The sequence below is a fragment of the Carlito syrichta genome, unplaced genomic scaffold, assembly GCF_000164805.1.
Source record: "Carlito syrichta isolate Samal-C Ts95f unplaced genomic scaffold, Tarsius_syrichta-2.0.1 Scaffold311474, whole genome shotgun sequence".
In the NCBI taxonomy this organism is placed as follows: domain Eukaryota; kingdom Metazoa; phylum Chordata; class Mammalia; order Primates; family Tarsiidae; genus Carlito; species Carlito syrichta.
In genome coordinates, this window is record NW_007255570.1 from 627,374 (window position 1) to 743,356 (window position 115,983).

Genomic DNA, 115,983 nt, shown 5'->3' on the forward strand with positions numbered 1-115,983 from the left:
TTCCTGCATCTAATGAGATAATCATGTGGTTCTTGTTTTTACATCTATTGATGTATTTAATGACATTTATGGTCTTGCAAATGTTGAACCAGCCCTGCATCCTGGGGATGAAGCCTACTTGGTCATGGTGGATGATTTTTGAGATGTGTTTTTGGATTTGATTTGCTAGAATCTTGTTGAGGATTTTTGCATCTGTGTTCATAAAGGATATTGGCTTGTAGTTCTCTCTCTTTGTTGGATCTTTACCCAGTTTGGGTATCAATGTAATATTAGCTTCGTAAAATGATTTGGGGAGAATTCCATCTTTCTCAATTGCCTGGAATACTTTCAATAGCATTGGTATTGGCTCTTCCTTGTACATTTTGTAGAATTCTGCTGGAAAGCCATCCACTCCAGGGCTTTTTTTGGTAGGTAGTTTTCATATAACAGAGTCAATTTCCTGGGTTGCTATTGGTCTATTTAGTGTCTCAATGTCTTCTTGTTTTAACATGGGGAGGTTGTGTGATGTCAGAAAGTCCTCCATTTCATCTAGGTTATCAAGTTTGTTTCCATATAGGTGGACATAGTAATCTCTGATAATGCTTTGTATTTCTTCGGGGACAGTTGTGATTTGATCTTTTGTATTTCTGATTGTGTTTATTTGGGCTTTTTCTCTCTCTTTCTTGGTCATTCCAGCTAGGGGCCCATCAATCTTGTTAATTCTTTTAAAGAACCAGCTTTTTGTTTTGTTGATGTTTTCTATGATACTTTTGTCATCTATGTCCTGTATTTTGGCTCTTATTTTTGTGATTTGGATTCTTCTGCTAAAGTTGGGGTTTTGGTGGTCTTCTCTTTCTAGCTCCCTTAGGTTATTTGTTAGGCTTTCCACTTGTTATCTTTCTGTTTTCTTGATGTGTGCTCGTGGAGATATAAATTCCCCTCTTAAAACTGATGTCATGGCATCCCAGAAGTTTTGGTGAGACGTTTCTTCATTTTCACTTGTTTTCCAGGAATCTTTCAATTTCTTCTTTGATTTCAGTGTTGACCTAGTTGTTGTTCAGCATCATGCTGTTTAGTGTTCATGTCTTTGTGGGCTTTGGGGAAATGTTGGTTTTGATATTTATTTTTATTCTGCTGTGTTCTGAGAATGTGTGTGGCAAGATTTCAACCTTTATGGAATTTGTTTATGCTTGATTTATGGCCAAGGATGTGATCAATCTTGGAGTATGTTCCATGTGGTGATAAGTAGAATGTATATTCTGTGGTTGTTGGGTGGAATAATCTGTAGGTATCTACTAAGTCCATTTGGTCAAGTGTCAAGTTTAGGTTCTGGATCTCCTTATTGATTTTTTGCCTTTTTTGTTGATGATCTGTCTAGGGCTGTCAGTGGGGTATTTAAGTCCCCTGCTATAATAGTGTTAGAGTCAATAACTTTTTAAAGTTTATTTAGTAATTGTTTTATAAATCCTGGTGCTCCTGTGTTGGGTGCATATATGTTTAGGATGAATATTTCTTGTTGATGGATTGAACCTTTTATCATTATGTAGTGGCCAGTTGCATCTTTTAAATATTTGATAGCTTAAATGTTGTTTTGTCTGATATTAAGATTGCAACTCCCGCCTTCTTTTGTGATCCATTTGCCTGGAAACTCATTTTCCATCCTTTAACTTTGAGTCTGTGTGTGTCCCTTGTAGTGAGATGAGTCTCCTGGATGCAGCAAATAATGGGGTCATGGTTTCTTATCCAGTCCTCCATTCTCTGTCTTTTCAGTGGTGCATTTAGTCAATTCACTTTCAGGCTAATTATTGAAATGTGGAGGTTTATCCCTGTCATGAGGTTCTTATAGAGTTGTTGTTGTTCCTGTTTATTTGTTGTCTTTCCTTTGGTTTTTGGGTTGATTCATATGTGTTTTCCATCTTTTCCCTATACTCTTGTGAACAACATTGTCGTTCTTTTCTTCTGTGTTTAATGCATTCTTAAGTGTTTCTTGTAGAGATGGTCTGGAGGCAGCATAAGTTCTTAGGGATTGGATGTCTGGGAAAGATTTTAATTCTCCCTCACTGATGAAGTTTAGCTTGGCTGGGTAGGTTATTCTTGGCTGAAATTGTTTATCTTTGAGAACTTTGAAGATTGAGCTCCAAGCTTTCCTAGTCTGAAGGGTTTCTGTAGATAAATCTGCTGCTATTCTAATTGGTCTTCTCTGGTAGGTAGTCTGACCTTTTTCTCTTGCTCCCTTTAGGATATTTTCTTTTATACCTACTTTGTTTAGGTGAATTATTATGTGTCTGGGAGTTGGTCTTCTCATTTGTTGTCTTGCAGGGGTTCTCTGAATCTCGTGTTTGAATTTTTGTATCACTGATGAGGTGAGGGAAGTTTTCTTGATAATGTCATGGAATGTTTTTTCCAGTGTGGTCTCTGTGTCTCTTTCTGCCTCAGGAAGTCCAATTACGTTCAGTCTCTTGAAGTAATCATTTCTCTTGAAGGTTTTGTTCTGTCTTTTTAAGCTTCTTTTCTATGTTTTTGACAGTATGGGTTAGTTTTGTATTTTGGTCTTCAAGCTCTGAGATTCTTTCTTCTGCTTGGCTACTTCTGTTTTCCATGCTTATTAGCTTGTTATTTACTTCAATCACAGTATTCTTTACTTCTGTTATTTCAGTTATCAGCTTCTATTTTCTTCTTGTCTCTCCTCAATTCTTTTTATTCTCTCTATTAATGTCTTGATGTCTGGGTTTGTCCTATGTGACCAGTCATTCTGGGGGCTCTTCATTGTTTGCATTCTGAAATCTGTTTTCTCAGTGTCTGACCTCCCAGGGGTCTGTGTGAGACCTATATTCTTCTTTTGGCTTTTCTTCATTTGTGTAGATTTTTCCACCCCACTTTTTCCTCCCCCATCCCGTGTTCTTTAATTCTGTTGCTCAGGGGTGGAGGGGTTGCATTTACTTCTATTTGTTCAATCTCCTGTTCTTCCTTATGTATATCCTCTGGCTTTGTTCAATTCTGGAGCTGGACTGTAGGTTGGGGGCAATCCTTTTTGCAGTTTTGAGATTTAATTGAGGGGGAGCTGTGATTCAAAATCTATCTGCCAATTCCAGTATCTGCTGACAGGTGTATAGATAATCTGGAACCCACTTCCCAATGCCTTGCAATCCGTCCATGTAGTGGGGTTATAGGTTTACTCCCTGAAAGCAAAATGAGGTAAAAAAAGGGAAAAAATGGAGAAGGGAGTGGGGGGAAGAGGGAGGTGTAGAGAGAGAGGAGTAAGCAGGAAAACAGACAACCATACTGACTAACAAATGAAAAGAGACACAAAGACTGATACAAGTAAAAAGAAAAGCAACAACAAACAAACCAACAACCATACGAAAAAACTAAAACATACAATCATACAAGCTTTCCAATCTCCTTATTGGTGTGCTATCCCCCTATACAAGGATGGGGTCTAAAGAGAAAAAAAACTAAAATAGAATAGAATAAAGTCAGTAAAAGAACCAAAGCAAGGATGAAAATGTTATTGATAACAGTAAGGAGAGAGAGAAAACAAGATGGGTAAGACAAACAGACAAAGAATAAAAGAAAAAAAAATTAAAACAGGGAACCAAGCACACTCCGAGACTTTCCCTTTAAGTCCAATGTCCTTTCAGCTCTGATTTCTAGCTGTCTTTGCAGGCTGGTAGATTTGCTCACAGTTAGGGTCAGTTGGCCCTGGCCTCCTGTGGAGGGTGGTTCAGATCTGGACTGCCTGTCAAATCTGCCACTCAGATCTGGCCTGTGTCTATTTAGCAAGGGGGAAGAGCTTCTGTCCTTCCCATTTTGATGTTGTTACTTTGGATTCCAAGCTGGAGATGGGCCTAGTCCATGGAGCTGGTCTTACCGCACCAGCTGATCTCTTTTTTTCTGATGAAGCTGGAGACTGCCAGGCAATGCAGACCAGACTGGGCAGAAGTCGGAGGCCACCCAGGGCAGGGGGGAGCAGGTGATGGTAGCAGTGGTGGCAGCTCCGCTTCATGGTGAATGGGAGGAGCTCCAAGAGCCTGGCTCTGGGTGAGGGGTGGGACGTGGCAGTGGCAGCAGTGGCAGCAGTTTCAGTAGTGCATGGTTGGCGGGGACGCTTCACCATCTGGAGCCGTGGGTTGCCTCAGGCAGGGGCGGGGCGATGGTGGTAGTGGCAGCGGCAGTAGGAGCAGCAGTAGCTGCTGTGGCTGAGGCAGCGGCTAAAGCAGCAGCCAAGCAATGTGTGAAGAGCAGGCTGCCAACAATGGGATCCACAGGCCCTGGTGGAGAGCGAAAGTTTTTATGTGAGTTCTCTTTCACGGAGGGTCTCACGGACCAAACTGCCTCTTCGCCATCTTGCCAGAAGTCTTCAACTTTATTCTTAATAGCAATAAATGGGAAGCAATGCAAATGTGTACTCAACAGTGAATAGATAAACAAACTGTAGTGCATCCATATAATAAAATACTACTCAGCAATAAAAGTCAACAAACTACTGATACACAAAACAAGATGGATGAGCCTCAAAAGCATTATGGTAAGGAGGACACACAAAAAACTTGCAATTCACATTAATATGGAATTATTCCATTTAATATATGATTCTGGAAAAGGGGAGAAATGATGGGGCAGAAATCATATCAGTGGCTGCCATGGGTTAGTGATGGGGTGAGGGCCAATCACAAAAATGTGAGAGAACGTTTTTGGGCTCCTGTGTTTTCGTTGTTGTGGTGATCACACAACTGTGCTTATTTGTCAAAAGTCATTGAATTGTACACCTAAAAAGGGTTTATTATACATAAACTATATCAGAATAAACAGATTTTTAAAAAATGAAATTTATTCTATGTGTCCTAACTAAAAAACTTCTGCAACATATGAAGTGATAAATAGATGCACTAAAATGAACATACAACGTGGAGTTGTGTTAAAAAGAAAATTTGAACAAGTGGTGAAACAGACATATCAAAGTAAAGTTTGAGCTAATATTATTGAAAACCTAAGGCTGGGCTTCGTGGCTCAGCCTGTAATCCCACCACTTTGGGAGGGAGGTAAGTGGATCGCCTGAGCCTGTGGGTTTGAGACCAGCCTGGACAACTTGGCAAGACCTCGTCTTTACAATAAATCAAAAATTAGCCAGGCATGGTAGTATGATCTGTAGTTCCGGCTGCTTGGAAGGCTGAGGCGGAAGGATCGCCTGAGCCCAGTAAGTCGATGCTGGGGTGGCAGTGAGCATGCCACTGCACTCCAGCCTGGGCAACAGAGTGAGACACCAACTCAAAAAAAAAGAAAAAGAAAAAAAGAAAACCTAAGAACACAACTAATTTCTGCTTGTGGGGGCCACATTTCTTATTTTGTTGGAGATGCATTTTATCTAGAAAGTATGGAAACATAAAAACATTTTAAGAAGAGTTATGGTGTAAAACAGTTGAAGAAGTTCAGAGGACTTTGAAAAGTCAAGGGGAAGCTTAATGTTGAGGTATGGAGTCAGACGACAGGCCAGGACACAAGCGAGGAGGAACACATAAAGGCTGGAGAGGACCAGACAGTATAATAAGATGCGTGTAGTGTTGCAAGATTGAGTACTGACCAGTCATTATCATTCATACCTATAGTAAACACTGACTGAATGTGCACTATGTGTCAGGCACTGTTCTAAGTGCTGGGACACAGCAGTGGACAAAGCAAGTCATAATCCTTAGCTGGAGAGTATATTCCAGAAGAGGTAGACAATGCATTGTGTAGACAAACTATGTGTGTCCACATGCTAGAGGGGGTAGTCTATGCATTGTACAGACACATGTGTTCCTGTGCCTATATTCCAGAGGGAACAGGCAAAAACAAAATCAATCTATGAAATGGTAAGTTAGAAGATGGTAAGGGCTGTAGTGTAAAAGCAAGCAGGAAAGGGGATATGGTGTGCCAGGGTGGGAGTTGAGGTCTCAAAATTCAAAAAGGTGATCGGAGACGGCCATATTCAGAAAGCGGGATCTGATGTGAACCTTGAAGAAGACAAGGGATAGCTCTTCACAGTGGATGGCTTTAAACAATGAATACTCATGGTGTGTTCAGTTAACATCTATCTACTTTGTTAAGATTCATTTAGCTTCCATAATAATGATATAAAAAGATACCATTAGTGTGATCACTAGTTATGACAGTTTATAAAAAATGATTTACAGAAGAAATATAATCTTCATTTTGACTGAACAAGAAAAAAATTGAGATCCATCTGAAAGAAAACCACACACCTCAATTTATTTTTAACTACCATTACCCCTCCTCTCCTAAGCCTTTCCCTCTTTCAATTTTCATTATACGTGATTCTGGGAAAGCTGAATGGCACAGTTTAGTATTAATACATTTTTTAGTATCATTAGCTGGGAAAGGGAGCTAGAAAAAGCAGGAGGAAATAGCCTATCCATATGAAAACAATAATCACATAATATTTATTGTCTGGGATTGAAATGTTTCAAATATGCAAAGCAATAAAATGTCAGGAAAAGCAAAACCTCCTAATGTTAAAAATATCATAAATTTTCCCCAATATAAGACATATGAATAAAGTTCAGGTGATACTTTATGTCAAAGGAAAAAAAATACCCTTAAGTCTATGTTAAAGCAGCCTGAATCCTCCAGAAGGCACAATCTACTCACCAGTGAAGAACAGAGGAGACCGGGGCAATGACAATAAAAGCACAGAAAGTAATGGCTACCATTTTTGTGGACCTGAGAATCACTTTTTAACATAAATTCGCTGATCCATGCATCTATAACTTGATCTCTGCTATCTCCTAAATTAAAAAAAAGTAATGTCAAAAAGCTAGTAGATTTCAGTATCACTTCTAAATGATTTTACATTTTCTAAATCACAATGGCATATATATATTATGCATATTTGAAATATATGTATTTCAAATAGAGTGGCACTTATATGAGCAAACCACATTTTACTGAATCTACAGATCATTTAATCTAGGTATTTTATGACTCTCTTTCTATAATTCCACAGTTGTTCTTAGGTCCTTGGTGCACTGTTTGGGAACTCTAGACTATATGTTGATTGTTTGGCTTTCACAGATACGAAAAAGATTTTTTACAAAATGAATAAAGAAAACAAGACAGATGTGGTGGCTCACATCTGTAATCCCAGCAATTTAGGAGACCGAGGAGGGAGGATTCTTTGAGTTCAGGAGTTCCATAACCGCCTGGGCAACATAGCAAGACCCTGTTTCTACAAAAATATTTAAAAAAGTTAACTGGGTGTGGTGGCACACACCTGTAGTCTCAGCTACCTTGGCAAGAGGACTGCTTGAGGCCAAGGGTTCAAGGCTGCAGTGAGTCATGATCATGCTACTGTTGCACTGCAGCCAGACCCTGTCTCTGGGAAAAGAAGAAGGAAGGAGGAAGGAGGAAGGAGGAAGGAATAAGGAAGAAGGAAGAGGAAGAAGAAGAAAACTGACATTTTAATTTCGAGATACTCACTGGTGACAAATTGCTTCCAGTTCACAAAATCTCTTTTTAACCTAAATAAATGTTTATGTTTGCTTTAAGTTGAGCAGACATGTTATTCTATTATCTTTAGGGACATTTCATCCTTAAAGGTCCACTATCTTTATGGGAAGCCAATGGGAGAATGAGTAGGTTTTCAAAGATGGACTATATACAAAAACGGTCTTACAAGTCTATAACTTTTTGAAGACAGTGCAGATTCAGATGGGACAGAAAGACATTTAGGCCTTTAGTAGTGCAAATATAGTTGAAGTTACCTCTTCTTAAGGTCCAGAACACCTTCACACAAGACTCCCAGTGACCACAAGGAACCTGATGCATGGGGTGCTTTAAATTGGTCTAAGATGCTGTATTTGTCATTAAGGAAAAAGCTGTGGTCATCTACAGTTCATGAGACTTGTTGCCAAACAAGCATTGAAAAGAATGAACAAATATTTTTTTAAAAAGGATTTTTGGCTCGTGTTTAAATGAATAACTTTTCTATCAACCAAACAATAATCTAATATATGTACGTGAAAATGACAAAGAGGTGTTAATTCAAGACTTGCCCTCAAGAAAGTCCTAATCCTGTGTAGTCTAGAGGTTCCTGGAGAGATGATTAGGGAGACTAAATAGGAAGCAGAGAGAACAGGGGCTTACACTTGGTTCACAGGAAGCAGAGGGTGCTGTGTGCCAGGCAGGAAACTCTATGGGAAAGAGCTGGGAAAAGAGACAACCATGAAAACCTAGGAGAGAAGAGGCAGGTGGATATTTCACTGTTAAGAGAAACACATGGCCTGAGCCTGCGGGTTCGAGACCCGCCTGGGCAACTTGATGAGCCCTCATCTCTACAGTAAATCAAAAAAATTAGCCGGGCATGGTACTGCACGCCTCTAGTTCCAGCTACTCGGGAGGCTGAGGTGGAAGGATTGCCGGATCCCAGCAGGTCGAGGCTGCGGTGGCTAGGAACGTGCCACTGCACTCCAGTGACAGAGTGAGACTCCAACTCAAAAAAAAAAAAAAAAAGAGAAATACATGGCATTCTCTAGATGGTAGTGGAAGGGCACCTGGAGACTTTGCTCATCTACACGCAGGCCATGAAGGCAACGATCAACCTCAGTCTGTGATTGTCACAGCAAGGTGGCCAGACAGCCACTCCTGCGTGGAGCTGCCACAAGGTGGTTTCTCCTCTGCCTCCCTAGTTCTGGAGAGGTATGTATGAACACAAGCTATAAAACTGCTTGGCTGTGGCTTATAGTCGGCTTATCCACGGCACAGTGACTCACCACTCACTTAGGTCTCCTGTCATCTGGCCCCTCTGCTTGGTATCTTCCTGTGGGATTAAAAGTATGGAACGTTGACACATGCCACTCTTACTTACGTAGCTGTATCACAAACTGTCTAAAGCCTGGTACATATAGGTCAGGCAGGAGTGATAAGAACTGGCCAACACACTGGCAGGTGAACTAACTTCTCCCAAGGGAAGTGGTTGGAAGAAGCAAATCAAAATCATTCAGAAATATCCAGACATGGTGATGCATGCCAGCTACTCAGGAGGCTGAGGTGGGAGTATCACTTGAGACCAGGAGTTCAAGACCAGCCTGAATGATAATAGCAAGATCCCATCTCAACAACAAAGCAATTTAGAAAAGAAAGTTGCAGTATCACAGGCTGGTGCACTGCTATTTGGAATCTTAAGGACATAAATCAGAAAGTGACTTGTCCTGAGGCAGAACAGACCTACAGTTGAATTAGAGAAACTGCTAACTACTGACTACAATGGAAAATTATTCTTTGTAATTCAAATTGTGCTCAGTAGCTTTATTTATCTCTGTACACCACTTCCCCTAAATATACACAAAAACATGCTGGGCTGAGGAAAAACTATGACTGCTATACCATAATTAATGAGCAAACATTTAACAGGGTCATTTGTGAAGTTTCAGGGCACTGCTATATGTACTTCTGTATCTGCTACTAGAAACACATGTAAACAAGATAGGGATTATTTTATAACATGGACAAATACCTTATATGAGAGCATAAAATAGTAGCCTGTGTAATTAGACCCTTCTGGGGAAACTGGGTCTTCAGAAAGGAGAGGCTTCACACATATCGATCTTTGGGGAAGTTTTTCTCATATTTTGTATATGAATTTTTAGTATGTTTGCTGATCATGTATATTTAACTTCATGTTTAATACATTACTGAAAATTTAGCATGATTCTATATAGTTATATTCTATTATATGTCATATGATACTCTATTATATACATAATACTTGGCATTAGAGAAGGAATTCTAAGTTAAAATAACATTTTCTTGTAATAAAGTTTTTGGTACTGAGAAGTGCTTCTAGGTTCAAGGTCAGGCAGAAATTCTCTGTCATAGGTTATCAGATGTCTCTGCTTTAGTACAGTCCGTGTCGTGTAACCACGGCGTGAGCTCTGATATCAAAGCGATGGGGCAAAGCCAGCTCCCTCTTGGCTAACTCTGCAGAAGGCCCTTGACCTGCTGTTTCTCGGTCTCCTTGTGGGCTATGAGCAGTAAATGAGGTAAATCACACAGTGCTCAGCATGCAGGCAGCAAGCAGCATGATATAATTATTGCATCACACTTATTAACATGCTGACACAAGCAAGTGGAGTGTTAACCAGTGTAAGTAAAACTGTATTTTGCTTATCTTGTTTCTTGCTCGTTCCTATATCTTTTTCTATGTTTACTTTCTTTTGGAAAAAAAAAAAGAATAGTGACTATTGGGTGGTGATGATCAGAAAAAATAATGCTCTTCAGAGAATTGTAGTGGTTCCCAACAATGAAATACCATATGTGGGTTCTCGTGACTTTGCAGGAATTGTTTTAAAATATGTTCCAATTGCCAAAATTTCTGTGACTTATGACAGTTTGAATACTTAATATTTTGTTTCAAAAAGCAACTGCAAGTCTCTCTTTTTAAAAAAATGCCATTGTATTATTATCCCACTCATAACACTGGAGACTTACTTTAAGAGATATGACTTTTTAATATTTGAATTTTTAAAAGAGACATCTGGCCCTTATTTAACTATCACATTTACATCCAATTCCTGCAGGCACAGTTTTGTTGTTGTAGCTTGGCTTGATGCCCTCTGCAGAAAGCCCGTGCTCTCATATGACAACACAACTCCACTAAATCTGCTAGAGTTCCCTGCTCCCTCCTCACCCCCCCCGACTATACAACAGCACAAAAACTTTCATCTTGAGTTCACCTTAAGAAGATAAGAATAAGGAAAAAAAAAGCTAGAGAATGAGCTTTATATGGGGGGACTGCTAAGGCATATTCAACTTGATGCCCTTAGATTATTTGCAGAAGTGTTTATGTACTATGAAATGTTCAGCCAGAGCACACAGGAAACTGTAAAATATTTTATGAGATGTATACATGGTTGATGGTAGAATTTTAAATGCAACCTGGGAAGGTTCTATCCAAATTCCAGGAGGGCAGATGAGAGAATACATTCTCTGCAGTGATTCAGTTTTATACAAGGGGTTATATGAACGGGAAAGCAATTCCTGATTTGGGAATTATATTTAAAAATTTGTAAAATTAAACTTTATAGTTTCTAGACAAGTAAACTTGTTTTCTTTCAAATCAAGAATCACTAGTTATGCTTATTTGTCTTCTACATGGTAAAAGCACTAAACATGGGTGTTTACTATTTTATAAAAATAAAGAACAAACAGCAATAAGTGAAAACTCTTCCCCAGATATAGGAATTATATACACCATTAAAAATATTTATGCTTCTGATGGTTTTCAAATAAATACTCTTGGTTCTAAAACTGGAACATTATTTTTGAATCACAACTATTACAATATGAGAGGCAAGAAGGCTAACATACCCTCAAAATGGCAAGTTCAGAAAGTTACACTTTCAAAATTAGGTGAAGGGAGAAATATTTCTATTTTCTTTACCCTTAAATCTAGAGGGAAGTATCAATTTCCCACGACAGGGTACCTATTTATTGGTTTAGTTCCCAATCCAATCTATAAAACACAAGGGACAAAAAATAGAAACTAGCCTTGTGTATTTCCATTTGATTTGGAGCTGGGCCTGATGTGTAAGGGATTGTTTAATTAATACCACAGTTCCTTTGAAAAATATTTCAATGTATAACACTCATGCTTTAGGATGTAGCTATAATTAGCATCTCTTTTATAAATTTATATTACTGTCTAGAAAAATATGCCATAAAATCCCAATGTTCTTGGTAATATTCTTTTATTTATTTATTTGTGAGAAAGCAGGATTCATTGAGAGGACAGAAAAGCTCTTGTCCATCTTGGTAATATTTTAAGGTGTGCCAGTATGGTGGAGAACACTGTATGTAATACCAGACAGAAAATTATGGACCATAAATTCTCATCTCTCATCTGTCATTGCCATTACTGAGTGATTTTGGGACAGTCATTTTCCCTCTCTGGACCATGCTTTTTTCATCTGTAAACTGAGTAGTTGTTTTCAATGATCTCTAAGACTACCTTCTGCTCTAACATTATTCTATATAACATTTTATCTTAAGAGAATAATTTACTGAAGTCACATCTTCTGAAACTTTCATTCTGTAAATTTTCCATTTTTTCTATATCCACTGTTTAAGGAAATTTTATTTCACTTCAAATTTAGCATTGTGCAGGTCAGAGAAAGAACCTAAGTGTGGAAAAGAAAATAAAGAATTAAAAATATTAATATTGAGTAATTATGGGGACATCTACACTGGTTTAGGACAGACATAAATGACCTTGTTTTATTCCAAATTCAGCTCTGGCTTATGATGAAAAGTGAAAGGTTATTATATGAACTTTCTGGGCAAAACCAGATTTTATAAATAATTACCTGTCAGACTGTTCAAGATAGACAAACATACACCAGACCAACAAAAACACAGACCTGTCATATTTCTGAGAGAAATGTACGTTGAGTCTTCCTACTCTGGGACCATAAGATCAGGTAGAATAAAATGAAGGAAAAAAAATTAAACCCTATATTTTCTTTCTTGTGCATACTTTAAAATGTATATTGTGGAAGAGAAGGAATTTTGATGTAAAAAATTAGCCCCTGAAAATTTTACACCATCTATAAGCCTGGCAGATCGAAACCAAAACAATAAATGCTGCCATTTTAAAAGTTAGGATGTTTACTGCAAGCTTATAATTTTCCATGATTAGGGACGCCAAGGAAAATAAGAATGATGATAAAAAGAAAAGTTTAATCATACATTTCAACAAGCACAGTTGTAACATCAAAACCCTTTGGCAATATTGTAATATTATATATTTGTGTTTTTGTTCTTGACATGCACATTATTTTCCAAAAGGAGTAACAAAGAACAGGTAAATGACAGTTAACAAATATGAATAATTGTGGCATAAAATATTAACTGAGATTCACAATGATTTGACCACAAGAAAAAAAATCTTTCACATTTCTCATTTTATTATTTTTCACAAAGCCTGTTTCAAGCGTGTGAAAAAATTATGATAAAAGTAAAATTATACAAAACTCCCACAGAATTAAAGAAATAACTTCCTTTTTTGCAATTCTGTTTAATCAGGAACTGTACAATTATATCTGCCATGTTTTGGTTTGTTCCCAAGAGTTACAGTTCCTCATTTACTGGAGAAAGTATAGATTCCAGAAGAGTAGCTCAGCTGCTACCAGCAAGAAACTGCCAGCACACACTTCCAATCCAGTTGTGGAAATGCTGCTCCCCTTTAGTGACTGTGATTCCTTGGCTTCTCAATGGGCATGTGGCGGGGAGATGGGCCTGAGGACTGCAGAAACGAGAAAAGGAGGGAAATGACTCTGGGGGAAAAGCTTCTGTGTGAGGAAAAGTGCATGTGAAAGGCAGATGGCAGGAAGCTAGGAAGAAGGCACCTTGGAAGGGCACATGGTGATGGGTGAGGGGAGGGGCAGATGGGGACAGGCATGTCGTCATGTCAGTCAGAGCTTTGATCACGTAAGTTTATAAAATGAATAGATGTCTCTCAAATACATGTAGATATAATCAACAGATGTTGGAAAGTACAGTCAGTGGTATTAATAGAAGGGGAAGACAGTCTGTCCTTTTAATTTTGTTTCCTTTGTCACAATCTTGGATTCTAAAATATATCAAAACACAGACTAAACACTGGTGGGGCAGAGGGAACCACTGCTTTTAAGATATGTGAGTTGAGGCCTGTAAATCTATTCCAAATTAAAATCTCAAAACTGTGATCTGCATTCTTGTCCACCTACACACTATCCCAAACATCCTGCCATTAATTAGCTAAATGGCTCATCTAGTAAACAAGACTAATGACTGAGGGGTTGGGAAACAGCAGAGTCAGCCAGCTGAGAGTCACAAGTCAGCCCACTCCCTAGCCTACAGAGAGGGTACACTTGCATTTCGTTTTGTTCAAGGAGGGTAAAAGAAATCATCTTAATATAACATTGTGTTTCCTGTTGTTGCAGGCACCGTCATACTCACATCAGCAGGCTAGAAAAGCCATCCCATTCCTGCGGTAGGCACTCTGTCAAAGAAAAAGAAATCTGCAATGAATTATCACATCAAGTCAAACAAGAAAAGGAGGCAAAAAGCAAGCAAAACTTTCTTCCTGTTTTGTAGACTCTTTTGGCTACAATCTAATAGAATGCTTAATCTTAACTTTTCTGGTGGCAAAGCTATAGCAACCATTCTGTCTATTAAAAAGTCAGTGTGGTTAACAAGTGGTTAGTTATTCTATTTTTGGGAAGCGGAAGAGATGCAAAATAAGACATCCCATTTTGTTAATTGATTGGGCTTGGTTGGGTCAAAGAGATGTTATATCGAATCTGTCTTTTATAAACATGTGTTCTCTATTCGACATGCTCAAGAATTACTTCTAAGTATCTTAATAGTCTATAAATTACTGAGTCGTTATAGCCTTCCCAGGCCTAATTTATAGTCTGAATGAAAAGCTATGGGAGCCGACACTAACAAAGATTTTTCCTCCTTTCTAAAATTTGATGATTTCAAAGGAGTTCTGTACATTACAGATAGTATTAAAAATACAAATCTCATATAATTGTATATACATATGTGTGCATACAAATGTACATACTTCCATAAAAGAAAATAGAAAAATGGATTCTAATTGTAATAATATAATACATTCTAGTAAAGAAAGCAAAATTGTATGCTTTTCATTCCAAGTGATATATTTTGTATTTCAGGGTTGGAAGACCTGAACCACACAGGGCTGCTGTAACTTGTTTTGAATCTATTTTGAGACTTGGAGTTGAGCAGAATTAAAATTCAGGACTCAGGAATAAAATTCCCCTTTCACTGGCACATTTTTCATTATTTAAACTAGTAACAGTCACATATAGAGAATTCATAACACTCAATTAGATGAAATTTTTCTGCATTTTGTTTTCAGAAAAACAAATAAAATGATAAAAATCTCATATGAAAGATTTCTTTTCCCCTTAAGGTAATAACTCTGAAGCAGTTCTGGAGTCAGTATACTTTCAGCCCGATAAGTTAACCGTGGACAGCCATATTATAGGAAATAGAGAGTAACTATTTATGATCAAGATAATGCTATGGAGGCAGTGAAGAGTCTTAATTGGAAAAAAAAAAATTGAACAACATTACAATTATACTAGAAATGGAAAGTAGACCCAACCTTTTTAGAAAGACTTCCATCAACGTGAGGTGAAGCAAATATGGTTTTGTTGATAAACTTCTGTTAATCATAAAATTCAATTTGCTTGAAAACCTTCTCTCCAAATATATTGCTTACAGAGGATTTACTATGGTTGTCAGGTTTTGGAGCCCTGGCTGAAATTTCATCTGTTGCTTATGCCGCTATGCAGTTCACTCCGGATCAGTGTATCAGGAATGAGAAAACAGTGGCGCATTCCAGCTTTCACTCCTCAGCGTTCTCTCTCTGAGCTCGTTCTTTACCATGGGACTTTTTGTGTTGTAGAACACTTCTGGATTGAAATAAACATTCTAGCAAGGACTAGAAAATTCCAACTGCCTCCTAAGATCCTGCACTGGAGAACAGTGTTAAATGAGTTCCTCAGAGAACCTCAAATAACTTGCAGGGTGTCTCCCGCAACCACAGGCAGGAGAGCCGCGGGCAGGGAAGCAGCCCCTACCACCCGTGGCTGTCTTGGAGAGGCTCATGCCAAAGTAATACGCTTGGCTTCTTGACCATGATATTTTAAATTTTACAACCATAATGACAAGCTTTAACAAGACAAAAAATTTAAAACACAGGGATGGTTTCACATGGAGATAAAGGTACCTAGGTGTAAAGTTGCATTCCTCCCAAAGGTGAGTGGCTTAAGTGAGACTAGCTTGAGAAAGAAGACTGGGAAGACTGAATCTTGGCTGAGTGCACCAAGAAGTACCCAGGTTTTAACCTTTTCAGGGCTAGCAACTTGAAATAGTTCTCATTAGTATTGAAAAGATCACTTTTCAAAGATCAACTCACCTTCGCAGGTGATTAATTACCATGCTTGGCAAACAATTAAAAGATTACAGGTTTATTTAATAACATAGATCCTCAAGTACCCAAGTCTAATGAGACAACCAAAGTTTATAGCTGACACAGATTTTACAGAAGTAATGAATTCTTCCTGTTCTAATTCTAAAATAAAGAAGGAACAAACAAACTTGTGTAATTAGTGAAGAGCAATTTCAGCCAACTAGTCCCCTAGGGTCCTCCAGCCTGAGTCACTGCTTTTTCCTTTTGATGTGCAAAGGATGTATGCTGTCTATGTAAGGCAATTATGGGAACATCCCAAATTTGGCATCCTGTCCAGAGTAAGCAACTTTACAGGAAGATGGATGAAGACAACTCTTTTTGTGTCAACTGTGAATTTCTCTCTATTTGTGTTGCAAACGTTGAAGTTAAATTTAAACATCTCTTGGTGTGAGGGCCTTCCAGAGGCCACATTCTCATGAAATACTTTGCATCCCACTGATTTTCTTCTGTCAGATCCTGTGAAGGATTCCCAGTTCCATATCCTTACAAACACTCCTAGTTAGTAAAATTCAGACTTTGACCAGAAACAGTTAGGACCTCCACCTACTATTGAATTGTAAATTAATAAATAACACAATTAGATCTCTTCAACAAACTGGCTCCTACAAACCTATATACTATACACTTAAGCTTTATTTCTGATTTAATAAGAGCTCTGTTCTCAACTATTAGTTGCTCCTTTATGAATGTGTTGAAAAGTTCAGACATTTTAACATCTCTCAAAGTTAGCGGTAAACATGATGTTTAATTTTTGTTGTTGTTTGTTTTTGAGTCAGAGTCTTACTCTGTCGTCCAGGCTAGAGTGCAGTGGCATGCTCATGGCCACCGCAGCCTTGACTTGCTAGGCTCAGGTGATCCTTCCACCTCAGCCTTCCAAGAACTACAGGCGTGTGCCACCATACCTGGCTAATTTTTCTTTTTTTTTTTTAGTTGTAGAGACAAGGGCTCATCAAGTTGTCCAGGCTGGTCTCAAATCCCTGGGCTCAGGCAATCCTCTTGTCTCTGCATCCCAAAATGCTACGATTAAGGCAAGAGCCACACTCCTAGCCGATACTTAATGTTTTTAAGGACTAACCTTAATTCCTAGTTTTCTGTTTTTTGAATTGAGGACCTAATTTTTGACATTCATTTATTCATTCAGCTCCAAATTATGACCTGTACCAATGTGTCAATGAATGTGTAACCAATGTGGATAAGCACATACAGATTCTACCTACTGCACTGGGCATTGGTGGGGAAGTTAATTTGTAAGTTTACACATTAAAAAATGACTCCCCCCTTATCTATATATGGACAAGCTAGAGAAAACATATGATTTACTTCCTTTTTAAAAAATGGGTCATTCTTAGTTATATCTTAAGGAACATAAACTAACATTAAAAAGCAAAAGATTGCCTTGCTCTGTGGCTCACATCCATAATCCCAGCATGTTGGGAGGCTGAGGTAGGAGGATGGCTTGAGGCCAGGAGTTTGAGACCTGCCTGGGCAACATAGCAAGACCTCATCCCTACACAAAATTAAATTAGCTGGGCATGGTAGCAGGTACCTGCAGTCCTAGCTACTTGGGAGGCTGAGGTGGGAGTATCACTTAAGCCCAGGAATTCAAGGTTGCACTGAGCTTTGATCGAACCATTGCACTAGACTGGGTAACAGAGTAAGACTCTCTGTTAAAAAAAAAAAAAAAAGAAAGAAAGAAAAAGAAAAGAAAAATATCTTAAGCAGAAGATAAATATGATACAAACTTATTCTATAGCTCCAGGTTAAATGTTAGTGGTGTGCATTATGTGTACTATTAGCATAATTAATAAAGCTTTTAACTATGGATAAAAACCATTCTTCCCTCCAGTTCAGATATACATTTTATTCTTACTACCTTCCCTGATTCTTTCCTGTTTTCTCAAACCTTAAATAAAATAGCATAAAAATTCCATCACTGAGCTCACACTAACTGGACAGAGGAAAAAAATTCATTGTAGTAGGTCTCAAATTCCCTTACAAATACTTTATTTCTTAAAAGTCCAAGAAAGAGGATTTTGGGGTCTAGTGCTGAAAATCCTATACATTTGCTTAATCTGATTTTAGCCAAGCTATATCAAGTTCTTACTCTGTATAAATCATGGTGTGCTTGGTGGTCCAAAGGACACAAAGGTAAGTAAGGCAAGTCCTGTCTTCACTAAGTTTTCAAGTTAACGCCAATGTTTTAACCACCACCAGTAAAATGCAGTGAGAAGTCATTCTTGATGTATGGAAGATAGAAGAACAAAGCAGAGGTTTTTCTTTTAATCATAATATTTAATTTCAATCAATATTTTAGACAGGCATGAGATCTGTATATTTCTCAAGGTAGGGAGGAGCAAAGAAAAAAAATGCTGAGACACATGGTTTTATGGTTTATGAAATATTTTCATGCCTGTATCTAATTAGAGCCTTATCACACTAGTAAAAAAGGTCTCATAGTCTCTTTTTTAAAGTGACAGAACTATCTCTCCTGGTTAATGTCAAAGCAAAATAAATAAATAAATAAATAAATAAAAAGTTACATGACTAGTGAGTGGTAGATTTAGGGTTTAAAACCCAGAGCCTGTATTCTTTTCATTATACTACGCTGTCTTTTACATTAAACCAAACAACTGCTCAATCCGCACCCCCTCAACTGGCATAATTTATTCCATCTATAGACACATATTCTAGTCCTAACAAATTCAATTATTGATGGACATCCCTTAAAGGGCAAATTAAAACTGTACTTCAAATTTAAACTAGATTGGCCTGGTATAATACTTAAGAGTGCAGAGATACGCCGGGCTTGGTGGCTCAGCCTGTAATCCCGTGCCTTTGGGAGGCTGAGGTGAGTGGATTGCCTGAGCCCACAGGTTCGAGACCCACCTGGGCAGGGAGACCTCATCTCTACCAAAAAAAAAAAAAAAAAAAAAAATTAGCCAGGCGTGGTAATGTGCGCCTGTAGTTCCAGCTACTTGGAAGGCTGAGGGGGAAGGATTGCCAGAGCCCAGCAGCTTGAGGCTGCGGTGGCCGGGAGTGGCTACTGCACTCTAGTCTGGGCGACAGTGAGACTCCAACTCAAAAAAAAAAAAAAGAGTGCAGAGAAGGACCTTGAATTTGTATCTCTCATATTTCTCACTTCCAAGCCACCTGTAGACCAGGCATAGTTGTTTTCTTCCCCAGATGCTGAGATGCCACTGCTTGGAGCACAACCTGTCTGACTGCTACAACATGTTTAATGCCATAATGAAAAAGGAATTTGGAAACTAAATCCACTAAACCAAGCGGAACAAACCCTTTGCCAACATTTAGAATAAAGGAATGGTGGAACTTTGGAATCTGGAAGAATCTATGAATTTCTCTATCCCAATTCTTAATTTAACAGATGAAAACATTAATTCCCAGGGAGTGTGGCACATCTATGGTGACATGGGGAAAGCCCAGGATTCCTGACTTGTTCTAGGACTCTTTATTCTGTCCAAAGCTATGTGTTTAGCTTCTCTGGCCTTAATGGGGAAAACAGATGCAAGGAAAGAAGTTGTTTTTCTGGATTAAGAGCCCTTGAGAGGAGAACAAAAGTGAAGGGACTTGGGGGCAGAGACATGACTTGATGTCCAAAACAGTACAGCTGAGTAGTTAGGAGTCAAACCATTCTGAGCTCTTAGTCCTACTTCTGGCTCTTCTGCTATATGATTAGCCCTCCAGTGGAGAATCAATTTTCCTGAGTGTCCCAAATAATTTTGATAAATGGACACAATATCAAAATAAGATAAGCCTGGTTGAAAGGTTCTGTGGCAAATTCATGCATCTTTAGGATCTTCAAAGGGGTGAAATACCATGATTTTCACTGAAGTCTTATGGCTTTGCTCAGTATCTGATTTAGGGCTGAGCAAATAAAGTGGCATGCCTGGATCTGTTTGGGGTTGGCCAATTTGGGTTAAATCCAGCAGTAAAAGGGACAATAAAAAGATTTGGAACATATACTCACCCTCTCCCAAACTACTGTTAACTTCTAATTAACTAAGTGTAGAGTAGACTCGCTGCATTTGGGATGATTTGTGGGCCACAGGAGCTGCCCTGTTCTCAAGAGGCTGAAAGTTTTCCAAACACTCTGCTCTAGTCCACAGAGATAAAGAAGATACAGAGGGTAGAGGTTCTACGGCTACTGGCTTTGCTTTGCTGGGAGGAAAAGGTAGGGAGGTAGTGGAGCAAATTGGAAACAACAGGTTTTCATTAGTGCTTACTTATTATGCTAACCTAAATATCTGGTTATTGGAACACCCAGTTGAGCCTGGGTTGGGAAGGCAGGCATACTGCTGAATTTCATGTGCAGATGCTGCTTTACAAGTCAACTAAATTACTCTCCTCCTGCTGTACCTCACTCACAAACTTGTGAGTGCAACTGGCCTTTTTTTACCTCTCTTCTGGTAGCAGAATGGGAGACTATATCAGATTGTCTCGAACTTAGGCCATCTCAAATCCCACTGCCCCCACACGCCTGAAGTCAGCCCTGCTTTCTGTGGGGTTGTTAGATTCAGAGTCCAAGGCCTCTCCTGGTCCCTGCATTCGCCTAAGGAGATGACCATGCTCTGAAAGACATATTGTTTTGTTTTAATACTACAAATCTTTGAAGCTCTGGAGCTTCATATCAAAGCCATGCAATAGCTTTTTAAAAGATAAAATATGCCCCTTTCTTTGCTGCCCTGTGTCTGCGTGTGGGCAAGAGATTTAATTATAATGACTAAAGCTGAATGGTGGTCTAAGACTCTTAAAATCAAAGTGGGAATCATGGCTGAATTTCATTAGCAAACATAAATACAAATAGGCACATCTTGTTTGTACCATTGCCATGTGACTTTTCGTTTTTTGATAATTTCATTCTAACTCTGATATTTCAGAGAATCTAAATTGAACCATATGATGTATTACACTGCAACATGCAGAACTCTTCATCAAACTTTTTCCTTTTTGTATACATCCTCCACGTTATAAATATCCTGTGAAAATCACAGAAGGCAATTTGTCAGACAGCAGAGTCTTGATTTAAGAACAGTGGAGGGAGCGCTGCCCTTTAAATAAGAGGTCTTCTCCAGCTGGCAGAGTGGGAAAAATATATCAAGTATTAATGCTCGTTATACTCCAAGCAACTGGGAGCCCATAAATCTTGAGAAACTTGTCACTTTATGCTTAATATTCTCTAAATCTGTGTCAGTCTCTCCTTATTTCATTAAAAAATACTAACATTGGGCTTTATAAATTCTTCAGTTATTACCAACTTGTTCTGGCATTCCAAATACAAAAATCTCTAAATTAAATTTAGTTATTAAAAGTTACCATGTCTAATTGCTCGTCATTTCAAGTTATATAAGATGTGTTAAGATTTTTTGTTGCTTTTGTTGAGAGAAATAATTAAGTGCCTGATGCAAACAACACTGTATTTTAGAAAAAAGAGGTTTTTTGTAAATGTTATCTTTAGCAATTTAAAAAGAGTTATGTATAAATTACTCATTCCATAATAGTGTATAAACTTAAATACACCTATGTTTAATAATAATTTAATGTCAATGATGTTAAACATTTCTTTAGCTACTTTATATTATAAGCAATCAAAACAAACATCTGAAATTATTCCAAGCTGCAAACACATATAAGTATACATGTAAAAAGTGCCAGGAGTTACTAACTCAAACAACAATTTTTGTGGGGGCTCAGCTCTAACAGTTAATTTTCACTTCACTTGATTGGCCTACAGTGTCCAGAAGGCCTGAGAACTTGCTGTTCTATTTATCTCTGTATGTCCAGGGCATAATCCAATGCTTGGCAAATAAGATAGGTGCTTAATAAATACTCATTTAATGAAAGAGTGAATTTGGCTAGTGGGTAGTGGGTAGCTAGACAATAATGAGAAATGCTAACATGTCTTCACCATGAGAGCAAGGGTTGGAATAGTTTCAGTTCCTAAAAATTGGGCTTAGACCTCACCATTCTGCAAGAGAACCATCAGCAGCAGTTGTTGAGAAAAATAAACTAGTGACCTTGATAACCCAACCATTAGCAATGTTTCAAAGCAAACAATTACTTTTATATTAGGTCTCAGTTCCCAGTGAGTATGTTTCTTGACTTTTCCTTATTGATTATCAGCCAGAAGTGAAAACTTATGCATCAATCTAGCCAATTGCCTTGTTTGCTAGAAAGAGAGTATCCAAGTTATCTAAGACAACACCGTCAAATTATTTTGATGAGTCTAAACATTTTAAGTTTAAATATTCTGTTAAGAAAAATTATAATTAAGTAACTTCATAGTAGATCATAGGTTTTTTCCCTATAATCTTGGTTTTGTGGTCATGTGACTCAGTTGCAATTTCAAGGTCTTATAGACAATACTGATACAAGACGAGAATAAAAAGAAAATACTCTCTTAATGGCCTTTGCCACATCAAAAAACATAACACAAGGAATAAGAACAAAGAGAGCAATAGCTGTTTCCCAATGGTCAATATTAAATTGATTGGACAGTAAATAAATTACAATTAAGGTTCTTAAGAATCCTTTAAAGACAACGAGTACCAAAAATTATGACAGAAAAATCAGGAGACAGTAGTTAATAGTATCAATGACATTTGGTAGCCACCTGAAAAGGTATATTTCTATAATTTATCTTAGCCAAAAGGCCTCTGAGAAGCAATAGGGAAGGTCTATTTCTGTATAAACCTACAGTCATTCATTTACTTAGTCATTCAACAAATACAGAGTACAAGGTGCAACTGAATACAGCAGTACCACAGATGTGGTTTCTGCCCTTTGTGGTGAACAGACAGATGGAAAGACGCCTATTGAGTGAGAAGTCACAAAAATGATAGAAGTTAAAAAATGAGAACAGAATGTAATAGGCTATAAAGGGGGCAGCAGTGGTAGATGGTGGTGACCAAGGAGGCTTTTTGAAGAAGGGATACAGCTGAGACCTGAATGGGGATAGGAAGGGTATGGGTGGAGGGACAGAAGAGTGAGTATTCTAGGTAAGACCAAGGGGAGGAATCTTTACTTATCTTGTTCCCAAATGTCAGTCTATAAGCTAGTCAATAAATATTAAATCCAAGACACCAACCCGAACTTCCTTCCATTAAAGGGTTTCTCTTAATTCAGTCAAGAAATACTCATGTCATGTTAAGCATTCATCCAATTCTTTTGAATCACTGCTTTCGACCTGATATAAACTCTTTATATGAAATTGAAATACTCTCTCTTGATATTTAATTCCAAATTGAACTACTATAAGCTGTCAATGGAGGGCACACCTCTTTCATGCCTTTGTGCCTTTTTCCTTACAGTTAGATGTTCTTGAGACACTATGAACATAGTCTTTACCTCATGCATATAATACACCTATATTTCTGTAACAGAGATGCATTAATGAACTTTGCCATGGACATTTACAGAACATGCCTTAGCCATTTTGATACTTGATATTTGATATTTGATGTCCAAAATATAAAAAATAATCAAATATAAAAAATAATCGAAGTTTCTTCTCTGGTGTCGAAGATTAATTTGAACAGATCTATATCATATTAAGTGATTAATTAAATCTCTTGAGGTATGGAACCAACCCAAGTCAGATATATTATTTACATAGTAGTGACAGCATTCATTTTATTGGGTATTCTCTAATTCTAGAAGGTAAGCTTTTGGGGTCACAGTAACTAGACTCCTGCACTGGCCCAGATCACTCCTATCATACCACTGTGCAAATCAACTGCTTACTGGTCATATTGTCTCTCAACAACAGTGAAAATGTTGAGGTTGAGCACATCAAAAAGAAATGTTGCTTCACTTTTAACAGAAGTTATTACAATTTAAAATATGTGAACCATGTTTTGTTTATTAGTCAACAGCTACATTAACAAAATAGATCTTCAGAAGGGCTTAAAAAAGTCGGTACCAACCTTAGCCTAGAGAATTAAGAAGTCAGTTGAAATTCTTGTTCCAGACTGGTTGGCAAAAATAGAGATCAGAGTCATCCTTGCGAAAGAACATGGCTGTTGTGTTTCAGTGATTCTTAGCACGTGAGTTCTTGAGGACTGGCTACCTGAATTCTGCCTTTATGAATTCCATCATGTGGGACTCGAAGGAAAAGTAGGCCGGCACCCTATGAAGTGTAGTTTCAAGATGTACAGCCTCCACTTTTCAGGTAATTCAGACACTCGTGTCAACCAGGTTTTAGGAGAAGGGAAGGAAGTCTATTTTGCAAATGTACCCTCCGTATCTCCAGTTCACTTGGTGGTGGCAGTGACCGCGAAGGCTGGTTCCCCCACTCTCAGGACCGACCAGCCTCCTGTGCACTCATCAGCCTCTTATTCACCAACCCACGGGAGGGGAGAGGCGGTAAGCTAAGGCCCGAGAAGCTTGCTGAGAGAAAAGATGAGAGAACAAAGCTCAAAGAAATATAGTATTTCAATCAAAGTCTAAAATTTGTAAAAGTGGTTTTGGTCCCCATATTGTAAAAATATTTATCCAAGAAACTCCTACTCGGGTGTGAACATCCCACTTCTAGTGGGATTTTGTTTGGCAAAGGGCTGTGAAAGAGTGGAAGCTAATACAGAACATGTCTATAAACAAATTTATTTAGTTAGTACAGATTGACACATTCACTAGAGGATTTCGGCAATTACATGTGTAAAACTATTTCCTACAGTGGTTTCCTTTTGTGATTTTGCTAATTTATTCAATCTAGGTCATTTTCATGCATTGACTGTTATAAGCCATTTAGCCACCCAGGCTGAAATGAACATATGGAGACTCTCTGCCTTCTTTCCAATTCTTCATGTAAACATAATTATATGGTAATATTAAAGAGTCAAATTTTTAATGAAAATGTCATGTCAAGTTGTAATACCTTAAAACATGTTGGAATCTAACTTTGGAGAGGAGAAATTTGGGAGTTTGGTTCTGTATACATAATGCATGAAGGTATGTGATAAAATTCAAAACCTGTATAAATGTATCTGTATTCAATATGTATTTTTAATTCAATTATAATTATAAAAACAAAATAAAACCACACACTTGCAAAATTGTAACTTTTAACAAATGTATGTTCATTGAAATGAATAACCTCAACTTTGGAAATGTTTTGATTATAATTCTCTAATAACATATTTTGATTTAGAAATGTTCACATTATTAATTAATAATATTTTAAACCTTGTTTTAGCTATTATTATAGCTCCCACAGTGACTTACATTTAGATGATCAATAAATATTTGGTGAATAGTGTTTACTTAAACATTATTCAAGTTTGTTTGGGTAGTCCTTGCTATGGTGTGAATGTGCTCTGTCCCCACCAAACTCATGGTAAAGCTTGGTCCTCAATGTGGCAATGTTGGGAGGTGGGGTCCACTGGGAGGTGTTTTAAGGATACCCACAGGCAACCCTTGGGATCCCCTCCCACTGAGGGAAATTTTCTGTCTTCTCAATAAATCCTGCTTTCAAAAAAACAAAAACAAAAAAAGGATACCCACGTGGGAGTTGTACTTCTGGTAGCAACTGACTGAGAGAATACGTAAAGCCTTAAATAACATGCTTAAATAAATTTTATTAATCACAACAGTATCTGCATACCATTGAAAAACATCAAGACATCAGTTATTCCCATATATAGAAGACAATGCTTAATGTGCCTTTGGGTGTGGGAATGTCCCAATTCTAACTTTAAGGCTGCTGGGGAACTCAGGTTCACAGGTTTGGAAATGTCTCTCTGGCTTGCATTTGTTTATTCATTTGTTCATTTACTCATTCACAATTATTTATTAAGTGCTATGACATGCCATGCAGTGCTCTAAGTGCTGGGGATGTACCACGAATACATGAAATCCTACTTTCTAGTAAGGTGAGATAGTAGATAGACCCACAACCACAATATGACAGTGATGATAAGTGCTATGAAGACAAATAAGGTAGGGTGAGGGGACAGAGAGAGATGAGGTGGGAATGCTGCCTCTCTGATAAGGTGATGTTTAGAGGCCTGAATGAAGTAAGGGAGGGAGATAAGCAGACACCCAAGTGCAGATGGCCTATGAATGGAAGAGCAGAGTGTGGGCGCATAACTGAAATCATATTTAAATGGAAAACCTTGGTAGGATGCTGGGACTTGGAGAATGTTCCATCTTCCTTCCAATATTTTTCTAGGCACCTTCTCTGTGAAAGGCACATGATAGGCTCTGAAGAGCTAGTAAAACAATCATTGTTCTTATCCCATTGGGTCAGGAAGTAGGCAGAGAAGAAAGTTACTTAGCCATACGCTTGTGTGTGCACACACAGGCATATGCAAATGCACTCATGAACACTTAAAGCCTTCAAAGGTCTTTTAAAAAATGATAGTCACAGTCGTACTCAGTCCCATGTATGTGACAGAGCCATGCTTCAAACCAAAAAAGGAAGATTAATTGATATTCAGTGGTCAGTGCTAATGCTTTCAATGGCAAAAACAGAGTGTGAGATCTAACAACATTATATTTGCAAATAATAAATAAACCATCTTCCAATCAATGCTTCTGTTTTCTTTTGTTACCCTCTAAATACGACCCAAATGGTTAAATGATCTTTCCTTATAGATGGTTAGATTTCAGTTGTATTTCCCTCACAAATTTCTTTAAGCCCACCAGTGCCACACAGCATGTGAGTATTCACATGCTAAGAGAGAAAAGTACACTAATCACATCAGTACCCTGAAGTCACCTGGGAAGAAGAGATGCTGTATATTTATTTGGAACACTTATCTGTGTTCATGACTTAGATATAGCAGAGGGCAAATATTAACTATGAAAATTTCAAGGAGCATCATGTATTATATGTGACCAATTACTCTTTTAACTTTGAGGTTTTGTAGAGAGTTTGTTTAGCCTTGGCAAGTAACATGAACTCTATCAACAAGAAACACTGGGGGTTTTAGTAACTGCTGAGAATGCTGTACCATGGATAAAATCTCATTTAAACTAGCTTAGATTCTAGGATCTACAAGGAACTCAAATGCACTGAAAGAAAAAAAAAAAACAAACAGCCCCTTTGAAAAGTGGGGAAAAGACATGAATAGACACTTGTCAAAAGAAGATATACTGGCAGCCAACAGACACATGAAAAAGTACTCAGCCTCACTCATCCTCAGAGAAATGCAAATCAAAACCACATTGAGATAGCACCTAACCCCTGTAAGAATGGTCATCATTAATAAAACAAACAACCGATGCTGGTGAGGATGTGGAGAAAAAGGAACGCTTCTACACTGCTGGTGGGAATGCAAACTAGTATGACCTCTTTGGAAGATAGTGTGGAGATTCCTGAAAGAACTAGAAATTGACCTTCCATATGACCCAGCAATTCCCCTATTGGAAATATACCCAAAGGAACTCAAATTATTCTACAAAAAAGATACCTGCACACGCATGTTTGTTGCAGCTCTATTCATAATAGCAAAAACATGGAAACAACCGTGTTGCCCATCGAAGCTGGACTGGATAAAAAAAATGTGGTACGTATACATGATGGAATATTATGCAACCATAAAGAAGGACAAATATATGGACTTTGCAGCAACTTGGATGGATTTGGAGTTGATCATACTCAGCGATTTATCATAGAAACAAAGAATAGAGTTCCATATGTTCTCATTCATAAGTGAAACTTGAACAATTATAATGCTATAAGAAAGTGCTTGGCAGTAGTGGGAAACTGTCAGGGGATGGGGGGTGGGATTGGCAGTTGAGGAAAACTGTTAGGGGAGGGAGGGGTGTACCTCATCAACAAGAGTACCTGCATGATCAATGTTTATATACCTAACCCTGAAATGCACCCCACATCTTTATAATAAAAATTAAAAAAAAAAGAAATAGAGGTTCTGCTTCCTCTACAAAAATAGGTAAGTGATATCAGTTTAATAATAAACCTGTCAGGATATGAGATCATGAGGCTGGTCAGTGCTGCCCAATTGTCTTGGAATTATTTCAGTATAAACAAATGAATGGAAAGAGAGTAAGAAAGACATTACCAACCATAAATTACTGAAAGGCATGTCATGCCATGATATATCTATTTTTAAAAATATATATATAATATTTAAATGACAAAGATATGAAAAATTATTATTTTTTAAGTACAAGTGATGTAAGAGCAGTTTGATGGCCTGTGCTTTGACACAATGGGAACATGGTTACAGACAGGCCTGTTTACCTAGTCTCCCGTGAGACAGGAGGCGACCATCTATCACATTATTATACACTAACTTAAGATTATGGTGGTGAGTACGAATACATGCTCACATCAGAATGAATCATGTTGAACAGTTCAATGATGTTACTTGTTTTTGGTGGAAGCAAAGAGACGCTGCTCAATGAAAATGTCCCATGTCTACTGACTTTTGAAAAGAAACATATTGTTACATGTAAGGAAATTGTTACCTGGGTACATTGTGGCCACTCAAATGACAAGGTGGAATGTGGAATGTATAAAAAGGTATGCAATCCTGCTAGAAATTTTTGGAACAGTGAAAAAAATAAAAGCCTAGTTTCAGGACAGATACAGTTCAGCATGCTAACAAAAGACCTTCTTGGTGACAGAATGTTATTCTTAATTATTTTATATTACTGATCTAAGTGATATACATGAAGAAACATTAGAAAAAAGTAATTCCAAAATGAAGCATCTACACATACACCAAAAAAAGACAAAAACAAATGTTGCTCTTCAATCTGATAAATAAAAGACATCCGTGAAAAACCCGCAGCTCTGCTTGGAAGGCTGAGGCGGAAGGATCGCCGGAGCCCAGCAGGTCGAGGCTGCGGTGGCCAGGAGCGGCCACTGCACTCCAGTCTAGGTGACAAGGTCAGACTCCAACTCAAAAAAAACCAAAAACAACAGCAACAACAACAACAAAAACCCCGCAGCTAACATTAATCTTACTGGTGAAAATCCGAACACCTCCCCATAAGATCAGGAAGAAAGCAAGGAAATCTACTCATACAGCTCCTATTTTACCATTAATTCCAGTGAAATAAGGCAATAAAACACATATAAAAAGTATCTATGCTGGAAATGTTGAAATAAAGCTGCCTCTATTCACAGACAATACAACTGACTATATAAAAAAAAGTTACTAGAACTAACGAGTTTAGCAAGGTTGCAGGATATGACATCAGCATAAGAAAACAAATCAACTTTGTTTCTATGTCCTAGCAATGAACAAGAGGAAACTAAAATTAAGAAATTAAAAAGGCATGAAAAACATAATTAGGAAAAACCTAAACAAAATATGTGCAAGACCTGTGCAACGAACACTACAAAACATTGCTGAGAAAATTGTAAAAGGTAAAAGTAAATGGAAAGATACTATGCTAATGGATCAAAAGACAATACTGTTAAGATATTTTCCATTAGCTCACCTATAGATTTAGTGTAATTCCTTTCTAAATCCCACTAGGCTTTTCTATAGAAAGTGACAAGCTGATTCTAAATAAAAACTCAAAGGACCTTGAATAGCCACACACACACAAAGTTGAAAAAGTACAAAGTTGGGAGGATGTATACTATCTCATCTCAAAACTTAATATAAAGCTAAAGTAATCAAGTCAGTGTGGTACTGGCATACAAGACAAGAGATGCAGATCGGTGGAAGAGATGAAAGAGCCCAAACAGATGAACAGGTATATGGTGTATTTATTTTCAGTAATGGTGACAAGATAATTCAATAGGGAAAGGATAATCTTTTCAATAGAGGATGATGGAACAACTGGACATACATATGCAAAAAAAAGAACCTTGATCCTTACCTCATACCATATACAAATATTAACCAGAAATGAATCATAGACCCAAACATAAGAAACTACAAAACTTCTAGAAAACTGCATAGGAGAAAATCTTTGTGACCTTATGATACGCAAAGTTTTTAGCTTACACATTTATACATAAGGAAAACAATTAATTGGACTACTTCAAGACTACAAACCCAGTGAAAATGAAAACATGCCCACACAAAGTTTTATAGGTGAATGTTTATATGTTTCATGTAAACTTTATTCATAATGACCAGAAACTAGAAATAACTCAAACGTCCATTCCATAGATAAACAAAATGTGGTACACCAATAGAATGGAATACTCTTCTGCAATAAAAAAAGGAATGAATTATTAACATATGCAACAACATGCATGAATTTCAAATACATTATGCTGAATGAAATGACAGACTCAAAGGGGTAAATATATATGATTTCCATATAGATGACATTTTAGAAATGGGAAAATCATAGGGCTAGACAACAGATTGGTTGTTGACAACGATAGGGATGATGGCGGGAGAGGATTGACTACATGAGGTATCAGAACTTTTTGTGCAACAATGGAAATGCTATATATTTTAATTGTGATGGTGATTATATGACTACGCACATTTGTCTAAACGTCAAACTACATACTTTAAAAGAGTGAATTATTAACATATGCAACAACATGCATGAATTTTATTTTATATAAATTATAACTCAGTAAAATAAAAAAGTAATGATGCTTTTTGGGGATGGCCAGGATTTGTACATCACAGGCAGGGAGAATATTTGAACTTGACCAGTACAAGGAAATGACAAATAGCACTTAGTAAATTTCCAAGTTGTTGGCTTTCTACATGGCAACATACAATATTTTCATTAGAGAGGTCCCATTGAATAGAAAAATTATATAGCTAGAGTTATTTAAGACCAAGGTTAAACAGTGTTTATAATTACAAAATAATTTAATCTTAGTAAACAGTTGCTGAATGCCTACTATGTATGGAGGAAAACATACCTAAGGGTCTCCTGGGATTCACAACATATTGGATCTAAGCATGCTACCATTGAAAGCGATTAGCAGTCACTATTTTAACTTTCTCTTTAATGAACGATCTGAGCTCTCTGTAAATAAATAAACTGGCTTTTGTTTATGAAAAACAATTCTTCTTAGAGGAACATATGAATTATTTGAACACAGAAACCATCCTTTTTCTCTAAGTTTATACTGAACGGCTTCCCAGGAAGAACACATAATCTCTCCAGAAAGCTTAAGCTTTAAAATGGTATTCTCTATGTTTTGTGCTCAAAATCTAATTCTGAAAAACTGTTTCTTGATAAGCGTATATGAAATAGTAGGCTCTGAAAAATTGTTGTGGTACCATCCCTGACCCTTGATTTCATTAGTCAGTTTGCTTTCCAGCTTTGCACTCCCTCTGCTTTATAACTTTAGACTTGTCAATCATGAACTTTTCTTTAGCTTAATGTAAAAGGTTAGTTAAGTGAATCCATTGATCTCTTCAAGAGTTAGACTTCTGCATGTCCCAATGAACTAACCACGGAGATGGTGACAAGAGTCTCAAGAGAAGTACAGACACCAGACAACCTTGGGGAGGAACTTCAGAGCCCTTCAATAACATGTGAAACAGACTACAAAAGAAACAAGGAAGCTTTTAGAAGGGAAAGAGTGGGGAAAACGAGGTAAGATCGGGACAGATGTGGATATTACAGGGAAACTGAGATGGGTTTTAGAGAGAACATGAGAGGCCTGAATTTTCTGAACACTTTTGTCTTTTCCCAATGGAAAAGTTTTTTTGAAGACTAAAATATAACTTTCCGTATCAGAAATGAAGTTTTTAGTCTTACAGTATGACTTAAAAAAACTTTTTTTTTTACTTTTTCTGTGAACAAACTTGAAAACACATAAATGTAACTTTTTCTTGGTAACTGACTTTAAGGATCAGATTGAACCCTTGGGCATAAATCAGAACAACGCTCTGGGAACTGGACCCTGAGCACCACAATGAGAGACCAATATTTTGTTTCTTGTATCTTATTTTGGGACTGTGCTAATTACTATATACTCTTCCAATTGCTGATACAGTTATTTTGCCAGGCATAAAATGCCACTGTCTTTCTTGTGGAAAGTTTTTTTTTTTTTTTTGCATTTCTGTAAATGACCTGAGACTACAAGTCTGGTCACAATCAAAGTGCACTTAAAGAGAATCAGTCATGATTGGCTATAACAACACAGATTAGCCATTACATAAATATTTACTATAGGGAACAAGAATTGTGAAAATAACACTTACGCTTGTGTTTACGTATACCTATTGCCAGTTGACTCACTTCTATAGCTATCAAATTACTGATTGAAAACTAATTTTTAAATGGAAACTTGAACAGTTATGAGAATATTTTTTAACTGTTTTTCCTTCTCCTGCTCTTATTTTCTATGAGTGAGATGTTACTCTAAGCTGCTGTAGACCTGTGAGTTCCAATTTTCTTTACCGTTTGGTAGACAAATATTTTCTGCCAGCATTGACAGTTATCTATTCATGCCTATAAGCTAAATCTTATAACTAGGCTTTTGGAGTTTAGTTTTTTTAAAAAAATCTCTAGCACAGTAACTTTTCTCAACACTGTTTGTACATTAGAACTATTTGGGGAGATTTTAAAAGTCCTGAGGCCCAGATCATACTCCAGACCACTTCATTTCTGGTGGGAGGTCTCGGGCATCAATTCCAATGCTCACTCCAGGTAAGAATCACTAATCTAGGGGAAAAAAAAAATCCAAACCTAATCTGTCTTTCAGGTTCACTCCCAGTTTTAATTCCCTACCATCTTTATCCCTGTGATAAAAAAAATATGACAGTAATGTTCTGTGAACATTCATTGTGTGGATCTCTGCAACTGGCCTTTTCTAATCAGGGTTTTTTAGTGAGCTAGGTAATAAATGAGTCTCTTCTATTAGAGACTGATAGATATTAATGAAGTCCAAATTGCTAGCTCTAGAGACATTTTCCTTGATTTATCTTTATCATTTAGTTTCACTTGGTATCAATAGCAGACATTTTATACGCATATTTGCACAATGTTTATGGATGACAAAGTACTTGTACAAGCATTATCTCATGTGAACTTCACCACAATTCTAGAAAGTAGGTAGAATTACTGTGCTCATTTGGGATGAGAAATTGTGACTCAGAAAAACTAAATGACTTGTTTAAATCTCACAGTTAAATGACAGAGTCAGCACTCAAAACCAGGACATTTAACATTCAACCCTTCCATTTTTCACAGCTTCATTCCACTTACCCTTCCTTTGAAGGAAAACAGAGGTGAGTGAAAGAAGACGTTCTTTTTAAAGTTATTTTACTTTAAATAAATACACTATAGAAAGAAATGTTTCCTAGTAACTTTAATTTGCACTCAAATGGAATATTAGAGACGGAGTTATAGCTGAAGCTCTGGGTACCATACACGGCAGCGTTGAATTAATTTAAGGAAGTGTCTAGAATATAGCATGTGGTCAACAAATAGGTATTTGGTGAGTGAATAAATGTACAAAATCCTACTTGTTTGTTGCAATGCATATGACTTTTCTATAGAGCACAGTTGTAGAGATAAGTGTTCTAAACAAATACTAATTTTTATTCTGGTTTGATCTGCCTATAATTATAAGGACCTGGAGAAAGGGTCAGAAAAAGTAACTAAGCATTTTAGGCTGAATTAGTCTTCGAGGAAGACAAGGACAGACTGATGGACTATAAGACACATAGACATGGTCCTCTATTCTTCCTGCCTGAAAGAACAATCTCAGGAAGTAACTAATATGTGCAGGAGAAAATATTAGCCAACAACAGCTCACAAGGCCTACATATTAAATTAAAATCACTGGGCAGAAAAAATAAAGGATAGCTATTCCAGCAGGTCAACCAGATGCATGGCCTGAGTACAACTGTAGAGTTTACACATTTATACATTTATAAAGACTAAATCATAGTGTTGGTGATACATTTATCTGGGGGAAGACAGTTATTATGCATTTCTAATAATGCTCCCAACACACCTGGCCTGAGGACCATCTCTGGCTGACATATGGAGCAATGCATAGATACCACTTCCTCTTCAGACATTCAAGTCTAAGAAGCTGTAGAGTGGATATGAGGCCAAGAATTGGTCAGAGATGATGACTAAAATCTGTGAAACAAAATGCTAGTTAATATTAGGACAACTTCTAAGAAATAGAGCCAACAATTTTTAAAAGTTACTAATGTAAGAATGTACTAATGCTCAGATTAAATTTTAACCAACAAATAATTTAGGGAGGCCTAAGGGACAATCTCATTATTGAAAAATAAAGACTTACATAAAATAAACAGAAAACTGTTTGACTCATAGTCCCCACTTTCCCTCCTACCCTTTTTTCCTACTTTCAGTTTTTTTAGTCTCTCAGAGAGTCCCTAGTGGGGTTTTAAAGGGACACGTACTTCTTGACATATATTAGGCAGGTCAAATCCAGATGTATGTTTTTTGAATTAAGATGGCTTATTTAAAGCAATAAGAAGCTGCCACAGAATAGCCAAAATTATAGATATTAGAGATGGAAAAGACTTATTAGATCATCAAGTCTGTCCCTCAGGGCCAGTGCAGGAGAAGCAATAGAAATAAAATGATCCACTCACTCCAACTGTTCTCTGTGGTTAGCAAGACAAAACACTCTCAAATAGAAATAAGTCTTGGAAGTTTATGACTGAAACACTGAACTTTCTTTTTTCGATTATTTTACTCTTTGTCAGTCAGAATCTGGGAAAGTTGGACTTATTTTGTTTTGGGTTTTACATACTGTACATCTATCCATAAATGTACCTTATATGTACAAAACATATATAGGCACTAATAAGCCACCACTTACAGCTTTCAGTTACTTCAGTTACAGTCACATTAATATTCATAATACAACCTGGATGGAACTAGAGTTTATAATACTGAGTGATCTCTCACAGAAACAAAGATCTGTGTATCACATGTTCTCACTCATAAGTGGACCTTGAACATCTATTGTAATACTATAAGAAGAGGATTGACAGTGATGGGAAACTGTGGGGGGGGGGTCAGGGAGGGGAAGGGAGGTGGGATTAACGGTAGTCAATATATCTATCTGGGGATGGGGGGCCACCCCTTATCAACAAGGGTGCTTGAACGATGCATATTTGTATACCTAACCCTTAACTGTACCCCATAATTTTAAAATAAAAAATACATTTAATAAAAATAAAAAATAAATTCATAATAAGCCACCGATCCATCTAGAGAGATCCTTATTCAGATTATGTTTCAGATTTGATAGTGTAGGAACCATACCCATAGACAAGGTCCTCTTTTTGGAGAACTCAAGATCTAATGACGTGGCTGTGACCTCTGATAGATGGTGTATGTGACTTCTGAATTTAGTTCATGTGATGAAAGTCTAGATATAAGCATCAAGGACTTGGGGATTTTTTTCATGTGTAGAGACCACAGGAAGAGAACAACAGCCTCACAGAAATAGTTTCAATAATTTTGAATATCTTTCCATGGCGCTTTCTAGAGATTAAAAAAAATATTTATATATAAAACATATCTAAATACAGGAGCAGAATAAAGACACACCAATATCTAAGAAATAAAAGTTTTCCAAACTGGCTAGGATGAGAAGTGGAGGCAGAAGAGATTCTCTTTCGCTGGTAAACAGGCAGTCTTGAGGGATGCTTATGTGACTCACAGCAACTATAATAGCACGCTTGTGTTTGTAACCATTGTAATTATAGTTGACAGAACAGGTAGAATCATTAGACAATTAGAAGGCAATAAATCCAATCTCAGATTCATCTACCAAAATACTCTTTCTCTAAGACTTGTGCTGGATATAGTAGAATTAGTGATGAGAAAAGTATAATTTCTTTATCAAGGAGACATCATTGAGTGGTCCTAGGACTCCTTGAAGAACTTGTCAAAATGTTTCCCAAATAGCCTTTAGAATTTCCATACTAAAATGCAGATATATTGCTACTTTCTAGTTCCTGAAAATAAAAATGTGATAGAATAATTTTTATTTTCAAAATTTTTTTATTTTTTGGAGTTGGAGTCTCACTCTATCACCCAGGTTGGAGTGCAGTGGCATGCTCATGGTCACCTCAGCCTCAACTTGCTGGGCTCAGGCAATCCGTCTGTCTCAGTCTTCCAAGTAGCTGGAAATACAGGCGCATACCACCATGCCTGGCTAATTTTTTTTTATTTATTGCAATCTTCTGCTCAGGCAATCCTCTCGCCTTGGCCTCCCAAAGTGCTGGGATTACAGGTTTGAGCCACCACATCTGGCCTGTGATAGAATAATTTTTAAAAAGGATTTCACATTGCTTATCATGATCTTATAGTAAATATACATAAAAATCTTAGGTTATGAAATACTAGAGTACATTTTAAAATTGATTTAGTTGATGAAATCTGGTGTCTGGTGTTAATTCTACAAAAAGTTGGTCATTAAACCCTTAATCAAGATTATAAACTACTACTGAACACACTGTTTCTATGAGAAAATATGAAATTGATTTAACATCATTTTGACTTGTCAGGCCTTTCCCAGGGACTTAACCTGCTGAGAGACAAAGATTGACTCTGTGTAAAGAAGAGGGGCCCTCTGGCATTTCCTACAAATTTGGGCACAAATGAAAAGGAAAATCCCTCATCCTCAGGCATTATAACACTATATCTTCTATATTCTGACCTTAGGGAAACTCACAAGACTTTTGCTTCTAACTTTCACTGTATTCTAGGAGGGAAGAAACTCAGAACGACTATTTGAAAGTAGTTAAGCCAAAATTAGGCAAATGGGCACCTGAGGAAATGTAATTACTGATGGCACTAGACAAATTTCCCACAATATTCGCCTTTTCCATTTTGCTTTCTTTCACATTTTAACTAATTCCACGCTTCCATTTTTTCCCTAATTATGCATTACGCTTGGCTGAGACATGCTCACACCTTGCTCAGCTTCATTAACTCTACTGAAAGTCACACCAGAGAGCTGTGAACATATAATATGGCAGCTATCTCAAAAAGATTCTAGAGGTCAAGTTTCAGCAAGACTTCACGTTTACATTTTTACGTAATCTTTTCTGGTTCTAAGGCTGCTGAAGCACTTTATCCTTTGAAAAATGAAGTGAAGAAAGAACATTTTATTCTTCCATGCTTTCACTTCCTTTCCTTATCCCCTTCCCAGCCCCCACAAAAGAGACAGTATTAATGAAAATTAGAAGAGAATGAAAACATCTTTAAAATTTATGCTATATCTACCTATTATTCTAATTTGGAGGAGAGATTATTTTCACAGAAGAACAGTTATGGTAAATTCTCTAATCTACATAAGCAAATGCTACTTCTTATATACTTAGGGTAAGGGCAGAGGGAAGGTGGATTTAAAGTATTAACTCATTATGCAACAATTTAGTTTCATACTTTGTCATTTAGGAGGTTCCATTCCACTACCTGGTCCAAAACAATTCTAAACTGAGAATTTAATATTTCTAAATAATGTCCTATTGTCTGTAGAAAGTATTTTACCTAATGGCTGCCTTGCTCTTCTAGAGATGAGAGAGAAACAAGCTTTTGTTTTTAATAGACTATCATGTTGTGTTTACTCTGTGCCAGGCACTATTCTAAGCACTTAATTTGTATTAACTCATTTAGTCCCATAACAACCCTGTTAGGTGGAGTGGTCAGCAAGGTTATATAACCTGCCCAAAGGCACACGGCTACTAGATGGAGTTCTGATGTGAACCCAAGCAGCTGCTCCATAGCCTATGTTCTCAACCTCTATATAATATTGACCTTGGAATCATGGATACCCTTGGGAAGCTCTAAAATCATCATAGGAAACATGCAATTAATACATGCATGCACGTATAAGAGAGGAAATAATGCTTTCTAGGTTCGGTGGCTGGTTTAATAATTAAATCAACATAAAACAGACAAACAAGAGAAAAAAATTTTACTTACATACATACAAATGGGTGTTTCACAAAAATGAGACTCAAGAAGGTGGCCAAATGACTGAGATTAATATACCATCCTTAGTTACAAAGAGGAACAGAGGCTTCTTTTGAGTGGGGGGGGGTGTGGGTATGTGTGTGCAATTATGGGAGGGTGAGGGGAGGGGAGAACATGTGTGGTAAATGGCAGTTGCCTCATGATGCAGATAAGAGCTTCTCCGATAATAAAGGGTGTCTTGGAATAGCTCTCTCCCTGGTATAGATACTTTCACTAATAGGAATTTTTCTAAAAAAGGTAAATTTTCTTTATAAAAGAGGAAATTTATAGTTTAATTTAGATAGTTGAGGAGGAGGTAAAGAGTTTGTCCTGCAGCACCTGGTTCTTAACTGGCTTTAGCACAAAATAATCAAAATGCAGGCTGAGAGCTTACTCTAATGTCGAGGATCAGGCTATGCACCAGAAACAGAAGAATGAACAAGATATAGGCATTGCTGCCATGGCATTCAGTCATTCACACAAATGAACAGTTATTCCACACTTGGGGCTTGAAAATGCACATAAACCAAATTATAAAATTTATTCCTCCAAATGGGGGAATACAAGTGAATGCAAGAATAATTTTTTTGTCTTGAAAAGAGGCAAGAAAGAATAGGCTCAACTTTCCCAAAGCAAAGTACACTGTACCGTCATCCCTCTACAGACTCTGTAATGACCCCCAACTGCCTCCCTGCTTCTCTTCTGGTCTGTAGGATGCCCTCTTCATAACAGGCAGAGTGATCTTTCACTATCTACTTTGAATAGACACAGTCAGTCAATCAGAATACACTAATACTGAACATAAATGCAGAGTCATTCTGTTCTTCTGTTGAATTGGCTGTGGAACAGGACAGCCTAGTGGGGTCAATGTTGCTGAGTAGTTTCCTTCTACTGAGGCTCCTCTCCTTTCACCCATTCAATAATTCCCTCTGTCAGAATTCTCCTTTCTATTCTTTATGCCTCTTGCAGACGCAGCTCCATTTAGCTTTTGTACTCAGTAAGCACCCCCTCATGTTCCAGTTTCTGCTCATGACCAAAAACATATTAAGTAAAGATGCCAGCATTTAAGATATCTAAAATGTACTTTAAAAATAGTATTCATATGCAAGATAAATAGAAACTTATTTCCATTTAGGTAATACTTTTAAACCAGAGATTTTCTAACAGAATCTGGAAACAGGATAGCTGTCTTCAAATACCTGAAGGCCTATCTTATGAAACAGGATTAGTTCTATTCCTTAAGTTCAAAGAAAATTCACAGAGATAAAACATAGTATTTCCTTATCTAAAAGATATAAACAAAGAGGAAGCACAAAGCGTGTCCTTGATGTTTTCACATCTTAGAATGAAAACAACCAAAGAAAGAGTTTTTATTTTTCACCATTCAGTTGTGTAACCTGCAATTCTTGGGTTATCAAAGAACAGACAGATTTTATTGGGAAACCATGTTTTCTGATTTCAAAGCTCTTTCCATCATGTGGAATGGCATTTAAACATGTTGCACTTTCTAGAGAGGGTCATATAACAGTGCACACTTAACTCTGCCCATGCCCCGAAGAGCTTTGCTGTGTATCATGGAAGTTCTGATAGGCTTGAGTCCCATCTCTCGGGCTGGTCAGTTTTGACTGGCAGATGCTTCTACTGAAGCAGCAGTTTTTCATCTCCCAGGCTTTATGGCCAACACTGTAACAGATAAGGGGTAGCAGACATCCTGGCTCTAGTGTACTCGGAAACGAATGTAACCTAATGCAAAACAGAATCAGAAGGCACAGCTTTTCCTATTTTGCTCTCCTAATGAAACTGTCATCTTTATTTGTAGAATGGTTTCTTTATATCTTTCCACTGTCCCTGCCATATCTGACCCTTGGTCAATTACAGTTTCTCAAATATCTCAGGAACTCAAGAGATAATATACAGCAAAGGCTACTGTAACAGAGATGGTGTGTGGATGATCTTTGCACATTTGTATAATGCAGACAGATAACAGACACATCTATATATCTCTCACATATACCCATTGTATATGTGTTTACACTGTTTTATGTTTAAGGACAGACTTTAGGTCCCCCCACCCCCAATCAGAGACATTTTGACTAAAGAGGCAGCCAAGCATTTATATTATCATATATTATTATTATTCTTGTTTAACAGCAAGACTGAAAAGCTTCAAACTGTCTGCCACTATGCCTACTCAAGCTGATTGTCTTTTAGTAGTTTCAATGAAAGTTGTGCAAGGAAATAATATTCCACAATCTCTGGTCTCTTGGGAAGAGTATGACTGTTCCCAGAGGAGAGTAGCTTTTGCTGAATCTGTTACTTTATGGGTAAAACAGGAAGTTCATTCCTCTTTTATTGTACCTCTTTCATTTTTGAAAAGCTGCCCAAATAGTTCCAAGTAGAGTTGAAGCAAAGTTATTAATGTCAAGAAGCCAACATCCTTCTCCATGGTTTGCTGAATCAGAAAGGAAGAAAATTGTTTGTACTCTGTTGTCTCTTGCTTCTCATGCTTCAGTCAAAGAAGCAGGAAGGAGATAGAATGAATAAATGAAGAGGGATGGTGTTTATTTTTTAACAAAATCACAATGTTCTGCTCCGCAGTCAAATGTGGCCATTGCATCTTTAAGACAGATAGCCTCTTCTCTCAGAGAGGACACACTAATTATAGTGCTTCTGCCAGAGGGAACTCACACATGCAAACCATTATGTAAAATATAATTTCTTTTTCTTTAAGAATACTCAAGATCATTAGACATGGTTTCTTCAATGCTTGAAAATCAGGCCAAAAATGAAAATAAACAGTTTCAAGTATTTGCAACATAATTCTCTCATGCATTTATGGAAATACAGTAAAAGTGCCCTAAAATGTGGTTTGACATTTCATGCTGCACTGTTTTTCTATTTTTCCAATTCCCTAACATTTGCCCTCTTATCCTATATCATTTCAGTTTCACCATATTTCAAATACTCACATAGCAATAGCCACAGCTATTACCAAATAGTTGAGCTTTGAGGGAGCTAATGAACAACAGGAAGCAGCCCAGAAGCTTGTTGTAAATTAAACAAACTCCTTATAAATTAAACACGGTAACACATGAACACAAATGTAGGGCATGACAACATGACATAACTTTTAAAAACAGCAATTAAATGTACAGCATTGCTTTCCCTAATGATGTGCTATGCTAATTTAAGGCTAAGGTGATGATTCCGTTGATTTAACAGTTTAACATGGAACTCATAAATGAGAATAAAATCTGTAATAAAGAAATCACAGGGACTTTAGCACTCATGAGTATAGAATTAGGCATGCTATTATATGGGAGAAAGATATACATTTCAATTCAATCAATTTTCTATATCATAAACTAATCCAAAACATTTAGACTAAATAGTAAGCAGTCTTTTTAGCCTCAAAGAAATACATTTCTTTATTAAAAATTCAGATTTTCAATATATTAATCAGAAAATTTTCTTTTTCATTTTTATTGTATATGTTTTGCTTCTATCACAGTTTATCTTTTTAATCCTTTTATGTAAACATTATGAAGATACAGAAGAAATAAGGCATCACTTAAAATACCCTTACAAAACATAAAGTACCAAAATAGATAAGTTCTATCTTAGTGATAGGACAAAAGCAGAAGAAAAACACATCCTCTAAGTTCATATGGGTTTGTGAAAGAAAAGGATGTTCTATTTGGGAGAGCAGCCTAAATATAAGGGATCTGACTGCTGTAGTCTTTTGCATTTACTGGTTTACTGTGCTCTAGGGTAAAAACAAAACAAAACAAAACACCCAGAATCAACTGGGTTGATTTTTAATGTCCATGTTTAGCTCAATATTAAATGGCTTTGTTTTTGAAAAACGCACTTTTTGATTATTCAGATAAGTAATCCAGCTCTTCTACAATCAATGCAGCATTATTAACAGATTTAATTTAAACATTCTTTTTTACTCTGGAGGTCAGTTTTTATTTTTGTAGTTCATTTTTCCTACCTAGGACTACATAAAAATACCTTTAGAGACTAGCCACTTCTGTAAAGGACACAAGCATTACAGTTAGAATTCTTTGGTAAGCAACTCTCAAGCTACCCAAACAGGCAACTGGCAATAAGCTCTTAATCGCATTGGTGAAAATCACATACATTTTTGCCTTGATGGCAACAGATGAAACGTGCTGTTGTGTGGGGTCACAAGTGCAAATCAGAAGGGAAGTAATAACTTCACTCTTTGTCCCCTGTTCCTGCCACATTTAACTACTTAGTGTAAGAATATTTAATGAATGTTCTTTCTCCCTTGAGCCTCTATATTTAATACTCATACAGTCTGCTCTTTCTGGTTCTTTTTGTTTGCCTAACTTGACTAATCATTTAAGTTTCAGTTTATTAAGCCTTCCGTGATCCTTAAGACAAAGTTAGGCATCACCTAAGTGCACTAAGTCCACAGCACCTGTTAATGCTACAGTAGTACTTATTACACTACAATATAATTGCCCATATACTTACCTGTAAGCTCCCTGAGGGTAGTATACAGCCTGTTCAAAAATGTGGTCCCAGCACCAGACAGCCTGCCTTGTAGACAGATGCCAATAAGTATTCATTGAACAAATTAGTGACATGCTGATGACAATGCTAATAATGTCTAAAGTTACTTAAGTGCTTGTTATGTGCCAAGTGCTATTCTAAGCCCTGTTTAATCTTCACAACAACCCTAAAGGCAGGTACCATTATCATCCCTGCTTTATAGATGAAGAAGTCAAGGCACTAGACTATCTTTTTGAGTTGCTTTATTTTGGTAGCAGCGTATCAATTTAGACAAATTTAGTTTATATGCTGGGAACAAAGGTGAATTGAAGAAGAACACTAATTGATAACAGATATAAATAATTAGTATGTTAAACCATGAACTGTTGACATTAAATTGGTTTTGACTTACATATATGGCAATTTCATATGGCTCAACTTCATATACCGAGTCTAGCTATAGCTTACTCTTTATCCCTGTGATCTATCTGAACATCTACCCACAACTGAAACAAAACAGCACACTCCTATATATTGTCATGCTAGAGAGTGACAGGTACCTGGATAGGATCTGAGAAGGGATTTATGCAAAGAATTCTTTTTAACTGTGTCAATAGAGCCTTGTTTCTATGGCTGTCTGATCAGACTTAATGATATCTTTGCTATATATAACCCTTCTCCGAATAACACTGGTTGCTTCTGTAGGCCAAGTCAAGGGCCTCAAAAGAGGTAAAATCAGTAATAACATGTTTTTCCATGGTTTTAACTCATATAGAATGACATAAAGTCAAAGGTAAAAGAAAAAAAGAATTTGGAATTGAAAACGATTTAAATTTGCCAGTTCCCAGCACTTCTGGAATACTGCCAGGGTTAGTTTGGATTGGACCTTTAAAATCTATATTACTCTAAACTGATGTAGCCTAAAAAATAGACTTGATATAAAGAGGTAAAAAGAGTCCATCTAATTCAACACAACTGACAGTCTGTTCTCAAGTTGCCTACTTCTGAACTAGAATGTTTTATTTGTTTCACTCCAGAAGAGGGTGATACTGTGTCTCTTAGTGAAAGGTATTTGTGATGAAAATAACTTATAGACTAATCCAAAGCTATGTAAGGTAAATGCTCACAGAAGGAAACAGAACTTGTTTTTAAGGTGGAAACATTTTTAGAGTTTGCTGGAGATTTTTATTTCAAAATCTCCAAATTCAACAATTCTTCAGCCTCTGTAAACTTTCAAATGGAAAGCTCCAATATTTAGAGTAAATAATGTCTAAGCTTCCCCTTCACAGCAAGTTTTCTTTTTCTCTCCTGTCATAAGAGTGTTATATCCTGGCAAGTGAAATACAGAACCTCTTTGTAGTAAAGCTATCATACTATACCACTCAGAATGTGTTGCTAATGAGGTTATTGCTTAAAAGAACCATAGAAGGACATTGAAAAAAGAAAATACCCTGACAAATGTGTTGACCAAAGGATGCCAACAACTCTCCTAGGGTTCTGTCCGAAATTCAAGGATTTAAAAAAGTAAAACTGAACTTTAGTGTATGTGAAAAATCATAACATTGAAACATAAGTCCATTTATCTTTTAACTATTTTTCTAGCTCTCTTCCAAGATTTTGCTGGTTATTAAAACACTGCTGTGTAAATAAAAATACTCTGCTTTATAACTTAACCTTTATTTCTTGTCCTTACAATATAATAATGTCATTGTTTGTTTATCACATTTATTCTTAAAGTAATAGGACTTGATTTGAAGGATTTTAAATAGCACATTGAGAAAGGGCTTGTGCAGAAAAGTGAGACTGCGGAATCAACTACAGAATGGGGAGTTCAGAAATAGACTATGAAGGACTTTTACAATCCTGAGAGTCCTAAAGACTTTATATACCATGACTCCCACTGAGATAAGCAGAGCTCTTCATAAGCGCTCTTCATAAACATCTGCTAAGTAGGCTGTCCCAAAGCTGAGCTGTCCACTGATAAGGTCATGGGGAATTTATTACCCGAATTTCAGTGAAGCCATTCAAATTCCCAGATTGCGAATATAGTTGCAAATAAATTTACACATTTCATTAACATATATCCTCTGCCCTAATGAGTAAGAGCCCATTAGGGCTCTTCTGCATCTCTTCAGAGATATTCACAATCAATTGCTTCATGCACTCTATCTTGGAGTCATTAGGACCACCAAAAATGAGAGCTTATAGCAGACTATAACGTCACTGCTCTCACAGATAAAACATAACATACACTATAATTAGAATCACAGATTGTATGAGCTGGAATGGGCCTTAGAAGCAATTTGGTTCAAACTTCTCAGTGTACAGTTGAGCTTGAGTGACTTTTCCAAATGTTATTCAGCCAGTTAATGGCTGGACTGGGAGTAGTACCAGGTCTCCTGACTCCTATTCCACTGTTTTTACCATTATGACAGGACTCAGTCATGACATACTATTTAAACAAGGTCAGTAAACCCAGGCACTATCAAGACTTAATGGGAAGGGATTCCATAACAACAAGAGGCCTTAACAGAAAACTTCCTGTATATAATTCCTAAAAAATTCAAGTTGAGGTATTATAACTTGGTACTCTATCCACTAGCATGAGAAGGAAAAAGGAACTATATGAACTGGGATACATTTCTAAAAGAATCTAATATGTTAAAACAAAAGCTTGCATTAGGAAGATTAATAGACATATGCTTAACACAGAAAATTTATTCTACTTAGGCAATTTTCTGTCTTTATTTCACCTATTGCACCTGCATGATAAGAGCACAGAATTTCTGTATTAAATAGCTCCCAATTTTTTTTTTGTTGTTGCCAATAATAGTATATTATGCTGAAAAAAAGCATTAGATTGGGGATCATGAGACTTGGTTCTATTCTGGGCTCTCATGTTAATTCCCTGAGACACTAACTTTCTGAGTCACAGTTTTCTAATCTATATATTGAAAAGATTGATTTTTAAAAGTGTGCTGAGAAAAGTCCTAGAAGTTTCCTGAAGTTGTCCTGGGAGCTGACAAAAGAGGCTAGGAGAAGAGTGAGCAGGAGGCCATGCCTGGAAGTTTTGCGTTTTCCTCCCCAACCCCAACTGGGCAGTTCTGCTTTGATCTGATTTTGATATTAAGCTAATAAGCAAAATCTTGTTTGAAGAAAAAGTTTTGTGGCTAAAGTTCCAAAACCACTGAGAAGCTGAAAGTACTATAATATTCCTTCTAACTCTGATGTCTGCTTCCCATCTTAAAAGCCCTGCAAGGACACCCCATTAAGGATTAAGCCCAAGCTCCTAAATACAACATTCTCCATGCCTCAGCCCCCACCTCTCCTTTTCTTCTCATCTCCAGCCATTCCTCACCATGTACTTCATGCTTTAATACTTTCAAAATGTTGAACATTTCCTGACCACGCAGTGCTTTTTCACACCTCCTTGGAACTCTCCTTTTGTTTATGTTCCCTCTGCATCCCTTCCACCCCTGCTTGGCTAACTTCTTCTTATCTTTCAAAATTCACTGAGGCAATTCTTCTACAAAGCCTTCTCTGAACCCCAGAAGAAAGTGAAGTGCCCCCCACTTGTTCCCATCGTAGCCTGTAAAGACTTATTACAGTAATTACACATTATAAAGAAATGATATAATTCTACACTGTCTCTTTCATATGGGCTGTACATTGTCTTATAGGCAAGGCCTCTCTCATCAACATTTGTTAAAATATTAGTGTCTAAAAGCTCAATAAAGACTTACTGAAGGAGGACATTAAGAAACACCTTGGGCCAGGCTCAGTGGCTCAGCCTGTAATCCCAATACTTTGGGAGGGAATTGCTTGAGCCTGCAGGTTTGAGACCAGCCTGAGCAACTTGGCGAGACCTTGTCTCTACAACAACAACAACAAAAAAATTAGCCAGGCATGGTAGCAAACACCTGTAGTTCTGGCTACTTAGAAGGCTGAGGCAGATGGATCGCCGGAGCCCAGCAGGTCGACACTGGGGTGGCCTTGAGTGTGCCATTGTACTCTAGCCTGGGCAACAGAGTGAGACTCCAACTCAAAAAAAAAGAAAAAAAAAAGGCAAAAAAACCCCTTGAACTTGACCCCAAAAATGTAATTTTAACAATTCTGAAAAGCCCTTATGATACACACAGCTTATCTCTTTGAAGGCATATTATCTTATGGGAACATCTTAATTACAAACTAAATTAAGAAGTGAGACTTAACAAGAGACTGCATATATCTGCTTGTAAGGAAGCAATCAGAGAGCACAGCCAGAGAGAGCAACACTCCATTTAAAAACTGTTATAAAAACTCCCCTCAAAGAAGAAACGGAAAAATTATTATTAAAAACAAAATAACAAAACCAGAAAAAGGGTCACTATATTTGTAGAATATTTATATGTATCTACAGTATATCTTCCATCCAATAATTAGGCGATTATTTACCAGACCCTCTTCTAACTGCAGGGAATGCACATGTGAGCAAAATAGGCCAAGCCTATGCCTATATAGGAGAGTAGGAGAAATAGACAATAAACAAACACACAGTATGGCAGGGAGAGACAAGTGCTGTGGGGAAAAGATACGCTGGGAAAAAGGAATGGGGAGTTGTAGAGGGGGGTAGCATTACTATTTTATGTAAGGGGTCAGGAAGGTCTATCTGTGAAGATAATGTCTGATCAGAGAGCCCTACAGTAAGTGAGGGAGTGAGCCATATAGAAACAGTCTACAAGAGAGCAACCTGGGAAGAGACAACTGCAAGTGGGAAGTCTCCAGGGGAGGAGCACAAGTGGCGTATTTGGGGACAGGATAGAGGCCAGGATGGCTGCAGCAGAAGGAACAAGAGGGAGCTAGTGAGAGATGACTTAAGACAGGTATTCAGGGGCAAGATCATGGGGACCTTAGAGAAGGAGACTTAGGGCACATCATATGTATTATGCAGAATATTCTCAACCTTCTAAAGAGTTCTTCTGTAAAAGGACAGTAATAGTAATCTGCACTGTTAAGGAGAAGACTCAAGATGGAGGAGACCTGAGGCTGCTAATACACAGAGAGGAGGAAGAGTACAGAGGAGAGAGACTGCAGTGAGGAGGGGAGCTTAACATTGCTACCTAACAAAGCAATGTGTACTTCTTCCTCATAAACAGGTCTAGGAGAGAAAAAAGGAATTAAATTACGTACATTTTGAGGAGAAGAAGAAAATAATTTAGAAAGCCTGCACAGGACTTGTGTTATTTTTTTAGCAAAGGAGAATGTCTGCCTAGGAGTCACAGAGGCAAAACTGGGGGCTCGGGAAGAGTGAGGATGCTAATAAATGAATTCTCCAAATTTCTTCACTTCCTGATTTGAAGGAGAGATGGCACAAAAGTGAACATGAGATATGAGATGGCACATAAATCATGTTTTACTGTTGAATTGGGGAAAGGAAAAAAATATTACAAATGATTAAAATAAGCTGGACCCAGTGGCACATGCCTGTAGCCCAGTTACTTGGGAGGCTGCTGAGGCAGGAGGACTGCTTGAGGCCAGGAGTTTGAGGACAGCCTGAGCAACATAGTGGGACCCCACCACTAAAGGAAAAAAAAAAAAAAGAAAGCAGAGGCTCTAGCATGTGTCAAATGAGGTTTGGCTTTTTTCTGCATTAGCTGGTATGACAACTCCTTTCTGGTCCAGGGGTAGCACTCCAGGACCTGAAACCATTTGCATCAACTTATGTCCTAGAGGAAGGTCTGACTGCCCATATTTATTATTCCCCATAGCCTTCAATGATGGCATGAGTGGAAGTTCTAAATTATTCTTCAACTGGTAAAACATTAGCTTGCAGTAAAGCAAGTAAGTCTAAGGGAGCAAGTGAAATCAGGATAAACACAAATCATTACCAAGGGTTGTTCTTAAGTCAGAGGTACAGCATACTTAGTTAAGACGTATTCCACAACTAAAAAGAATATCCAAACCCTAGGTATTCTCAGACACCATGACAAGGGAAGTGAAAGGAAGCATCTCTGTCCTTTAACTGTACATGTTAAAATAGTAACAATTGGGAAAAAGTATACTATTTCTCAAATGAATGGACTGAAAACAGCCACTAAGATTACTGAAATTTAGGCCATGAATTATTATCTCTTCAAAGATCTTTTTGGATAGTTGCTTACAAAGGAAGATACAGTTTTTATTTTTAATAAAATTCATATCACAATAAAGGGCCACCAAATGCTAAATCTTCAATTCAGAATGCTTTAAATTACATAGCTTCTATGCTATATCTCTTTCTAGCAAGTCTTCACTTTTTTTAAAAGGCAGTAATAAGCAATTCACCCCCAATGCTGATTTACAATCACAGCCTGCATGTGCAAGTCCATAACAAACATGCATGGTACACAGTAGAATCGCATTGGTTCACACTCCTGCAAAAACCACAACCCCTCAACTTTCAATAAAGCAAAGGCCTCTTTACCTAAGTGCACATTAGCTGCTGGCTTAGGCAGGCCTTATGACATGGCTGCCTCCCCAGCGGGCAGGCGCACCACAGCAAGGCACTCATTAAGCTATTGAGTTTCATTCCAGTAACCGTTCAAATACATTCTTCATTGTACCATGAAGTATGTTTGTTTGATGCTGGAATTCTGATTTTCTTCCTCTCTCTCTGTTTTTACCCCCCTCATCCCTACCTCCCTACCTCTGTTTTGGTATTTTTTCCCCATGCTAACACATGCACAAAAAATTCAGTAATTCTCATTGGGTCTCTTGGTCATTAGTGCAAATTAGTGAGGTTTTACTGAATATGGTCAGATTTGATTTGCCAAGTTCTTTTCCCGTTAAGGTTTTAAACCCATGTGTATTTCAAGGGAAATCTAATTTGTAGGTTTCGGATTCATTTACACTCAACTCACAAACGTGGTTCTGTGAGTGCCTCCATAGCACTCATATACAAGAAGCCACAGAAGCTGGTTTCCCTTCCCCTTAACAAGTTCTTGTTAGAATGTTTGCTTTGAAGTAGGTATTTGGACCATGCTGGAAGCAAACAGAACTAAACCCCAAGAAAATGTAAAGTCAGATTTAAAAACCAAGTTCAAAACAGTTTTTCTTGCCCCAATAATTATACTTTTTAAAGAAAAATCTCTAAGGATGAAACCATCCATTTCAGTCTTTTAAAGGATTATGTCACCATCCACCTGCCTGAATGAGGTTACGTCTCATAATGCTTCTGTCTAGCAGGGTGACAAGATAGTTATCTGTGAGTAGGTGGTTTTTTCTGCTTAGACCCTGCTCTGTCCATTTGTCATGCCGTGGATGCTGTTCTGCTGCTGAGAAACCCACACTGCTCCACCATTTCTCTAGAACTCTGCTGCGGGGATTTCTGAAGGTGCCATGTCTGCCTGTGGGTGTTCCCATACCTATCTACTGCTGCCTATCTCCCCCTCTTTGGAGCTCCTTGGCTCTGCCTGTGTTCTTGGACTTTTTCCTGTGTTTGCTCCAATATCCTGAGAGGATAGATTCCCTGTCACCTCATCTTGGACTCTTAATGCTGCCTCTTGGCTGAAATCACAACTGGTATAGTCCTTGAACCCTAGGCTTTTGCCTCTAGGCTGGGCTTCTGTGCTGACAATTTTCTTGATATCTATACTGTCTCAGAGGGTAGATCTACTGGCTCCTCCTTTTCACTCGATTTCTCTAAATAAACAAGCTTTAAATCTCACTGACGTTTCTATTACTCATTTCCACAGCGTGAGACCAGTAGTGGTAGGATGCAAGTGTTGATGAGACTTGGTGCCTACAGGGATGGCATGAGCAGTGCTTCAAAAGGCAGAGCATCTCTAGCAGCACCAGCTCTTGTTCAAACATCAAAGTAAGCAATTCTCGACATTGACAATAGGTTGATTTGCCTTTTTTTTTTTTTTCCTTGAAGAGTGCCTCCTTGGGCAGACAAATAGCATATCACACCCCAAGAGCTAGGATAATACCAAAAAAGCCTTTCTTTAACAATTGTCTTCTGCATAAACAACTCCTTCCAGTGCCTAGGAGTTCACTTCAAGGGACTTTGGAGAAAAATAGCCATGCATACTGCAGGGGAACTTTTACTGAGGCAGTGGTGAATTCTGAGCTGGAATATAAACCACTACCAGCAACTAAGAATCTAGCAGATTCAGACAGACTTAATACTGCAGTTGGTTGGTCAGTTGGTCTGTCAGTCTGCCCTCCCGTTGGTCCATAGGTCCATCTGTCAGTCCGTCTGTCCGTCCGTCCATCCATCTACCTACCTACCCACCCATCCATCTAAATGTAAATAAATCCAAACCAACGCCATTTATCTATCTGCAAAGAAATATAAGCCAATTATGCATACACATGAATGAAAAAGCCTTTTTCTAACCTGCTCTGAATTCCTTGCTCTAAGACTTTTGGAAAGCAGAGTGCCACAGTCCACTGGAAGATATATCATGATTATCTCATAACCCCTGGTTTGAAAATCTTCGGAAAGTACCTTCTGACTGTTAATTATAGTCATCTATTCGTTTTTTACTCATTCACTCACTCACTAACCTATGTATCTTTAACAAGGTATCAACCATATGTCAGGATAATGTGAGGTCCTTTGTCATTAGATAAGAAAGCATTTCCAGGAAGAATAGTGGAGCTGAGAAACATCTCTTCTTTGTTTTCCTGCCCCTAAATTTATACAGCAAAGGTAGAAAGCAAATTATATAAGCAAGTATGTATAATTACCCAAACGCCTATGATCAGTCATTTCCCAGTCACCTGACAATTTTGCTTTTTCCCTTCCCCCAACATTTCTCAGTATTGATCCACTTCCCAACTTTGTCCATTTTAGTGATTTAACTTTGGTCTGGCAAATAATAGTGCTTCCAACTATGAGTTTAAGTTATAAACAGCTTCTGCTTATGGAACAGTGTCTTTTCCTCACAACATAGCTCTTTCAACTAACATGTACACAGAACACAACAAGATTCAAAATGGTGATCAAAAAGAGTTTCACCAAAATAGTACACTAAGATTTGTGTATTTCATTTTATGAAACGTTTACCTTAAAAGAAAAAAACACTGAACTTCAGTTAACATGCAGTGCTTAAATATTGATATTTGTAATTTACTTAGAAATGCATAAAAAGATGGGGTAGTTTATAGCTCCATAAAGCTGAAAAAATGCAAGAAAAGAATCTGAATGTTCTTTCTAGTCTATTTCTATGGTTTTGTTTTAAAATCAGATCAGATATAATGTAGCCTTTGTTAGTATGCTTCCCATCTCCTATCATAAATTATAGGATTTCTTGGAGACATTTTATTTGGGCTCAATGTATGTAATGTAATGTAGGCTTCTTTACTCATGATAATATGCTGAGCACTTCCCCAAGTCATTAAACATTTTAAAATATGGTATTTTAATGACTACATAATATTCCAGTTCATGATTATATCACAAAATAATTCAGTTATCTCCTTCTTGGTAAAAGCAGATCATCTCCAAATTTTCATTAATAGGAGTATGCTGCTGTAAGACACTTAAATGAAAATTGTTCACTCCTATTTACTTCTTCAGGATGGCTAAAGGTAGAAACAGTTACGTGCCTATCTATCTAGTCTATCTATTTATATGTCTGCCTGTCTATGTATTTTCTAATTGCCCCTGAGACTTTCTCATGCCAACTTCTGCAGAATCAAATGTTATGTTTAACTTTTTTTGTCGGTTTGATGTAGACATTCATTCATCTTTTAAAAACAGAATTCCATTATCAGTGAAGTCTGTCATTTGGTCTCTTATGTGAATTGTCTATTTTTGTTCTTTGCTAGTTTTGTATTGGGCTGTTGGTATTTTTTATTTGTTTTTTGGGTTTTTTTTTCCTTATTAACTTCCAAAGGTTCTTTGAATAAGCTTGATGTAATTTCCACCTTGGAACCTGATCTTGTTTGTAAATACCTGTAGTATATCCAAAAGGAATTACATATAACATTTATAATATGCTATTTCTTTGCTTGGCCAGGCATTAAAGCTGTTATGACACCTATCTCAAGAAGTCCTTTCAGCACTGAATGCTAACTAGTGTGGGGGAGAGCCCTAGCTGCTCTTTTCTAGGTATTTTGCTTTTAAGTCTACTTATACTTCTAACACATTCTAAATACTTAATGTGCTGTGTAAACACTTAGATGTGATCCTAAATAGTGATAAAGCAATACTGTGGCAGTGCTGCAACAGGTTTAATTTGAAATCATTTTACAAAACTTGGTGTTTCACTGATTTTGATTGCTTTGAAGTTGATTTAAGAGCATTTGTGGCCAGATTAAGTGTATCTAATGTGATGCTCATGATTAGAAAATATATGTATTTTTAACTTTTAATAGAATCTAAATTCTTCTCAAAATAGGGTGCCATTTGTTAGTGTGTTTCCTATCTATAAAAATTATAAAATATCTATAATATCTCTATATATATTTTTTTGAGTTGGAGTCTCACTCTGTCGCCCAGACTGGAGTGCAGTCGCCGCTCCCGGCCACCGCAGCCTCGACATGCTGGGCTCCGGCGATCCTTCCGCCTCAGCCTTCCAAGTAGCCGGAATTACAGGCATGCGCTACCACGCCCGGCTGATTTTTTGATTTATTGTAGAGATGAGGTCTCGCTGCCCAGGCGGGTCTTGAACCCACAGGCTCAGGCAATCCACTCACCTCGGCCTCCCAAAGGCGCGGGATTACAGGCTGAGCCACCGAGCCCGGCTTATAATATATTTTATTTATCTATATAAATTATAAGATAGGATTTTCTTTGGGCTCATTCTGAAACTAGATCTTTTTAAAAAAGAAAAAAACTAATGAGTGTTTGCTCAATAGAATAACACGCTGAAGATACTGTGTATGTACATGAATTCCTTGCTTAAAAAATGTTTCAGTCCATTAGTAAGATGCTGGAGAAATTGGAATACTTACTTACACTACTGTTAGGAATGTAAAATGATCACTTAATTCAGCAATTCTACTTTTAGGTATATAACCAAAACAATTAGAAGCAGGAACTCAAACTCATGTACGTACACCAATATTCGTAGCAGCACTATTCACAATAGTCAAGAAACAACCTAAATGTCAATAAACCATCAAATAGATAAGCAAAATGTGGTACAGACATACAATGGAAGATTATTTAAACAGAAAAGGGAATACAATTATGATTTATGGTACAATATGGATGAAACTGGAAAATATTATGCTATGCGAAATGTCAGACACAAAAGGCCACATACCATAAAATTCCATCTATATGCGGTACCTATAATAGGTAAATTCATGCAGACAGAAAGTTGAATAGAGATTATTAGGGAGAGGGAGCGTAAAGCCAGGAGGTCCAGGCAAGAGGGGAGAGATGGAAGCTCTACTCAAGCTTGTGTACTTGCCTGGGGCCAAGATGAACAGGTCAAAGGTCAGCAGGTTTTGGGAAGCAATAAAGCAGGCCTGGAGGAAGTAAGCAAGTGAGAAGGCTGGAGGGCTAGTATTTGCCTACACTCATAAGACCCAAATTAACCTAATCAGCCCTTTGTGACCTTTGTGACACAGACCAACCACATCACTATTGCAAGCAGTCATGTGACTAACCCATTCATCTGCTTGTTGTCCATTACCTGACATCAGTAACTGTGCTTCCCTCCCACTTTGTGATAACATGGAGCAGACCACCACCCAACTACCTTAATGACCTGCTCTCATCAAATGGGAATGTTTAAAAGCATTTGACCTCAAGTAGCCATTTACCATTGCTTTGTTAAACTCTGGTATGTCCACATGGCTCTTTGAGCTATGGCTGCCATATTTCCTAGCTTTGGTCCCCTCCCCTATCTTGGGAGGGCGTGAAATCTCCTCTCTTTCTCTCTCTAATTTACTTTCTAAATAAACTATGTTTCCAATTTTTAAAAAAGAGATTACTAGGGACTAGGGGGAGGGGAGAATGAATTGTTATCATTTAATGGGTACAGAGTTTCTGTGGGATGATGAAAAAGTTCTGGAAATGGATAGTGGTGATGGTTGTGTAACATTATGAGTGTACTTAATACCACTTAAAAATGGATACACTGGTAAATTTTATATTATGTATATGTTACCACAATAAAAAAAGACTCACTCTAGGGAAAAAAGATGGCTGATGAAAGATGGATAGACTTATGACAAACAAGAAAAGCAAAATAATAACTGTGGATACAGGTAGTGAGTATATGAGTGTTCACTGTAAACCTTTGTCAACTTTTCTGTATGTTACAAAATGTCTAAAATATTGGGAAACATTTCATCAAAATGTTCTAGTCACTTTTAAAAATAATTATTGATACTATATTTACACTTTCTCTGCTTAATTGTTGAAGCTCATGTATTTTAGTTTTTTTCCTTTTTAGTCTTTCAGGAGAAGAATGAGTATAAACTGCCTGGAATGAACAGAATGTCTAGAGTGAAGCAAAAAATCTAGAGGAACTGCTGTGGACTGAATTGTAGCTCCCAAAATTCATATGTTGAAGCCTTAATCCCCAGTGACCATATTTGGTTATAGAGCTCTAGGGAGATAGTTAAGGTTACATGAGATCATATGGGTAGGGTCCTAACTTAATAGGATTGGTGGCTTTATAAGAAGAGATACTTCTCTTCTCTCTTTCCACATGCATGTACCAAAGAAATACCATGTGAGGACACAGTGGGAAAGTGACCATCTACAAGCCAGGAAGAGGGCCTTCACCATGAACTGAATCAGCTGGCACATTGATCTTGGACTTCTCAGCCTCCAGAACTGTGAGAAAAGAATTTTTTTGTTTTGTTTAAGCCATTTAGTCTACAGCATTTTGTTATGGTAGCCCTAGATGATTAAGACAAAATCTGGAAGTTAAACATCTATGGCTATTTAGATAGTCTGTATGCAAATAATACAGAAGGAAAAGAAGATCTGAACCAGTACATGAGTGACGACTGTTATAGCTGGAAGAGGTTTTAGCAATCATGCTGTCAAACCTCACATTTGGTGAGGAAACAGAAGCCCACAGAGGTCAAGTGATTTGTCTAAAGCCCTTCAGAGAATTAGTGGCAGAGCCAAGGACTTAAGCCCAGGCCTCTTGATTTCTGCTCTTTTTACCACTCCACACAGCTTCATTAAATTAAACACCTTGAGTATGTGAACAGCCAAAATTACAATTTCTTTCCTTCTACTAAAATATCTTTCAAAAATTCAGTTCCATTTTTCTGATTCTGTACTTTTCTCTCTACTTTCTTTTTTTTTATCCACAAATCAATTTATCCACCCAGGTAAAAACTAGAGAGAAGTTTTTTGAACATACAAAAATGTGTGTAAGTTTACAAAACAAAGACATACAAAAAACTTAAATTTGGACAAATATTGACTCAATTATTCATCTACAGCAGAAGTTTGTATGCCCACAGATAACCTCTATGGCTTATTTCCTAATAATTGCCTATTTATAATATATAAAGGCATTCTAGAAAAATAATAAAAATGCTTTTGTTTTCCAAATTAATTATTTATAGTCCAATTTAGAAAAGTATTGCATCTATACAACATTTAAAATATGGAGTTTGATAAAACATCTTTATAAATAGACCAAGAAAACCAGGTTAATAAGCATATGTGTTTTATAGGGTCATAAAATAATATATTTTATAACATTTAAAAATAATATAAAATATACATACTGAACAATATAATAATTGAACATTATTTTGTTTAAAAAAGTTCTTGTAGAACTTTTAATTTCACTTTTCCACTAGGTAAACTTACAGTATATAAAGATATATACTTTTAATGATGTAAATACATGAACATGTGGCAATGATATACAAAAATGGTAATAACTTATTATTACCATTCAATACTTAATGATTTTCTTTAACATTTAATTTTTTCCTTCAGTTTAGACTCATTATATACAGGCACTGAATTGAGTCAAAGAAAGCCCATTCCATAATTTTTCTTTTTCATATTTAAGTCAGAAGTAGTTTGAGTCTACGACTACATGGTGTGATAATAAAGTAATGTTATTGATTTGTCACCACTTAGCTTTGTTTTTGTTTTTTTAAAGAGAGTATCACTATGTTGCCCAGGTTGGTCTTGACTGTCTGGGTTCAAGAGATCTTCCTGCTTCAGCCTTCTGAGTCTCTGGGACTATAGACCTACAGGTGTCAGTCACCATGCTGGCTTAACCATTTAGCCTTTTCAAAAGAATGTGCTGCAATCTTTGAAGATAATTATTAAAGATAATTATTAAAGAGTGATTTCAAAAATATTTTGAGCAAAGGTGGCACTGTTTAGAATTGTAGAGATATTCAAGGACATTTTAAGACACTGTCTTTGAGAAATAATACTCTGGTTATACTTTAAAACAAAACAAACAAGAACAAAACTAGTCAAGTCACTTTCTAATATCACCTGTCTTTTTAACGTGGCTAAAACCATGTATTGTCTGAGGCTGTGGCCCAACCTGATGGAATAACTGCAGTGAAGGGAATGAGATTTTACTATTTATGTATTCACTCAAAGCAGAACCACAATAAATGGAAAAGACTGGAGAATTTGAGAATAAAGATATATTGCAAAACTAAACCACCATATTACTGCTTTAATAGGTGGTACAAAGTAAAATTAAATTCATTCTCTTTATCCAAATAAGTGAGAAACACATGGAGACACACTAAGGTAGAGTAAAATAAGTGAAATGGCTATGAATGGTGCTTGAGAATAAAGCAGAATTCTCTTCCACCTTCCTAGGAGGTGATGTCCTAGTGGGACTTCTTGGTTTTGAAGCAAACGTTGTTATATGACCCATGGACATTCAGTGGCCTGGGGACAAACATTTCAACTTCTCATTCCATACCTTTTTCTGTAACACAACTTATAAAAAGCTGGGAGGTTGTACTTGGGGGGTCCAATTGTTTAGATGCTATAATAGTCAATTATTATTTAAAAAACAGATAAGCAACAAGTTGGAAAAAACATGGTGTAAAAAACATGGTTTAATGCAATTCATAAACCTTGAGTCAAGTTCTAGCTCTATGGGATCTGTGACCTCAGAAAGATTCAGAACTTTCATGAATTTCAGCTTCCTCATCTGTAAAATCACCATCGTCGTTGTCATCATCATCATCACTGTTAACACCTATCATCATCATCATCATCATCACTGTTAACACTTAGATTGCATAACAGATTCCAGGTAATGTCCTAAGGGCTTCACATATTTTAATGTAAATAATCCTTAACAGCCCCATGAGAAGGTACTATTATTGTTTATAATTTCTACATAAAGAAACTGAGTCACAAACAGGTAACATGCCCAAAGACAATAACACTTATTCAGTGGGGTTGTAGTGAGATCAAACATAAAATCAGTAAGATGATAAGTAATGGAAGGGATCTTTGAAATTATCCAGTTGAAGTTTTAATAAAAGGCATGTAAGGTTCACAAAATTGTTAGCTGTCTGTTATCTGACATTGAACCAGGTTTTCTAGTTCTTAGAACTGTGCCTTTTAAAAGTTCCTCATTCCTATTTTGCTTTTCTCTAAGTAATTTCCATATATTATTCATATAAAGTTCCTCAAGAGTAGAAAAGTGGGAAGGATAATTTAATTTGCACTTTTTGAAAAACAGATTAGAAAATGCAGAATATTTTGGAGTTAGCATGCAGTACAGATAAACAGAGGGTCAAGGTCAACAGCACGATAGTGACAGTGATGACAGTGAGGATGGCTGCAACACCTTCTCATTGATTGCATCCAGATTCTCTTTAGGGCACTCTGCCAAAGCATCTTATGCACATTATCTCATTTAATGCTAAATCTACCTCTGAGTATATGACTTAAAATGTTTTCAGTTTTAACAATCACAAAATGGCCAAGTCTGAAGTTTGTAAAATGTAGACTTTCTGGAGTCAAGATCGCAAATTCCAGTTGTGTTGACCTAGCTAAGGTCCTACTAAAGGGAACAAACTGAAGGCCCATTAGATTAGTTAGTGTGGGTTTTGGGCTAGAGATGGAGAATAAGGCCTTCTCTCTATAGTCAGGACAACATTTTGTGCTTTCTGAAAGAGCTGGGGTTAACTTCAACTTTTTCAGCAGAATCTCAGATTTATTTCCCAAAATGGATTTTTTAAAAAAAATGGCTGAGTTACCCTATAGTCTATTAGTCATCCTACAGAAATCTAATGTTAGAAAAATGTTCACTTAAAATTTAGTGGTTAAAAAAAACCCCTTAACTATGTTCAGCATTTCTTGGCTGTGGTTCTTTCTTCCACAGAAATTTCCTCTCTTAAAATCACCAGTTACTGTATGTAGTACAGCCTAATCTTCAGCATTTATACCTATGGAGAAGAGATGAAGCTCCTGACTTTGCATCATGTTTTTACAGCCAATGTGATGTATTAGGAAATCATTTCAAGCAAAATCATAAAGCCCTGTTACAAAGACCATTCCTCTATTTTCAGCTCCCTGTATACAATCTCCATATCCCAGGAACTAGTTTCCAATCCTGCCGTCAGTCAAAAAGTATTCACTGGACATCTACTTGTGTTAAGTACCATGCTGGGTCCTGGGGATGTAACAGTGAGCAAAGGTGACACAGGCCCTGCCCTCATAGAGCTAGGGTACAACTTATTTTTCATATCCCCCTCTGAAGGACATCTTTGCTATACTTACCTTTCTCTGGCTTCCCCAAACTCTCTCTCTACTGAGCCTTCAGTTTCATCTACTATCATCCCGTTAGTTCTTTTTAAGAAAGTTTAGGTTTAATTTTTAAGTCACCAAATCATACTGCATTTTGCTTGTTATACAATTATATAAGACATTTGAGAAAATCCAAATACTTCAGAACCATTACATCCAAAAAAATTCTTGCAACCAATTGTCACACACATAAATTATAATTCTAGAACATACTTGTTTATTCAGTTTTGAGAAATAAGTGACTAAGAATTTCCATCTAATGATTTTTTAAGTCCCTTTGTTAATTCAAGTCCTTTTCTAAAGACTATATCCTGCTTGTGCTTCTGTGGCACAATTATCAGTTTCCAAGGCGGTCCCTGATAATTCTTGCCTCCTGGTATTCATGCCCTTATGTAGATTCTTCCCACAATGAATGCAACAGCAGTGAAAATAACAGTATGTGACTTTTAGGATTAGACCACAGAAGTTGCTATGGTTCCCTTGCTCACCTGGACTGCTTGCTCTTTAAGCCAACTGCCAGTCAATGAGAAGCTTCAGCCTTCCCAGGAGGTTCCCAGTCAACAGTCAGCGCTAATCTGTCAGTCATATAAGTGAGTCACCTTAGAAGTGGATCTTCCAGATTCTGTGAACACCTGACTACAACCTCAAGGGAAACACCAAACCAGAACTGCCCAGTCAAGCTGCTTGAAAGTTCCTAGCCCACAGAAATCATAAGATAATAAGTGATTACTACTGTATTAAGATACTAAGTTGGTTATTTATTAGAGATATAATAGATACAATAGAAATGAATATAGCTGTCAACCTTGAGAGCATGCAATAGCTTACCATGATTCTCTTACAATTAATAAACCACTATAATTCCACCAGTTATTACAGACTACTATCTCTAATGATCATAGTTGGCCAAGGCCAACAATCACATCATTATATTCTGATTCATATTTGTTTTTATAGACATTATTATTTTGGGAAGTGATTTTTTCAAGTTAATCAAATATACAGCATGGCTATCTCTATTTTGTGAGATGCTGACCTTACAGATTTGCAAAATTCCTGATTTTCTAAAAATATTAGTAATGTATGCTTATTTATATTTTCCCCAAAGTTAAGCTAACAAAAAAAGAAAGAAGAAGAAGGTTGGGCATGGTGGCTCAAGTCTGTAATCTCACCACTTTGGGAGGTTGAGGCAGGTAGATTGCTTGAGTCCAGAAGTTTGTGACACACCTGGGCTAAACCTTGTCTCTACAAAAAATCAAAATATTAGCCAGGCATGGTGGTACACGCCTGTAGTCCCAGTTACTCGGGATGCTGAGGTGAAGGATTACCTGGATCCAGGAGGTTGAGGCTATCATGAGCTGTGATCATCGTGATCATGCCATTGCACAAAAAGAAAAAGAAAACTTGCTTAGTTCTTTTGGAAGATAAGTGTTGATGTGTGGCTCTGACTATTATGAAGCAAGACACTGTGGAAGGTCAAAACAAGGAGAATTTGAAAGAGCAGCAAGAAACAAATCTCTCTGCTGAAATCTGTTTCAGTGACTTTCCAAAGGAGGAAATCTTAACAACTCCCCATGTGTCCAAAGAGTTTAATTTCAACCAGTGCAAAAATGTAGCAAGATTTTTAGAAAGATCATTTTTAAAAGCTAGGCACTGGGCACTGGATCTCAATTCTAAACAGAAAAGAAACACTACACATGAATTCACAGAACTTGCCTGGCTGCCAAAAGTTTGCTATTTCACACTGGTACCATGGGGAAAGTATTTAAGAGGACTGCCAACTATGCAATCTTGCTTCTTAAATTAGACCCATTCCGTAGTAAAGGAAAGGTACCTTCACACTCCAGAAAATCTTCACTGCAAGCCAACTCTGTGCCCAGGACTATGCAAAGAACTGTGGAAAGGAAGGTTTACACAATTCCTGTTATATTAGATGCCCAGGAAACTAAAATATCTGAGTGAAAAGTTTACAAAAATCATTGAAATATTTGATTTGTAGAACTACCCATTGGCTAAGCCTTACTCTGAGCTAATATTTTTTAAAATGTTTTAAAAATAGGTAATACTTAAAGTTGGTTTAGAAACTCCTAACTATAGCAAAGAATAATATTAAATCATAAGTGTCCCTCTCATTTTTCTCTTCAACACTTACCATTGTCATGTGTCCTTCCAGAGAGTCCTATGTATATACTAGATAAGCATACATATGTGTATAGACATACATCTGTAGCATATCTTCAATTGCCCCACTTAATATAAATAATAACACTATATATCTTTCTGCTGTTCTAAACTTAAGTTTTATTTTATTTTGGTTACCAACATATTTTGGGGATTATTTTTTCTATCTTTCTATATTCTAAATTTACTATTCATAATTGGATGTATCTCTGATCTTTCTATAGGCTGCTCAATTACTGTTAAGTTACAAAATTAAACTCTGAATTACTGTAGCTATGTCATATGCTTTCATACTTGGTCTAGCTAATTAATGACCCCCTCCCACTTATACTTTTTGATAATTTTCTTGGTTCTTCTTATATATTTCATTTTCCATATGAATTTTTGGATCACCTATTTAGTCCCTCCCCTGTCTCTAATTTTAATTTTTTAAAAATTGCTATTAGAAGTAAGGCTTCTTTAAGCTCATACAATCCTATAAAATAGGTACTCTGATTAAACTTTAACCATATCCTATAACACTGATATAACATAAGAAAATTAGCTTAGATTTTATATTTATACAGAATTTTACTATTTATGAAGACTGTTCACTTTTATTATCTCCTTTAATTTTCTTAACCGCTTTGGCACTAAGCAGGACATAACTTGTGATCTTGGAGAAAGGCTAATGGACTTGTCTTTAAGGCCTGGAGGCAAAGACTCTGACACTTGGTCCAGGTCCAGGGCTCTTTCCACCATACCAATGGCAGAAAACAGAGTCTCCAAGGAATATTTTAAAAACAGGGAATACTACTATTTTAGAAATGTTGGTGGGCTATCAAATTTTCAAACTTATGATGAAGTTTAAAACATAATATTGGCATAAATACAGTGAAATTTGAACTTTCACAAATTGCTGATGGGAGAGTAAACTGGCATAGTCTTTTGAGAAAGCATTTGGGCAATACATACCAAAGGTTTTAAAATGTTTCACAGGAAGAAGGAAACTGTGCTACTGGGATTTCTGGGCTTCAGCCTATACCTCCCTCCACACATGAACTCAGATCTTGGTCAGTTGGGCCTGTTTCCTCACTGTCTCCTGAGTCCTGCAGTCATGTTTACCTCTCACCTGCCTGCAGAACCTCCCTTTCCCTGTCCTTTCCCCTTCCCCATTTTCTCTTAGACCCTGGGTCTTAAGGCTAGTAAATCCTCACTGGAACCCCACCTCCTACATCCCCCATTCTTTCCCATGAGCTTGCTTCTGACATGCCATGCTACCTTCCCAGGCTCATATCGTCTTCCAAGGTTTCCCTACTGCATATCCTGCTGGTGGAGAGAACTGTTTACTTCTTACAGTTCATATTTCAAAATTAGTTTTATTATCATTTTCCTATTAAACTTAAATAATAAAATATTTTCAAATGATGCATAGTCCCTTACTTCTCGGAATTTAAGTAGCTTTTCCAGAAATAACAACAACAACAACAACAAAACCCCACAAAATGATAAGAGATTCACTGAAATGGTCTTCTCTGAATAATGTTTCAATCCGTAATGACCATAAAATATTAATACTCTCTACAGAAGTTAGTTTATTTATGAATCTTCTCCTTCATAATTAGGCAAATGTTTTCATTTCCTTGTTCAAATTTCTCTTTGATTTAGAAAATCCATTTTCTTTTAAATTAAAAAAATAACTTCTTTTGCAAGTGAAATAGCCAAAATTATATATAGCTGTTGTCTTTGATGAACTTTTAAAAAAAGCTATTGCTGCCGGGCTCGGTGGCTCAGCCTGTAATCCCGCGCCTTTGGGAGGCTGAGGTGAGTGGATTGCCTGAGCCCGCGGGTTCGGGACCTGCCTGAGCAGCGAGACCTCATCTCTACAATAAATCAAAAAATCAGCCGGGCGTGGTGGCGCATGCCTGTAATTCCGGCTACTCGGAAGGCTGAGGCGGAAGAATCGCCGGAGCCCAGCAGGCCGAGGCTGCGGTGGCCGGGAGCGGCCACTGTACTCCAGTCTGGGCGACAGAGTGAGACTCCGACTCAAAAAAAAAAAAAAAAAAAAAAAAAAGCTATTGCTAACATTTATTGGTAAGTTTTGGTAACATTATTATTCATACCAGTTAGCTTGAATTCACAATTCAAAATTGATTTCATTTTCCTCCAAAGACCTTGGTTTACTCTTTGGAATATTCTTTTGTTCTAACTCTTTTAGTCTATCTCATTTCTCCTCAAAATTAAATTTAATCACTTAAACTTTTTAGTCAGCATCCCACCATGTGTTTGACAGTGGTTAAAAGGTCAAATTTGATATCTATTTAATTAATATGCTCTTTTTCTTCACAGATTCAGAAAATATCGTAAGTAACCTTCAAATTGTTCCATGGAATGCCAACATTGTAGGCCAAGTTGTGACCACAGCTCCTATGAACAAATTGAAGAGATTAGGCATCAAGTATGGCATAAAAAATACTCCTGGAATTTATGCTTAAATTCTGGCATGTATACCTTTTTATTTGCCAACTATGTTAATATCCTTATGATGATCTTACCCTTGAGATTATTTTAAATTATTACTTAAAGCTCAAAATTTTATCTTAGTTTTTAAAAAATTTATCAAAATTTATTTTATTTAAAATAAAATTTTATTATATTTTACTTATGAACATTTTATTTTATTTTAAAAAGGTATGTAATTCTAATGTTTAATACCCATCTAGTTGCCAATATAAAGAATGACAGCTGGACTCGGTGGCTCAGCCTGTAATCCTGCGCTTTGGGAGGTTGAGGTGAGTGGATTGCCTGAGCCCATGGGTTTGAGACCCGCCTGGGCAACTTGGCGAGACTTCATCTCTACAATAAATAAAAAAATAAGCCGGGCATGGTAGTGTGCACCTGTAGTTCCAGCTACTTGGACGACTGAGGCGGAAGGATCGCTGGAGCCCAGCAGGTCGAGGCTGCAGTGGCTGGGAGCGGCCCCTGCACTCCAGTCTCGGTGACAGAATGAGACTCCAACTCAAAAAAAAAAAAAGAATGACTATTATATTTCATATACTTTACAACTGTACCTAAATATATAAAAATTTAAGAGTAATATGAATTGTTATTGTTTTTCCAGCTAACATGTGCAACTGTTGTGGAAACTGTGTTAATTTGTGAGTATATTTGGAAATCTGATTTAGAACATGGAGAGAAGCAAGAAAATAGATGCTTGGCACCAGTGGGAAACAATACTTCCTTATGCCAGAATCTATTGCATTCGTGTTGGGAGGAAGGCTTTGATGAGTCAATCTGCCTTTCCTCTTATGTGATAGCTTCTGTGGCCTAGATCCTTCTCTCCCTTTTACCTAAGCAGTGTCTATCTAAGACACTGGTAGCAGCATAATCCACAGATGTTCATGGCATTCAGCAAGCAGTTGCCTTTATGAATATATATAAAACATAAAATTTGCCATTTTAACTATCTTTAAGTGTACAATTCAGTGGCATTAATTACATTCACAATATTATGTAACAGGAAACAGCTACAGGAGATGATGAGATCTTTGCCCCTATGCCAGAGATATGGCATTGCTGCTCTGTGTGTGTGTGGCGGGGGAGGGGTGGAATGTAGAGGAACATGAGGCTAGATTAGGCCAGCAACGTTTGGGCAAACTGGGTAAACTATTTTGAGGAAGGAAATCTCAGAATGAGGTTACAAGAATTGTAAAGGTTAAACAGCCAGCTGAAAAACACTTGCTGCTGGTTTCATGACAGAGCAGTCAACTGTTGCCATTAAGAAATGAAACCTAGCTGGGCTCAGTGGCTCAGCCAGTAATCCTACGCCTTTGGGAGGCTGAGGTGAGTGGTTTGCCTGAATCTGCGGGTTCGAGACCCTCCTGGGCAGGCAAGACCTCATCTCTACAATAAATCAAAAAATTAGCTGGGCGTGGTAGTGCGTGCCTGTAGTTCCAGCTACTTGGAAGGCTGAGGCGGAAGGACTGCTGAAGCCCCAGCAGGTCGGTGGCTGGGAGCGGCCACTGCACTCCAGTCTGGGTGACAGTGAGACTCCAACTCAAAAAAAAAAAAAAAAAAAGAAATGAAACCTGGCGTGGTGGCTCATACCTATAATCCCAGCACTTTGGGAGGCTGAGGTGAGAGGATTGCCTGAGCCCATGGGTTCGAGACCAGCCTGGGCAACTTGGTGAGACCTCATCTCTACAAAAAGTAAAAAAAATTAGCTGGACATGGTGGTATGTGCCTGTAGTTCCAGCTACTTGGAAGGCAAAGGCGGAAGGATCACCTGAGCCCAGGAGGTCAAGGCTGGAGTGCAGTGGCATGCTCACAGGATCACCTGAGCCCACCAGGTCAAGGCTGTGGTGGCTGTGAGCGTGCCACTGCACTCTAGCCTGGGCAACAGACTGAGACTCTGATTCAAAAAAAAGAAATGAAACCCCACAAACGACCAACCTCTAGCTGGCCTATAAGCAGCTTACATTCGAGGTCAAACACCAACCAATCAGCACTCCCTTATTTGCATGGCAAGAACCTAAATGCATAATGGGAATCCTAAAACACCCTAACCGAAGCAAGGGTCAGGTTCCACTGGGAAGAACCTCAGGCCACTGCCTCTTTGCAGCAGACATCAGACACTCTTGGTGCTGTCCTGCCCATTGTGCCCTTCACAATGTTATTTTCTCTTTAACAAATCTACCTTTCTTAATTAAACAACAACAACAAATATTGTACAACCATTATCATGATCTATTTTACAAAACTTTTTCATCATCCCAAACAGAAACTCTGTGTCCATAAGTAATAATTCTCCCTCTCTCTGGTAATTTCTAATCTTCCTTTTGTGTAAATATGCCTAGTCAGGATATTTCCAATATGTAGAATACTCATCCTTACTCCCAATAAGGATGAGAATTTGTTCTTTTGAGCTTAGCTTATTTCACTTTTAGCACAGTATTTTTAAGGCTTATCAATGTTATAGCATCTATCAGAACCTCACTCTTTTTTTATGGCTTATTAATATTCCATTGTATGTATATGCCACATTTTGTTTTCCCATTCGTCAGCTGTTGCCTCTTGATTCAGGAAACAGTGTAAGAAATGTGAAGTTAGGACCAGAACACTGTGATGGAAGGTACTCTCTGTACTGTGAGGCTAGGGCAGGAAGGTCTCTGGTACTAAGAGCAGTACTGCTGTCCCATAAGAATCACTGGTGGAGATTTGAGATTACTCCAGTTGTTGTTTCTCTTCACTTCCACAGTCAATGAAGTAAAGTTTAACACTTATGTACAGAATGAGTTACTGCTGTTCTCTTCACAAATGTAAGCTCCCTTTTGTTCTCAGCTGTTGGTAGGTAATAGCGAAGGAAATGAACACAGGCTCTAAGTGCCAGTTATTGTGTTAGGCAAGCAAGCTCCGTCAAAGTTCAGTTTTTCCCTCCTGTCTTCTCTAGTGTCTAACGCAGCTCTGACCGAACATCAGAAATTCAAAATTATTGTTGACTGATTGAATGGAAAACATCTTTTTCCGAACACAATTTGTGAAATACTCAAGACCCTCACTCTTCCTTGTTCATCAGGGGAAATGCTTTCCCTGGCCAGTGAGAAGAGGCAAACCAAAGTTTACTCCTCAGGAAAAAGAGAAGCCTTAGAGGGCTGGGTTTCCTGATTATATTTTTTATTTTTATTTATTATTTATTTTTATTTTTATTTTTTTTGATTGGAGTCTCACTCTGTCTCCCAGACTGGAGTGCAGTGGCTGCTCCCGGCCACCGCAGCCTCGACCTGCTGGGCTCCGGCGATCCTTCCGCCTCAGCCTTCCAAGTAGCTGGAATTACAGGCATGCGCTACCATGCCCGGCTGATTTTTTGATTTATTGTAGAGATGAGGTCTCGCTGCCCAGGCGGGTCTCGAACCCACGGGCTCAGGCAATCCACTCACCTCAGCCTCCCAAAGGTGTGGGTTTACAGGCTGAGCCACCGAGCCCAGCTGGTTTCCTGATTATAGATGGAGAGGGGATTTCTCACCTTGTCTTTTCTCTATCTGCCTGTGGAGGATAATCACCATTCTTCCAGCTGACAGTCTATATCAGGACACATTCCTTTGTACTTTTTTTGGGTACAATCCTGAGAATTCTATTCTTCCCAAGGAAAGTAGAATCACAGCATCCCAGTGTTTGTCTTCTTTTCTTTGGTATTAACAAAAAAGGCAAAAATTCTCTTCCAGTGAGGATTCACGTGAAGCCTCATCTTCAACCTGTAGCTATTCAGTTTTTTTTTATTTAGCCATATAACAAAAATATTTTGCTGGGAATTTCTTAATAGGATGAGAGAAAAGCTGCTAAGGATGCAGACAACTATAGTCTGTATGGGAACCTGACATATTTCATGGCAGCATGTGAGGTTGTCCTAGAAGAGAACAGATCTTCCAAATTTGAAAACAAGATGTCTAGGCTCTTTTCCTAATTGATGCCCATGCATAAAAGTGTATCATAAAAATGTGTCTGAAACCATACAGGAGCATACTACTAACAAAGGCACCTTTATTGGAAAAATTAGGTTGTGTCTATGAGAACACACAATCATCTAATAAAGAAATGTGTCTAATATCCAAATCGCTCTGCTATCTGGGGTTCTTCAAATCTTGTTTTCTAAGTGGTTATTTCTGGTGTGTAAATGTTTTTAGACAAAAGCCTCCTGAATGGATAGTGATGATTCAGTGCCACCCTTACCACACTATAGTATAGTTTCTTCTTTATAACTGCTGTGATTTTAACAATACATGTTTACAAAATATCGACTTTAGTCCTCATTAAATATTTTCCATCTAGTAGCTCATAAAACAGCCTCGTGAGTAAAATTTTAACTTCATAAGGTACCATTAGAAAGAATAATATTCTATTGTAAGGCTACTTCCAGATCCCAATAGATAGACATTGCTTCTCTTAATATTTTTTAAAAAATTGCTATCCAGAACAATTAGGCAAGCAAGATGGGTTTCTGTAATAAAAAGAACTGTCAAGATTGGGTGTTTTACATATATTACCAAACTTCTTAAATACCACTTTGCAAAAAGATTAGCATCTCCTCAGTGGTTAAAAGATAATCCTTGGAGGCTTAGAAATGACAGAAAACTCTTTCTTGTGTGGAGCTTTGTTCCTCAGTGCCAAATGAGTTGTTGTGTACAAAGGTCGATCAATCAAACAGGTATTTGTCAGCTCCAGTGGTGGTTCCAATATAATGCTAGGAGGTGAGCTTCACATTTTTCCCAGTACGCTTAGGATTCTGCAATATATCTGGCACATAACTACTCACTATGCATATTCGTTTTAAAACAGATACTGCTTATGAGGTAGCTTAGGCATTACTTTGCCTTAGACTACTGAGGAATAAATGATCAATGCTGGATAGTAAAAATGAAGCAACCATATAATTTCTTTTTTGCTGCCCAGCGGTTATCTATAAACTGATTAATCACAAGTAGTAGAGAGTCCACTGATATAGGGCACACCAAGTTTGGAGATTACAATTTGACTCTGTCCATTGAAAGGCAGTTCTCTCTTCAGACCATCATTCTGTCTACTAGTACATTCATTTACCCATCTTTTACATTGAATTCAAATAAACAAAAGGCACTGTCCTGAAACCCACAATTTCTGTAGCTCTTCATGTTTTACCATACTTTTTTTTTGAGTTGGAGTCTCACTCTGTTGCCCAGGCTGGAGTGCAGTGGTATGCTCATGGCCACCCAGAGTTGACCTGCTGGGCTCTGGAAATCCTTCTGCCTCAGCCTTCCAAGTAGCCAGAACTACAGGCGCATGCTACCACACCCGGCTAATTTTTTATTTACTGTAGAGACGAGGTCTTGCCAAGTTGCCCAGGCTGGTCTCGAACCCGAGGGCTCAGGCAATCCACTTGCCTCGGCCTCCCAAAGTGCTGGGATTACAGGCTGAGCCACTGAGTCCAGGCTTTTACCATACCTTTTATGCCCTGAAGCCTCACTCCCCATATGTGATTAGTAATTTCACCACCACAGGAAGTAAAATGGTCCTCAGCATGGACCTGTTTGCCCACATGAGAGCAAGTGGGTGGGGCAGGAAAAAAGCCCAGCATTCATGGGTCTCAAAATATTCTGAAACTTGCTGGCAGAGAGAACACATTATCACTCATTTTATACATGTGAAAATGGACACAGAAAAATTAGGAAATTTTTTGAAGGCTATAAAGAAATTCAATCAGTGGGTCTGGGTCTCCATCTCACACTCAGATGTCAGACTGGGTCTCCCCACTTTGTGATTTGCAGAAAGACACTACTGACAAAAATTTTACAAGAAAACATTCTGTATTTTTTGAGCATGTTCTATATGTTATGCACAGTGCTAGATGCTTTCAAGTATTATTACTAACATTTAAAAATTGTTATTTTTGACAAATGACAAAACTAGAGGCTCAGGCAAGATGTCTAACTCAAAAGCCCTGGAAAACCACAAGGACAGTAAAATGTTAAGCAGTGATTTACATGAAACAGTATTAATGAAATATTTAGTTCATTTAGGACAATCATTTTAAATGAGACTACCTTTGAGACTATATGTATTTACATATACATGCGCACGTATAGTATCTATACATTACATGTATCTATACATTGCATCTATCTAAAATACTATATATATGTATACATATGTTTTCAAAATAAAAGTGACATCTTAATGGAATACAGTGCTTACATCTCTAGTGCTGATTTTCTAATAGCAGCAGTCTTCCACATGTTGCTTCTCTGAAAAGCATGTCAGTATCATGACTGATTAAACCATGCAAAAATGACTGGCTCACTCCTGAGACAGCTTTTGCCTTGGTGAAGCACACGGAGTGCCACATAAACTTTCAGGAGTATGAATGACACCTCGTGAGTCTTTTAGAATAAATGCCTCCAGGGTTGGTGGGACCACAGCCAAGCAGCTTAGTTCTATATTTCGCTTACAATAGCTTGTGAACTATGATACTGAGAACTGTGTAATCCAAGTATTTTAAATGCTTCCACACCATTTCAAGTACAATCATGAAAACCTAAGAATACTATTCTAACATAACATAGGACAGAAAACAGCAGTTCTTTGCAAAGCTTGCTTACAGTGAAAATAGAGTCTAAAGTCCACTTTTAAAAGTATACCAGTAATTCCATGCTCTTTCAGCACAATATTAGCTTCCTCACTAGCAAATTCATTGGGGGTAACTCAGAGGTACAGTTGTTAACCTGTGACATTAAGTCAAACGGCATGTTCGGTGTCAAACGAATCTCTAGAAAATGAGTTCAAAATGGCGCATCATTTTGACAAACACTCTTGAGAGTGAGCTCTTTAGGATCTCTCTCTAAAAATATAAAACCCCTTGGAACCCCTCCCACAAATACCCAACATTTTAAATAACTGCCAAGCCACCTGCTTTTCCCCAAGAAACACCATAAAACTCACAGGTTAGTAAAGCTATTAGAGCCTACAAAGATCCCTATCTCTCTGAAAAAGTTCACTTCTTTTGTTCAAGAGACTTTATTTCTCCTTTTCTGAGAAGTGAAAAGAAAAAATCTCCACATCAGATTTAGTTCAAGGCACAGACTTATTTGCAAAAGAAGGACTCATAACATAAGTAGATGCCAAAGAACACTTCTTTATCACTTTAGTCTTGACTTGGCACAGTGTTTCAGATGGTATTCATTTGGAATAAAGAGATCGATGACATAACTTGACCAATCCTCCTTTATAAGTGGCTTTACTAGAAGTGGGTAAGGGCAGAAAAATATAAATTCATCTGTCTGTAAGCAACCAAAAACATATCAACTCATCTTGGAGTAATTTAACCAATAAGATGATTTAGAGGACAGTTCAGTGGCACCATTTTTGGAAGGCAAAAGCTTAGCATAAGGAACGTAAATCAAAGGTGACTGGCAGGTAAAGGATATATGCAGCAATCAGCCAAACCATGTGCACACTGGCACAAATTCAATAAGATCATTTATAAAATTTTTAAGGCAGAAGTACACAAAAGGGGGTCTGGTGCTAACTAAATCCACAGATAGCTTACATGCCACTGAAATAAACACTTCCAGATGCGGGTGTACAAAAACCTTTCACAGAAAGAAATGTTTTCTCTCATAAATCTGAAGGAGGAACTCTTAGCAGGGAAGGGTAGAAAGTCTGAAATTGAGACTGAGCTTCTTACAGACTGGAAGTGCTTATTGGGGTGGGATGATTGTAGGAGTAATTAACTATATTGCGAGACTCCATTTAGAGGCATCACTACAATCAATAAGACTGGATTTCTGATAAACTGAGGAAAAAAATGCCAACTTACTCCATTGATCTATAGTGTCTGAGTTAGTGTTGCTCTCATTACTTCCCTTCCAGTCTGTCTTGGAGAAGACGGGTGTGGAGGAGCAGTGGTGATGATGACGGGTTCACACAGATAAAAGATGCTAATCAAAGTTGAGAAAAAGGATGCTTTAGAACTTATACAAAGCTATTGCAGGCATGGCTTTAATGGTGAAAAAATTCCAAAATCTGATTAGACCATAGTCATCTTTCAGGAATGCATGACCAAATTCATTAATGGCTTTGAAAGTCAATTTGTTCATCAAAAAAGCTTAACAATATATGAGACTTTCTGGTCACATATATGAACACTCCCAGAAGTTTCAACAAAAAGCTAGAATGTCTTTTTTATTTTTTTGCATTTTCTTTTTTTTATTTTAAAGATGTGGGGTACAATTCAGTTTATTTTTAATTTTTTAGTTCAGGTGATTTATCCTTTAAGCTCCCTCAACCAGGAAATTCCCCTTGAAGTTAGTTTCCTTGTTGAATCTTTAAACTTCATGCAAGTTCTTTGTGAAGCATCTGAGCAACTAATTTTGACTTGAAAACATTTAAAATGGACTGTTCTATCCATTTTAACTAAATTATAAACCTGTCTTCTTTTATTCTTCTCCCCTTCAGGGTCTTATTCTTTTTTTTTTTTTTTGAGTTGGAGTCTCACTCTGTCGCCCAGGCTGGAGTCCAGTGGCACGCTTATGGCCACCCAGTGTCGACCTCTTGGGCTCCGCGATCCTTCCGCCTTAGCTTTTCAAGTAGCTGGAACTACAGGTGCATACTACCACACCGGGCTAATTTTTTATTTATTGTAGGGACGAGGTCTCTCCAAGTTGCCTGGGCTGATCTTGAACCCACGGGTTCAGGCAATCCACTTGCCTCATTCTCCCAAAGTGCTGGGATTATAGGCCTGAGCCACTGCACCTGGCCTCAGGGTCTTATTTTATATGTTCTACACATCAAATGTCTCATGAAGACGTTCTGTTTTCTCTGTTCTCACTGCCCTGGAAGAGGCTCTTCTGGCCTCTGCCTGCAATACTGCAACAGCCACCTAATTTGTCTCTCTGCCTAGTATACCTCATCATACCAGTGTTTTCTCTGCACAACCAATTGAGTCACTTTTCTACAATACAGAGCTGTACATATTAACCCCTTGCTCAAAAAAGTCTAAAATAGTTCCTTGATGACCGTATCAGTTGTTTAAAAAGAAATTGTCTAAATAAAATCTTCCTGAGGACCCCAATATATATCAGAGACAAAATGTATCTATATTATCAGATAAAACTAAATAAAAGTAATTTGGGATTTACACAGAACACAGTTTGATAACTGCTGGCATATAAAGTCTGGGTAAACCAGCTTAGAATTAAAAGCCTTTCTCAAAATGTCATCACCCTACTTTTAATGCTTTATCTCTCTTCAGTGTACTCTAGACCATGCCTTAGCTGCCATGCTGCTTTCTTACATGTATCTCTTTTATTTTCATTTTATTCCTGCTCTTCTTCCTACCTGTACTATCTTTTCAAAATTGTTGATTCTCCTAACCTCTGTCTCAAAAGTTCAGCTAAAATGTTAATGACCATACACATTTTTCTTGACCTCCACAGGCAGATAGTGCCCCTCTTTCTTTGCATCTGAGGCACTTTGTCCACCATTCAGTTACAACACCAATCACATGGCACTGCTTATATGCTTGCCTCCTTTGCTATACTAGGATAGCTGGCTACTTCTCTCCATAGACATACCCTCATCCCAACATATTTCTAATACAATGTTTGGCAAATGTTTATTAAGTTAATAAATGGAGATATCTGAGCTATAAAAATCTCAGGATATGTAGGGATGTTAACACTGGTTCCTCCATTTCTAAATCACCTGAAGTTTGGTTGTATGAATATGGATTCTGGAAACAGAGTGTTATTACCTAGCTCAAGTGCTAGCCTTTGTAGGTGAAGTGTGCTTTCTTTCTATCAAGAAGGTACGTGCTTTGAATTGTTGATGTGACAGAGTAACTAATAGTCTTGACTTGTCTCCTCATTGGTTTTTTATTTTAACCATTTGTGAGCTAGTTGTGTGAGTGACAGACATTGCTTGCCATCAAAAACTAAAATGAAGTTAGTTCACTCATATGAGGGTTAACTCCTAATACTGTCTTCTTTAGATAATAGCTTCAGAGACACAGTGTAAAGCTCAAGCTAGCTTTTTTACTTTTTCTTTTTGTCTTTCTCTCCTCTTTCTTTGTTTAAACACCAGAAGCCTTCTTGGATAAGAAATGTTTGTTAATTATAACTTATTTACTTATTAGGATCTTATATAATTAGTCTTAAATACGGGAATGGGTGTTTTGGGTTATATCAGGAACACAGAGTAAGATCAGAGCCAGAAATGTAGTCTCTAATGTCTCTACTGGAAACTGTAAAGTCTGCACAAGTGTTTGAATTGGAATTGACAGGAACCTGCAGGCCAGGCTGTGAACTTCTGGAGCCAGAGAGTCAATTCAAATACACCCTCCCTGGTATTTCCACCAGGGGCACAGCAGCCCAACTGTCACCTTGAATGCACCTGAGCAAATTCAAAACCTGACACTGGACTCCATCCTCATGACCTCTGCCAACTAATCAGTCAAAATATTTCCAGATCTGGAGAACACACACCACATATTGGGCATCTGCCCAGAACTGCAAGTAGAGTCTAATCAGGTGGGAGAAGCTATCGAGGTGCCAGGGCAAGAATTAACATCTGACTGACATATGGGCTATGAATTTTCTCTTCTCACAGCTTGGGGTCGTGCAGAGGCAGTATGTGGGGGTGGAATATTTGATCTGTGCATACATAGCCTAGGGGATTTGGTTTAAACCAAATCATAATTAAAACACCAGTCAGGAAAACAAGGCATAGTTATTATTTTCCTGTACATTTTTCCTAACTTGTATATACTCTTAAATATATGTTGGGCAAAATAAAAGAGTAGGGTATCAGTTTCATTTTTGGAAGGTGTAAATTTCCTATTTAAAACATTCCACTTATTATGTTGTGGAATTAACTTTGAAACTATATCAGTAAATTCAATGACAGTTCAATGATTATATTTGTGAACTAAAGAATGTAACACTATTTAAGAAATCAACAAAGTAAGAACCTCCAGTTCAATGGCTCTCATCATGGGTTATTCAGAGGGGATTTTTTGTCACGCTATCAATAAAACAGCACACAAATGTTTAACTTAAACAGAACACACTTATGAATGTTAGGTGTTTCTGGCAATGGTAAATAAAGAATCTACCTTAATAAAACTGATGTGTTATTTTCAAATATTCACCTAATTTAGATGTAAAATTTTAATTAAAAACATTTGAATAGTATTTTTGCTGGGTCAACATGAGCAACTGAAAATACTGAATGAGTTGTATTCTAACTGAATATTTATAATCTTGCTTCTTCAGTCTTAAAAGAAGTTTCCTGCCATTTTTAGAGTGCAATTTTTAAATTTAGAAATACCTCAACTTAGTTTAGTTCCACCCAACTAAACCCTTTGCTACTTTCATTCAGTTATAAGCTAAAAGAATTCTGTATTTTTTTTTAAAAAGAGGAGATATTTTCCTTTTGGAAGTCACTCGAAAGATTTTTCCATTCTATTTCCATTCCCCCTAGAAGATGCAAAGACCTAGAAACTGTAATAACATATTACACCTCAAGATTTAGACCTTTTAGAATATTCTACTCAAAGTGTTTTTCTATGGTACAAATTACCCCTTTTCTTGCACCCATGTGCAAATTCTTCCTCTTTCCCCCAAAATATAATATGACTTTTACAACAAAAAGATACTCATTGTATTGGAGTCTCACTCTGTTGCCCAGGCTGGAGTGCAGTGGCACACTCACAGCCACCCCAGCACTGTCCTGCTGGGCTCTGACGATCCTTCCACCTCAGTCTTCCAAGTAACCAGAACTACAGGCATGCTACCACACCCAATTTTTTTGATTTATTGTAGGGAGAAGGTCTTGCCAAGTTGCCCAGGCTGGTCTCGAACCCATGGGCTCAGGCAATCCACTAGCCTTGGCCTCCCAAAGTGCTGCTGAGCCACTGAGCCTGGTCTGCTTCCAATTTTAAAAGACTCTGAAAGATGCAAACTTGGAGGAAATACTGAGGGCTGATTAGGACTATCATCTTTCACTGCTATTTTAACCATGTCTCTCATTAGAGAAAACCAACTTTCTCTTTTTCAGACTATGTTCCTGAAAATTCTAGGATTCTGTGAAATATTTCTAGGGGGCTCATACATGGTTTGAATGTCTATTGCAATTTTTGTTCTAAAAATAAAGTTTCTATCATTCATTGTTTTATCTTTAAAATTTGTATGTTTTGTTGATTAGGAAGTTCTGTCTTAAAATTTAGGTTTGTTTGTTTTTTTTGATATTAAAAGCAGTCCAAATACTCAATATAAAATTATACAGCTGAGTATATCACTTTAGGATGTATGTCCTGTGCCAAAAGAAATCTGAGATTTTTACTACTAATAGAAAGGCAGGAAAAAGCAAAATGTGTTTGAATAGTCACTGTACACCACAGACACAAATATTAGTTGCCAATAAGGCCAGGATTTTTTAAAAAACAGAACTGAATAATTTCTTATAGACAAATTAACTGGCTGCCCCAAGGTAAGATATTGCAGCAGAGTTTAAATGAGATAAAAATCTCTTTTCCCATCTCACCCCATTCTGCCTGCTGATTAAAACAGTTAGGGGGTGTTGGGAAGACGGTGGCTGAGCCAGTCAGACTACGTGAGTCCCAGTGTGAGTGAGTGAATGTATAGAAAACTGTGTATGTGCTGGTGAGTGAATGGGCACGTGAGTGGCTGACCGAGTGAGGGCTAGGGAGCTAGCAGCCAGGGCTCTTCTGGTGCAGCGGCTAGTGCCGCAGCTGCTTGGCTTGGACCCTAGTGATTCCTGCGATGCAGAAGCCAAGCGCCATTTTTTTTTAAAACCAAAAAACCCTTCCTGGGAAGAAGATGCTGGGAGAGACTGACTAAGTAGGGGCTCGTGAGCAAATGGCCATGGACATCTTGGTGAAGCAGCTGGTGCTGCAGTTGCTCTGCTTGGTCCCCAGTGCATACCAGGTTGCAGAAGCTAAGCGCCATTCTTTTAACAGACAAAAGTTTTCCTGTAAAGAAGCGATGGGAAGAGACTGCTGGCTTTAGGCTCTGCCTCACCACTGCAGCAGGAGAGAATGCTGGCTCAAGGCTTTGCCTCACACTGCAGCCCCCGGCCGGACACTGACAGTAAGGGCTGCGGAGAGAGCCCAGAGGCAGACTCCCACCAGAGAAGACAAAAGAGGTACCCCATCACCATCTTGAAAACGGGCAGGAAAGTGCTCCAACTTGCTCACCATGGAGCAACAGACCTGATCTTTGACCAGCGGATTAATTACTCAGGAATTGATTGTGACCCAGAGTGAATATCCTGAAAGCATAAACTTCGGAGGGACCCGATGAATGCTGAGTCTCAGGCACCCCACCCCATACCCTTATCCAGCCTCAGGACAAAGGGTGTGGCCAGAAAATGATGAAGAAGAACTCCAAAGAGATCAGTGGTGAGTCCGGGGATGACCCAACTCCCCTCCTCCCCAGCAATCCTCTGAATGTCAGACCCACACATCTGGGGCATGACTGAGAGGGACCCAGGCGAAGGTTGATGTCAGTTGCAATAGGAGAACTTCATTTCAGGAAAGGCCTGGATGGGGCACCCCTGCAAGTACATATGTGGGGAAGAGACAACCCCGCATCTTCCTAAGGGAGCATATCTCCCTGACCATACAAGAGTGGGAGGGGAGGACTTCAGCCCCATTCACTCTCATTGCCTCTCTTTCCCTGCTTCAGACACTGAGAAGAAAGTGAAAGAGGTGGAAGCTCTGCAGGAGACAGCAGAGTAGATGAAAACAACAATTACAGAACCTGCCACAAGAAGGCAAGGATTTTTCTTCTTTTTTAAATTCTAATTTCTTTTTAATTTTTAAATTTTTTTGCCTGTCAGTTCATCTATTTAAAAAATATTCTTCCTTTGTGCATGAATGTGTATGTGAGGGTTTGATCTGCATCACTCCCCCATTTTTTTTCTTTTCTTTTTCTGTCTTTTGATTTTTGTTTTCTGTTTATGTGTGTATGTGAATGGACTGGGTTCATCTTTAAGTTTTGTTGTTGTTATTGGTTTTTTTTTTTTTTTTTACTTTAAAGTGTGTGTGAATATATGTGTGAGAATTCAATCTGAATTCCTTTGATTTTTTTTTTTTTTTTGGTATTTTTTTCCCCCGGTCTTTCTCTTTTTCTTCTCCATTCATTTTGTGCGAGGGGTGTGTGTGTGTGTGTGTGTGTGTGTGTGTGTGTGTAGTTTTCCTGTTTTTTTGTTGCTATTGTTGTTTTTTGTTTTGTTTCACTTTGTTGTTATTCCAGTTTGTTTTTAGGTGTGTGTGTATGTCTCTGTGTGTGTGTGTGTTCAATTGTTTTCTTTTTGTTTTTTTTGAGTTGGAGTCTCACTCTGTTGCCCAGGCTGGAGGGCAGTGGCACACTCCTGGACACCGCAGCCTCGACCTGCTGGGCTCTGGCGATCCTTCTGCCTCAGCCTTCCAAGTAGCTGGAACTACAGGTGTGCGCTACCATGCCTGACTAATTTTTTGATTTATTGTAGAGATGAGGTCTCGGCAAGTTGCCCAGGCAGGTCTCAAACCCGCGGGCTCAGGCAATCCACTCACCTCAGCCTCCCAAAGGCACGGGATTACAGGCTGAGCCACTGAGCCCGTCTCAATTTTTTGCTTTGGTTTCTGCTTTTTTTGTTCTGTGTTTTTTTCATCAAAAAAAAAAATCTTGTTCATCTTATTTAATTCTATTTTTCTCTGTTCTCCTCATTGCTGTCACTGTATCTTGGACTCAGTGGGTACACACACATACCCATTGCATTGTCTTATAAAGTGGTGGTGGGGAGTGGGTCTCAAGGCAACACATACCACAATCAGTGAACACTGTGATTTGCAAGTAGTTTCTGAATCCTAGCTCCCCATCCCCTACCTTTTTCAACTTTCAAAACTACAAGAGATAGCAAAGCTTCCCATGCACAGTTCTGTTTCAAAATAGAACAAATCCAGAGTCTGGATCAGGGAAGAATAGAGGGCTAAGCAAACATCAGAAGTGATAGCCTCTCCCACTGACACTGAATAATGGAACTAAAGAGAAAAGCAAGAGATTTGTCACAAATGAGGAAAAACCAATGGAAGATCACAGATAATTTTAGGTGTAACAAAGAGAAAATGCCTGGAAAATCAGACCTCAGAGCCCAAACAATGGAAGTCACCAAACACTGGCCTCAGAATATGACAGGGATTAGGGAATGGATTGAAAGAGTGAATAAGACTCAAGAAAGACAAGATGCAACAATGAAAGAACTAGTAACTGAGATTTTGGCCATAAAAAAATTTCATTCAGGAACTAAATAACAAGATGACAAGCATGGGAAACAGAGTTAATCCAGCCAAAGAAAGAATCTCAGAACTTGAAGACCAGAACATGTAATTACTTGATCTGTAAAAAACATAGAAAGAAAACTCAGAAAGAAAGAACAAAGCCTATAAGAGATGTGTTATTATATCAAGAAGCTGAACTTACAACTGATTGGTATTCCAGAAAAAGAAAGGGAAATGGAGAAGACTTTGGAGAAAGTATTCCAGGTGGTAATCCAAGAAGACTTTCCCCATCTCATCAGAGATGTGAGCAGTCAAACACAAGAGATATAGAGAACCCCCACAAGACATCAAAGGAGACCAACCCCTAGATACTTAGTAACTCACCTGCACAAAGTAGGTACAAAAGAAAAAATCCTAAGGCAGCAAGAGAGAATGGTCAGATTACTTAACAGTGAAAACCATCAGAATAGCAGCAGACCTATCAGCAGAAACACTACAACAAGAAGGGACTGGGGTCTCATATTCAGAGTTCTCAAAGATAAACAATTTCAACCAAGAATTTCCTACCCAGCCAAGCTCCGTTTCATCAGTGATGGAGAATTGAAATCCTTCCCAGACATCCAATCTCTAAGAGATTATGCAGCTTCCAAACCAGCTCTTCAGAAGATATTTAAAAAGGTATTAAGTACAGAAGAAAAAAAAAAAAAAAAAAAAAGAATGACCATACACTTCCCAAGAGAACAGTGGAGCACAGAATCAACAGAGAATACACTGCAACAACAAACTTGAAAACACACACATGTACCAACACAAAAGCCAAAAGAAAGAAAGTAAACAAAGAAAAAACTTGATAAGAAACTCATGACAGGGATAAACAATCACATTTCAATAATCACCTTAAAGTGAATGGAATAAATGCACCACTGAAAGGACACAGAATGGTAAACTGGATAAGAACCCATGACTCAATTATTTGCTGCATCCACGAATCTCATCTCACCACAAGGGACACAAACAGACTCAAAGTTAAAGTATGGAAAATTAGTTTCCAGGCAAACGGATCACAAAAGAAGGCAGGAGTTGCAATCTTAATATCAGACAAACAACCTTTAAGCTATCAAAAATTTAAAAAGATACAAAGGGATACTACATAATGATAAAAAGCTTCAATCCATCAACAAGAAATATCCACCCTAAACATATATGCACTCAACACAGGAGCACCAGCATTTATAAAGCAACTACTAAGTAAAGTTAAAAAAATATATTGACTCTAACACTATTATGGCAGAGGACATGAATACCCCATTAACAGCCCTAGATAGATCATTGAGGCAAAAAATCAAAAAGGAGATCCAGAATCTAAACTTGACACTTGACCAAATGGACTTAATAGATACCTACAAAATATTCCACCCAATAACCACAGAATATACATTCTACTCATCACCACATGGAATGTACTCAAATATTAATCATATCCTTGGCCATAAATAAAGCATAAACAAATTCCATAATGTTGAAATATTTCCATGCACCATCTCAGACCACAGTGGAGTAAAAATAAATATCAACACCAACAAAATTTCCCCAAAACCCATAGAGACATGGACACTAAACAGCCTGACGCTGAACAACTACTGGGTCAACACTGAAATTAAAGCAAAAATTAAGAGATTCCTGGAAACAAATGAAAATGAAGAAACATCTTACCAAAACCTCAGGAATGCCATGAAAATAATTCTAAGAGGGGAATTTATATCTCTAGGAGCATACATCAAGAAAATGGAAAGATCACAAGTTGAGAGCCTAAAAAATCACCTAAGGGAGCAAGAAAGAGAAGAACACCAAAACCCTAACTTTAGCAGAAAAATCCAAATCACCAAAGTAAGAGCCCAAATATGGGACACAGAAGATAAAAATATCATAGAAAACATCAACAAAACAAAAAGCTCGTTCTCTGAAAGAATTAACAAGATTGATGAAACCCTACCCAGAATGACCAAGAAAAAGAGAGAAAAAGACCAATCAAACACAATCAAAAATACAAAATGTCAAATCACAACTGACCCTGAAGAAATACAAAAGATTATCAAAGATTACCATGTACACCTATATGGAAACAAACTAGATAACCTAAATGAAATGGAGGACTTCCTGACATCACACAACCTCCCCAAGTTGAAACAAGAAGACATTGAGACACTAAATAGAACAATAACAGCCCAGGAAATTGACTCTGTCATAAGAAAACTACCTACAAAAAAAAAACAAAAAACGCTGAACCAGATGGCTTTCCAGTAGAATTCTACAAAACATACAAGGAAGCCTGATAACCAATCCTACTGAAAGTATTCCAGGCAATTGAAAGAGATGGAATTCCCCAAATCTTTTTACAAAGCTAACGTCACACTGATACCCAAACCCGGTAAACATCCAACAGAAAAAGAGAAATACAGGCCAATATCTATTATGAACACAGACACAAAAATCTTCAACAAGATTCTACCAAACTGAATCCAAAAATATATCTCAAAATCATCCACCATGACAAAGTAGGCTTCATTCCCAGGATGCAGGGATGGTTCAATATCCGTGAGACGATAAATGTAATTAAATACATCAAGAGATGTAAAAACAAGAACCACATGATTATATCACCAGATGCAGAAAAAGCTTTTGATAAAATCCAGATCCGTTCTTGATGAAAACACTCAAACATCTAGGTATAGAAAGAACATATCTCAAAATAGTAAGTGCCATCGATGACAAACCCACAGCCAGCACATTGCTAAATGGACAAAACTGGAAACATTTTTTCTGAAAACTGGAACAAGACAAGGCGGCCCACTCTCACCCCTCTTGTCCAGCATTGTATTGGAAGTCCTAGCTAGGGCAATTAGACAAGACTAGGAAATCAGGGGTATCCAAATAGGAAAAAAGGAAGTTAAGTTATCCCTCTTTGCTGTTGATATGATCCTATACCTTGAAAATCCAAAAGCATCTGTCAAAAACTTGCTTGCACTGATAAAGGACTTTGGCAAAGTCTCAAGGTACAAAATATATGTGCAAAAGACAGTTACATTCTTATACACCAACAACAAACAGGCAGAGAATCAAATAAAAAGCATAATCCCATTCACAATAGCCATACACACACACACACACAGAAGTTCCTTGGCATCTTCCTAACCAGAGAAGTGAAAAACCTTTATATGAGAACTATGAAATACTGTTCAAAGAAATCCAAGAAGACACAAACAAATGGAAAAATATTCCATCCTCATGGAGAGGAAGAATCAACATTGTTAAGATGTCCATCGCACCAAAGGAAACCTACAGATTCAATGCACTACCTATTCAATTACCAACATCATTCTTCTCAGACCTGGAAATGACAATACAGAAATTCATATGGAAACATAAATGAGCATGAACAGCCAAAACAATCCTTAGCAAAAGAAACAAAGCAGGAGGTATCACAGTTCCAGACTTCAAACTTTACTATAAGGCTACAGTAATCAAAACAGCCTGGTATTGGTACAAGAACAGGCATATAGACCAATGGAACAGGCCAGATTCTGGAAGCAAAGCCTCAATTTCTTAACCAATTCATCTTTGGCAAAGTTGCCAACGACAACCACTGGGGAGAGTAGAACCTATTCAATAAATGGTGCTGGGACAATTGGCTGATCACATGCAGAAGACTGAAATAGTACCCCTACCTACTGCCATATGCAAAATTTAACTCTAAATGGATCAAAGACCTAAATGTAAAACCTCAAACTATAAGAATCTTAGAAAATGCAGGAGACACTCTTATAAATATTGGAACTGGCAACCAACTCCTGATCAAAACTCGAAGTGCCCATACCATAAGAAATAGGATAGACAAGTGGGACCTTATCAAACTTACAAGCTTCTGCAAAGCAAACCAAACCATCAAGGGAGTTGGGAAAGAGCCCGCAGAATGGGAAAAAATATTTGCCAGCTGTATATCTGACAAAGGCATAACATCTAGGATCCTCAAGGACCTCAAACACGCCAAAAGGAAAAAAAAATAGCCTCATTAAAAAGTGGGCAAAAGAAACGAATAGACACTTCTCAAAAGAAGTTACACTGGCAGCCAACAGACACATGAAAAAGTGCTCAGCCTTACTAATCATCCAGAAATGCACCTCAAGACCACATTGAGATACCACCTAACCCCAGTAAGAATGGCCATCATTAGTAAAACAAACAACAACAGATGCTGGCGAGAATGCGCGGGGAAAAAAGGAATGCTTCTGAACTGCTGGTGGGAATGCCAACTAGTACAACCTCTTTGGAAGACAGTGTGGCGATTTCTGAAAGAACTAGAAATTGACCTTCCATATGACCCAGCAATTCTCCTATTGGGAATATACCTGGAGGAACTCAAGTCACTCTACCAAAAAGATACCTGCACATGTATGTTTGTTGCAGCTTTATTCATGCTAGCAAAAACGTAGAATCAACCACACTGCCTATCAAAGCTGGACTGAATAAAAAAGATGTGGTACATATATACAATGGAATATTATGCAGTCATAAAGAAGGACAAATATATGAACTTTGCAGCAACTTGGATGGATTTGGAGTTGATCATCCTCACTGTTCTATCACAGAAACAAAGAACAGAGTACCATATGTTCTCACTCATAAGCGAACCTTGAACAATTATCATAATACTATAAGAAAGGGATTGGCAGTAGTCAGAAACTGCTGGGGGGAGGGTGGGATTGGCAGTTGAGGGAAACTGCCACGGAAGGCAGGGGCACACCTCATTAACAAGGGTACCTGTATAATGAACATATGTATATCTAACCCTGAATTGTGTCCTCATCTTTTAAAAAAAGAGAAAAAAGGAAAAAAATAAAAGAAAAAATAAAAAAATTAGGCTAGGCTATATCCGAACCTAGTTAATAGACATTTTTGACTTAGATTGTAAAAGTATTACTACATAAATACCAGATAGACATGGGGAGAAATATATATACACACACTATATAAATGTCATCATCAATCAAGATTGTTCTCAAGTGATCTGTCCAGTCTGTTTAAAAACAAAAAAATTGAGGAATGAAGCAGCCACCACTTCCTTTTGAGGAAATAATGCAGACTTCATGATTAGGAGGTTTCCCCTTGTATTAGATACATTTTCCTTTATGCAATTTTATTCTCTACTTTTAGTTAACATTTTAGGTTCCTTTTGCTACCTTTTAATTACTTATACATTACCAACAGGAACTGCATCCTTTTTCTTCTCTCTCCACTTGATTGCTTCAATTTATTAATCATTATTTAGCGCTTATCTAAGGATTTGATATTTTTAACCCTTCATTGTAAATTGCTTTTTTCAATTTCAGTTGGTTTACTTTCAATCATCTCATATTTTTCTTTTTTATTTTTTTTGAGTTGGAGTCTTACTTTGTCACCCAGGCTGGAGTGCTATGGCATGCTCATGGCCACTGCTGCCTCGACCTGCTGAACTCAGGCTATCCTTCTGCCTCAGCTTCCAAGTAGCTGGAACTACAGGCATGCACCACCACACCGGGCCAATGTTTTGATTTATTGTAGAGACAAGGTCTCACCAAGTTGCCCAGGCTGGTCTCAAACTCCTGAGCTCAGGTAATCCTCTTGCCTCTGCCTCCCAAAGTGCTGGAATTACAGGTGTGAGCCATCATGCCTGGCCTCATATTTTTCTACTTCATAAATTTTCATATGTACCTTCCTTTTGGTCTATTGCTTAAAATAACCTCATTTATCATATAAAAGATTTTGATTTCATTTTTTCTTTTTGACTATAAGACTCTAAAGTCCAGGTATGGTGGCTCACACCTGTAATTCCAGCACTTTGGGAGGATAAGGTGGGAGAACTGTTTGAGCCCAGGAGCTTGAGACCTGCCTGGGCAACACAGTGAGACCGCATCTCTACAAAATTTTTAAAAAAATTAGCTGGACGTGGTGGTGCACTCCTAAAGGCTGATGGGGGAAGGATTGTTTGAGCCCAGGAATTTGAGACCAACTTGGGCAACATGGTGAGACCCTGTCGCTACAAAAAACCAAACAAAAAAATTTAGTTAGGTGTGGTGGTACACATCTGTAGACCCAGCTACTGGGAAGGGTGAGGTGGAAGGATTGCCTCAGCCTAGGAGGTTGAGGCTGCAGTGAGCTGTGATCATGCTACTATGTGCCAACTTGGGCAACAGAGTGAGACCTCAATTCAAAAAAAAAAAAAGCTCTAAAAACATTTATGTAAATGTGTATATTGCTTTAATCAGCAATATTAAAATCATATTATTAGTATACAAGACAGATTTTAAATATTAAACAAGAGTAACAATTCTCACCATTACAAAGAATTTCTGGAGACATTTATAAAGTATGTTTTTGCTGTCACATCGAGAATGTATAAAATTAACGATAACTAATAAGAATAAAGAATGCACAGAAAACATTCTGTTTAAATACAAGGAAAAAAAGGAGATGACATAATTTAGAAGATACTGACTTATATGAGCAAATATTAGTAAAATCACTCAGGTAAGAAAGTACATTATGTTATACTTATTACTTATTTGTTTATGTATAATGTTACACATATACATTCTGCATTAGTATGTTAAAACAGAAGTGAATATCAAAATAAAAAATTTTACCATTCTTTGTTTATGTAAAGCAAACCTTACTTTCTGAATATCAAACCAATTGCTTGTAAACAGAGAAGGACTTGGAAAAACTTCTATTAACATAAATAAAAAAAAATTTTAAGGGCCACACCATGAGTATTTAGTTAAAACACACACCCACACTCACATCCACTTTCTTTAGGCTGTTGAAATATCAAGTCTTTAATTCCCCATTAAAAAAAACAAAACCCTGATTATAAGCCTGCAAATCATTTGAAGATGTGAAAGACTGTCTACATTTCAGCCCAGTTCAAAGCTAGTATGAAATCATTTCTTCTTCTTCCAACTCAAAGTATGTTTAGGGGTAGGACATCTGATAGAAGTGGTAATGCCAATCTAACCAATTTTAAAACATAAAGTGCTTCTAGCAATATTTGGATACATATAATTTGACAAAAAAGTTTTACAAACCTAAGCTTTGAAAAATAGGAATATAAGCCCCAACAAAAAGCTTAATTTGTAATTGAAAGAAAATAATATTTTGTAGAAAAAAGTGTCCTTCCAAAAAGAGACAAAAATGACTTTTATTTCCCAAGAGAATTATGCCACTTTTATACAACAAAATTATAGTCACCACAAATTGCTTTCAACAATTCCATTGCTTCTTCATTTGACCACTTGAAAATCAAAATTCTTTGAGATTATAAATATAACTTTTTATAACTCTGTTATTACGTACTGTGAATGGGGAAAGTGGGCCAATCTTGTGGCTGTAGCGTCGAACGGCCTCTCTGATGTGGCAGGGCTGGATGGCATCGCTGTGAGCCTCAACACCACAGGCCGCAGTGCTCTGTGACAGAAAAACACATAAATTGTTACTAAATCAGAAACACACAACAGAACTGCAGTGTATAAAATATGAAAATAAATCTTTATAAAATGGACTGTTTTTTATCCCTTAGGATGCACATCACTGCTGCCATATACTACATCTAAAAAAGTTCCATTAACAAATCAAAGATGACTTTTACGTGACCTCTTCCTAGAAGACCTACCAAATGTGATTTTTATGTGCACAATATTTCACCTAAGCCAGCCTGTCAAGATACAGGAGAATACAACCACGTGCATGCAGATGAAAAATGTCACGGGAGCTTGTTTAAAGAACCACAGGAAGTTATTTTTTTAAAAAACATTTTGACATTTACTGATATACATGTTTCTTGGGAGCTCTTTTGGCACATTTATGAAATAACTTGAAGATCATTAACTTATAATGAAAAATGTAAAAATTTCTATATATTTAACTTGGTTCCTAAATTTGTAGGTGTTCTCAGGACAAACAAAAACAAAAACCTTCTATTTTAATCTTCCTCATCTGTAAAAGGCAGGTTTGGAAGCACAAAAAGACACAAGAAAGGAAAGGTTATTTACAATGAGAGTGTGAATACCAACTCAAGAAATGATGTATGTACAAGGCAATTTTTCAAAAAATTAAAATGTTCCATAAAGGGATTATAGTCTCATGGTTCAATTGCAAGCTCTGCTTCCCAACTACCTTGGGTCTAGATTCCAGCACTATAAGCTACCAGCTCTTTCAAGTTACATAATATCTTGGGTCTCAGTTTTCTCATCTGTAAACTGGGATAACAACTGTAATGGATTTATAGGATTGTTGTAAAAATTAAATGAGTTGAAACATACAAACCACTTAGAACAGTACCTGATATGTTAGTTATTTAGTATTAGGTCATTCATTCTTTATTTTTTGAATCAGAGTCTTACTCTGACACCTAGGCTGGATTGCAGTGGCACTCATGGCCACCCCAGCATCAACCTGCTGGGTTCAGGTGATCCTTCTGCCTCAGCCTTCCAAGTAGCCGGAACTATGGGCATGCACTACCATGCCTAGCTAATTATTTGATATATTGTAGAGATGAGGTCTACCAAGTTGCCCAGGCTGGTCTTGAACCCCTGAGCTCAGGCAATCCTCTTGTGTTGGCTTCCCAAAGTGCTGGGATTACAGGTTTGAGCCACCACACCCAGCCTTAGGTCATTATTTCAATTAAGTGTTAAAGAATATAAAATCAACCTAAATGTCCATCAAAGGATAATTGGATAAAGAAAATGTGGTTTATATACACAACAGAATACTGTTCAGCCATAAAAAATGCAATAATGTCTTTTGCAGTAACAAGGATGGAAGTGGATCATTACCTTAAGTGAAACAAGCCAGACATAGTCAAATATTACATGTTTTCACTCATAAGGGGCACTAAAAATGTGTACACATGGGTGTAGAGACTGGAATGATAGGCAATGGAGACAGAAGGGAGAGAAAGTAAAAGGGGGGGGGTAAAATTATAAGAAATTACTTAATGGGTACAATGTATATTATCTGGGTGATGGATATCCTAAAAGTCCTGACTTGACTACTACAAAATCTATGGTTGTACAAAATTGCACTTTTACTCTATAAATTTATACAAATAAAAAAATTAAGTATTCAAAATGGAAGCTCTATGAACTTGAAATGGCAAGCTAATTTACTTCAAAGCACAGTTGGTACCAGATGTTAGGTCACTAGCCTTAAGGAATCAAGATAAAGAAATGTATTCAACATGCAAATTACTATAAGTATAATTGTAGAAGTCAATCATAGTTACACAGTTAATATTATTTGCTTTTCTTAAAATCACTACAACTTTTCTGATGAATAACAACTTCTATGGATAGCAATTTAGCAAAATATCATTAAAATGAAAAAGTACAACCTTGTTCAACCATCATTGAGGGTTTCTAGTTAAGTACATTATGCTTTATTCATTCAAAGAAGCAGAAATCATAGCAACAACTGAAAAGAATGAAGTAGTTCCATACACATTCTTATGGAGTTATCGCTAAGATATATTATGTGAAAAAAACACAAAGTATCTAACTAGGTAGCACTATGTTACCACTTGTTGGAAAAAAAAAGTTGAACATCACATACTCATTTAAGCATAGACAATCCCTGCAAGGGTACACTAAAAATTGCTAACAGTGCTTATCTCTGGAGGGTAAATACCTGGCTGGTGGCCAGCGGCCAGAAGGAGACTTACTTTTCATTGCATAATCTTCTGTATTTATTAAATACACGTTTTATACAATGTGTATGCGTTTCCTATTACAAACTATTAAAATAATTTTAATGTACAGAGTTTTTTTTGCGTACTTTCTCAATTCTCATTCCAAATTCTTAGTTTCAGTTGGAATATATGAGAATAAATGCAATTATCAGCTCCCCAGATAAGAGTAAAGACTCTGGGGAATCTGCTCTGCTCCACAATATGACTATAATGAATATGGACTCATCCATCTGCTGGTATACCAGATACTTGTCAAGTGGGTTGAGGCAATCTATACATTTGTGAAATTACGTGCAAATATTTAGCTGGATTTGGAATTTAAAATAAGACTTCCAGTGGAAACACAGAGTGACATCAAAAGGAGTCTGTATCCTGTGTACGAAGCGGGGTAAGAAGTCCTTCCCATGTGTTCCTCTATGACATCTACTAAGTTCATTCCCTTCTCCCTGCAAATTGGATTTATTTTTCACTTATTTTCTCTGTGGCCAATAGAGATAATACTTTACTTTCCCAAATAAATTTGGTTTTGGCATTAAACATTTGATCATAATATCTTAGAACCTCTGCCATGGCAATTGAACAGGATTTGAGAACACCGAAGTAGGGGACTGCTTTCATAAATCTTTGTGTTCCCCTCAAATTTTTATGTCAAGATCCTAACCCCCAAGGTGATGGCATTAAGACATGGGGCTTTTGGAAGGTGATTAAGTCATGAGTGTACAGCCCTCATGAATGGGATTAGTGCCCTTACAAAATAAGTCAGAGAAAGACTACTCACCCTTTCCACCATGTGAGGTTAAAGAGTCTATGAACCTCTAAGTGGGCCTTCACCAGACACTGAAGTTTTCTGTGCCTTGATCTTGAGCTTTCTAGCCTTCAGAATTGTGAGAAACACATTCCTAATGTTTACAGCCATCCAGTTTATAGAATTTTGTTATGGCAGCCCAAGTGGACTAAGATAGAAGCTTAATTAGAAACTGCCTTTTGATGGCCATTAGTAATATGGAGACAAGTAGGCCAACCTGGTTAAGTCATGCTATCTTTGTCAAAAAGGTGAAGTTAACTTATTTAAAAATAGAAATATTGAATTTTATGAAAAATGTCATTAGATTTCCAATTTTGCCAAGTTCAGGTTTATCTGCTATAATTCAGCAACTGCTAACATTAGCAAAATGAAATTACCAGGTGCAATTTCACACTTTCTTGATTTGCTCATTGACTATTTTGAAATGGTGGAGGCTTTAAATTGAAAATGTTATGTTCTCAGAATTTTTTCCACCTCAACAAATATCTTCACATGCCCTTCTTCTATCAATAACCAGTCCTTTACCAGGGGGCTTATAATCTGTTCAAATGAAAAACTTATCCCAAGTTCAGAATTTTTAATTTGGCAGCAACTATAATATTTTTATAATACTCTTCAAAATTGTTTAAGGAAAATTAACATTAAATTTACATATTTGCTCTCTGCTATTAAGAATCTTATATTTGCTAGAAACACATGTAAAAAGTGTAGATTTATATATAAATTCATCTTTCCCCTTCTGACTGTGCCCAAATTTTAGGATATTATTTAAATTTTCAAAAACCCATTTGACAAAATACTAATCAAGTGTCCGCAAAAATCTCTGTGGGGACTATACTCTATATTTCCTTAAGTAAAGTACTAGCTTTTTGGTAAAGTTCTTCTCCATATGTCAGGTCCTCCTCCTCTTGGTTGCATTCATACACCATTCTTATATTCTTTCATTTTGTCTTTATTTATGTCTCTTTGGCCAGAAACTGATGCTGAGAATTGGAAGCTGAAGTATCATATGGAGTTCTCACATTTTCTGGATTTGACTACTGTCTTTTTTATACTGAAAAAAAAAATCTCTCAGCAGTTTAAACTCTCAGCTGTGGTAGGGGAAGTTACATTGAAACTTCTGTCTCCCCTGAATCTCTTTCAATTGTCAATATCTCTCTTTACTCTTTTTTCTCCAACATAAAAGTCCTTGGTAGGCTAAGAGTGTTCTACCCTTTGTCAGCCTTTCCCTTAACAGAGTCAAAATTTAAGGACTCGGAGCCTCAGACAGTTGCCTCTTATTCTTTCCACATCTACAATGGCAAACTAGATCTTCTGCTAAACTTGACACCTTAAGTCTTACAGAGGAGTAACACATATCTCAGATTATAGCAAAGTTGTAGCCAGTGCTCATTTACACCATTGTGAAAATCCTAGGGTCCTTAAGAATTATGCTAAATCTACTCTGCTTATGCTCTATAAGTGAAACAAAACCTGGATGATAACACATCTGTTTACTGCACGGTTTACTGAATATTTTAAGCCCACTGTGAGACCTATTGCAGATAAAAACGATTTCTCTCAAAATAATTATTGCTCATTGACAATGTACCTAGTCACCCAAGAGCTCTGATGCAGATGTACAAAAGGAGATGAATGCTGTTTTCATGCCTGCTAACACAATGTCTGTTCTATAGCCTATGGATCATGAAATCATTTCAACTTTTAAGTCTTATTATTCAAGCAATACATTTTGCAGGGCTATAGCTGCCATAGGCAGTGATTCCTCTAATGGTCTAGGCAAAGTAAATTAAAAATCTTCTGAAAAGGGTTCACCATTCTAGATGCCATTAAGAACATTACCACATATTCTCACTCATAAGTGGATGCTGAACATTCATCATAATACTACAAGAGAGGGATTGGTAGTAGCGGGAAACTGCCAGGGGAGAGGGGAAGCATACAACATCACTAAGGGTACCTGATCCTAAACCAGGGGAGGTGAGGACCAGTTGGAGGCTCAAACTTCACCTGTACATAGACTATTTATGTACCTACTTCTGACTTCAGTACCTAATTCATCCTTATAGTACAATAAAGAAAAAAAGAACACTCATGATTCACAGGAGGAGGTCAAAATGGCAATGTTACCAGGAGTTGGGAAGAAGTTGGTTCCAACCCTCATATATGACTTTGAGTGGTTCAAGACTTCAGTGGAGGAAGTAACCACAGATGTAGTAGAAATAGCAAGAGAACAAGAATTAGAAGTGGAGCCTGAAGATATGACTGAATTGCTGTAATCTCACAGAACTTGAATGGATGAGTTGCTTTTTATGGATGAGCAAAGAAAGTGGTTTCTTGAGATGAAATCTACACCTAGTAAAGATGCTGAGAACATTGCTGAAATGACTACAAAGGATTTAGATTATTCCATAAACTTAGTTGATAAAGCAGTGGCAGTATTTGAGAGGATTGCCTCTAATTTTGGAAGACGTTCTGCTATGGGTAAAATGCTATCAAACAGCATCACACATTACAGAGAAATTTTTCATTAAAGGAAGAGTCAATCAATGCAGCAAACTTCAGTTTTTTCTTATTTTAGGAAATTGCCACAGCCACCCTAACCTTTAGCAATTTCCACCCTGGTTGTAAGCAGCCATCAACATCAAGGCAAAAGCCTCCATCAGCAAAAAGATTAGGATTTACTGAAGGTACAGAAGATTTTTAGCAACAAAGTACTTTAAAATTGAAGTATGTATATTGGTTTTTCAGGCATAATGCCATTATCCACTTCTAGACTACTGTCCAGTATAAACATAATTTTTATATACACTGGGAAACAAAAACAATTAAGGACTTGCTTTACTGTGACATTCACTTTAATACAGTGATATGGACCCAAACCCACAATATCACTGAGGTATGCCTGCATAAATGTACAAACATACTGAAATAAAATGAATAGAAAAACATAGTGTGTAAACATTAATTACAATACGCCTGGAATGGCTAAATCAATCAGATAAACAGACTTCAGAATGTATAGTATTGTCAGTGAGAAAAAGAGTTCATAAAGATTAAGAAATATATATATATATTTTCCACGTTTATAGATTGTAAGATTTAGTATTGCTAAAACATTCATATCCCAAATTGATATAAGCATTCAACCAAATGCATCTCAAAATCCCACCATGCTTTTTTTTTTGTAGTAACTAACATGCTGATTTAAAAATTTCTATGGAAATGCAAAGGACATTTCATAGCCATATTAAGTTTAAAAAATAACTAAGTTTGAAGACTTACATTACCTGATTTTAAGATCTATTTTAGAGCTACAGTAACTGAGATGGGGTGATAATGGCAGAAGAACTAACAAAATAACAATGAAACACAATTGAAATTTCAGAAATAAATCCATATATATTTATTGTCATTTGATTTTCAAGAAAGCAGCCAAAGTGATCCAATGGGAGAAAACAGAACCTTTCAATAAATAGTTCTGAAGTAATTAGACAGCCATAGTAAAAAACTGAATTTGACTTCAACTCATACAATACACAAAAGTTAATCTGACTAGGTTACTATAAATACAATTAAAAATTAAAGCTGTAACACTTCCAGAAGAAAACACAGAAGAATATCATAACTTGGGAGTAGCCAAGTTCTATCTGTGTTAGACAGAACACAGAAAAGTAATATATATTAAAGATTGGATAAATTAGACTTCATCAGAAATTCAAAATTTCTACTCATTAAAAGAACCACTAAGACAATAAGTAGGTAAGCCACAAGCTGAGAGAAAACATGTGAAAAACATACATTTGACAAAGGACTGCTATGCAAGATATACAGTCTAAAGAACTCCTAAAAATGGGTAATAAAAGTCAATCTCTTCTCCTCCAGAAAACTGGATAAAAGATTTGAAGAGATGGTCAGGTGTGGTGGCTCAAGCCTGTTATCCCAGCACTTTGGGAGGCTGAGGCGAGAGGATTGCCTGAGTCCAGCCTGGGCAACTTGGTGAGACTTCGTCTCTAAAATTAGTAAAAAAAAAAATCAGGCAGGTGTGGTGGCATGTGCCTATAGTTCCAGCTACTTAGAAGGCTGAGAGCGGAAGGATCCCCTGAGTTTAGCAAGTCGAGGCTGCAAGGCTGTGAGTGTGCTACTGCACTCTAACCTGGGTGACAGAGTGAGACTCCAACTCAAAGAAAAAAAAAAATTTGAAGAGACACTTCTCAGAGAAAGACACATATAAATGGACAATCAGCACATTAAAAAGTCCTCAATATCATTAGTCCTCAGGGAAATGCATATTCAAACCAAAATGAGCTACTGGTAAATATCTATTAGAATGGTTAAAAGTAAAAAACAATGATAATATCAAATGCTAATAAGCATGTGGGCCAACTGCAGCTCTTAAACATTGCTGGTGATAGGACAAAATGATGCAACTTTTTTCAAGAAAAAAATCTTATAGTTTGTTTAGAAAACAAACATATTCCTAACTCTATGACTAAGCAATTTCATTCTGTTATCTACCTAAGAAAAATAAAAGCATTTGTCCTCAAAGACTTGAATAAGAATATTCATAGCAGGTTTATTCATAATATCTCAAAAACTGGCAATAGTTTTCATACTTACCAACATGAGAATGAATATACTGATATTTTCATATAATGAAATATTACTCAGCAACGAAGAGAAATAAATTATACTAAAACATTTTAAAACCTCAGTGGATGAAATGTCACACAAGGGTACATATTATATTGTTTTTATATGAAGTTCTAAAACAGAAAAAATTAATCTATGATGAAAAAAATCAGAACAATGGTTGCCTTTCTGAGGACGGCAGTAGAAACAGACTGGGAAAAAGCATGAAGGAACTTTCTGAGCTGATGATAGTGTTCCATATCTTGATAGGGTTTTGAAGAAACAGGTTTATATATTTGTCAAAACTCATCAAATGATAAAGTATATCGTATACTTTAGGCATGAAATATACTGAAGTCTGCAAAATACTTTGCAATGTATAAAAAAATAAGATGAACTAATGGATGGATAAAGAAATGATTAGATTGATAGATATAGTAAACGTTAATATAGTAGATGTATCATTAATATAGTATATATAGTAAAATGTTAGTTGTAGACTCTAGGTGGTACATATAGGATGTTCATTCTTTTAACTTCCGTATTTTTGAAATTTTTATAATAAAATGGTTGGAGAAAATAAATACTTTATGCAGAAGAAAGTTGTTATAAAAAGTTTGAGTAGAAGTAATATAGTATGTTTGAATACAGATTGGCTTCTTCTGAATTTGAACTCTAAGAAAAACAGAGCACATTTTTCATTTCTCTGAAAAAAAAAAAAAAAAAACCCAAAACTCAAAGAGATCCTCTCTATTCTGCACCAGAAAAAAAAATTGACACTGACCTTTTTTCTTTTCCTTTGCTTGGTCTTAGCTGAATCTTGTCCAGCACTCCCATTCCCTAGAGATCCTGATGTAGTTTTCCCTGAGTGCTGTGACCCAGATGATGGAGCTGTTGGTGTAGGAGGAGGTGTGTTCTCAGGAGATTCTGGGCAGGACTTCATGCAAGACCCCTGCCCAAAGAGACATAGCTTTCAAGTCAGGTGACTGGACCTTTTAATGACATTAGATTTTCTTTAATATTTCATGAATTAATACTGTTTGCAGTGTACGAATGTAAAAACATAATTTATTCTTATCTAGCCCATATTGCCCCAGATACCTTCATCTTGCCCCAAAGGTTTAAATGTTAATTTTTAATCTGTCTAACCATTTAGACAAAATCAAAATTCTTTAAATAAAGCTTTCTAAAACTCCTGATTTTGTGAGATACAAACATTTTTACTTAAAATTTCTGCTAGCTTTTTAAATTTACATGTCTTAAAAGAAATCCCCTCAACTTTCTATCCAAACTGGATGCCTTTCAGCCATTGTTACAGTGATGATCAGCATTTTCCCAGTAACCTCAAAATTCAATGCCTCAGAGTAAGTGCAGATTCCTTCAGTCCTTCTCACATTTAGTTCCTTCCTCCCTAATATCCCTCATATCTATTTAGTATTTTTTTTTTTTTAACCAGGACTGCAAGTGTATTCTTTCTTTCACGTGGAAGCACTGCAAATATTTGAAGACTGTTATATTTCTTTTCTTCTATGATCAACCAGTTACTTGAGAAATGTTTTTAGGTTCCTTCACACACCGCCTCATCCCCTATTACTCTCCTTTAGACATCCTCCACTATGTCAATGTCCATCCTATAGAGTGGTGCCTAACACTAAGACAAAAAAAACTCCTAATTAGTCACATTACAATACTGGCTCCTAAGAAATTTACAGGCAAATAAAAATCTCTAAATCTTTTTTATGTGTGGTATTATTAATATATATTTTCTTCATCCTATCAACCATATTAACCATACTATCTACTCTCCCACAATTCTCTATCATGTATTTTTAAAAAATAGCCAGGTATGGTTGCATGTGTGTATGTAGTCCCAGTTACTTGGGAGGTTGAGGAAGGAGGATCAGTTAAGGCCAGGAGCTTGAGGCTGCAGTGTGTTATGATCACAACTGTGAATTGCCACTGACCTCCAGCCTAGGCTGCTTAGTGAGATTGCATCTCTCAAGAAACAAACAAACAAAAATACTGGTTTCAAGAGTAAGTCTTTCCTTGATCTGCTTGCCTATAAACACTATCAAGGAAGAAGGAATCAGGTTAATCTGCCATGTCTTTTTCCTGGAAAAACAAGATAGCTCCCAGGGAATCACTGCTCTCTCTGCATAAACCATATGTTAAAAAAATATAGAAAATTAAATTAATACTAAACTTGTTAATCTACTAGGAACTCAGGCTAACTAGTTCAGCTCCTCATATGATTAGTACTCAAGAATGATAACCCTTAAAATAGAATGCATTGTGTATTAACCCCATGCCTTGAGTTTCCATTCTAATTCTAAAACAACCTTAAAACAATTGTTTGAACTCATCACTGTTTTCCATAAATCTTCAATCATTCCTTAATAACTCTAGCAGTCTAAGATGCTAAATAATTTGAACCTTACCTTTCTAATCCAACTTCTTACTATTCCTCCTCAATGAATCTTTTGCTTGAATATTTTAAAGAGTTTTTTTCTCTTGCCTAACTGTCCTTTTGTTGCCTCTAAATCCTACAGTACTCTCCCACTTCTACCATTTCATCAAAGTCTTATTTTTATTTTTTACTTCTGTACTTTCTGACTGGGTCATTCATTTGGAAATTAAATTGCTTATTTGTTTGTTTGTTTGTACAAAATGTCCTGTCTCCCTGAATAGTGTTCATATCAGTCTCCAGAGTTCCCCTTTGGACCCAGTTTGGTAAAGTACTTGAGGGTAAAGGCCTTTGATGTTGGGTTGCTGGATTTTTCAGGCAATAAAGGGCAGGAAGGAAGACTTCCAGTATCTCTGAATGTTCATTCTGACTATCAGTCATAGGGGCGGAGGGGGGTTGCCAGCCAGGAAAAAGCTTGAGGTTTATACTAACATATTTTGTCGCGATGCTCTCTAACACTCATGCTCCCAGCTCCCAGAGAACCCAGGAAATCTAGCACATATGGGACATCCTCTGAACTTCTGGATAGCTGGGAACGGCGGCTGTGGTTGCTGAGCAGTTGCCCAGGGCAGCTTGGCCACCCTGAAGAACCAAGACGGGGGTTGGGGAAAAAGAGTTTTCCTAGTCATGCAAGCAATCACTTGAATGTTAAAAGAAAACTAGGCTCGTTATGTTCACAGTAAATTTCCTCAATTAGAAATGTTACAACAAATTTGTCTGATGTTAATGGAAAGCATACTTATACACATATTCATAAAGTGAACATGCATCAAAGACATTTTAAAGGGTGTTCTTTGACATCATAATTTGAGTTTGTAACATAAAGAAAACAAATAGTGTTTAATCAACTAAGTAAACTCTAGGGACTTTTAAAGTATGTTGACTGATAATGATGTATGACTTTTTCCCAGAAAAAAATGGATTTTTAATGGGCATAAACATTTTAATCCCTACTTAGATTCCATGCCAATCTGATTCTCCAAGGAGCATAAGAAAATGCTAAACTGACTTTCTGTTTGTAATAAGATGTTATATTGGCATATATCTTAATATATTTTCTAAGTATTCTAGAGCAGAGATACTTAAACCTAGGGGTCATAGGGTTCACAGATTCTTAGATCCCTAGAAAGATTTCAGAGGGCCTCTAAACAACCTGAAACTGCAAGCGAGATGTGTGAATATGTTTATAGAGAAAGAGCTTATAGTTTTCATCAGATTCTCAAATGAGTCTGTGACCTAAAAATGATTACAACTACTCATTAGAGATTAGTTGAGCTACCATTCCCACCTTAGATAATAATAGGGAGTAGACATATGCAATTAAAGTATGGATATAAGGCACAGTTTAGCCATTTTCAGATTACACATTTTGCCCACTAGATCCAAAACTCACTTCACAATTCTACATGTAGATGCTAACTTAACCTTCTTGCTATCTTCATTATGGAATTAGATGGAATTATATAAAATTGTTGTTTCTGTTAGTAAAAAGGTCAGATATTGGCAAATGCGTTTAACATATCATAATACTTTTCTGGTTTTAGCCATATACTGCTTCACAGATAATATTTTGTATACTGAAAGTGGTGCACAGTCTTAAAATTGGCAAGAAGACTTTATAGTTCCCATGGACAGGAATATAAGTAGCATAAACAGAATCAGAGAAGGATATGATTTTCACATAGATGAGTCAACTGAGAACTGAAGATAGAGTCAAGCTTCTTTAAATCATATTTAGAGATAAATGAATAATTGATATGCCAATTTTTTAGTAAGTGCCAGTAATTATTATTATATGCATAATAATAACCCTCTCATCTTTTGAGGCACAAAGAAATAAATAATTTTGCCATCATTGCCATAAACTGGGTTGTTCATCTTCCACGGAAATAAGAAGTGCTGTGTAACTATCCCTTTCATTAAAGGGCCAAGGAAAGCTAAATGAGGCAAGAAAAAGGTGGGAAAAAAAACTGTCTTAAGTGGAGTGCCTGAATAGACTAGCACATAGTAGATGCTCAGTAAGTATTTGGTTGAATGTTGAATGTATTAAGATTCTTTGACTGAAGGTTATACCTTCCTGCATAATCTTTTTCAAAGAACTACTAATGTAAACACCAGACATGACAAAATCCACAGATGCATTAAAGACAGATTTTTAAAAAAATACTTACCTCAGCAGAGTTGTGATACTGAATGAAGGTTGCAGAAATGGCATGGCTGAAGGGGTCTCCTGCCTTGGTTACCATGTCCTGCCTCACAAGAAGAGCCAGATCTACTAACTAGAAGATCAGAGCAATGAAATAAAGTCACATAGCTGGAAATAATCATGAATGTCACGTAAGTGGCAAATCTCAAAGCAATATATTCTGAATGTTACTGTTTGCCTAAAACATCTATGTTGCAGACATGAGCATACACTTTCATTTACTAGTGAATGGACCTATCCACGAATACAAATGAAATTATGATGACCTTCACTAGTACAGATTTCTGGGCTTTAAGTTCAGAGATTTTAATTCAGTAGGTATACTATAATGATGTAGTCTTGGATTTTGCATTTTAATCAAGAACTAAGGAGATGCTGATGCGTGTGGTCTAAAGACCACACTTTGAGAAAGTCTGTTAGGAGGGCAGTGATTCCAGACACATATACCTAGAAAGGTATTTTTCAAAGATCAAAAATAGTCTCCAAACAAGGCAGATATAGACTTAGAGTTCAATGTCAGGAAAAAATATGCAGGGATTCCATTTATGGTTAGGATTAAGTTGCACGAAAGTTTTTTTTTAAAAACACCTGCCAGAGCTGAGGACACTAAGAAAAATAATTGAAATAAATCCATAAAATGACATAACTGTCATAGGAGAGAATGCATGGACATTATTCACTGTAGAGCATCAGCAAGAAGAAGAATTGATCATGAATAGTCATAAGGAGAAATAAGACATGTGTGGCCTGATATGACATATTAGAATTCTTACCTGTGCCACAGTTTCATATGCTAAATATGCTAAGATTTCCATAGCAATAACATTGGGTTTTATCTCCATACTGCTGCAGTCCAGCCAATCTCGAAATTTGGAAGCTTTTTTGTCTAGCCATTAAAGAAAACAAGTATAGAAAATTTAATTGTTAAAGTGTTTTAATACTGCAGATTACTACCACAAAATGAAAACATATTTACTCAGAATTACACACCAATAATAATGCATATAAAATGCAATGTTTTCATACTTTTATTAATGCCTATACATTTATAATGCCTATACATTAGTCCCCAAGAAACCCAAGTTTTAACTCTCAGTTACAAAACAACACAATCATTGCTTTCAAGAAATCCTTTATGTATCTGGGTTTTTATTTTGTTTCTATGCTACATGACATAGTATACTAAACCATTTAATGTTCAACACTTCTCACACTGCTTCAGAGTTACCACTGACCATAGCTTATGACAGTAGTCACAAGATATACTTGCATTATGTAACTTTAATTTACCCTTCTGGGGGAAAAAATCCTACAAGAAAGAACCAAGAAACATAGAAACTGAATTTTTAATACTGTTCAAAATAGGTCTATTACTATAACAGAAAAGGCTCAAAGTTGTTAATTCAGAATCAAATAAGCTGACACCTGGCCTGATATAAGTCTGTGGTTACATTTTCCTCCTTATGTACATGTCTAAACTCTTAAGCAAGACTCTCAGAACTGTCCAGGCTGATTCCAACTTGCCTTTACAATACTCCCCTGTTAAACCATCATTGGGCCTTGAGTATCATCCTCTGTTCTCTCCTGCTCCTTTCCTTCTATGGAATGTTCTCTTATCACTTTTCTTCATTCACATAAATCCTGAACATACAGGTCCAAGGTATACCTTCCCACCCTCACCATTTATTGAACTTTATGTCATGATATAGTCTCTCATGACTGCTCATAATTTCTCAAGCTCACAATTTCTGTAAGTTATTTGTGGACAAAGACCATGCCTCATGCCTAACAGTATCAAGCATATACAGAGCCAAACATATACAGAGCCGTCGATTAAACATCTCTAAGATGCCACAGTGCTAAGCCAAGTTTAATGTGATGTAAGGCCTTCACTGGACATTATTAATTTAACTAGTAACCTAGAAGGAAAAGACTGATAGTGAAGATATTATCAAATCTATAAAATAATCTTTTTTAAAAATTTAAATTCACTGATTATTCTTTTGATGAATCTGGGTCCACAGGTCTACAAAACACTTAGCAGTAACTCAAGGCATGATGTTTTGATTCTTCTAGATAGAATCTTCCTGGATTCCACATACAGAAGAGTTTTCTTTTAAATAAATCATAGAAGACATTAAGTCCTGCTATCGAAGTACATATCCAAAGCTGTCAAAAGTGGCAGAATTATGATAATCTCCCTTAAAGCTATCTCCCCAAAGTAACCAGTCTTACAAATAGTCTCTGACATGAAACATTCCATATAACTAGCTCACAAACACTTGTTTAACATCTGTAGAATACTTCTGAAGTTAGTTAAAGTTAACAGGCAGCAATCTGGCCAGATCAGTAAAATGTACCTTATTTGCCTTTCACCTTGTCAGGTCATTAGGACAGAAACAGATACTGTGTGACTATGCTCTAAATAATTCATTTTAAAAGTGAGGGAAAGGATCATTATTAGTATTGAGTAAGATCTATTCACATAAGTAACAGAATTAGTAGCTTCCTGGCTAGATTGTAAGCACTGAGAAAGCAGGTGAAAGGACCACTTATCCACCATTGTATCCCCAGAACCTTTAACAGTGCCTGGCATTAGCAGATACATAAAACATGTCTCCAGTAGAAATTAATGAATGAATGATGAAAAAAGAGTTTTTCGTTTCTTTGTTTTAAAGAGACAGGGTCTTGCTCTGTTGCTCAGGTTGGAATGCAGTGGTGGGATTGTAGCTCACTATAGGCTCAAACTCCTAGCCTCAAGTGATCCCCCTTCTTTGGCCTCCTAAAGCACTAGGATTATAGACATGAGTCACCACACCCCGCCAGAAAAAAAGATTTTTAAAAATAAAAGGATAGGGTCCAAACTTTTCTGTTCATCAAAGAAGATGCATAGAGGTCCCATAAACCACTTGGGTTTTTGCTATTCCACCAACAGGTGAAGACGCTTTCTAATTCTCTCCTTCTGTGACCTCAAGAAGGACTGCTTCTGAAGCTGACCCTTGCTGGTTCCAGCAGAAGAGGCACAGGTATGACAGATTGTTTTTATCATGAGGTGAGGAGGTGTCAGAATAAACAAGCTCCTTCTCCTCCTCCCCTCTTCCCAACATATCAGGAGAAAGGGTAATCTGGAAACTGATTAACAATTTAAATAGAATCCCAAGCAATGGTCAAAAGTTCCTAGAATCATCATCTTTTTGATAACTACCTGGATTTTCATCCTGTGCTGGACTTAAAACAACTTTACACAATAATTTCGTATGGAAATTTAAGGTTAATCTCACACACTTTTAATCTTTCTTATCAATAATCACTAACAACATTTCAGTTTCTTGCAACATTCCACCCTCTCATTCCTGTATACTATTTGGTGACGTCTACTCCATCCCGTCTCAGTCTTTCCATTCCTGATTCTCCCCTCAGTGTCCTCTAAAATGCTCATTCCATTCAGAAGAAATTCCTCTGTAATGTCAACGTCTTCAAAATCATTATTGTTCTTTGCATTAATTGAAAATAGCCTTCCTCAGAGGGCATGGTTTTTCCTGGAACCCTTTGTAGTAGGGGTTCCTTATTCTTTTCCTTCTTTATGCATATTTATGAGCAGCTACTGTTTGCTAGCCTCTTCATTTCCCCTGTGGCAGAGGACCTGGAGGCAGTGTCTTCAGTCTCTTAGTTTCTCCCACAAGAAAAATACAAAAGACTGACAGTAGACTTCTACCAACAACAGAGACCAAAAAGAAAATGGAATCATGTTTTAACAAATAACTATCAGCCTACAATCTCCTAATCAACTAAATAATCATTTAAATATGGGGCAAAATAAAAACCATTTTAAGATAAAAATGAATACTTAAAATACTTATAAAATCTCAAGAAAAATGACATTAGGTCGAGAAGGAAAGTTTAAATACTTATCATTAACTTTAAAAATTTTAAGTCAGGGATTTATATTAAAAAATTAAAGATAGCAACTAAAATAGTACAAACTAGTAGAGGAAAAATAAAATGAAGAAAATCCAATCAATCTAATAGAAAAGGAGGGCAAAAAGTAAATTAAAAAGCACAGTAAATTTAAAACACAAGACAAGCTAGCCTATACAAACCCAAATGCATTAATAATTAATATATATACATTGAACTCATCAATCCAAATACACACAGCCTCTCTGCTGTCTAAAAAGAAAATCTAGGTATTAGTTGTTTATAAAAACCAAATATAAAATAAAAAGTTGAAAGTAAAAGATCAGTCAATAAGTTACCAATTATACATTCTAATTATAAAATATAAATTATAATAACAATTTAAATAGTAATTAAAGGGAGCTTTGTGAGTCAATATCAGAATCAATTCAAAAAGATTTTAAGGGAAATTACTATTTGACTTATATAAATATTAAGACAAAAGACTAATGAATTAGATCAGTGATCCAATGCTATAGCTTTACCCTCAGCCTATAAAGTTATAGACTCATTATTTTTAAATGTACCAGTAATCCCAGTGACTACTATGATCAAATACTTAAGGAGACACATATGGCAGGATCACAATTCCCACAACCTGCTGATTTATTAGAAAGCAAAGAATAAAAACAGCCTAATTCTCTGACCAGTGTAGGAATGGTTTCTGAATTTGCTGACCTACTTGGAATAAAGCATTTTCAACCACAGTATTTTGTCATTAAAAAACAGATTCTCCCACCATGATTTCATAATAAAGCACCTATGGGCATCATATAAGTATTTTTAAATGACCAAATTCCACACTCTAAAGAAAAGAAAATTAAGCATAATAAACTGTTTATACTATAATTATTTCAGACAGAAAGGAAAATAATAATTTTTAATCTACTATGGTTTATGATTGAGTTTCTTATAAAGATAAAGTAACTAAAACCTCTGATTTTCAAACAAAAGGCATATTAAGAGATTTTGAACCTATGAGTTTTTGTATGAAATAGTACTTCTGTTCCTTTAAGTGAATTAAATTTAAAATATGATTTTAAAAAATAGTTCAATTGCACTAAATGTTACTTTATAAACTGAAGATTTAAGCTTATAAAGAGAATGCCATTTTTAAACCTAAAAATTACAATACAAAAACCTCTCATTTACTGAAATTGCCATGATCTGAAGTGCCATTTACTTAATGCTTCACAGATGTATGATGCCAAGTTGTTAGTCAGATTGGAAAGTATATTTAGTTAGAAAAAAATCTTTCAAAACATGTTTTCCTATATTTCACTGACATTTACATGGGACACTATTTGAAATGTGTCATTTATTTGCACTTTATAATCTATAAATGAAGTACTCATTTTCTTTTTCCAAATCAAATATGCTGTTATTGTGACCACATAATGGCTTTTCATTTAAAGATACCATTGTTTCTACAAGCCCTCAGACGAGGGTCATGTGCTACTTTGTCATACTTTGAACTGGACTTTCATCACACTTTCTCTTTGACCTTTACCCCAAGAGCCTTAGTCATCATTGAACTTTTGCTGTGGGGATGTTTTGCTACACAATCCAGCTCACTATCATGAGTCTTTATGTACTTTTAGTAAGCTGGTATGCAGTGATGTAAATGTACTAATTTTACCACTAGGTTATTAATGTCACAAGAGCATGTACTAATGAATTTGGCTAACATTGAACGCATTACACAGCAAGAGGGTAGACAAAAATGGAAGAGACTACTGATGTGTTCCTTTGTGGTACTATGACTATGAATAAAGAAAAAATTTGGTATCTATAATTAATATTAAGGGCTTTTACATGCCACGACCATACTACTAGAGTCCATTATGGGTCAAATACAATCAGAAATATGTCTAGGAAATTAGAAAAGAAATTAAAATGAGAATATTAGGAAAAAATTGAATTTTTTTGACTAAAAGTAATGTGAATAGTTAACATGGCACTCTGTATATTATTAGTACCCTTTAAAACCTCTTAATATTATTAATTGCAAAACAGTAGAATGTGATAAAATCTTTTATAGGCTCCTCCACAATGCAGAGGTTGTTTCTGTAACAGTAACTACGCATATATTAAATCTACCAATTTCTTAGAAACATCTATAACACACAATCTCATACATATAATTAAGCAAAGTTAAATGCTTACTTACAGAAACTTAAATGTCGACTTTCACAGAATTCTGCATATTGAGCTGAATCCATAATTCGAGTTTGTCTTTCTGCTCTCTAACAGATAAAAATAAAAAGATCCAAAACTTTTAAAAGCAGACTATTATATATGCTTTCACAGCTTAAATTTAGAATTGAAGTACCATTTTCCTTTCTGTACTTTAGGTGAACAGTATAGTACTACAAAACTGACACAGAAAATCACGATAAGTAACAGTATTTATGAAGCTTGTATTTTGGAAATAAAGCTTAAAATATTATTTTCTGCTTCTTTGTAATTGAAACTAAAACTAAAGAATTTCACCTCTTAGAGTGTGTACTTTTAAATTTTGTTACTTGTACCATCCTTTTAAATAAAAAGAAAATGGTGAGAGAATAATAAACCAGACAGAAAAACTGTTATCAACCATTATTGTCCATCTGCTTTAAAGATGTGATTTTTCAACATTAAAACAGGAATCAGTAATGGAATCCATATATTTCTCCTCAGTTAGAACATGGAGTCAGAGTTAACAAATTCATATTTTAGATTGCAAAGAAAATAAAGAAAAAGGTAAACACAACACAGATCCTTTCATCTGAGTCCAGGTATGATTCACATTTTGGGATAGTTTCATTTGTGGGGGTTTTGATTCAGTATAGCAGATGTTTGCTGCTTCACTGTCCCACAAGAAGTAGGATAATTATAATTCACCCATAGTTTGGTGGGAAAGAATATGACCGCTTCCGCTTCCTTGGTAAGGGAAGCATTTTGAAATGAGACAGGCTGGTCCTTCTTGGAATGAGTTTCTAGCCAGTAAAGGAAAAAATTCCCTGAGATTTTAATTTTTTTCTGCTTTGGAAGAACTTTTAGCAAGTTATCTTTATCACAGTTGTTGGAGCACATAAGCACTTCTAATGTCTGTAGATGTTTTGTATTTTTAACACAGAAATTATTCTTTTTGTTCTATTTGGGTGAGTGGTCAATTCCAATGATATTGATGATATGAACAATGGTGTACCAACTACAGATTAACATAGAAAAAATAGATGGGGCAGTGGGAGTTGAGATAAAAATTACCAGCTACTGTGGTTCCTTCTAATACCACTAAGTTTCCTCTTCCTTATCTGTCTTCTCCCTTTCTCTTTCCCTCTTTCTCCTTTCCCTTGTTACCTCCCATACACCCACATAGTCACAACCATACATATGTGCAGACATGAACCCAGATTTCTTGTGGCTATTTACCCTCTAGGTTGAAGTATCCTTTCTGAGTATGTACAAGCAAATATTTTTTATATATAAAGATATTTATGTGCATATATTTTATCCATATATGTATGTTTATATGTATCTTCTTGTGCACATATCAGAAACATGTTTCTCTGGGTACGTATTATTGCGCAAATCTTTATTTACTTGGAAGTATTTTTTGATATATAAATGCTTGACTTAGTTTTGACCTTCTTTCTAGTGTATATGACACGAGTCAATAAATATTTGCTGATGGAAAATGGGAAGCAAGGAAGGGAGAATTTATTTATGTGTTTTTAACATTACAAATAAACTACTAGTGTGTCTATTCTTTAAAAACCCTCTTATGGTTTACTGTATCTTTCATATGTATCTATGTGTATATGTTTGTGTGTGTGTCTATATATTACGTGTGTGTGTGTGTGTGTGTGTGTGTGTATACTTGTCATTATCTGACTATAATAGGAACCGCTCAGGTTTGAATTTCTAACTGCTCTTAGAACAATAGCTGACACATGGTAAATAAGCAATAAAAATTTGTTGAATGCACAAATGTTACCATTTTATTCTACAGGGCAAATGACTATCACCTTAATTCAACGAGTCTGTGATTATCTAATCATTCCTACATATTGTCTCTGCTACTCTCCAGCTAGGCAGCCTCATCCACCCAATACATGGCTTGACAAAAAGGACTTAGATAACTATGGAAAACCACAGAAAGTTTCCAAAGGGATTTCTAGCACTCATTTTTTCTTCCAGCAAGTTGGACAATCAAGATCTGGCATTTGTATGTATACATAGATGGCTGATGTACCTGCAATAAGTGCTTCTAGAAGGGAGGGCTAAGAAAAAATTATTCTTAGAAAGGTTAAGGTCGCCAGGGCTGCCAGCTACACTGGTCAGCTTAGCTATTGAGATGATTCTGAATCACAAAGCCTATGCTCTTACTCCATTCAAAAGCATCCATAAATATCTGGAAGACTGTTTTACTCCATTCAGTTGTATCCATAAGGTCTGGAAGACTGTTATTTATTCCTTGCAGACTCCCTCTCCAGTGCCTATTCCCTCTTCGTCACTAGGCATCTTAGCTCTTTTTTCATTCCTCTAGCGTCTAAGCAATAACCTTAGATCTGACAGGCCCCGTGAAACTGGCCTTAGGACATGAACGGGAAGCCATTTGCCCAGTGCCTCACACACAGGAAAGACTCCATGCAGAGACACTGAACTCAACAGCAAAGATTTACAGGCAGTAGGAAATCATGGCTTAGAGCTAACGGGTAGCTTAAAGATTATCCTGCTTAAACCCCCTCATTTTAGAGAGAAGAAAATGCAGACTTAGAGAAAAGAGACTTGCCAGAAGTGACTAAGTTAGAGTTGAAGCCCAGGACTTCCAATTTCTTAGCTGGTCTCTTTTCATTACAGAAAGCTGTCTCCGGCCAGGCATGGTGGCTCAAGCATGTAATCCCAGCACTTTGGGAGACGGAGGTGAGAGGATTGCCTGAGCCCATGGGTTCGAGAACAGCCTGGGCAACTTGGTGAGACTTCATCTCTACAATAAACATAAAAAAATAAGCCAGTTGTGGTAGTGCATGCCTGTAGTTCCGGCTACCTGGAAGGCTGAGGTGGAAGGATCACCAGAGCCAGCCCAGGCGACGGAGTGAGACTCCAACTCAAAAAAGAAAAAAAAGCTGTCTCCAACCTGCAGTAATTTTTTACTCCAATGTTTTCCTTTGAGATGCTCTAAATACCCATTCATTGTCTTGCTAAAACATATTATTTAGAGCCTACAATTAGCATGCCCAAACTGTTCATTAAAAAAGAAATTAGTGAGGTCCTGGGTCAGCAAAGAAGGCACAACCTGGGGATAATCTAATACAGAGTGTACAAACTGTAGTGTATCTGATAGTGCCAACACATCATAGATGTGTAGAGATAATTGATTCTATTTAACTCTCTGGATGACAATAAGGTTGAGGTAGCAGAAGCCCTAGGCTTGTATCTGGCTAGGCTACAAGCTGCCTTGTCTGTTTACCTTGGTGGGCCATAAAAATACTTTCTAAGTATGCCATGATGGCAAAAATGTTGGGAAGCACTTGCACTAATGCTAATGTCCTTGACTATCACATGACACAGCTCACGCACGCTCTCCATAGCTCGGTCAAGGGAATTCATGAAATAAGAGATTATACTGTAAGAAAATGACAGTAGTGGGAAACTATGGGGGGGAGGGAGATGGGATCAATGGCAGCAAGTATCTGTCTGGGGACGGGGAAACACCTTATCAATAGGGTGCCTGAATGAAACGTATTTGTATATCTAACCCTTAACTGTACCCCACAACATCATAATAAAAAATATTGATTAAAAAAAACTAAAAAAAAAAAGAAATTATTTTAGCTATGTACACTGACTTGGATTTGAGGACAATGAGGATTCAAATATATTTATCATCTAATTTTTTTTTGCTCTTCTCTCTTCTTCAAGAATTGTTTCAAAAAACCAAAACCAAGGGACAAAAGAAGGGGACTAATCATTCATTGCCTGATTATTCTATTCTTCCCTGTCCTGTTCATCTTTAATACTGAGAAAGGCAATACATCTTACTTTCATGGACTATGTGTTCTTTAAATTCAAGATCTGTGCTTTGCTTCTATAATCTCAGTGTTGAGTCACTACTTTGCTTGAATTTACCTGGGCCCCAGTAAGCAATATCTGGCTAGCTGAAAGAATGGACAGATGGATGAATAAAATGAGGCTAAAGAAATGCATTCAAGTCCTTGCTGGTCGATCTAAGACCAGAAACTGTAAGAAATGTAGTTGAATAGTAATCAAATTATAAGAATCCCAGAAGGGGTAAGCAGCTTTTAAGCCAACTCATTAAAAAAAAAAAAATCAAAACACTCTTCCAATAACAGATTTGGCTCTTATTTACTATGGTGCCCTAATTCCACTTTCCCCTCTGCCTCTATTCAGATTACCCATTCAATCCATACTAAAGTATACATTGATAGTCCTTTTCTAGTCCTAATACTGTAAAAAAAAAAAAAAAATCTCTGGAAAAATATTCAAGGGGAAAACATCATAAGCCTAATAAAACAACACAATCAGAATGATAATGCCTACTCTTTACAGAGAGCATCACAATAACCTTCACAATAAGTATTCTGAGTAGCTCCATTTTATAATCAAGGACACTATGATTTAGAGAAGTTAAAGAAAAATGTTAAAAGCATATATTTAACAAAGAGGTAAAACTAAAAATAAAACTTGAGTTCTAAATACTCTAAGGTGTGCAAAGTTTCTCAGAAAAGAGTTACAACTACATCATATTAATTGTAATAAAGGCTATACTACCTTTAGGCTCTAGATTCTTTTGAACCAAATATTAGAATGCAAACTCAATTTTAAAAGAGGTACTTAAAGGGAGTTTAAAAATTCATGTGACCATTTCATATAGTCATAAAACTGGAAAAAAAAGCCTTCATATAGTTGTCAAAGACATTGAAAATACAAATCTCTGAGATAAAAGTCATTGAATAATCACAGCTTTTATTCATATTGAACATTCTCAAATTCATACTGAACAATGCTCTCCTGATCTCGGTCTGCCACATGAATGTAAGGTCATCTTGGGATTAGTCATATTCTTGTATCTACAAGTCCAGTTTGTCTCCTGTTTAATCTGTCTCAAGTCAACCCACTCCCTGGTTTCTTTGGGTGTCAACAACAGTGTTCTTGAACATTCATAAAAATATGCAACATAATCAGAGGCTTTTCTGAAAGTAAACTTTACTCGTATTATAGCAAAGCATAATATAAGAACAAACATGAAAAAAAGTTTGAAAATATTACTCCTAAAATTTCCAAATACCCAACAATATTTTAAAATTTAACTGGAATAGCTTTTTTGAAAGGTAAGAGAATAGTTGTGCTATTAGACACTCATTTCATTACCAAGAGGTGACAGCTTTTTTGGTTATTAGAAAACAAACAGAGAAGGCAGAATTCCATGCCAGACGAACTCATTTTCTGGATTTTACCTAAATGAAAACAGAAAAGCAAATATCTCTACAGATACTGTATCTAGTATACTTTGCTTGCTCAATATCTTGACCACAACACACTCTCAGTATATGTTTGTTAATTTGAATTTTCAGTGAAAGGTTTTGACTTCAATTAATGTGAAGTTGATTGTCTTTGAAAAATACTTTGAGTAAGGACGATCACCATTTACCCCTGCCTATACCATTGCTTATACAGCATACAGTTCCATTTAAATTATCTGCATGCTTTCATTGAAGCATGCATAAAGGTTTAGAAGCTAAGTGCTTGGCAGCTTCTCGAGACACGTGACATTTATCTTTCTTCAGGAACACAGAACAACAGAACTAACTTTCAAACCAAGTTTATCTGCTCTCACTTCTACTTCAACCATTACAAATAATTCTTATTCTGATTACTTTTAGGAGTCTTACAACTGAAATATAGAGTCCTTTTTGATGGAAAAGGCAAAAAAAGATTATTGCCAACGGTAATCTACCAGCTCTCTCATGTTAGACAGGAATTGGCTACTGAACTTGAAAACTTCAAATGGAGTGGCTGGCAGCAGCATTCAGCAATGTGACGATATGTGAATTATGAAATGTGTATGCATGCATCCTATGAGGTTTACTGATTTGTTGGTATCCTTCTGCAAATGGAGTCCAACAATCAGTAAACCTCATAGGATGGTGAAGAAACTTAGAAACCATATCCCCAAATCATTTTAGGTAAGAAGGTTGAGCTCCAGAAAGGCTTAAAGGGTTTATACCTGGGTAGTTGCGGAGGCAACCTGGTACCCCAGTGAGTGCTCATTCTGCTCGCTGGGTCAGTTTTAACTTAGAGACCCCCCTACCCAAAAGTAAAGTGATCCTCCCTCAAAATAAATGGTAGAGTACCTCCTTCTTTCTCACTCAACTGCAAAATTCATCATGTTGATCCTGGAGCACTGTAACAGGTTCCTGGCTGATTCCTTCCATTTATCTTTCTTCTCCCAACCTATCCTGGGTATAACTACTTTAAATCAGAGCATGAAAAAAGGCCCTGACACACAGCAAGACTCACCACTTTTAATCTTTAGCCTCATAAACTTAAAGAAATAGCTTTCAGCTGATCACTGCATCAAATTCAAGCTCAAATGCCTGTCTCCCAAATGCAACCAAAATCTGGGTCATACTACCTCAGCACACATTGTTCTCGCTAAAACTGAATTTACTCTTTGCTTTTAGTTATGTGAGTCTTAGTTATGCTTGTCACATATTGCTGTCCCCTGCTCCTCCTCCATTTTGTGCTGGTCACCCTCCCCATCCCCCCATTCTTTTTCTTCAAGGCCTAGCCAGCCAGGTCCCACCTTCTCCAGGAAGTTCTTCCTGAAGATCCCAGTTGACACTGATTTCTCCCATCTGAAGAATATTTGTTCTTCTAGACCATATTATATCCTTCTCTGCACATTTCTATGTATACTACATTTCTCTCTCCTTAAAGAGTATGGCTGCAGGAATGTATTATTAATTGAAAATCAAGTTACAAACTAGAATGTATATACCCTAAGCCCAATTATGTTTGAACACACATACATATATGCCACAAGTGTGCCTGTCAACACAGGAAAAAAGTCTGCAAGCATTATACTTTTAATAGTATTTATCTCTGGGTGTGGAATAATAGGTAACTTTTATTTTTCAGTTACAAATTTCAGTAATGTTTTAATTTTTTTTTTTTTACAGTGGATTAAAAACAAAAAAGATTTTTTTTTTTTTTTTTGAATTGGAGTCTCACTCCATTGCCCAGCCTGGAGTGCAGTGGCACACTCACGGCCACCCCAGCATCGACCTGCTAGGCTCCAGTGATCTTTCCGCCTCAGCCTTCCAAGTAGCCAGAACTACAGGAACATGTTATCATGCCCGGCCAATTTTTAATTAATTTATTTTTTATTGTAGAGACAAGGTCTTGCCAGGTTGCCCGGGCTGGTCTCAAACCCGCAGGCTCAGGCTGTCCACTCGTCTCGGCCTCCCAACGTCCTGGGATTATAGGCTAAGCCACTGATCCTGGCCAAAAAAGATTTTTAAAAGTAAAGAAACTGTTCCTCTTGAGCTAATTTTGCTTGACTTACAGGAAGTCAATTACTGTTCACATACAAAAATAATCAAAGCAGTTACCCAAGAGGCAGAAAAATCACAGAAACAGCAGATTTGAATATATATTCTCAGAAGAGAAAAGAGAGAGGGAGGGAGAGAGAGTGAGAGAGTGAGAGTGAGAGAGTGAGAGAGAGAGAGAGAGAGAGCGAGAGAGAGAGAGAGAGAGAGAGAGAGAGAGAGAGAAAGAGAGAAAGGAAGAAAGAATGAAAGAAAGAAAAAAGATATACATATGAGAATGTTGCTGCAATATTTAGGGAACCAATGCAAAATCCTGACTGATAAAGTCTTGAAACCAAGTTTGACCTGGAATTTTCACTGAATTACAGAACTGAATAAAAATATTCTATATCATAGCCTTAAAAAAAGTTTCCACTGGTGCTAATTTGTTCCCCTAGAGTGGCGTTCATAATATACCAATTTCATGTGTCCAAAGTCTTAAGACTGTATTATAGTAATCAGATGAAGTTTCCTAAAGAAACAGCTGTAAACCCTAGAACATTCAAGGGATTTAAAAGGAATTTTGTGCGGAAAGTAATTCTCAGCAAGTATAAAGCATTAGTGATTGAGAAGTACACAAAAGGATATTTGTGATATTATTTCATAATAGAATTGTTTCAAAATACTGAATTCCTTATCTTTTGGTCTATGTCTTGTTAGTCTAAATGTATTGTTAATGTGAATATATAAAATATATTTTCTGTATATTTTAAGTTATCAAGAATGGGTATGAATTGATTATATAATGAAAATATAGTTGGTAAAATCAAAATAATGCATTTTAAAATGATTTAATGTCATCAAAATTTTTAAATCTAAATTTACTAAGCTAGTAGTGAAAGAAAACTATGCACAATAAAATATTTCTTAACCTGGGATAAAATGTGTGCTCTTTTCTAGAAGAAAAGTATCATTTTAAATTTATTTTTTAGGGTTAGCATTCTTTAAAAAATTTTTTTTTTATTTTAAAGGTATCATTTAAAAAAATAACCTCATACCAGACAACCTAATTCCATGTTAAGTTGTAAATCCACATGTTTAATGTTAGTACTAATTTTTACTAATATTTTCCTGAAGTTGTAAATATTTTATGGAATAAATATGTTGGCAAATAATATAAAAAGCCATGTGAATTTCTGCCCAAATTAGTTCTTTGAAGTAATAGAGGATTGATCCTTTTTTGTTTTCATGATTGAGGATGCTGTAACCCCTTTTTTGTGGTTTTTATTTGGCTGTATACCAAAAAGTGAACATACTAGGTTAATATGTGTGAGAGGTTTAGGTATTCTGAATAACATTTCTAAAAATTCTCAGAGGTTTATGTAATATCCAGATGAGTTGATGTGCCTTTATAGTATAGCAAGCATATCAGAATACAGTCAGATATTTGGTTACTTTGAGTAAAACTTTAGAATATTGAAAAACATGGATATAAAGCCACTGCACAAAATGTAGTTCCTACTTTCTCTTTAACCTTGAGTTAGAACTGTATGTACATCTTTTCATCTTGGTTTAGCCAAGATAAAATTCTCAAGCAGTCAAACATGTACACTTGATGGAGCCTAGCTTTACTCATATAGACTGAAAGTTTGGCACCTTTAAAACAAAATCCCGAGAAGGGGGAAGGCTGTCTATAGCGTGGCCCTTATTATCCTCCTCATGGATATACAGAACTCTGTATAAAACAAAGGAGCCCTGCCTGGAACTTCCCCTTTGTTGCTACCATGTGATGTATCTTAGTTTTTTCCATGATAATTTCTTTTTAACATGTGAAAATAAACATTTTTAGTATAGATTAATTCATCAATTAGCTCCCTCTCAGCAAGTTCCATCAGCTCTGTCTTTAAAATATATCTGAAATAAACCACTTTCATCCCCTTCTACCTTGACTGCCACTACTCTGGTTCAAGTCATGGTCATCATCATCTGTCCTCTGCATGACTGCAGTAGTCTCCTGATGGGGATCCCTGCTTCCACTCTTCTTCCTCTCTTGGGCCCCCATCCCCACCCCTACCAATCTATTTACCATGCAACAGCTAGAGTGATCTTTTTAAAATATGAAAACTGGATCACACTATTTATGTTCAAAACCCTCCAATAGTTTCTCATCACATGTACAGTAAAAGCCAAAGTCCTCAGAATGGGCTTTCAGTCCTTATGTCATCTGGCTCCCTGTTACCTCTCTGCTGTCATCTGCTACCACTCTTCTCTGTTCACTTCTGCCACACTGGTCTATCCTGTTGTTTACTGATGATGCCAAATACATTCCCACCCCTGGGCCTTTACTATACTTCTGTCTGACATATCTTACCACACATTACTGTCTGGCTTGCTCCCTCACTTCCTTCATGTCTCTGTAGAAAGGGCAGCTTATGAAAGAGGCTGTCTATGACCACTTCAATATAAAATAGCAGCTCCCCCCCATGTCACTCTCTATTCCTTGCCCTATTTCATTTTTTTGGTAGTTCCTACCACCACCTGCCATACATATTTTTATCTGCTTATTGTCTATTTCTCTCCAGCTAAAATGTAAGCTCCCTAATGGTAGAGGCTATGTCTATTTTATTCACTGCCAAATCCCAAAAGTCTCTACAAAGTTGATATATAGTAGGTGTTTCATAAATATCAGTGTAACGAACCCATATATGGGTTCTCTGTATATGTTTTTTCTATATTATATATATAGAAAAGTTAATACCTCTAAGACAGGGTTTCTCAGCCGTGGCACTATTGACATTTTGGGCTGAATAATTCTTCGTTGTAGGGGCTCTCTTGTATATTGTAGGATGTTTAGTAACATCTCTCTATCCACTAGATGCCCAAAGCATCTGCCCACCACCCTCTGGATTGTGAAAACCAAAAAATATCTTCAAACACTGGTAAATATCCTCCGGGATCAGAGACAGAGGGATCATTCCCAGTTGAGTCACTAGTCTGAGGGAAGGGAACTAGTATGTGTCAAATGCCATGCTTGGCCCTGCACACTAACTCTTTAATCCTTTCAGTATCTCAATTAGCAGATATGGTTCCTATTTTTAAAATGATGAAGCTATGGCTCATATATGTTAAGTAACTTGTCCAACGTTGCTACACAAGTAAAGTGTGCTGCAATCTGGAATGAGGTCTGTCTTACTACAAAGCTTATGTTTTGCTACACAAGGGGTTCTTTTTTTTTTAATCAATATTTTTTATTATGATTTTGTGGGGTACAGTTAAGGGTTAGGTGTACAATTACGTTTCATTCAGGCACCCTGTTGATAAGAGGTGTTTCCCCATCCCCAGACAGATATTTGCTACTGTTAATCCCAGCCCCTCACCCCATAGTTTCCCAGTACCATCAGTCATTTTCTTATAGTATTACATTGGATGTTCAAGGTCCATTATATGAGTGAGAACATGTGATACTCAGATCTTTGTTTCTGTGAGAGGTCACTCAGTATTATAGACTCT

At 37.0% G+C, this 115,983-nt stretch overlaps 1 protein-coding gene across 1 annotated transcript; it reads right to left on the bottom strand.

Moving 5' to 3' along the window:
* Window positions 1-12,918: 12,918 nt before the first annotated feature.
* SUPT3H (SPT3 homolog, SAGA and STAGA complex component) lies at window positions 12,919-105,183 on the bottom strand. The gene is made up of 7 exons (XM_021717888.1): window positions 105,108-105,183; window positions 99,754-99,866; window positions 98,946-99,053; window positions 95,095-95,262; window positions 86,485-86,595; window positions 13,972-14,014; window positions 12,919-13,276 (listed from the first exon to the last, which is right to left on the bottom strand). The coding sequence occupies exons 1-6, from the start codon at window positions 105,157-105,159 to the stop codon at window positions 13,973-13,975; spliced, it is 594 nt and encodes a 197-aa protein (XP_021573563.1). The 5' UTR covers window positions 105,160-105,183; the 3' UTR covers window positions 12,919-13,276; window position 13,972.
* Between the last annotated feature and the right edge of the window lie 10,800 nt (window positions 105,184-115,983).

Bases quoted from the DNA above. Each gene is read 5' to 3' on its own strand.
- SUPT3H (XM_021717888.1), bottom strand. From the start codon at position 105,159: ATGGATTCAGCTCAATATGCAGAATTCTGTGAAAGTCGACATTTAAGT. The intron at 95,263-98,945 runs GTAAGTATTTTT...CTCTTTGGGCAG, and splicing joins AGTATCACAACTCTGCTGAG to GGGTCTTGCATGAAGTCCTG. The intron at 86,596-95,094 runs GTCAGTGTCAAT...TTTCTGTCACAG, and splicing joins AGCAAAGGAAAAGAAAAAAG to AGCACTGCGGCCTGTGGTGT.